The sequence below is a fragment of the Pleurodeles waltl genome, chromosome 7 (assembly GCF_031143425.1).
Source record: "Pleurodeles waltl isolate 20211129_DDA chromosome 7, aPleWal1.hap1.20221129, whole genome shotgun sequence".
NCBI lineage: Eukaryota > Metazoa > Chordata > Amphibia > Caudata > Salamandridae > Pleurodeles > Pleurodeles waltl.
Genome location: NC_090446.1, coordinates 1,374,947,276 through 1,375,091,454, shown reverse-complemented (window position 1 = coordinate 1,375,091,454; position 144,179 = coordinate 1,374,947,276). Strand labels below are relative to the sequence as shown.

The 144,179-nt window shown below is 46.8% G+C and overlaps 2 protein-coding genes across 2 annotated transcripts in view; both read left to right on the top strand.

The window, feature by feature from the left end:
* Window positions 1–35,636: 35,636 nt before the first annotated feature.
* Window positions 35,637–109,513, top strand: SAXO3 (stabilizer of axonemal microtubules 3). The gene is made up of 5 exons (XM_069200859.1): window positions 35,637–36,585; window positions 55,755–55,955; window positions 65,680–65,841; window positions 99,446–99,573; window positions 108,957–109,513. The coding sequence occupies exons 1-5, from the start codon at window positions 36,484–36,486 to the stop codon at window positions 109,363–109,365; spliced, it is 1,002 nt and encodes a 333-aa protein (XP_069056960.1). The 5' UTR covers window positions 35,637–36,483; the 3' UTR covers window positions 109,366–109,513.
* A 33,601-nt stretch (window positions 109,514–143,114) lies between these two features.
* The window catches only part of LOC138247412 (lutropin subunit beta-like), a 20,699-nt gene continuing 19,634 nt past the window's right edge, over window positions 143,115–144,179 (top strand). Inside the window, exon 1 of the mRNA XM_069202049.1 lies at window positions 143,115–143,279. Coding sequence (XP_069058150.1) covers window positions 143,115–143,279 — 165 coding nt within the window. The remainder of the gene's footprint in view (window positions 143,280–144,179) is intronic.

The following is a 144,179-nucleotide window of genomic DNA, read 5'->3' as shown; positions in this document are numbered from 1 at the left end:
CCTGAAGCCATGCAACCAAAAGGTGACGAATCCTGCAGGACCAGTGACCTCTTAAAAGCCTCAAGAGGACTGCCTGCACCCCAGAGGACCAAGAACTCCCGTGGACAGTGGCCCTGTCCAGAAAGAAAGAAACTCTAACAAAGGACTCCAGAACAGTCCCAGATCCGCGAGTCCTGCCCACTCCCCACCTGATACCCACGGCCCGTATCCAGGTGACCCAACTGACTAGAGGTGGTCCCCAGGTGATTGTGAACTTGTGTCCATCCTGGGTTGACCTCTCCGGTCCAACACAACAATGTTTGCAACCTGACCGTGACAGAACCGGATGAAGATTCCCGACGCCAAAAGGTACCCCTGCACCCGCAACCCCCTTGCCTTGGGGAATCCGACCTTTGGTGCGGTAACGCCCAGCAGGTGGCCCTCCTCCTTGTCCAGCCTTTGGTTTCCCAGAGCCGAACCCCTGGACTCCACCTGCTGCATCTTTGTGACCCCCAGGGCCCCTCTATAGGAAAGCATTGGGGGGGGGGGCGATGCTGTGTTTGCACCCTGCACCCGGCCACCCCTGTGCTGCTGAGGGTCTGTGTTTGGTGCTGACCTGTGGCTCCCCCGGTGCTCCTCTAAACCCCCCAGGACTGCCCTCTGAAGACTTAGGTACCTACCTGCAAGCAGGCCTTATTCTGAGTGTCCCCAGTCTATGTAGGAGCCCATGTTAAATCAATCTCAAATTTGGCCTCTGCACCCGGCCGACCCTGTGTTGCTGGTGTTTGGTGTTTAGGGTTAACTTGAACCCCAACCTGTGGACATCCTAACCCCCGGAGACTGGAACTGTAAGTCTTGTACTTACCTCAAAACTATGCTAACATTTCTTCCGCTCTAGAACTGTCTTTGAAAATTGCAGCAGTGACTTTTGAAACAGATTATTGCTATTTATTTGCAAACCGTATAACTTGCCAATTTGAAACAAAGTGGTATTGATACATATGTTGGATACTTACTTGCAAATGTACTTACCTGCAACTTGAATCTTGTGGTTCTAGAAGTAAAGTAACAAAATATATTTTTGCTATGTAAAAAACCGTTGGCCTGGATTTAGTCATTGTGTGTGTTCTTCATTTATTGCCTGTGTGTGTACAACAAATGCTTTGCACTACCCTCTGATAAGCCTAACTACTCAACGACAGTACCACAAAAGAGAGCATTAACATTATATAGTTTAGCCTCTGGTAAGCCTCTGGGGAACCCCTGGACTCTGTGCACACTATGGGGGTCATTACAACATTGGTGGTATAAGGCGCTTACCGCCGTGCAGAAGACCGCCAATACACTGCCGCGGACGCGGTAGACCGCCACAGCTATTATGACACACATCACGGAATCCGCCGAAATTCAGACACCCACACAACTCCGCCACACCAAAGGTCAGCGATAAACATGTGGAAACAAATCCTCCACCTCCACGCCAACAGAAACACGCCCATGCTATTACGACCCACGAATCCACGCGGCGGTCATTCAACCGCGGTATTCCATTGGCGGTACACACCGCCGCGTTCAAAATACACACACATCTACAAAACACCGCCACATTTGACAATTCCAAATACACACACCTGATACACATACACACACCACTCCCACACACCCAATACAATATAAAATACACACCCACATCACCCACAAACCCCTACAACCAGAAATTCTGAGAGAAGGCGAGAGAGAGAGCACAGCTATTGACAACCCCATCACACAGAGGCACACAACACCATCACCCACACAACATCCACGCACAAAACACCACATACCACTACACTCACCACACTCATCACCACATACACCACCTCACACACACCACCCCATGTCACGCCAAAGACACCCCCCGCTTCTCCGAGGAGGAGCTCAGGGTCTTGGTGGAGGAAATCATCCGGGTAGAGCCACAGCTATTTGGCTCACAGGTACAGCACACATCAATAGCCAGGAAGATGGAGCTATGGCGCAGAATAGTGGACAGGGTCAACGCCGTGGGACAGCACCCAAGAAATAGGGAGGACATCAGGAAGAGGTGGAACGACCTACGGGGGAAGGTGCGTTCCACGGTCTCCAGGCACAACATCGCGGTACAGCGGACTGGCGGCGGACCCCCACCTCCTCCATCACAACTAACAACATGGGAGGAGCAGGTCTTGACCATCTTGCATCCTGAGGGCCTCGGAGGAGTCGGTGGAAGATGGGACACTGGTAAGTCAATTCTTAACTATCATATCCCCCACCCTACCTGCATGCTATCACACACCCCCACCCTCACCCCCTCCCCTATCACTCCAGATACTCACTAATCTACCCATAACACAAACCACCCATTCCAACACCAAGCCCTGCATGACACAACTAAGCATGCTCACCCCTCACTAAAGCATGCTCAATGCACATACCCAGAACACCCCCCCAACCATCATCACACAAGCCCCCACACAAGAATGCCTGCACTGGGGTTCACGCACACCCACCCATTGCACACCATGAAACACACACATGCAATAATCATGTTCTTATACCCCTGCAGGAACCCGAAGGAACGTCACCACATCAGAGGGTCCAGACAACACCACTCCACCCCCAGAAGAGGCCCACAGTGATGACAGCAGCTCTGTCCCACTGGATCTTGATGACCAGCCCGGACCATCGTGGGCCTCAGGACAGTCGGTTCCCCTTGCCCAGCCACAGCCCAACACCGAGCTTCCACCCTCTGGTAACACCAGCACAGTACCCACCCAGCGGGCCCAAACCTCCCTACCCAGGACAGGTCAATCAGCGGTGTGTCCACCACTACAGGGCACCCAGGGTAACCCACCACCCCAACAACAACAGGGACCTGGGGGCAGTGGTAGTGGGCACACGGTCCAGGGGACGGAGGCACCGGAACACCCGGGAACTGGGAGGGCTGCTGTGCGACAGAGGGAGGACAGGCCAAGGGAACCCACTCTCCACGAGGCCCTCTCCTCCATCATGGGAGCATACCACCACTCCCAGGAGACGATGGCGACGGTCCTGGACAAGTTGAAGGAGACCCTGCGTCTGCAGGAGGAGCAGTATTTGGGGTTCAGGGAGGAGCTCAGGACCATCGGCTCCGCCCTGGGCACCATCGTAGGGGTGCTGACGGACATTCAAAAGACCTTGAGGGACACCGTGGCACTCCAAGGGGCCCCTGACACTAGCCAGGACGATGAACTGCCCACCACCTCCGCCAGCGCTAGTGGACAGGACGCCCGCCACAGGACCACCACACCAGCACCCCACCCCCTGCAGACGGACAAACACCACGCAAGCGTACCCTGAGATCCAGAAACAGGACAGAGCAAGATGGCAAGACCCCCGCCAGGAAATAAGACCACCCTGATTGTCCCCCCACTGTCCCACTTTGTTACCCTGTCCAGATTGGAACTGCCCCAGCTCCACTTCCAATGCCCAGATGGGCAGTGCACCTGTGAGACTAATAGACTGGACTCTGCCATGGACATTCCTCCACCATCACCCATCACCATTTTACAACCCCCCTTCATTTTTTGAGCACTTAAATAAACACCCGTGAAACACCAAAAAATCTGGAGTCAGTCTATGATTTGGTACTTTGTATTATCAATCACAGTGTCATAATGGGTTACCCATTATAAAGCTAACATACCTATGTCACACATCACAAGCCCTTCAAGGATGCAAGCAGTTGACACATAGGTTACCACACTTGTGAAACTGAAATGGAAGGGTACAACTCAATTAATAAATAGTCAGTGAAATGGAGGTACAGGATAGAGGTAGACGTGTGAAAGTTAATGTAATGTTAAACCAGAAAATGTTCTCACCTGTGTGTCACTGGAAATATTGCTGTATGACTGACTCCCTGTTGTCGTTTTCTTCTTCCTCAGCTTCATCCTCATCACTGTCCACAGGCTCCACAGGCTCCACAGCTGATACAACACAGTCATCTGGATCATCCTCCTGCAGAAAAGGCACCTGGCGTCGCAATGCCAAATTATGGAGCATGGAGCAGGCGACGATGATGTCGCACACCTTCTTCGGTGAGTAGAATAGGGATCCACCAGTCATATGGAGGCACCTGAACCTGGCCTTCAGGAGGCCGAAGGTCCGCTCGATCACCCTCCTAGTTCGCCCATGGGCATCATTGTACCATTCCTCTGCCCTGGTCCTGGGATTCCTCACTGGGGTCAATAGCCAGGAAAGGTTGGGGTAACCAGAGTCCCCCAGTAGCCATACACGGTGCCTCTGGAGTTCACCCATCACATCAGGGATGCTGCTATTGCGCAGGATGTACGCGTCATGCACAGAGCCAGGGAACATAGCATTTACCTGCGAGATGTACTGGTCTGCCAAACAGACCATCTGGACATTCATGGAATGATAACTCTTCCTGTTCCTGTACACCTGTTCACTCCTGCGGGGGGGGCCAGAGCTACATGGGTCCCATCAATGGCACCTATGACGTTGGGGATATGTCCAAGGGCATAGAAGTCACCTTTAACTGTAGGCAAATCCTCCACCTGAGGAAATATGATGTATCTCCTTACGTGTTTCAGCAGGGCAGACAACACTCTGGACAACACGTTGGAAAACATAGGCTGGGACATCCCTGATGCCATGGCCACTGTTGTCTGAAATGACCCACTTGCAAGGAAATGGAGCACTGACAGCACCTGCACGTCAGGGGGGATTCAAGTCGGATGGCGGATCGGTGAAATCAGGTCTGGCTCCAACTGGGTACATAGTTCCTGGATAGTGGCACGGTCAAACCTGTAGGTGATGATGACATGTCTTTCTTCCATTGTCAACAGGTCCACCAGCGGTCGGTACACCGGCGGAATCCGCCATCTTCTCACATGTCCCATCTGACGGTGTCTACGAAGGACAACAGCGAAGAACCAGTCACTATTCCTCCAGGTATGTACCCACAGTTACACACAAGACTACACCAGACACAAAACCCTTCCTGTATGTGTGTTGAGTGTAGGCCTAGCTATGTGTGACGCAGTAGAAAATGAAGCCATGTGGGCCCCTGAAATGGCGGCTGCCTGACCTCTAAACTGGGACAATGGGATTGTTGGGTAACAGCGCTGGCGTTGCACACTGTCGCGGTAGGCGGTCGTAGACCGCGGCGCAATGCTGCATTGGTTAACATTGGACCCTATGGGTCCCAGGAGCCAATGAACAGGTGCGCTGGCGGTGATGATGTGCACCGCCGCGGATGTCACCGCCGCGGACTTCACCGCCATTTTCTATCTCTTCAATCACTAGATACCTGACCTTCGACAGGAGAGGACCTACACTGCTAGTGCTGCTGTGACCTCGGTCTGCAAGCGACGATGGCGGCTGCGTCTGGGGAAAGGGCCCCTGCCTTCACTGCACAGGAGTTGGAGAAACTTGTGGATGGGGTCTTCCCCCAGTACACGCAACTCTACGGTCCTCCAGACCAACAGGTTAGTACACAGGGAGCACGTTGTATGGGCTAGGCCTGGGTGGAGAGGGCTGGTTGGAAGAGGGAAGAGGGCAGAGTTCTAAGAACAGTAATGCATGGGAATGAATGGGCCACATGGCCAGAGTAGGGAGGGGGCCACTCACAACGATGGTGCAGTTGGTAATGACTGTACCTCTTCCCTTGTGCATGTCATGTAGGTCAGCGCCCACCAGAAGAGGGACATTTGGCGTGCCATCGCCAAGGAGGTCCGGACCCTGGGGGCCCCCAGAGACGGGCATCCACTGCCGGAAGAGATGGGAGGACATTTGCCGCTGCAGCAAGAAGACGGCGGAGGCTCAGCTGGGGATGGCCTCCCAATGTGGGAGGGGTGCCCGTCGCACCATCACCCCCCTGATGTTCCGGATCCTGGCGGTGGCCTACCCGGAGTTGGATGGGCGCTTGAGGACATCACAGCAGACACAAGGGGATGAGTACAACCTCATTCTGCGGACTTTGCGTGCAGTGGAGGGGTCTGGGTGGGGGAGGTAGGCTGTGGGTGTCCCTAGGCCAGGGCGAATTCGGTAGGCAAGGCCCCTCCGTAATGTAGGCCATGTGGCACTGAACCCCACCACAGCAGAGTGCCAAGCTGAGGTATAGTTGCCCCTGTGGGATTCATGTGCGCAGATGTCCACCATTGCCATGTAGGCCATATCCCAGAAATTGCATGTGCAGAGGTCAGGAGCACGGCGTAATGCAGGGGGCTGCTGCGTCTGTCTTGTCCGCCAACGGTAGCGGTATGCCATGCACTAAAACTCTCTTTCTTCTGTCAACCCCCCCTTTTTCTGCTCTCCCTGTCCTTTTGTACATCAGCATCATCAGGCGGAGGTACAGTGGCACCGGAGCACGCGGGAGCTGCATACCACATGGCCATGGAGGGCCACACCACAGACTCTGAATGCACCGGTGGGACGGAGGGCGAGGGGAGCTTCACGTCAGCCACCGGATCATCAACCAGCGACACGGATTCGTCCACCGATGGGAGCTCCCCTGTGGTGGCGGCACCATCTGTGCGCCCCACTTCTACAGGTACAGCCGCCACCTCCCCTACCAGCACCGCCCTCCCAGCAGCCCCTCAGCGTTCGCCCCGTGCCCGCTCACCCAGGAGGGTGGGCATCACCTTCGCCCCAGGCACCTCAGGCCCTGCCCCAGTCACCCCAGCTGCCCTCAGTGAGGAGGCCATTGACCTCCTCAGGTGACTCACTGTTGGGCAGTCTACCATTGTGAATGCCATCCAGGGTGTAGAACGAGAGTTGCAACATGGTAATGCATTCCTGGAGGGCATTCATTCTGGTCAGGCTGTCCTTCAGCGAACCCTGCAATCTCTGGCCTCAGCACAGATGGCAGCCATTGTCCCTGTGTCTAGCCTCCCCCTCCAACGTCCTCCACCCAGACCCAATCTCCTGTACCCTAGCTCATCCCAAGCACACCTACAGACCAGCATGCACACAAGTCAACACACACAAGTAGCTCAAGCAAACATAGGCACCACACACACCACAGACACTCACGCAAGCCACACCCACATACAGACACCGCAACATCCACTGTCTCCACTGTGTCCCCCTCCTCCTCTTCTCCCTCCTCCCTCCCAGTCTCGTCTACACACACACCTGCATGCACCACATCTACAGGCACTAGGACTCGCACCAGGACGCCCAGCACCCCAAGCCGCTCACCTACACTCACCACCTCCACTGCCATTTACACGTCCCCTGCGTCCTCTCCCAGTGTGTCTGTGACGCCCCCTCCCAAAGTACACAAACGCCGGCAATCACTCACCCAACATCCATCCAACTCACGACAGCCTCTAGTACCTGCACCTGCACCCAAAACAGCTAAAGTGACACCTCCTACAACCACCTCCTCTTCCTCCACTCCCAGACCCCCTCCAGCTACCCATCCCAGTGTCCGTCAGAAACAGTCCCTCTGTAAAATTTACCTTTTTGCCCCCTCCACCAATTCATCAGTCCCGTTGTAGCGCCTCAGCCAAAAAGCCTCCAGTACCAGTGGTGCGTGTTGAAGGTTTATGGAGTGCACCGGCCACCAGGGCAGGCAGTAGGACCCGGAGCCAAGGCACTGGCAGCCCACCCCCTGTAAAGGCTCTAAAATTGGAGAGTGGACGACGGGACCGTGTTAAGACTCCTGGTGGGACAACAAGTGACATGGGTTCCAAGGCGATTGGTGAGTCAGCTGTAACTCCAACAAAGGTGGGGAAGGTCCAGAGGAAGTCTGCCCAGCCTGTTGTGAGTGTCACGGCGGAGAAGTGCGCCATCATTTCCAGCGGTCCAGACACAACCGCCTGCATCGTCATCACTGGTCCAGAGACCACCGCCAGAGTCACAGCCCAGGAGGGCCCAAGTATCGTCACTGGTCAGGAGACCACCGCCACCGCCGGAGTCACAGTCCAGGAGGGCCCAAGTATCGTCACTGGTCCAGAGACCACCGCCGGAGTCACAGCCCAGGAGGGCCCAAGTATCGTCACTGGTCAGGAGACCACCACCGGATTCACAGCCCAGGAGGGCCCAAGTATCGTCACTGGTCAGGAGACCACCGCCGCAGTCACAGCCCAGGAGGGCCCAAGTATCGTCACTGGTCCGGAGACCACCGCCGGAGTCACAGCCCAGGAGGGCCCAAGTATCGTCACTGGTCCGGAGACCACCGCCGGAGTCACAGCCCAGGAGGGCCCAAGTATCGTCACTGGTCCAGAGACCACCGCCGGAGTCACAGCCCAGGAGGGCCCAAGTATCGTCACTGGTCCAGAGACCACCGCCGGAGTCACAGCCCAGGAGGGCCCAAGTATCGTCACTGGTCCAGAGACCACCGCCGGAGTCACAGCCCAGGAGGGGCCCGGATGCCACAGCCCCGCTGGGCAATGATGGAACGTCATGCCACCTACCAATGCCCATTGTAGAGAACGTCATGCCACACACCAATGCCCAGTGTAGAGATCATCATGCCACACACCAATGCCCAGTGTAGAGATCGTCATGCCACACACCAATGCCCAGTGTAGAGATCGTCATGCCACACACCAATGCCCAGTGTAGAGATCGTCATGCCACACACCAATGTCCGTATCAGAACCGCCATGTCAAAGCACCGCTGAACAGGGCAAAGACCGCCATGGCAAAGCACCGCTGAACAGTCCATAGACCGGCATGTCAAAGCACCGCTGAACAGTCCATAGACCGCCATGTCAAAGCACCGCTGAACAATCCATAGACCGGCATGGCAAAGCACCGCTGAACAGTCCATAGACCGGCATGGCAAAGCACCGCTGAACAGTCCATAGACCGGCATGGCAAAGCACCGCTGAACAGGGCAAAGACCGCCATGGCAAAGCACCGCTGAACGGTCCATAGACCGGCATGGCAAAGCACCACTGAACAGTCCATAGACCGGCATGGCAAAGCACCGCTGAACAGTCCATAGACCTGCATGGCAAAGCACCGCTGAACTGGGCAAAGACCGCCATGGCAAAGCACCGCTGAACAGTCCATAGACCGCCATGTCAAAGCACCGCTGAACAGTCCATAGACCGGCATGGCAAAGCACCGCTGAACAGGGCAAAGACCGCCATGGCAAAGCACCGCTGAACAGTCCATAGACCGGCATGGCAAAGCACCGCTGAACAGGGCAAAGACCGCCATGGCAAAGCACCGCTGAACAGGGCATGCACTGTGTAGGAATGAAGAGGCCGCCACATTAGGCATCCTTATCCCATGTGCAGCTGGGACAGTGACAGGACATGAACTTTCACGGGGAGACTCATCCAGTCTGGGCACCAGTAGAGAACTGCATCTACTTGAGAGACTGTGGCTTTGCACTCCCCAGGATGGCACAGTGGGCAAACTACCCAGTGTAGAGACTTGAGAGACTGTGGCTTTGCACTCCCCAGGATGGCACAGTGGGGAAACCACCCACTGTAGAGACTTGAGAGACTGTGGCTTTGCAGTCCCCAGGATGGCACAGTGGGGAAACCACCCACTGTAGAGACTTGAGAGACTGTGGCTTTGCACTCCCCAGGATGGTACAGTGGGCAACCCACACACTGTAGAGACTTGAGAGACTGTGGCTTTGCACTCCCCAGGATACATCAATGGACATGGAGCCCCGTTGTGGATCTGGCTTCGCATTCATCTGGCTGAGGTGCCCCCCCTTCCTTTCCCCCTGAGGTGCCTGTAGTGTTTCTATCTGATGCCCCGGCAGTGTTCTCTCCGATTTTGGTCAGGTATCTATTGTGGGCCTCGCCCATGCATTTTTGGACTGTTGGTGCACGGACATTTTTGTGTACATATCTGCACTACTTCTCGGATTGTATGTGTAAATAAGAGTGATTTTGAGATATATATATGTATATTTTTGTATGACATGTATATTGGCACATTACAATGTTTGCCCGAATTTCGCTTTGTCTTTGCATTCTTCCAGGGGGATTGTGGGTTGTTACTGTGATTTTTGTGACTGCATTGGTGTGTATGTTGTAATATGCGAGGGTGGGGGTGTTTGATGGGTGTCCCCCTAACTTTTGCCTCCCCCCTCCCCCGTGTCGTAGGTGCAGTACTCACCGATATCTTCTGCGCCTACGTAGCTGTTGGTCGTAGAGGAGCAGAAAGACAAGGGCAGGTAGGATTTGTAATTTGGGGTCCATGGTGTCCTCGTTCCTCGTGGGATGTGTTGAGGTGAGCGTTTTCCCATAGCAAAAGCTGTTTCCACCGTGTTTTTATCCACGGTGAATCTGCCCCGGAAAAGGTGGCGGATTGGCGGGTTGTGATAGTGTGGGCGGTACATTGTCTCCCGCCTGTCTGTTGGCGGTAACCGCCGCGCTGCTTGTCTGTACCGCCCTGGCGGGCGGTGTGTTAAAGTGGCTGTCTTAGTTGGCGGTTACCGCCAGGGTCATAATTCCCTTTTTTTTGTCCGCCGGCCTGTTTGCGGTATTACCGCAGTTTTAACACCGTCCGCCAGGGTTGTAATGACCACCTATATCTCATATTAATATAGTATATACAGAGCTCTACCTTGGACAGCAAACTCAGAACACAAACACAGCTAGGTCCCATGGCCATCACAAAGTATTCCACCCATTGTGAAGCCAGAGGCCACGTTCCAATCATCACACATGGGCCACAAACATCACCAGACACATAATACATAATTTTACATCCCCCCAACTCCACTGATAATAGGAAAGGATTAAGCACTTCCAACCCCACCTGTATGAAGAATGTACTAACGAGGTGCCATCTCACTGAAACTAAATCCATATAACCAGGTATCTGCTAGGTACACCTCTTATGTTTGACACCAATTGGCATTGGCTACTGACAATGAATACCTCAAGCATAGGTTGCAGAGCCAAACAGGAAATAGCAAATTCAGTGAGAGGAAGGAAAAGAGGATATGAGATGGCAGGAAACATACCTCGATTCTGAGAAGTCCATAACAGAAGTGTATGTAGGTTTCTGAATAACAATACATGAAATAGCAAAAGATACTGTATTGTACACAATACAACCTATCAGTCTGCAAACACAACTGAAACATAGACATTGCAGCTCATGACTCCCCCGCTGATGAAGCAAGTAAGGAGGTTCAATGGCAGCCATCTACTTGTGCACATTCATCACATCAAAAGGTCCCCTTCACATACCTGTATGTCCGTTGAAGTACTGATTGATGAGATCTGCCCTAGAGTCACCTGCTCCTTCATCCTCTGGCTCTTCATCACTTGGCATTTCAGCATTTCCAGCCACTGGTTCAGCTGCCTCCCCCTTATCTGCTATCAATGGTAGCTGACGTCTCAGGGCTAGATTGTGGAGCATGCAGCAGACAACGATTATTTGGCATACCTTGTGGGGTGAGTAGAGGAGGGCTCCATCAGATAGGTTCAGGCACCTGAATCTTTCCTTCAGGAGCCTAAATGTTCGCTCTGTTACATGCCTTGTCCTCCCGTGGGCCTCATTCTAACGGAGTTCCCCTGCCGTGGCTTGGTACCTTACTGGTGTCAACAGCCAAAGACGATTAGGATAGCCTGAGTCACCTGTGAACACAATGGTTGAACATCACAAATTTTGTATCTGGGACTGGCTAGATTGTGATGACAGGAGACATAGCACACAAGCACACACTACAATGGAAACTTACCAACCAGCCAGGCCCGCTCCCTGTGTAGCCATTCCATTAGATGTGGGACATTGCTGTTCCGCATGATGTAGGAATCATGCACAAAACCTGGCGGACACACCACCTGTACGTTGATTGAGTGGTAGTTCTTCCTGTTCCTATACACCTGTTTGTTGGCACTGGGAGGAACCAGGGCTACATGGGTGCCATCAATGGCTCCTACGCATGAGGAATGTGTCCCCTCTCATAAAAGTCTGCCTTAACATAGGCCAAATCCGCACGTTGGGGAAACCTGATGTAGCTGTCCAGGTGTTTCAACAATGCACACAGTACATCCTTCAAAACCAGACTGAACATGGGCTGAGACATCCCTGCAGTTAAGGCGACTGTATTCTGAAAGGAGCCTCTGGCCAGGACGTGTAGCACTGACAAGACTTGAATGATGGGAGGTATACCATAGAGGTTGCAAATTGCAGGCATCAGATCTGGCTCCAACTGAGTACAAAGATCCATGATGTTCTGACGATTCAGACAATACGTCTGGATGACATGCCTTTCCTCCATGGTGTCCAGGTCTACTAGTGGATGATACACTGGTGGTTGCCTCACTCTCCTCATGGCAGGATAACCATGTTGAGAGAAGTGAAAAACCAATGAGGTTTGCAGTATGCACACATCATGAACACTTCGTATATTACCTCACACCTAACATCTGTAAAGGATGCCTAGCACTTCACACATATACATTACAGCCCATAGATATGCTCTGATTTCACCCTCATTGCTGCACATTGGCAACCATGTAAATGGGAATGTACACATCAAACTAATGTTAGTGTATATGTGTGTAAGACTTAGCTGCCCTGCATCATTCACACATATGTTTTGGAATCAAACAATATCTACCCATGGGCTACGAACCTCTGAGTAGCATTACATAGTTCTCACCATATATACGCCCTCATGCCACTTTGTAATGTTTTGGACAACATGTTGCACAAACATGATGGCACGACATATGGATGTACAGCATTTTGGGAGAGTAAGTGAATGACACAGATTAATAAACACATCTATTGATGAAATGTGCCCAAAATGGCAGGTGCCTGACCTACTGTAGTGGACAGTTGGAAGTGACCTAAGTCCTCTGGCGGAAGTCGTCATGGCGATAGGCAGTCGCAACCACCATGCTACTTGCCATTGGTTAAAACTGCTGCCTTTGGCGGACTTGGGCAGCTGTATGTGGCGGCCGTGTCTGCCTTTTCCAGCAGTGTTGCTCACTTGACTCCTGACACTGTTGCCAGCAAGACCTCCACGACGTCAGCTGCTGTGTACTGCCTATGGGAGCTATCATGCCACATCCTGCAGGTGATAGGGCCCCTGCCTTCATCCCAGAAGAACTTGAAAGGCTGGTGGAGAAGGTCCTACCCGTGTATGAACAGCTATATGGGGCACAAGAGGAGCAGGTGAGTCCAGTGGCCTAGCCATTTGTGATAGGTGTTGTGTGTGACATTGCCTCGAGCATGTGAGCTTGTGAGGGTGTAGATGCATGCAGACAGCTTATTGTGAAGGCGTGTGTGCGGAGAGAATGGACATGTATGCCTACGTGCTGTGACTGATGTGCACTGCATATGTACATGACTTTCTCCTTTTGTCTGTGTCATCCATGCAGGTCAACGCCCATCAAGAGAAAGGGATTTGTTGTGCCATCGCCAATCAAGTGCGGACTCGGGGTCCACAGCCGGTGGAGCACCCCTTGCAGAAAGCATGGGAGGACCTGAGATGCTGGGCCTGGAAGACCACGGAGGCTTAGCTGGGGATGTCCTCCCAACGAGGGAGTGGTGCCCTTTAGACCCTGATCTCCCCCTAATGGCCAACATTTTGGTGGTGGCCTACCCTGAGGTGGATGGGTGTTTGAGGGTAGCACAGCAGACACAAGGGGGTAAGTACTGACTGTATCCTTATACTTAGCTCTGGTAGTTTGGTGTTTGCTGTCATACTTTAGCAGCTGTGACAATGTAGTAGATGCTACATGTATGTTGACTATTGAAAAATACATAGTACTCATTTTGCGTGACTAGGAGTTGGAGATCTGGCCTTAGGCCTGCGCATGTATAGGTTTAGATCACCTGTGTCAAGGTACATCTATGACTGCATGTGGAGATTCACAATTGACACATGTGGACTCCACCAAGCCATGTAAATGTATGTAAGCTGCTGTTGCATCGCACCTATCTAGTATTTCCAGTTCAATAATTCAGATTATGTTGATATGTAGCTCTAAGGTGTCAGCCCACTCCCATATGTGTAGATAAGCTGTATTTGCTACTGAGTGCCTGACATATTTGGCACAGGGCCTAGATAGCTTTTGTCCTGGTACAGATATTGAATTCATGTGAGTATGGCATATCAATCATTCAACATATATGGGAAGTATTGGACTGTACCTATGGGTCTAAGGAGGTGTCCCCATTGTCCCTTCATATGCATTCAATGGAAATGTGAAGGTTGTAACGGAAGGACCTCCAACTATTGGTGTCTGACATTGTGTATTTGGCTGAATCATGCATTTCCATGCTGTTGAAATGTAGACAAATCACTGTTATCCCAATGCCTTTGTTGTAGAGTAGGTAAGTGATTAGGCTGTCCTACCCTTTGACAAAGTGCAATGTCCATGCAATATGTGCCAATCGCCCAGCAATGCTAGTGCAACATATGTTATTAGCCGCCTACATCATGTCACAATGGTTACTTGGGGGAAGATCTTGTTGAGTGGGACAATCATTGCTTCCCTTAGCCTAGCTGATGTGGACGGGTTGGACAGCCGTTGGTTTTGGGTCACCTCATACTTCGAGCTGTCATGGTTTGGCTGTACTACTATTTGTCATACAGTTGTTGTTGTTGTTGTAGGATATGTTGTAAGTGCAATGGGAGTCGTATAGGTCAATGTGTACATCATGTGCACATGTATTTTCAGTGGGATATGTGTGTTGTCTGGAATTAGGTACAGGTAAATACATGTCAGGATTGGTGTGAGTGATGTGGGTTTACTCCTGTTGTTATGTCCTGGCTCTGTATCTGCATGTCATGTGGAATGTCATGTACCCTATTAGGAATTAGTTGGTTGTCCTTTGTTTAGTTGTTGTTACCCTGCTCTCTGTGATTGTCAGTGGATGTCTCATGTGTGCTAGGAAGGCCACTGTTGCTGTACATGCATGTGTAGTGTGATGTTAAGTATCTGCGTTTTGTGACTGCAGCTGTTCCTCTAGCATTTGGTACATGTAGTGACATAGCTGTTCTCCAGACATGGATTCTAAGAATCAGATGGCACCAGTATGGGACTGCCACATGTTGTGTCTTCATCAGGAATTGTGCCAATTGCGTAACATATGTACAGAGGGTTAAGCTAGGCATGTGAATGAAATGGCAGGTTCTGTGTCGTTTGTGAATAGAGTTGTCTTTACTTGCATGAAGCATTACTTATGGACATGGTCTATTCAGGTGCTGAATCGGAACATGCATTATATGGTGTTATCAGTCAACTGCTGTTCCTAAAGCTAAGAGGAGGATGGAGATATATGACGAGGATTAGGATGGAATATCAGCTTTAGCCAGGGCATGAAGAGCATACTGACATAGGCTTACAGGTGAATTGATGAAAAGCTCCAGTAGTGCTACCTTACATGGATTATGATGTCAGTGACATGATGTAGGATATGTGGTATTATATATGGGATTCCCTAGCCAGGAGATGTATACCTGCAGTTGTGCATGTTGTAATGTGTGCATGTGAAGAATATGATGACCCTCTCTCTCTCCCCGTCTCTCTGTTTGTGTGCATCAGCATGTGCAGGCAAAGGAGACGGAGCACAGGCGAGTAGAAATGCTGCCGACCACGGAACCCAGAGTGCTGAGACCACCGACAGCGAGGGACCTAGTGGCCCGGAGGGCGAGGGGAGTGCCATGAGAGAGACCGGATCTTTCGTTTCATCATCTTCGGAATCCTCCTCCAGTGGACACTCCCTGGCAGTGACGGATTCTTCTGGGACCAACACCATCTTTGTTCGCTACCGCCCTTACTACCACCACCCTCCCTGTAGCTCCCAACCCAGTTGTCTGTGCCCGCTTACCCAAGAGGGTGGGCGTCTCCTTCGCCGGAGGCACCTCTGCCCCTTCCCCAGTCAGTGAGGAGGCTATTGACCTCCTGAGGTCCATCTCTGTGGGTCAGTCGACCATCATAAATGCCATACAGGGACTGGTAACTCAAGTCCATCAGAGTAATGCGTTCCTGGATGGCATTCACAGTGCTCTGGCTGGCCTACAGAGATCCTTTCAGGCTCTGGCCTTCACACTGACAGCAGCCAGTCACCCTTTGTCTTCCATCCCCCCTCCACCTTCCTCTTCCTAATCCCAAACCCCTCTGCCTGACCCAGACAAAGCAGACAAACAGACAAGCATGCATCCTCCTCAAGATCGAAGGGTAGCGCTAACAAACACAGGCACCACAGGACACACCACCATCATGCGCACAAACAACACCCACCTGGCAGTCAGGAGTCAGGTTGGGGCACTTACATGTGCCATATGTGCATGTTGCACATATCTGTTTGGACTGGCCTATGGCCTTTAATTTTGTACAAATTTATGTATGTATTTATATTTAATAATTTTTCTGAGCCAACCAGTTGTTGGTTACGAAGGTTACATTTGTCCTGCCTTTATTTTCTTAGGGCTGTTTTGGTCTTGGCTGCTTTTGTTTGTATGTGTGTAAATTTTGTGTGAGTGGCGGTTGTGCTACCAGTTGTGTCTGGGCAGCATCTATGGTTGTGTGCTTTGCTTTTGTCCCACAGTGATGGGTGTGTATTGTGTGATGGGCATGTGTATGTTAGAAACGTGTGGTGTTGACATGTGTTATTTGCAGTGTTGTGTGCCTTTGTGTGGTTGTACTGTGGGCATGAGTGTGTGGGGGGATTGGTATGTCAGATCCGTTGTGATGTGTGTTTGTATGGCATGAGGTATGCCTTGTTGTTAGGATGTGTGATTGTGTGTGTTCGTCTTCTGGTGTTGTTTTGTATGTATGATTTGGCAAGTGGAGGTCTGTATTGTGGGTGCTTAACTGAGCTTTTGTGGTATTGCAGTTGTGGTGTAGTAGTTTTGTTTGGTGGTGTTGTGTGTTTCTGTGCCAGTGCTGTGTATCTGGGAGTTGGTGTGTGTTCCAGCAGTGTGTGTGTGTGATGGCCGTAGTGTGTTTACTATGTTTGTGTGTGTGGGTAAGTGGCTGTGTGTGTGTTTGTGTGTGTGTGTGTGCGCGTGTCCATGTGTGATTATGTGTGTTTTTTGCCCTCGCCACCAGTTCCAAATGTGTATGTTGTGTGTGTGTAGGTCCTTTGGCTTTTTGCAACAGTGACAGTTAAGTGTGCGTACTCACGGTTGTTGTTGTCGTCGCTGGTTCCAGAGTCGTTGGGCAAGCAGGAGCAGCGGAAAGACATGTAGTTCTGGTTCCATGGTGGCTCCAGACAAGTATGGCTTCCGGAAGGTGAGTGTCTCCTTTTATACTGTTAGTTTACGCCAGGGTTTCCATGGGTGATGCGTGGCAGGAACCTTGGCAGTGTGCAGCCTCGTAATATGTCAGAGGAAACATGGTCTCCGCCAGCCTGCAGGTGGCAACCATTTGATCGCGTTGGCCTGACAGCACTGGCGGTGCCGGCGGTGGTTTGGCTGTATTCTGTTGGGAATACTACCATGGTCATAATCTGGTGGCCTTCTCTGCCAGACTGTTGGTGGTGCAAACACCACCACCAACATGGTGGTACTGAGACCGCCAAACTCGTAATGAGCCCCTTAGTGTGCTTATAGTGTCTTTAGCTTGACTAGGATTTAAAATTGTGCTCGGACTGCCAGACCATGGCGTCGAAAGCTTTGAGGGAGCTGTCCCTAAAGCTGCTTTCGGCCCGGAAGCCGATGCAGTTAGCGCGACTTCTAGGAGGTCGTGGGACTGCTCCAGGAGCCCCAAGTCTTCTTCCTTGCACTCAAGGTCCTCAGGACACTCAAGGAAGAAGCAGAAGAGGAAGAAGAAGTCTAAACGGACTTCGACTTCAGCTCGTCCGTCGCCCTATGTGACGAATGAGGAACATCTGTGTTCCAAGCACAGTTCTGCAGAGCCGTTGCCAGGTCCGACTCTGCGGCCGCCCTGTTTCCGGGAGCTGGAGCGGCCCCCGCTCAACTAAAGGATTTTTACGAGGTCATGCGCCACATATGAGAGTGGGCCGACCTCTCTGGAGCGTCTTCGGGCCCCGGGTGGTCATAGGAGGCCCCATCAGGTTCTGCGCTGACAGCTCCAGCCTCGGCTCCGATGGGGTCTCATGGATCTGATCTCAGAGCCGGATTGTCACCATTCGTGCCAATGAAACCTTCTCTGGCACCGATCCCGACGCCAATGCTCCCAGCACCACCAGCGCCCACTACTGGCGCAAGCCCTATTCTCATGCCCGACAACTCGAAGTCGGAATGATATTGATCAACGTTGATTACGGTGCTGGCAGGACTCATTGGTCCTAAGTTGTTGCCTGAGCATTTCCGTCAGCAGCCATGCATGGCGGAAGGGTGAGTGGGGTCAATGGACCCTTTAGAATACCAGTTAGAGCTCCCATCTGCATTGGACTGGTAAGAGGAGCTAGGGGATGCCAATGAACTGGACATCTCTCCAGATACTGGCTTGCTCTCTCCACCCACAGTGGCTATGAAGGAGAGAGCATCTTATGCAATGGTGGTGAAGAGGGCAGAAGACGTCCTTGACCTTGAACTTCCCTCTGTGGCGGTCAAGACTAACCTCTTGATGGAGGTACTTCAGCCTGGGGCTTCTTCATCCGAACCCCTATTGCCCTTAAATGAAGCACTAACTGATGTTCTGCTGTGATCTTGGTCCAAGCCCATCACAGGGGTTTCTGTGAACAGGACAATTGCTCGCCGCCATCACCCTGCCCCAGGTGATCCTAGTTTCTGCACCCAACACCCCACCCCTGAGAGCTTGGTAGTCTAAGCCTCAATTTCCCAAGGCGCATTCCCTACCGCTCTCCCGGACAAGGGATCCAAGAGGCTGGATAGCTTAGGGAAGAAAATGTTTTCTTCCACCAGCCTAGCATTGTGATTGGTGAACACTGCATGCCTGTTGGGGCATTATTCCTATAACTTGTGGAATATGGATCCTGAAGTGCCTCCATAAGTCCCAGGGAAGGCCTGGGACATCCTCTCCCAAGCAGTGAAAGATGGGAGAGATGCAGGGAAGTTCACAATTTGGTGTGGTTCGGACACAACTGACTTGCTGGGCAGAGCGGTTTCCTGGACAGTGGCCTTGAGGTACAATTGCCTAGCTGAGAACATCTGGCTTTTTGGGTGATGTCCAGGCCAACCTCATGGACATGCCCTTTGACAAGACTCATCTTTTCAGAAAGAAGGCAAAGAAGGCAGACTCAGCACTGGCACACTTCAAGGACTCGCAGGCTACGGACTCCACATCAACTTGCTGGAAGCTCTGTGCGATCCGACTAGCATTGAAAGCATTTCTTCCCTCTGTCAAGGGGAAGTTAGGGCAGGAGTTCACGGACAACACCACTGCCATGTGGTACTGCATCAAGCAGGGCCGAGTGGGGTCATGGACACTTTGTCAAGAGGCCCTGCATCTCTGGACATGGCTGGAACAGCAGGGCATAAACCGGGTGGTTCAACACCTGGCAGGTTGCTGATTACGAGTGGTGTCTCCATTCGGAGGTGGCACAAGGACTCTTTCAACTCAGCGGTGGGGAGAGCCTTGGTTAGATATGTTCGCCTCCAAAGAGAACGTGCAATATCAGCAGTTTTGGGCATTGGAGTCTCCAAAATGTCTATCGCTCGGAGATGCTTTCATCTCAAGTGGAGTTCAGGCCTCCTGTACCCCTTTCCGCCCATACCACTTCTGCCCAGAGTTCTAAAGAAGAACAGGAACAATCAGGCCAAAATTATCATTGTGGCTCCTGACTGGGCACGGAGTGTCTGGTGTCCCGAGCTTTTGACAATGAGCATTGAATCTCCAATCAGGCTTTCCCTTCAAGAGGATCTTCTGTCGCAGCAGCAGGGGAGGTTCTCCACCCAAACCTGTCAACTCCCCACCTCCTTGCCTGGAGGTTGAGCGGCGACAGTTGATAGCTTTTGACCTTCCTCCCGAAGTCTGTAATGGTATCTTGGCAGCCAGGTGTTCCTCTGATGGCAAAACCTCAATTGTAAAATATTGTACAGAAAAAAGTATATTGACCCTCTTTCTGACTCTCTTCTGCTCTGGGTACTCTTAAGGGTTACTTTTCTTTTTGCTTGCCTTCCTGGGGATGCCTGACCTATCCTCTTTACTTAAGTCCCCTAATGTAAATAGGTTTCTCAACGACTTGTACATATGTTTCCCCCTTCACCCTTTATCAGTCCTCATTGATATCTTAATTTAGTTATCACATACCTAATGTGTGCTCCCTTTGAGCTGCTGCGCAGTTATCCCCTCCAACTGCTTACCATCAAGACAGCCTTTCTAGTGGCAATGACATCTGCCCAGAGGGTGAGTGAGCGGCATGCTTTATCACCCAAACCTCCCTATCTTACTGTGTTCCGAGACAAAGGCCTCTTTCCTCCTGAAAGTGGTGACCCTATTTCATTTGGGACAATCTGTCACCCTGCTCCACCACATTCCTCTAAAGATGAGGAGCCACTCCACCATCTGGACCCATAACGACTGGTGTTGTTCTACCTTTACCACACAAAAGAGTTCCAGGTGGACAACCAACTCTTCGTGGGCTAGGTAGAAGCTAAAAAAGGTTGGGCAGTAAAGAAACAAACCGCTTTGCACTGGGTCATTCTCTGTTTCAAGATCTGCTATGCCCTGGCTAAAAAGCAGCCTCCTGAGAAGTAGAAATCTCTATCAGTTACTTACCTTTGGTAACAAATTAGCTTGTAGAGCTAGCTGCAGATTCCTACCAGACCCGCCCGTGCCTCCCTGCTCTGCGGACATATTTCTAGGGTTAGGAATGCTTCCTTTCAGGGCCGTAGTTTGGACACACATTTGTCAGTTCACTTCAAGGCTCTGTGCTTCTGGCGTGGAAAGCTGTGAAAAATAAGTGATGTCCACATGCCTGGGTGGTGTCTATATAGGTGAGCGCGGCTTCACTTCCAGCATCAATGACGCTGCTGATGCTGCGTGGAACCATACAAAGCCACCCAATGGTGCACAGGGGTATTGCTCACGTGAAATTTTCCGTGTTCAGACTAAGGCCTGGAAATTCAAAGGTAAAGAATATGCAGCTAGATATTGTCTCTACCAGATAATGTGTTGCCAAAGGTAAGTAACTTCTTCGATTCATACAAATATTATACTTTAAGTCTATAGGTTATTGTTTTTATGAAATGTATATTGTTAGTAAAGGTGTTGTAGAGGTTTAGGCCCGAATTTAAGAAAAGTGGGGCGCATTAGGATCAATAGCGTCATAATAGCATCATAATTTCTGACCCTATTGTGATACATAGCAGGATTAGTGCCAAAAATGTTGGCGCCAATCATTCAAAGTACATAGAGGCCCATTATAAACAATGGCGTGCCTCAATTTAATGCCTGCTCTCCACAGGCGTTAAAAATGACGCAACAACTGGCTCAGTGGAATCTCATAGATGGATATGCTGCATGCGGGGTGTCGGTGGTCGTGGTGAGTGTGCATGTAGTGAATGGGGTGGATGTATGGGGGTCTGCTATTGTGATGACAGTGGGCATGATGGGACTTGTGGATGGATCTGGGAGTGTTGATGGGGTGAAAGCTGGTGTGAGTGGAGTAGTGTCTGTGAAGGAGGCGGTGGAGGAGTCTGTGTAGGGAGTGGATGTGGTTGTGTCTGCATGTGTCTGTTTGCTGCGTGCATGGCGCTGGTGGGACTTGTGGTGCCTATTTGTCTATGTGAACCATGTCTGTTGAGGTGGATGAATGCTGGTCTGACTGTGTGCTCTGGATGGGTGTGGGAGAGGGATGTGGAATTGGGCACAGGTAGCTGGATTCTGCAAAAGGCAGTTTCTGGACTAAGACTGTGTGGTGGAAACAGTAATGCACGGATTCTGGCATCAGGCGGGCCCTAGTGTGCGCGTGCAGCCATGGTTTTGACAGTATTCCCCCCCCTCCCTAGCGCACTCTGGCCTGGTTTATGAGGATGGAGGCGGTGAAAGCACCGCACGAGTCGTGGGGCATGCACTTCATGTGCTGGAACCCAGGAGTCATTTTCTGTCCGTAGCCTTTCCATGCTATCAGATACCATAAGGTGCGGCCTCTGAATTTTGAATCTAAAATCTGTCGCACTTCATATTCCCATTCTCCTTGCACTAGAACTGGAGAAGGACGAGAACAGGATTTTTTATGTGCTTTTTTCAGAAGGGAAGTATGAAAAATGGGGTGAATATGTAATGGTGTGGGTAAAAGTAGTTTGTATGTCACTGGATTTTTCTGCTGAAGTACTGTGTAAGGACCACTGTAGTTAGGATGGAACATATGTTTTTTCTTAAAGGTGATGTGACGAGTTGAGAGCCACACTTTATCTACTGGCTTGTATTGTGGACCTTCACAATGTTTTTTATCATAATCTCTTTTATATTTTAGTTTCGCTTTTTTCAGGTGTTGTTGAATTTGCTTTTGCACCTGATGAAGTTGTTGTATAGTATCTGAGAATGTGGGAGTAAGAGAGGTCTCTTGGGGTATTGTGATAGGTAATGTAACAGGGTGATACCCAAACATCCCATAAAAAGGTGTTGATCCTGTGGATGTATGGTAAGAGTCATTATAGGCTAATTCAGCTAGCCAAATCATTGATACCCCGGAAGTTACCGCCTTTTCTGCATGAGCTCGTAAATATTGCTTTAATGATTGATTTAATCTTTCGGTTTGTCCATCTGTTTGTGGATGATGACTGGTGGACAGAGTGGATGTGACTTGCAATGTTTTACACCATGTTTGCCAGAAAAGTGAGGTAAGTTCCGATCCTCGGTCAGAGAGTGTCACTTTAGGCAGTCCATGAAAGCGAACCACTTGATTTAGAAGTATAATTGCCAAATCACTGGAAGTAGGTAATTTTTTGCAAGCAATGAAGTGTGCATATTTAGTGAGACTGTCTACATCTACGAGAATTACTGAATGATGTTGTACTGACGGTAATCCTGTAATAAAATCTGCAGATATATATTCCCATGGCTTATTTGGAGTTGGGAGAGGTTGTAGAAGTCCTTTGGGCTTTGAATGACTTGTTTTTGTTCAGGCACAGGTTTCGCGGTCTGTTATCATTTGTTTAATATCTTTTACTAGGGTAGGCCACCAAAAGTATCTTTGAATTAATTCAAGTGTCTTTGGGATGCCTGGATGTCCTGCTATGGGGATGGTGTATAGCCAGTGTAAAGAAATGGCTCCCTGTTGCAGTTACCCCCCACTTTTTGCCTGATACTGATGCTGACTTGACTGAGAAGAGTGCTGGGACCCTGCTAACCAGGCCCCAGCACCAGTGTTCCTTCACCTAAAATGTACCATTGTATCCACAATTGGCACACCCTGGCATTCAGATAAGTCCCTTGTAACTGGTACTTCTAGTACCAAGGGCCCTGATGCCAAGGAAGGTCTCTAAGGGCTGCAGCATGTCTTATGCCACCCTAGAGACCCCTCACTCAGCACAGACACACTGCTTACAAGCCTGTGTGTGCTAGTGAGAACAAAATGAGTAAGTCGACATGGCACTCCCCTCAGGGTGCCATGCCAGCCTCTCACTGCCTATGCAGTATAGGTAAGACACCCCTCTAGCAGGCCTTACAGCCCTAAGGCAGGGTGCACTATACCATAGGTGAGGGTACCAGTGCATGAGCACTGTGCCCCTACAGTGTCTAAACAAAACCTTAGACATTGTAAGTGCAGGGTAGCCATAAGAGTATATGGTCTGGGAGTTTGTCAAACACGAACTCCACAGCACCATAATGGCTACACTGAAAACTGGGAAGTTTGGTATCAAACTTCTCAGCACAATAAATGCACACTGATGCCAGTGTACATTTTATTGTAAAATACACCCCAGAGGGCACCTTAGAGGTGCCCCCTGAAACTTAACCGACTATCTGTGTAGGCTGACTAGTTTTAGCAGCCTGCCACAAACCGAGACATGTTGCTGGCCCCATGGGGAGAGTGCCTTTGTCACTCTGAGGCCAGTAACAAAGCCTGCACTGGGTGGAGATGCTAACACCTCCCCCAGGCAGGAATTGTCACACCTGGCGGTGAGCCTCAAAGGCTCACCTCCTTTGTGCCAACCCAGCAGGACACTCCAGCTAGTGGAGTTGCCCACCCCCTCCGGCCAGGCCCCACTTTTGGCGGCAAGGCCGGAGAAAATAATGAGAAAAACAAGGAGGAGTCACTGGCCAGTCAGGACAGCCCCTAAGGTGTCCTGAGCTGAAGTGACTCTAACTTCTAGAAATCCTCCATCTTGCAGATGGAGGATTCCCCCAATAGGGTTAGGATTGTGTCCCCCTCCCCTTGGGAGGAGGCACAAAGAGGGTGTACCCACCCTCAGGGCTAGTAGCCATTGGCTACTAACCCCCCAGACCTAAACACGCCCTTAAATTTAGTATTTAAGGGCTACCCTGAACCCTAGAAAATTAGATTCCTGCAACTACAAGAAGAAGGACTGCCTAGCTGAAAACCCCTGCAGAGGAAGACCAGAAGACGACAACTGCCTTGGCTCCAGAAACTCACCGGCCTGTCTCCTGCCTTCCAAAGATCCTGCTCCAGCGACGCCTTCCAAAGGGACCAGCGACCTCGACATCCTCTGAGGACTGCCCCTGCTTCGAAAAGACAAGAAACTCCCGAGGACAGCGGACCTGCTCCAAGAAAAGCTGCAACTTTGTTTCCAGCAGCTTTAAAGAACCCTGCAAGCTCCCCGCAAGAAGCGTGAGACTTGCAACACTGCACCCGGCGACCCCGACTCGGCTGGTGGCGATCCAACACCTCAGGAGGGACCCCAGGACTACTCTAAGACTGTGAGTACAAAAACCTGTCCCCCCTGAGCCCCCACAGCGCCGCCTGCAGAGGGAATCCCGAGGCTTCCCCTGACCGCGACTCTTTGAACCTAAAGTCCCGACGCCCGGGAGAGACCCTGCACCCGCAGCCCCCAGGACCTGAAGGACCGGACTTTCACTGGAGAAGTGACCCCCAGGAGTCCCTCTCCCTTGCCCAAGTGGAGGTTTCCCCGAGGAACCCCCCCTTGCCTGCCTGCAGCGCTGAAGAGATCCCTAGATCTCCCATTGACTTCCATTACAAACCCGACGCTTGTTTCTACACTGCACCCGGCCGCCCCCGCGCCGCTGAGGGTGGAATTTCTGTGTGGACTTGTGTCCCCCCCGGTGCCCTACAAAACCCCCCTGGTCTGACCTCCGAAGACGCGGGTACTTACCTGCAAGCAGACCGGAACCGGGGCACCCCCTTCTCTCCATTCTAGCCTATGCGTTTTGGGCACCACTTTGAACTCTGCACCTGACCGGCCCTGAGCTGCTGGTGTGGTGACTTTGGGGTTGCTCTGAACCCCCAACGGTGGGCTACCTTGGACCAAGAACTAAGCCCTGTAAGTGTCTTACTTACCTGGTTAACCTAACAAATACTTACCTCCCCTAGGAACTGTGAAAATTGCACTGTGTCCACTTTTAAAACAGCTATTTGTGAATAACTTGAAAAGTATACATGCAATTTTGATGATTTGAAGTTCCTAAAGTACTTACCTGCAATACCGTTCGACTGAGATATTATATGCAGAATTTGAACCTGTGGTTCTTAAAATAAACTAAGAAAAGATATTTTTCTATATAAAAACCTATTGGCTGGATTTGTCTCTGAGTGTGTGTACCTCATTTATTGTCTATGTGTATGTACAACAAATGCTTAACACTACTCCTTGGATAAGCCTATTGCTCGACCACACTACCACAAAATAGAGCATTAGTATTATCTCTTTTTACCACTATTTTACCTCTAAGGGGAACCCTTGGACTCTGTGCATGCTATTCCTTACTTTGAAATAGCACATACAGAGCCAACTTCCTACAGCCAGTGAAAAACTAACTTACGTAGGCTAGTTTTCGGGACAAACAAATGAGATTTGTGGAAGGGTAGGCCTTTTTTGATAGTTCTATCACGATTTGCTTGAATCCATTTCTGCCATTTCTCAATGGTAAAATAGTTATGGATGTTTTTTAAAAAGTCTTCAGTTTTTATAATACACAGAACCTTTTCTGAGGCTATTATGGCTTGTGGTGGTTGCGTTATGGGTAATATTGTAGAATCCTGTCTGGATAAAACATCAGCTTTACGATTGTCTTTACCAGGGCGAAAGGTTACCACAAAGTCAAATTCTGCAAAAAATAACATCCTTCGTAATTGACTGGGTGTTAAGAGGCGTGCTGAGCTCATGAATTGTAGATTACGATGGTCTGTGTAGACTGTGATGATATATTTTGCACCTAATGTCTCCATTCCTTAAAGGTGTCACGAATTGCTAGGAGCTCTTTTTCTGCTATTACATAATTTTGCTCTGCCTCATTCAACTTTCGCGACATACAAGCCACCAGATGAAGTTGACCAGTTTCTTTATTGCGTTGAGAGAGTACTGCACCTATTGCTATATCAGAAGCATCTGCTTCTACAACAAGTGGGCGTTCGGTACCTGAATGAGCTAAGATAGGCGCGGTAGAAAAAGCTTTCTTTAGGTCGAAAAGGCCTCATCAGCTTCTGGGGACTACAAGAAGGGTTCTTTTTTCCTCAGCAACTTGGTAATGGGTGATACTGTTTGAGAAAAATGATCAATAAATCTGCGATAAAAGTTAGCAAAACCAAGAAAACATGGTACATCTCACACAGTTTTAGGGATTGGCCAATTGTTGACAGCTTGAACTTTTCTTTCGCCCATGGTCATTCCTTGTGGGGTAAGTATAACACCCAAGAATTCAACGGTAGTGACATGAAACTCACATTTGCTCAGTTTGCAATATAAATGATGTTTTCTGAGTGTTAGAAGAATCTTTTTAACATGTTGCTCATGTTCATTTTCATTATCAGAATAAATGAGAATGTCGTCTATATAGACTATTGCAAAAAGATCCAAATATTCTCGCAGGACATCATTCAGAAAGAACTGAAAGGTTGCTGGGGCATTACAAAGTCCAAATGGCATGACAATGTATTCGAATAACCCATACCGAGTTTTAAAGGCAGTTTTCCACTCGTCACCAGTTCTCATTCTGACTAATTGATATGCTCCTCTTAAATATAGCTTTGTATAGATTGTCGCCTTTTTTACTTGGTCCAGAAGGATGGGAGTAACGGATACTTATTCTTTATCGTAGTCTTGTTAAGCGCCCTATAATCTATGCAAGGTCTAAGATCTCCATTTGCTCTGGGGACAAAGAAAAGAGGAGAGGCTGCTGGAGATTTAGAAGGGCAAATGAATCCGTTAGCTAGAAATTGGTCTAAGTACTTTCTGAGATATTGATTTTCCTGTTCCGATAAGGCATATATACGACAACTAGGAAGTATGGCTCCAGCCATGAGATCGATATGACAGTCATATGGTCTGTGCGGGGGTAAAATTTCTGCTTCCTTTTCATCAAATACATCAGTAAATGATGAATATTGCAAGGATAATACTATATCCTTCTCAGCGGCTACGTAGGATTCAATGGGAGTTTTAATGTTCATTGTCTTAAGACACTTCACTTTACAGAAAGGAGATGAAAACGCTATCTTTCTTTCTTTCCAGTCTACTTGGGGATTATGATACCTCAACTATGGCATTCCAAGAATCATCCAATACTGAGGAGCATGAATCACATCAAACGTTATCAAATCAACATGTTTAATCTTTTGCGTCTGTCCATCACAAGTTACTGATAATGGAAGAGTTTGTAGAACCACTGGTCCTCCAGATAGTAGTTTGCCATCTACTGCTTGCACCACCTCTGGTGTTTTCTTTTTCTCTCACAGGATATTCCATGATTGAACTATCAGGGCATCTATGAAATTGCCAGAAGCACCAGAGTCCACTAAAGCCTTGCCTAGATGAACTTAATCTTGTACCTGTATCTCCAGATCGATTCTTAAATGTTGTGACCTTGTTAATTGTTGATTTTGATTTATGTCTTGGGAAGGGTTAATGACTACACCCAAGAGTAACCCTTCTTTACACCTTGGGTGTTCTAGTTTTCCTTTTTGGTATCTACACTTGCTATAGCTCTTTTTGTTACAGGTATCTTGCTCTTTGGTTTTTCTGGGCACTCTTTCACAAAATGACCCTTATGGCCACAATACAAGTGTTGTCCATTTTTTCTGCGCTGTTCTTTTTCCTCTTTAGTTAAAGGTTGCCTGACTGCTCCTATCTCCATTGGTTCTGGGCTAACTTCATTATTTGGTTGTGGACCTTTACTCCTGTCTGCACGCCAAGTTCTTCTCTTAGGTTTTCTCCGTTCTCCTTTCCTTTCAGCAAGGCGATGATCCAATCTTCAAGGTTGATTAACTCTGAACAGCCAGTTGGTTGAGGATCAATTTGTGCAAGAACATCTTTCAACTCGTCTTTGAGACCTTGATAGAAAAGAGCGGCTCCTTTCTCCTCTGGCCAAACTGTTTCCGCCACTAACCGATTGAAATTAGCCAAATATGAAACTAAATTCCTATTTCCTTGGCATAACTCTAGCAACTCTCGATCTGCTGACAAGGTAATTGCTCTTTGGTCAAAGACATTTTCGAACTCTTGCACAAACCTTCTCCAATTATAGAGTAATGGGCTATCTTGGTGAACTAAGGGAACTACCCATGTGGCAGCATCTCCAGGTAAATAATAAATTAGAAATGCTACTCGGGATTGTGGATCTGGAAAGGTATTTGGTCTACAAGTGAAATGGAGTTCCACTTGTGTAAGAAAAGTCTGAACCTTATTGGGATCACCAGAAAACCGCTCGGATGCAGCTAAAGGAATTGGTGTGGGAACAGTGAGTGAAATGTTAGTTGGGGGATTCACTCCTGATGTTTGTGGTGGAACAGTATGCCAACCCATTCCCAAAGGACTTTGTTCCTTCTTTCCCACTTTGGGCCAGAAGCAGGAAAAACTTTGCGAGTCGCAAACAGCAAAATCTGCCGTTTGCGACTCGCAAATGCGTGTTTCCAATGCAGAAATGCATTCTGCGAGTCGGGACCGACTCGCAAAATGCATTTCAGAATCGCAAATAGGAAGGGGTGTTCCCTTCCCATTTGCGATTCCTAGTGGTATGCAATACCATTTGCGACCGCATAACCTTCAAGTGGATGGTAACCCACTCGCAAATTGGAAGGGGTCCCCATGGGACCCCTTCCTCTTTGTGAATGGACCCCAAATTATTTTTTCAGGGCAGGTAGTGGTCCAAGGGACCACTACCTGCCCTGAAAAAATACAGAAACTAAAGGTTTCGGATTTTTTTTTAAGTGCAGCTCGTTTTCCTTTAAGGAAAACGGGCTACACTTAAAAAATAAAAAAACTGCTTTATTTAAAAGCAGTCACGAACATGGAGGTCTGCTGACTACAGCAGGCCTCCATGTTTGCGAGTGCCTATAGTCGGTATGGGGCCGCAATTTGCGACCCACCTCATTAATATTAATGAGGTGGGTCTCTGCGACCCCATACCGACTCGCAGACGGTGTCTGAGACACCGTTCTGCATTGCACATTGCGACTTGCAATTTGCGAGTCGGAAGGACTCACAAATTGCAAGTCGCAATTTGCAATTTTCCTACATCTGGCCCTTTATCTTGTAGTTGAGCAACCTTTTCAGCTAAGGCGGCAATGGTGTTTCTCGACTCAACCAAATCATGTTGTATTTGCGTAACTACTTTAAACAAATCGTCCAAGGTGGCCATATTGACAACTCAAGCGTAAACCAGGAGGATTTAAATTTGTGGCTCACTATTCTGTCAGCGAGACCAAATCCTCAGGGTACACACGTTGTTGCCAATAGGCCCACCTCCAAATCTACAAGCTTTAACAGTGCAGAGTCTTAGAGTGGCCAAGTGGGGGGTAGGGAGTTAAGGAATGGTACAGCGGGGAAGGAGACCTGCGGAAGCAAGAATCACAGATACTACAGAGAAATACCAATCACAGAGCTCTTTGGAATCTGTCAACTATAAATCCAGCAGTCGCTTGGAACAATAGTAAATCATAGCACCTTTCATAAGTTTCAAGAAATGAAAGGTTAACACGGTATTCACTCAAAGAAATGTCATTTCACATTTCCAAAACTTTCCAAGATACGCGATTTCAGTTTGTGTCCATACTTTGCATTAACCATAATCAAATATTTCCTTGAGTTCAAATCATTGCCTTAGCATTTATTCATAACCATTTAAACCTCTTCTGGGCAACCGTGCTTATACAATGTATCTCTGTTGCAACCGAGCAACTCCACAAGTAAGCAGCTAATGCTGAAAAGTGACTGCGAGAAAGCGGTAATGCTGTAAGAGGAAATCATTTGCTTAGTTTGTTATCAGTCTAAATATTTACAACTGACTGCCAAGGATTACTACTTTCTTCAAAAAAAGAATATCAACCTTTAAACAGTTTCATCAATAAGAAAACGGACAATGGAAGCTAGAAACCACCATCCGTCTTATCTCCCTGAGTGTCTGCTACTCGCTGATTCAGGTGCCTCAACACAGGGAAATCCCAGGTGACCTGCAGGAACATGGAAACACCCGACTTCAAACAGAAAGCTCCGGTCCTCACAAGATCCTCAGAATAGTGAGCAGTGAGAACTGGGCGGGATCACTTAAATAGACTTGAGCCCCGCCCCATGTGCCACGCCCAAAGTTCCCCACCCAAGATGGCTGTTATAAAGATACTTGGGACCAATTCCATGAAAAAAAGATAATGCACGTATAACGCGCTGCAGCAGCTACTGGATTCTGGACAAAGACTGTGTGGTGGAAACAGTAATGCACGGATTCTGGCATCAGGCAGAGCACGCGCGCAGCCGTGGTGTTGACACCTAGTTCTCACCCCATTCATCAGCATGTGCTGCCCGTAGGGGGAAGGTTGTTACATTTTCTCCAGGAGCGAGGGTTAATAACATCAGACTCCTGGGTGTTGAGCGTAATGAGAAAAAGTTATTCCCTTACCTTTTGGCAATCCCCTTCTCCCCCCCATCATTCCTTTTGCTCAGAAGAGCATCTCCTGTTGCTTCAACAGGAGGTGCAGAGTCTCCTGTTAAAGGACGCAGTGGAGTTGGTTCTGGAGCAGGAAAGGGGTCAGGGATGTTAACCAAGGTATTTCCTGATTCCCAAGAAGGATGGACGTTTGAGGCCTATGCTAGACCTGAGGATTTTGAACTGGTTCCTCAAACAAGAACAGTTCAAAATTGTGACCCTAGCACAGGTGCTTCTTGCATTGGACAAGGAAGACTGGATAGTGTCTATTGACTTGCAGGATGCTTATTTTCACATCCCTATTCTGAGGTCGCACAGGAAGTATCTTCGGTTCCTTCACCTACATGCCTGGAGATTGAAAAGGGCAATCTGAGTTCTTTTTCTCTCCTTCCAGAAGTGGTGGATGTTATTTTTATTGGCCAGGCGACACTCCACCAAGACTGTCTATGCCAGCAGATGGGCAAAATGTGTTAATTGGTGTGGAGAGAGAGAAATTGATCCTTTAAAGGCCCATTTGTCTAATGTTTTGCCATTTGTACTTTCCTTAGCACGAAAAGGTTGTGCAGTTGCAAAAGTGAAAGGGTATTTATCTGCACTGTCTGCTTTTATTTGTTTACCTAATCAGCCTTTTTTATTTAGGTCCCCTATAGCTATTAGGTTCCTTACGAATTTAACAAATAAATTTCCTCCCACTCTGTTCGTAATGCCTCAGTGGGATTTGAATTTAGTTTGAACTTTTTTGATAGGTTCGTCGTTTGAACCAATCCATAGTTGCCCGTTGAGGCTCCTAACTTTTAAGACAGTTTTTCTAATAGCCATCACGTCGGCTAGGAATGTTAGTGAGTTTCAGACTCAGTGTAAAACCTCCTTATACTACCTTCCATGCCAAAAAGGTGGCTTTGAGAACCAGGGTGGCTTTCCTACTTAAGATAGTCACTCCCTTCCATCTATGACAATGTAGAACCCTTCCATCCTTTTACCCTCCTCCCCATCCATCAAAGGAGGAGGAAAGGCTGTATCTCCTGGATCCGAAAAGGGCCCTGAGCTTCTACATAGAAAGGACAAAGGACTTTAGAACTGATAATAAGCTCTTCATTGGCTATGTGGAAGGGCAAAGCCGTCCACAAGAGGACCCTTTCAAGGTGGGTCATTCTTTGCATAAAGATATGTTATTCGGTAGCAAAGAAGGTTCCTCATGAGGGCATTAGGGCTCATTCCACCAGGGCTTTAGCTAGAGGTGTGCCTTTTGCTGACATTTGTAAGGCAGTAACTTGGAGTTCCGTCCACACTTTCACAAAGCATTATTGTTTAGACTCAGAAGTGAGGAGGGATGGCCATTTTGCCCATTCTGTTTAGCAGGACTTCTTGGTTAGACCAGTCGGGCACCCACCTCTGAGTGCGGGACTGCTTTGGGATTCTATTCATAAGGTGAGGTAGTTGTATCCATCAGAAGAACAAGTTACTTACCTTTGGTAACGCTTTTTCTGGTGGATACAATAGCTACCTGTGGATTCCTTGCAGTTCCACCCGCCTCCCCGCTGCCTGTCTGGTCATACCAAGAGTACTATTGATGTTTATTAAATGATGTTATAGTTTATGTTATACATGTTATAGTTATAGATTTTTAGGTGTATATGATTTGTATATATATATATATATATATATATATATATATATATATATATATATATAAAAGATTTTTGTCATGTATATATTGAGTTGGTACATACTGTGCTTGTGATGTTGGTATTAACCTGTTCGCTTTGAAGGCACAGTAAAAAGTATTGAAACTGACGTCAGCACACCGGCGAGGACTTCTTATGGCTCTCATGATGTCAGAAAGAGTCGCGTGCGGAGCTCTGCTATTATGACGTCCTCGTCAACGTGGAGAGCTAGGTAAAAAATTCAGTTGAATGCTGGAGCATTGGGCGAATTCATAATGTGTGGAATCCGCAGGTAGCTACTGTATCTACCAGAAAAGCGTTACCTTAGGTAAGTAACTTGTTCTTTCTGTCAGAGGGCCCAGTTGAAGAAGAGCCTTCCTGCCGGCCAGGCCTGCGGACCCCTGGGAATGTGTCACGGACCCCAGGTTGGGAACCACTGATCTACGCTACCTTAGATAGGTCAAAACTGTCACTAGACAAAACTTCCATCTCTCTTCAGCAGGTACATTAATCACTAGAGTTATCTTGACGTTTTTATTTTTGTCGGAAAACTTATAAGATACTTTGCAGTGTTTTAAAGCTGCTGCACAAATTAACTAACAAATATAAAAACATTCACATGTTTCTATGGAGGCCCCAGCTGGAGAAGTACCTTCCTGCCTGGGAATGTGTCACGGAAGGGGTCCGAGGACCACAGGTAGGGAACCGCTGCCCTAGGCTATTGGTGTTCTTTTTGGTTCTATATATAGAAGATGCAAATAATATTGTTAAAGAATCCATGTTATCTCTTCTGAGCCTTCCCTTCTGTTTCGCAGGAACATAATAACATGTATATAGTCCTTGTATGTTTTAACTTTATAAATTCAGAAAGGCAAGTTCCAGAATACACACCAACCCAGCCTGAATGTGACATAGGACAGCTTGTGATCTTTGTAACCTCTTGCTTGAGCTCGTCAGCACTTTCTGGAAAATATATTAACCTAACTCTATAGCGCATATTGTTATTGTGTTGTGCCTTTCTTATATTTGGTCTGTCTTTTAGTTCCTCGTAATATGCCAGTGTAGTCTTTCTTCTGTGTTGCTTGCTCCAGTCATTGTAATCTTTCTGCGTTCATGTTGGGTAGAGTCGTACCTTTATATCTACGGTCTCTCCAAGTTTTTTTTTCGTTTTTTTTAAGGGTTGAGCCTGCGAGTGCCTGCGCTAGCGCATGCGTCTCGCCTGAAAGACTTCGTAATTCGTCAAGGCACGCCTAACATTACTTCCATTTCTCTGTTTGGAGCAGGGATCAAGCACTAATTGATACAACTTAATTAGTGCCAGTTCGCTGCTCCCGACGTGATCAATCAATCAATCAATCAAAAAATTTATAGAGCGCGCTACTCACCCGTAAGCAGTGCTTTAAATGGGCCGGTACTCACTGGTACTGAGTACCGGCACTTTTTTTTTTCCTCCCAAGAGTACCGGAACTTCTCCGTTACAAAGGAGAGTACCGGTATTCACTGTAACAGGCCCGCATTTAAAGGGACAAATAGTCATCATGTGAGAATGCACCACATTTCTACAATGCGGCGCATGCTCTCATGATGGCCATTTCACACTGTCACGGCAGAGCAGCGTGTGACGTCACCCGCCAGGTAGCTGTGTGGCGGGAAGAAAAGAAAGCCCTTTAAAAAGCGCAATTTGCGCTGGCTTTCACTTTCTTCTTTGCCAGCACAAGCACAGCAGACGGAAAAAGCCATCATCAGACAAGGGGCAGAGGAGAGCAGCTGCAAGCAGGTTTGCTGCCAGATTGAGGACCCAACCAGGAGTCATCAAGCAGGACAGGACTCTGTGCGATTATCGAGCGACATCGAGTTTCAGCAACTGGACCCTCGTGCCATCCAGAAACAGATTGCTGCAATGAAAATTCTTGAGGTCTTTTAATGTTTGTCAGTAGCCCGCCCCAAGCCCCGCCTCTAGTCCCACCTCCTTGCCACGCCCACAACCAAAGCTCAATATGATGAGTACCTGTACTTTTTTTTTTCCATTTAAAGCACTGCCCGTAAGGGTCTCAAGGTGCTGGGGGGAGAAAAAGGAAGTGGGGGGGGCTGCCGATTGCTGTTCAAAAAGCCATATTTTGAGGTGTTTTCTGAAAGACAGGAGGTCCTGAGTCTTGCGGAGGTTGGTGGGGAGGGAGTTCCAGGTTTTAGGGGCGAGGTAGGAGAAGGATCTGCCTCCGGTGGTGGTGCGTTGGATGTGGGGGATTGTGGCGAGTGCAAGGTCGGTGGAGCGGAAGTGGTGAGTGGGAGTGTGGAAGTTCACTCTTTCGTTGAGGTAGGCTTGTCCAGTGTTGTGGAGGGATTTGTGTGCGTGGATGAAAACTTAGAAGATGATCCTTTTGTCGATAGGAAGCCAGTGAAGGGATCTGAGGTGGGAGGAGATGTGTTCATGGCATGGGAGGTCCAGGATGAGGCGGGCGGCTGCATTCTGGATCCTCTGGAGTTTTCGCTTAAGCTTGATTGTGGTGCCAGCGTAGAGGACATTTCCGTAGTCTAGTCTGCTGCTGATGAGTGCACGGGTGACGTCTTTCTGGTCTCTATGGGTATCCATTTGAGGTACTATTTGTTGTTTTTAACTTCCACTGCCCAGCAAACAGAAGGCTTGTGACTGGCAAAAACTTGCCCAGCAGGTGCAAAATTGCAAAGTTTTATTTTTAAAGCTAACTTTATTTTATTTCGCCAAGTCGAATTTTCTCAGCTTCTTCTCATGTTTTATTTTGTTTTAGCTCGTGGACGCCGTTGTCAAAAGATGACAAATAACTTCTTCGAAATATGCGAGACCTATTGCATTGCAAATGCTTGTTATAATAGAGTCACCCTACCGACAGATTTTATAAAAACCACATTAAACAGTTTTGAAATTGTAGCCTGCAGTGCTAATGTGGGTCCTGAATTCCTCCTGACATTAACCCGTTTATTTGGGTCCTCCTGCAGGTGCAGGAAACTGCTTTCGTTCCTCCTGACTGTAAGGGACAAGCTAGGCCTGCCTGCGAGGACATTCGCACGCCTCCCTGGGCAGAGCTCCGCTGCCATGGCAACATGTAAACAAACAAACATTCCAGAGCCTGTGCGCTGCGAGGGCCCTGCAGTGACACGAGGAACTGTACCAGGTCATACAGGCAGGAGCCCAGCAATCTCCTCCGAGGAGAGACGCGACCGGCGCCGGCTCCTGCAGGAACCGAGACTGTACCGACCCCTGCATGGAAAGCTGGAGACTGTAGCGACCCTGCAGGGACGGCTAGAGACAACACCGACCCCCGCAGGGACTGCTAGAGGCAGTGCCAACCCCTGCAGGGACTACTAGAGACTGCACTAGTCCATGAGAGGACAGGTACAGACTGTACCGACCTTTGAATGGACAGCCAGAGACTGTACTAATCTGTCCAGGTCCAACAGTAACACCCGGCGCCCTTAATCCCCCGCATGGACACAGAGGACACTGCCACACCGCCAGCGTCTGCGGGGGCATACGGGGTTCTATCAGCCCACTCGGGGCGAACTCCTGCAGGCTCCCCTTCCAGTTACTGCAGGGACCCCGCCAGCCCCGCCGGCAGGTGCACGCACATCTAACGGCGCATCATCTCCTGGGGTAATCACCGAGGGACCCCAGTTCCAGCTGGGACAGACAGGGCCTCCACCGGCTCCCGTTCGTTCAACACGACGTGTGCAAGGAAATTCAGGGGTCAAGAAAGCTTTGCAGTGACAGTTTGGGCATTCAGAAACTACTTCAGTGATATCAAGCTCCTGTGAACTCTCAGGACCCGGTGTTAACGCATCCAGGATATCCAAGTCCTTCAGCGGCTCTGCAGGCCACTCAGCGCCTCTACCAGCTGCCGCCGGACTACAGGAGTTATTTCCCTCGGTTTTCCTGTTTTACTCCCATCTCTTCTCGCTCTGCCAGGATGACGATGGCCGTACAGAGGAGGCAGGACTGGCACCTGACCAGTACCGGGGTTGGACTGGACTACAGTAAGCATCAGGCGTTTCCTCCACCACAGATCAGGGTAAGTGGGCAGTGTGGGACACTGGTCAGCAGAGGACTGGAGTGGGTGGGGCAAAGGACGCGTTGACGCCAAAGGTCATACAATGCACCTTCCTTTGCAGTCAGGAGGCATAACTAACCAGATCACGTAGGAGACTTCCGTTATCAGTTATTCATATCTGCGCTCCTCGACAGAGAAGCATGTATGCTGAAAGTAGAACCAGGGCCAAGTACTCGTCTGCACCGTGTCTAGACCCTCATTCTCCGCACATCCAACACTCGAGCATTCTGTTCCTCAAACATCTGTACAGCATCCTGAACACTTATTCCCCAACAGGAGCACTGATTCTCAAAACATTTGCTTAAATACTAGTTCTCACTTCGGTCTAACATTCACACAAGAAGTGAATTGTATTGAATTTGCATCTATTTAGCACTTACCCGTATTTATACTTTTTTAGCGCCGCATTCACGTCGTTTTTTGACGCAAAATCGGTGCAAAAGTACAACATACAATTGTACTTTGTAAGTTTGCGCTGCTTTTGCTTCAAAAAATGACGCAAGTGCGGCGCTAAAAAAGTATAAATATGGGCCTTAGTGCCCTAGACGAGGCGTAGAGGCGCGTGCCATATGATCGCAAGTACTCCCATTCATTCACATTTGCAAAAAACACAAGTACTTTCGTTCCCCTAACATTTTCATCAAACTATGGGTACCTTTATTTATTCTCAAGACACGTACACAGCTCTGTGAACACTGTTAACTGTTAAATACAGAAAAAATGGTGTACTGCCATTCCCCTCACATTTGTAAAATACGAGTACTTTCATTCCCCAACACTGGGAAATATGAATACTCGAATTCCCAAACATTTCAGAACTCATGAATACTGTCACTTCCCAATAATCTCAAAAGTAGGTCCTGTCTCCCCCAAACATTTCACTATTATCATCTGTACTCTCGTTCTCTACGCGTGTGTAACACAAGTAGAATACACACCATGTAACGAGGTATTGTTATTCCACTAACATCTGCACGACAGTAACTGTGTGTACACCATAACAAATACACGAAACTAAAAAGTACTCTGCTTCCCTGGGAAACGCATTCCTAGGAACAATAGAACCACATAACAGGCCATGATCAACATGCCACCATAGCTCAGTCCAACAAACACAGACCTACGTTTGTGCACACAAATCTCACATTCACCCCCACAAGATGGCGGATCAAGGAGCCATAAAGTAACATTAAAAAAAATCTGCACTGGCGCACAACATGATGCCGAACCTTCTGTTTCTGATGTCACACTCATTCGGTAGCGCCTTGTAACGTCATTACACATATTAAGGCTATCCTGCCACATAAAGTGCACATGGGGGCGTTGCTAAACCTCAAACATATATGAGGCGATGTGTCCCTAGTTAGCACTCGAACACACTTTCAATAAAAAGCATTTCAAGGAAATACATTTTCAGGAGCAAAGTTAAATCATGAAGGTTTATTAAAATAATTTGGGTGTAATTACTCGTCAGAAGTAAAAATAACATTTTCTAGGTGTAATACAGAAGGCAAAAATATAAATTAATTTAATTATATAGTAAATCAATATAGGGAATTAGAATGAGGCTCAATCAAATGGAGGTGAAATGGTATGAAGTCAAGGTAAACATTTTCTAAGTCTAAATCATCAGGTTTATGCCTGTAAAGTCAGGGAGTCTAAAGACAGGCTCACCTCCAGAAATACAATATTTTACAGACTATGCGACAGTGGAAGTCGAAGGAAATCCTACAGTCAGCATAGGGTGACAAATATAGCAATGAATGGACACATTACAGTTCAGGATTATACAGCATCACATGATGCCACCATTCCAACCCCTAACTGGATATTTATGCGCCCTATTCTGGCCTCATGTCATCCGATGGGGCTGTACAAACATTAAACAGTTGAAGTCGCACAAGTGAATAGATACTGGCAGGGAAAGCCTTGAATGCTGCAAACGTTTCCGCTGTGATTCTTCGACTACCTTATGTCAATATAAAGCATTACAAATTCACATTTTGGTTATGTGTGGTGAACAGAATAAGACATTGGCTATAATGCAAGACGAGACAGGGTTCTCCAGATTTTAAAGGAGAAATGTTTGCGGTATTTGTAGAGCGCAAACCTAGTCAAAAGGCAGCAGAGAGCAGTATAGGGTCAAAGGCTAAAATACAGCCTTCAGTGATTGGAGCAGAACCTTCGTTTGGAGAACTGGAGGGCGACTGCTATTTTTTTGTAATATAATATTCTTTAAAGAGATATGTCTTCAGCTGTTCCATAAATTAGAGAAGGGTTGGGACCGTCCTAATGCATACAGTGATGTACTGGCAGATCCTGGGTGCATACATAGAGATTACCTAGGGTCCTGTTGTTTAATTTCCCCACTTCTTCTTGTAGTTTCTGATAGTGTCCTGGCTGCGGCTTTGTAGAGAGCAACAGCAAGCAGTGTGCTTGTCAGCTAGATACACAGCAGTGAAGTCATGATGGTTTTGTAGATAAAGGAGCTGCTTTTGAAGATGGTGCCACTTGGCAAAGAGAGACACTGGAGTTCCATCAAATGGGGGTAATGTGGTCATATTTCCTCAGGCCCCTTATGAGATGTGCTGTGACATGGAGAATGTCTTTAGGGTAGCTGCAAGTAAATGCCTCTTTTTAGGTCAAGCGCACAATCGCTTTCCGACCTGTTGCTATTTATCTGTGGGCTTTTAACCACGCCCATCTCGCGCCCATCACTTTCACTCGTTCGTGGGCATGCCTTTCAAAAATCCTGTGATGTCATTGATAAATGCTTTACGTTTGTCCCGCCTTGGGGCGGTTTTGTTACTGCTTTGCAGACTGACCCTGTTACATGGATAATTGCATGATTGCCTATATACTTCAGTGTGGGCAAACTATTTTTTTCTTTTGTCTCTCCCTTTCATGCTCCATGGCAGCCATGGCCTATCAGCGGTATTGGAATGCTTGTCACATTGTTCACACTGTTACCTAATCAGAGTCATTTCTTTTGGCTCTCCCCTTCAAGCTCCATAGCTTTCCCAAAAACAATAGTAATTGATAAATGCTTTACTAAAAAACACAGAAATCCAGAGGCTCTCTGGGCACAGTGGGAGAGTCAATACTACAATATTCCCCGCACTTGTGAAAACTTGACCCATAATGCTTTGCAAGCATTATTTTTCCCAACATTTTTGTCCATAACTGCATCTGTGGTGGTCCTAGGACAAATAGGACCACCACCAAAACGTTCAGCATGACACACTCTTTCTGTCCATGTTTGGGTCCACGAACTAGGTTAGTGGGGACCCCAAAATAATAACCCCTCCAACCATTCAGTGTCTTTTTAAGCTCTCTTGCAGTTGAAGCTTTTGTTTTACAGCTGGGAGTAGTTTGTGTTTTAAGGGCCTTAATATTGCAGTAAGCTTGTTAGGCCTGACTTGTGAAAGGCATTATGCTCTTTAGGGGCTACATATATGATTACCCTGCATTACATTCTGCCATTCTGTTTACATGTTGGTCTACCTTCTAGGGGCCAACTATATAATTACATGACCATGTTTCTTACAGATGCTATTTTTATTGTGGTGTTCTCTAAGGGCTGTTCTGAGCATTACATTCAACATACTAGAATAATTGCTACACTTGGTCATCCCATAATGCTTTGCAGGACATTCTTTTACAAAACATTTGAGCTCATAACTCAGCCTGTGGTGGTTCTAGGACAATGGGACCACCTTTGTTCACCACAACATGCTCTTTCTGTCTAGATCATCTCTGGGTCCCCACACTAGGTTAGTGGGGACCCCAAAATATTAACCCTTCCCACCATCCAGTCCCTTTTCAATCTCTTTCTTATGGCTGAAACATTTGTTTTATGGCTGAGAGGAGCTTGTGTTTTAACCTCTTAGCTGCTGGGCCTTTCCTCCCCCCACAGTGCTGAGCCATTTTTTGGCTATTTGGGGTGGTTTGCGCTTAGGCCTTCATAACTTTTTGTCCACATAAGCTATCCACGCCAAATTTGCGTCCTTTTTTTCCAACATCCTAGGGATTCTAATGGTACCCAGAGTTTGTGGTTTCCCCTGGAGGAGACCAAGATATTAGCCAAAATACAGTGAAAATTTCGTTTTTTTAAAACAAAAATGGGAAAAAAGGGCTGCCGAAGGGTGCTTTCAGCCTCCTTCCAGTTAGTGACAGGAATGGGTGTGAAACAAATGCTGGATCCCGGAAAGCTAAACATTTCTGAAAAGTAGACAAAATTCTGAATTCAGCAAGGGGTCATTTGTGTAGATCCTACAAGGTTTTCCTGCAGAAAATAACAGCTGAAATAAAAAAAATATTGAAATTGAGCTGAAAACAACAGCCATTTTTCTTTATGTAACTGTAACTTTTTCCTGCGATGTCAGATTTTTGAAAGCAATATACCGTTATGTCTGCTGGACTCTTCTGGTTGCGGGGATATATAGGGCTTGTAGGTTCATCAAGAACCCTAGGTACCCAGAGCCAATAAATGAGCTGCACCCTGCAGTTGGTTTTCATTCTATACTGGGTATACAGCAATTCATTTGCGTTTCCAAAATGGGCTCAAGATAAGGTTTGGAGGAGCAGTGGTTATTTGCAAATCTCTGAATTCCGGGGTGACCATACTAGCATGTGAATTGCAGGGCATTTCTCAAATAGACGTCTTTTTTACACACTCTCTTATATTTGGAAGGAAAAAATGTAGAGAAAGATAAGGGGCAATAACACTTGTTTTGCTATTCTATGTTCCCCCAAGTCTCCCGATAAAAATTATACCTCACTTGTGTGGGTAGGCCTAGCGCCCGCGACAGGAAATGCCCCAAAACACAACGTGGACACATCCAATTTTTTGACAGAAAACAGAGCTGTTTTTTGCAAAGTGCCTACCTGTAGATTTTGGCCTCTAGCTCAGCCGGCACCTAGGGAAGCCTACCAAACCTGTGCATTTCTGAAAACTAGAGACCTAGGGCAATCCAAGATGGGGTGACTTGTGGGGCTCTGACCAGGTTCTGTTACCCAGAATCCTTTGCAAACCTCAAAATTTGGCTAAAAAAACACGTTTTCCTCACATTTCGGTGACAGAAAGTTCTGGAATCTGAGAGGAGCCACAAATTTCCTTCCACCCAGCGTTTCCCCAAGTCTCCCGATAAAAATGGTACCTCACTTGTGTGGGTAGGCCTAGCGCCCGCGACAGGAAATGCCCCAAAACACAACGTGGACACATCCCATTTTTGACAGAAAACAGAGCTGTTTTTTGCAAAGAGCCTACCTGTAGTTTTTGGCCTCTAGCTCAGCCGGCACCTAGGGAAACCTACCAAACTTGTGCATTTTTGAAAACTACAGACCTTGGGGAATCCAAGATGGGGTGACTTGTGGGGCTCTGACCAGGTTCTGTTACCCAGAATCCTTTGCAAACCTCAAAATGTGGCTAAAAAAACACGTTTTCCTCACATTTCAGTGACAGAAAGTTCTGGAATCTGAGAGGAGCCCCAAATTTCCTTCCACCCAGCGTTCCCCCAAGTCTCCTGATAAAAATGGTACCTCACTTGTGTGGGTAGGCCTAGTGCTCGCGACAGGAAATGCCCCAAAACACAACGTGGACACATCCCATTTTTTTACAGAAAACAGAGCTGTTTTTTGCAAAGTGCCTACCTGTAGATTTTGGCCTCTAGCTCAGCCGGCACCTGGGGAGACCTACCAAACCTGTGCATTTTTGAAAACTAGAGACATAGGGGAATCCAAGATGGGGTGACTTGTGGGGCTCTGACCAGGTTCTGTTACCCAGAATCCTTTGCAAACCTCAAAATGTGGCTAAAAAAACACGTTTTCCTCACATTTCGGTGACAGAAAGTTCTGGAATCTGAGAGGAGCCCCAAATTTCCTTCCACCCAGCGTTCCCCCAAGTCTCCCGATATAAATGGTACCTCACTTGTGTGGGTAGGCCTAGCGCCCGCGACAGGAAATGCCCCAAAACACAACGTGGACACATCCCATTTTTTGACAGAAAACAGAGCTGTTTTTTGCAAAGTGCCTACCTGTAGATTTTGGCCTCTAGCTCAGCCGGCACCTAGGGAAACCGACCAAACCTGTGCATTTATGAAAACTAGAGACCTTGGGGAATCCAGGATGGGGTGACTTGTGGGGCTCTGACCAGGTTCTGTTACCCAGAATCCTTTGCAAACCTCAAAATGTGGCTAAAAAAACACGTTTTCCTCACATTTCGGTGACAGAAAGTTCTGGAATCTGAGAGGAGCCACAAATTTCCTTCCACCCAGCGGTCCCCCAAGTCTCCTGATAAAAATTATACCTCACTTGTGTGGGTAGGCCTGGTGCCCGCGACAGGAATAGATCACAACGGTCAATGTTGGTCCTTACATGAGGCAGCTGTTGACCCTGGGGTGATCCATTCCTGACGCAGGCACTAGGTGTAGGCACTCAAGTGGGGTAGTGTTTTTATCAGGACCGGTAGGAATTTTGTGGATCCCAGCATATTCCTGTAGTTTGTGTGACAGAAATGTGAGAAAAATAGAGTTTTTATTCAACATTTCAGCTTTGCAGGGTATTCTGGGTAAGAAAACTTTGGGGAATCCACACAAGTCACACCTCTGTGGACTCCCCCGAATGTCTAGTTTCCAGAAATGTTTGGGTTTAATGTGTTTCTCTATATAGCTGCCGAAACCAGGACCAAAAACACAGGTGCCTGCCTTACAAACCAGTTTGTTTTGCGATAGATAATTTTGATGTCTCCACAGTACGATTTGGGCGGTGGAATTTGGGGCTGAACTAAATTGGGGAGCTCCCAAGAGAGCACTCTCTCTCTCTGTATGCCGCCGCATTCACCTGCTCTCTGGGTTGAGCTAACCCACTATTACCCAGTTGCACAGACTGCTTGCGAAGGGACAGCAAGACTGTCCTCATCACCCCCCTCATAATTTACTGGAAGAGGAGTTATCGAATGGGACTCCTCCGACTGAAAAATCACTCCCAGAGTCTGTGCCATTGTCCTATCCCTAAGATGCTGTCTCAGTATCTGATGTCTCAGTCTCTGATCCTATGTCAGAGCTGTCCTCTATAACTCGACTGACGGCAGCAGTCATCCATCAAGATGCTATCTCTGCTATTGGCTAAACTGTTGCTCTAAAACACTAGCCTACGTAGACAGTCACAAAATCGATGGTGTGTGTGAGATACGTGCAACAGTAGATGCCACCTTACCTGCGCTTCTTCCCTCAATCAGCACATTCTTTCAAGACACTCAAAAAACACCTTGTCACATACCATTCGTCACAGTCTTTAGCCCCTCCTGCGCCCAGTCCAACAATCATTATTGGTGGTCCCACTCCCTCCTCCTCGGGTTCCCTCATTACCACCCAGCAAAAGTGCCCTTCATCTCTCCATAGCCGCCCTCCACCCCGCACATACATTTCATTTGTATTATAGCGCAGGTAATGGCTGACTTTACTAATGTACTCAGCTATTTACATAAAATACCGATTTGCTCTTTGCAGTAGGCATATACACCTTGTGAGCTTCTTTATGGCACTAAAACTGCCACTAAACAAGTCTGACCCTTTTGTAGCAGAAACATAATCACAATACTTACTTGACTTTTTTATTGCCTCCTAAAAGCTACAGTTGAAAAGCGTCAGTTGAAGTATGTGCATTGCTTTGAAGACGCAAGCTGCAACTGCAAGACAATTGGTGGCAAAAAAAAAAAATATATATATATATATCACCTTTATATGTGGGTCTGGTTTTCCTGGGGGCCGATTGCAGCCCCCAGGGAAACCACACACGTATTGACAAAAGTGATATATATATATATATATATATATATATATAGATCTATCTCTATATATATATCTATCTACTATCTACATAGATATATCTATAGTTAGATCTATATATATACAGTATATATATATATATACATATATCTATAGATATATCTATATCTATATCTATATCTATATCTATATATATATATATATATATATATATATATATATTTTAGTTGTTGTATGGTTTCCTTGGGGGCCAAAATGGCCCCCAGGGAAACCCTACAAAAACCAAAAAAAATATTGCCCCCACAGGGGGTCGCCCTGCCCTCGGGTACCCCCTGTCCATTTATTTTTATTTTTGTTTAAAAAAAAAAAAAATTGCCCCCGGTGGGGGGGGGGGGGGGGGGGTTCCGGCCCGTTTTCCAAGGGGGCCGACCCCCCCCAAGTGAAATCCCTGGTGTCTAGTGGTGTTTCCTGGCCCCCGATCGCAGCACAGCCGCGATCGAGGGCCAGGAAACACTTTCAGAAGGCCTCGTAAGAAATGGGAGACTCTCCCCTTTCTTACGAGGCCTTCCCGAACGTGGGGAAGGCCGTTTGTGGCCATTGCGGCCGCTACCTGCTCCGATGGGGAAATCCACATAGTTACATCAGCGCGCCTCGTGGCGCGCTGACGTCACAAAGGGGCGGGTGCGGGGCGGGGGGAGACACGGAAGAGCTTCCGTGTCTCCCAGGGAACAAAATTAAAAAAAAAAATCCTCGGGTGCAATGCACCCGAGGATTTATTAACCCCCTCCCTGGTGTCGGCCACTGGTCGTGACCCGCACCAGGGAGGTAGTGCGGGCGTCGGCCAGTGGCCGACGCCCGCATTGAAAGGGTTAAGGGTCTTGTTTGTAATGTCATTGCAGTAGACCTTCTAGCCCTGAAAATGTATTACACTAAGATAAATCTCTTGTTACACTACATTTCTTTTGGTTATTTTCTTTTTATGTGTTTATGCCTTCTAGAGGCTAACTATATAGTTACATGACCATGTATCTTGCAAATGTTATTTTCATTGTGTTGTTCTCTAGGGGTTGTTGTAAGCATTATATTATAATGCCAAAAGTTAATTTCTGATAAATGTTTTCATTGGGTCTACATATTATAATAGTATATGTTTTATTAATCTCTCCGTTTTGCAGTTATGACCATGAGTCAAACCAACTTTACATCCTTATTACACTATGACTGATGGAACACTCTTGATATGTTTGGGTGACCCTTCTAGTTTATTTTTCTCGTTACTCCTCTGTGGCTGTCTTGTGTCTGTTTTTGGGAATTGTATTAGCCAGCCAGCAACTCTGATAGTGGGGTGGTGAAAGCGGTATTCTATTGGAATTAGAATGGCAGATTTAAATTAGGATGCTAAATGCCTGCATTTTCATTTTGGGCTACAGATAGAGGAGAAAGGTAAATGGAAGTGTTTTAGTTATATGCAGGGCCACTAGAATTATGAGGCAGGAAAAGACCGAATTATGAGGCAGGGTTGACCAATGTATGTGGCAAGAAAAATCCAGTTATGAATTTACAATGCCAATAACTCTAAATCAAGCAAATTCGAGACCCAATGCATTGAAAATGCTTGTTTGTATGGTCACCCTCAAGTTTTTTGGCTGATGCTGCTGTTTTTTTGACTCTGAGAGTGCACTGAGGCCTGCTAACCAGACCTCAGTGGCAGTGCCCTGACTCTAAAGTGTATGTAAAATTGGCTGTACCCAAATGGAAAAGGCTAACCTACCTGTAAGACCATAGTAAATGGTACCCTGGTACCCTGGGCATGTACGTTAGAGAGGTAAATCAGGACTTGCAGCACTGTTTGTGTCCCCTTGAGGTCCCCCAAATAAAAAAAGAGTCTCCCAGTCCGCCACTGCAGGCTGATAGAGGAGTCCCACACTGCTAGCCCAACTTTGACATTGAAAGCAATGGCAAAGCCACTGCTTCCCCTGTAGAGGTAAGTCAACTCTCTGGAAGGTCTACCAAGTCCTAAACACAGGGTACACCATATGACACAGGCAAGGCATGTACTGTACATGTCCTGACAGTAAAACCAGCAAAACTGCTATATTTACTATGGAAAAACAAAGTGGCCATTGGTGAGTACCAGGTGACACCCTGACCCCTCAGCTGTGCTAACTCGTGAATGGTGCAACCAAAGTGAGCACTCCAAGATATCAAACAACTCATTACATTAAGCTTGACTTGCATCACAGGTGAAAATGGAAGAAACTTGTTGCAGTGTGCAGCTTTAGCAAAGCTTCCAGTTTGTTTAACACTCCTGTGCCTTTCCGGGCACACATGGAGCCTGCGCCACAAAACAGCTTCCTGGCTTCCTGGAGAGACATGGTAACGACTCTCAGCAAGGAAAACAATGAGGGATGGCAGGCCGGGGAGGTGTCACCTCCCTCCTGCAGGAATCCACTTGGGTGTTAGCCCCAAAAGGCTGGCTTCTAAGATGAAGCCACCTTTGAAGGGCAGATGTGTTGCACTAGTGGGAAGGGCAGAATGGTGTATTCTGGCTAGCCAGATGCCACACTCCACAGGAAGTAGCCACCAGGTGGGAGGGAACCTGGCAGTCAATTGGCTACCAACCGCATCCTGCCCTGAGGGCAATTTCCAACCATAAAAAGGGCACCCCTGGCACCCAGACCTCAGATCTCGACTGACTCAGAAGAAGGACTGAAGAAGGATTGCCCTGCTGCATCGAGTGGCCAGCAAAAAGAGGCTGCGCCAAGAGTACTGTACCTTCTGCACCTGGTGGCTAGCAAAGAGAGGGAGTGTGCCCGCTGTGTCATGCTCCACGAGAAGCTGTCTCCAGAGCCCAGTCAAGCCAAGAGAATGCCAAGGGCAAGCTGACTGGTCTCCTGTTAGCAGCACAGGGACAAAACAGTTAAAGAAGCCTAATGGGGCAAGTTGGTAGCCCAAAGTTTTAAAGCCGCTACCAGCACCACCATGCAGCACTGAGGACCAAGACCTGATGCAGAGTTGCACCTGAGTTCGCTGAGCCCAGGAGTGCTGTCAGAGAGTTGCTGGGACCCTCAGAAGGAAAGTTATCGACCTAGGAAGGATTGACCTGTGACCCCGACAATGGGCAACTGGTGGTCCAGTGACGACTGAACTTCGGCCAGACCATGGAGGACTTTATGGGATGGCAACCCTACAACCAGAACCCCCTCATCATCTTCATGGATCAAAGAATCCCTTCTGGAAGACCCCATCGACCGTGTCAAAAACAAAGCATCCTTAGAGCATCTTCAGCATCCTTCATCCCTTTCATCAGGAGCACTCCATATAAATCCATTGCAATGTGGATAAAGTGGCTGGAACTGTTGATGGACTTTGTCAACTATGAAGGTAACTGTTCTTGTCGGACTTGCTGGTCCCCCAGTCTACCTCCCTGCCGGAGATGGTCGCCCCAAGGACTTGTAACCGACCACATTGACACTTACCTAAGATTCCTTGAAAAACTTTGTAAGTGTCCAAATCGTTGACTTTGCCAAAGCTTGTTCGCAGTTGAATAAAATTGCTTTGATGTATTATTGCTTGTAAAAGCTATATCTCTGGAACCCTCCGGTGGATCTTTTAAATACAGCCGATTTTTATAAAATTGATGTTGGATTTCTTGAGTGTCGTGTCAATTTCTTATTCATTTGTTTTGGTGCTGTTTAAATACATAACACTTGTTCGTCTATCTAAGCCTTGTTGCTCTGTGCCACGGCTACTCAGTATAGAGTGAAGGGTTTTACAGATGAAACCTACTGGACCTAAAAGGGTTGGTAAGCGTATTACACAGTGAGGTCGCACAACTGCACCATATAATACACCCATATCCTCACAGTGGCCAATGAGGAGCCTATGGATTAAGGCATTGACACCATCCAGATGTGAGAGTTTGGGGGCTTAAACTGCAGTTCTGAACTTGCTTTCTGGGAGGAATAGTTTCACTTTCTCCAACAGATATACTTGGCACCAGGTTGTCTTTGTTTTCTTGGCTATGTGTTCCTGAAAGTTAAGATCAGTGTTCAGCGTTAATCTGAGTAATTTGTCTTTGGGTGAAAGTTGGATATAAAATCCATCAATGTTCATGTTGTTGAGTCAAGTTTGGACTAGTTTTTGCTTGATGTTCTTGGCAAATTGTAGAAATTCTGTGTCAGTGGGTTTGAGTTTCAGATGATGTGCTGGAAATCCAGGCTGGAGGTAAAGGCATTGTCTGAGGTGTTGATATATGGAGCGGAGGAGACTTTCAATCCGAGTTGTGTGTAATCAGCATATCAGTGAACTGTGATGTTGTCATCAATTAATTTTGCCCTTTTAGGGTCCATGAAGACGATTAAGGTGTTGGGAGACATGATAGAACGATGGGGGACTCTGTAGGTGGTGGGGATTTTCAGGTACCTGGATGTGCCCATTCAAATGAAGTGGTGTTGGTTGGATAGGTAGGAGGAAAAACAGTAAAGAACATTACCAGTGAATGCCATTGTGACTTCAAGATGTTGATGAGAGTGGGGCGATCCTTGCCATAGAAGGCTCCTATGAGGTGCAGCAAAGTCAGATGCCGGAGTAATTTTGTTTGTGATCAGGAGGACATTGTCTATAATTTGTAATGTAGCTTTCTCCAGGGGAAAGTGCAGCTCCGGTAGTTGGCAAGGATGTGTGGAGTTCCTCCAGAATCGGAAGGATTTGCCTCATCTTAAGAGCTTCTGGGAAGATACTGCGAATGACTGGGATACTTATTAAGGTGTGTAGGGATGAGAGAGCTTCTCAGGAGAAAGCTTTGATGGGAGATGAGGATAAGACATAATCTCTATGGGAGGTGAATTTGAGGCTGTTGAGGATGTTGACATGATCTGCATGAGATAGGGGTTTGAACGATTACCTTTGAGGGATACAATGTGGAGGTATGTATGTATGGATACAGTATTGGCATAGAGTAAACCTAGCCAAAAGGCAGCTGACCTCTGTAGAGGATCAAAGGCTAAGACACAGGGCTCTATTCACAAAATGAACATTTATACGTTTAGATTTATTCGTACGTAAATTTACTATTGCATTTATTTAAGTATAAATGTACCATTTTGTGCTATTCACTATTTGCATGTATACAGCTCCTGAAATCAGTGGTGTGTCTCTCAGTAATTTGTAAGCTTAAAGTGCTTTTCAGAAAACCTTAACTATCAGTCACACTGAAGTTTTGGGTTTTTCACAAGCACTAGTTTAACCTTAGCTCAACTAATCTCTAGAGGAATGCAAGCATTTTTTCTGCCCTTGGGTTTTCATTATTACTCTGCAGAGAGGAAGCTCTCTTTGCATTTAGTCTTGGCTACACTAGCTAGGAAGAAACTCTGTCCTTGAGAAATCACAACTGAATAACTAATTCAAATGTGGTGAAAACTGATGTACATTGCGTAAAAATAAGGTTTTTCAACAAACCGACAATTGTGAGATTCTGGCCAAATCCCTTTGCTACATCACCTTGCCTGTCAAAATTGTGAGCACTAAAGTTAGGATAAACACAAAATAAGACTCAAATCAAGCTAAGCACAAACTGGTAGACAGACTAGGCAAATTATGAAAAATCATTCTCAACAAGCCCTCTCATTTGACTTCTGATGTGGCTTAGGCATGATCCCTTACTAATCAACACACTAGGGCAACCCAATAAATCCCCAAGAGACTGCGTATAAATATAAACACACAAAAGAATCCCCCAAAGGAGAAAATGTATATGCAATTGCTGCTTATGGAATAGCAGTAAAGAATCTGTCTTCTAACCTTATGCTATAAATAGCGTGGTCAATATTTAAAAGTCCAAAATGGTGATCCAAATTACCACGGGGATCACACAGTGGTTAGTTGAAATAAATAATAAATGAAAGGAAAATGCTATTTACAACGATCTGTTTAGGAATTTTTCAAGTCAGGGGGTGGAGTGGCTGCCGCCTGAGGAAAATGGCCACCCAATCAGAGGGACAAAAATGGCCCGCTCTGCTGATACACCACTTCCACAGATACTTTAAAAGGTGCCCAGCATATAGGTGTGGCGCTTTTCCCTCTGGGGAGGGTTCCTGTACCACAAAGTTAACATAGTTTACCATAACTGTGAGGATTAGGTATGATTTCATTTTTTTGAGGTACTGAAGAATTGCACCAAGATCTGTATAGACTTTGTTTAGCGAGAAACATGTTGACCTTCTATAATTAAGGCAGTGTAGGGATGTCCAACTCTGCCACCCACATCCTTGATTCCTAGACTACAGGGTTCCCCGACATTATACATTACACTCTGATCAGGGCAAGACAGACATTATTCTCACTTCCCCCGACCCAATCTATGTTTAATCTTGACAGAGGCCCACATCTTTAATAAAATACTTTACCATAGGGTCCTACTAGACAATTTTAACAGTTCTTCTCACCAATCCCACACCTTTGTTTTCACTTATGGCAACATTCTTCAAAAGATCTCTGGTAAAGAGCCCCCACGAGGGGCCTGTCAAATATTGCAGCGCCGGTCTGACGAGGAGCAAAGCCCGATGATGAAGCATGTCACCAATTGGTGAGTGAAGGCTCTTGTTCCTGACATAGGTTACCTACAGGGACTATTCTCAATCTCTCCTACATTAGGGAAAGATCTAGATTGACACATCTCTTTTGGAACTGTGCATCCTTTGTTCTATGACTAAAATGAATAAACTCCTTTGGGTTCAGGAATCTGTCAATGTATCTTTATGTACTGGTATAATCATAGCAGCTGTCAGTACACTGGTTGGAGCCAGGCGCACTGAATTTCATATGAGCTCTTGATGAAAGAAGCAAGAGGATGCTGGAGACTACTTTTGTGTCTATGCCATCAAGATAATATACCAAAGGGAAAAATTAAACATCTGCAAAATGCCATGGGCTGATGAAAAATGTGAAGGGCAAGGTACACAACAGATGTCTACTTATTGCTTGATAGATGTTGCAAGTTGTTGTGTGGACATGAGCTCAGCAAGACAGTAAACTGTCAACCCAGATTTAAAAAGAGAGAAGATGCTTTTGTGTCCGGCAAAAGGAGCGACCTCCTCAAGCCAAGAAGGTTGAGTGGGTGAAGGCAGCACCAGTGCAGTAGTTCTATCTATTGCACATAGACCAAATACTTCTGGATCACCATTGCCACCCTCTCAACTTTACCTGCTTGCTGTCCACTCCATGCTTCTTAAACTCCTTCAAGACAGGGTCATCTTAAAGATTTTATTGGACCTGGCCCCAAATGTATTTTGGAGCCCCTGTTCGGAACAGCTTTGAATTTATGATCCAGTTTCAGCTCTGTTATGCCCTCTTTGGCCAGATCACAGAAACTGCACAGGCACACAGGTTCAAATTCTAAATGTGTTTACATCTAATATTCAATCATAGTGATGTGTGTTTTCAATATTCAAACACAGCAGCAGCTCACTAATAATACTGCAAATAATTTATGTGACACCCTCCCATTTCTCATATAAGAGGTCCTGTTTTGGTTTAAAAGAATCATTTGTTATTACTGTTGGATAAACCCAACATTTGTCTGCAAAATGCCTGTAATAGACTCACACATCACCCATTTAAAAAATAAATGAAAGGAAAATGCTATTTTCAACAATCTGTTTAGGAATTCTTCAAGTCGGGGTGTGGCTACCGCCTGAGGAAAATGGCCACCTATTTGGAGGGACAAAAATGGCCTGCTCTGCTGATACACCGCCTCCCCGGATACTTTAAAAGGTGCCCAGCATATAGGGAGGTGTGGTGCTTTCAGCGACTAATTTTTGGTGCAAACACCTTGAGAGAAACACCTCCTATAACCAAGTGCTCCAGAAGCTGGCTCACAATGCCTGACCCGAAAATGGCCGACACCAGGACTCCATATGGATGAATCTCTACTTGACTACCCCAGAGCCACTACGTACATCCTATCCCTAGAGGTGAGCACTTCTCTGCAACGTTCTATAAGGGTGGGAACCTATAATATAGAAAATTAACCTACCGACCAGAGCAAATATGGCATGGGCCCTCCCATCCTATGCCTGACGCTAAGATGGCCGCCTCCATTTAACACAGCTCTCTCTAAAGCATGCTCCAGAACGTTCTTACTTCTAAAGTACACCGAGTGGGATCCTGAATTTCCCCACCTCAGCAACAACCCAAATTACAGACAGGAGGGGGCTGCGAATAATCCCTTACACTCCACAGTGCTGTACCTTGCTATTCAACAATCTGCATTGTGGCACCATATAAAATTATTTAAGTGTTACTAACCCAGGAAGAATACTGACTTCTGCACCTCACCCTACCTCCCAACATTCGGTGCCTCTGTCAAACATCTCAAGGTCTACTGAAATCCCACTAGGCGCACCCAAGGCAAAGTATACAGTAAGGTCTGCTCTCAAAATGCCAGACTCCAAACTGTATGACCCCAAAGAAGCGAGGGGAGGTCTGAAAGACACCACTCTAGACCTAAATATACAGAAACTCAACATGCTAGGGTGCTTGCCCAATGTATAAATCCACCACAGAAACTGTACAAGGCACCCTTGCATCTTTGAAACAAGAAATGATACAACTGGGTGGCAGAGTCTCTGATACAGAATCATGGATAAACCTCCTGGAAGACCACAAACACAACTCTTCTAAAACTTTATCAATCACCACCCCAAGACTGGCTCAACTGGAAAGGAACATTACTGAACTCGAAGATAGAAATAGAAGGGGCAACATGCGCATTTTTTGACTTCCTAAAGGTAGAGAAAACCAAGCTCCTTCCTGTGCAGCTTGCACTGAAAAATGGATCCCCCAAGTACTCAATATAAACTTAAACAAGGACTTTGAAATAACCAGAGCGCACATAGTGCCCTCACATAAGCCTGAAAACAGCGAAGGTCCATGAGCCCTCATTTTCAGACCCCTCTCTTACTCACATACTGAAGCCAGCCTCACACAAATGAAGAAAATACAGAGAATTAAGTGGCAAGGCACTCTCTCAAGATTACTCCAAAGACACTGTCAAGAAACTAAAGGAGTTCCATTCCCAAAGGAAAACTCTGAAAGATCTGACATTACAATTTTCATTTATTGATCCTGCACAAATAAAAAAAAACTTACAATCACAAAATCATCATTTTTGAAGACCCTAACGAACTGGACTCCTACGTTGCAGAAATCCAGGACCTGAAAATGACTTCTTAAAAACTCTGAAGGAATGGTTAACACTTAAGAACAAATGCTTCCTACTAACTTTCATTACTTTTCTACTTAGTAACATACAATAATCAAGGCTGCCCACAAACAGCCTAAACAAAACCCAATTCACGTTCTTCCCATAATGCTGCAGAACTCTGATTGACGCATGGGATCGACACTCGGGCGTTTAAGCTCATTCTTCCATAATAACTATAACAGGCCGAAATATTTGTTTGAGTTGCTTCCACTTCTTCAAACTGAGACAGAATAAATAACGTGGTCAGTAACCTACAAAACCTTAATTGTACTAACTAACTAACCAACCAACCGCTCATCACCATGGCTCGCTTTTGAAATTGCCCTCGCTAAACCCTTATCCCTGACTTCATTTCTAACTGTCAAAAAATTAAAGCACACACTCTATACACATGCTATCCAGCACAGCACAGGCACTCCGAAAAATTTACAACAAACTACTCAACAAAATTAAACACTCATGTCTAGCCTTGCTATGGCACAATGAAAACTTAAAACTAGAAAGGAGAACAGTGTATATAGAGAAATAGGCAGGAAAGGACATTCTCCTGGTGAGAGAGATCGGCACCCCTTCAGAACGCATACTGTTCTCTCAAATTAAAGACTAGTTTGACCTAAATTACCTAGACTTTTACCATTTCCTTAAAATAGAATCACATATAGCCAAACACAAACCTCCAACCCCCCCGACCTACACAACACATTAGAAAAATATACCAAAGGCAGTCACCTAGCTTCCAAACTGTACTCTCTCCTATCCCCCACAAAAACCTCAAGACACGAGAAAAGTGGGAAACTCTACTGTCAGACTCCAACAACACTCCAAAGATCTCACTGGACTGGGCATCTACCTGGAGTAACCTCACTTCCAACATAGTAATTCTTTCATTAGCACAAAGCAGATACCGGATCGCCAATATGGCCCATTGGACTTCAGACAAACTTTATAAAGTAGGCCTCCAATCCTCCAACACTGGCTGGAGATGTGAGAAGGAAGCAGGAGACTTAAAACATGTGCTAATGGAGTGCACCTCCACCAAAAATTTCTGGCAGGACATCAGTAATGCAATATCTCAAATACTTCATACAAAATGGACCCCTACTTTAGCCTCTATTACACTGGGCATCCTCCCCACTAACATTAAACAGGCATTACACAGAGAGGACCGTCTCTTATGGGACATTTTAGTCACAACTGGCCTTAAAGTTATCCTCAATGAATGGAAAGACTCATCCAAACTATCCTCCCACATATGGTGAGAATGGGTCCAAATCACCAGAACTGCCTGTAACTCACTAAATGTATACTTGAAGACAACACCAATGAAGAATGGCAAACTCTGGTGCAAACTAGGCAACTTTATGTCTCACTTGTCTATATAATCAGGATCATCTGATCACTCCATCATTCATGCATTCACTCACTCATTCTTCCACCCTTTCCCTCCTCTCCCCACTCTCCTACGCCCCCCCTGTCCTTACCCACTCCGCTTCCCCATTTACTTCCTACTTTTCACCCCATCACCTTCTTCTTCTCTTCTGTCGTCTCCGCTCTTTTACTCTGTCTCATTTATTTACAACTGAGGTACCTTAACTATTCGACACAACATCAAAACCGCTCGGCCACAATACATACACTGATTAACCTCACCTCACCATAGCAAATACAATTATCTCTCCCCTCTACTTTTATAAATGTGGACCGACTCCTCCTGCTATATCCTAAACTACGGTTCCCACTTGATTGGATGGTACCATACACTATATTATTTTTTCATTTACGCTATTTAATTTTCCTATTGTATAAAATCCCAATAAAATGCCCTTGAAGCCAAAAATGATGATTCAAGGTCATCAGGGCAAGACTCTCAGCAGAACAGAGCTGGCTCTATCAAGGGCACCTGACAGACCGGGGCACTGGGCCAGAGCCCACTTTGCCCATGCCTTAAAACTTCTCTGCTGCCAGAGAAGGCACACGACTGGCATGGGATGAGTACAGGGTTGCATCACACTGAGAGGTGATAGTGGCATAGCTTGGCATCTAACACATCCTTGTTGCTTCCTCCTCTCCATCCACAGTCAACCCTTTCGGATCCACTGCCCAGCTGTCTCCAGGGACGAGAGCAAGTGTCTGCGTACGACGAGCTGGTCAACGCCTACGAGACCACCACAGGCTTCACTCACAACCGGAAGTACTCCGGAGGAGTCCTGGCCCAGCCCAGCCACCCAATCGCCCCACCGCACTGGAAGGTGCACTACAACAAGGATTTGTGGGAGAAGGTAAGATGTCAGATAGTGGGAGGGCCAGGGAGGTGAAAGAAGCAGGCAGCAAAGGGCGGGGCGTCGCACAAGAGGGGAGCAAGGCACACCAGAGAGCCCAGGATGGAGCCCACAACCCTGAGCCCTGCAGCTTTAAGAGAGCCAGTAATGTAGGGGCTGAGAGCGGACTCTCTACAATGTGGGAGAGCCAGTAATGTAAAATGTGAGAGAGCAATGGGTTTACAATGTGAGAGAGAGGGCACGACATAAGAAAGCCATGTATGCACAATGTGAGAGGACAATAGGTGCACAATGTGTGTGAGAGAGAGACCTCTGTGTGTACAAGGTGAGAGAGCTGGAGGTGCCCGCATTGAGGGCCAGGTGTGCAGGTTATGAGCGAAAGAGACATCGGCCCGGAGCTCAATGTGAGAGAGAGATATGGGTCCACAATGGGAGAGAGCCTTGTATGCACAACTTGAGAGAGCCGTGAGTGAACAATATGACAGTCAAGAGTGCACATTGTGACAGAAAAAGACCCATGGGTGGATAATGTGAGTGAAAGAAAGGTAATTGTGCTCAGAGTGAGAGAGCCCTAGGTGCACATTGTGAGAGATCAGAGGAAGCACAGTGTGAGAGAGAGAGACATTGGTGCACCGTGTAAGAGAGATATGGCTGCACGATGTGAGACAGAGGGAGAGAGCCCTGGAAGTACAATGGGTGTGACCAATGGATGCATATTGTGAGAGAGCAGAGGAAGCACAGTGTGAGAGAGGCATTGGTGCACTATGTGAGAGAGCTATGGGTGCACAATGGGAGACAGGGAGAGAGAGTCCTGGGAGGGCAATGTGAGAGAGCCATGGGTGCACAATGTGCGAGATCTATGAGTCCCCCATGTGAGAGAGCCATTGGTGCACAATGTGAGAGAGCTGAGGGTGAAGAATGTGAGTCATCTATTAGTGCAGAATGTGAGAGTGCTACGGCTGCACAATGTGAGAGATCGATGAGTCCCCAGTGTGAGAGAGACATCGGTGCACAGTGTGAGAGAGCTATGGGTGCCGAATGTGAGAGAGCCATGTGTGCATAATGTGAGAGAGCTATGGGTGCAGAATGTGAGAGAGCTATGGGTGCAGAATGTGAGAGAGCCATTGGTGCACAATGTGAGAGAGCTATGGGTGCAGAATGTGAGAGAGCCATCGGTGCACAATGTGAGAGAGCTATGAGTGCATAATGCGAGAGAGCTATGGGTACAGAACGTGAGAGAGCCATGGATGCATAATGCAAGAGATCTATGAGTGCAGAATGTGAGAGAGACATGGGTGCATAATGTGAGAGAGCCATGGATGCATAATGCAAGAGATCTATGAGTGCAGAATGTGAGAGAGACATGGGTGCATAATGTGAGAGAGCTATGGGTGCACAATGGGAGACAGGGAGAGAGAGTCCTGGGAGGGCAATGTGTGAGAGCCATGAGTGCATATTGTGAAAGAGCATTGGGTGAATAAAGTGAGAGAGCCAAGAGTATGAACTGTGTGTGTGATTGGTGCATAGTTTGAAAAAGAACACCAAAGAACAGTTTGATAGAGCTAGGGGTGCACAATGGGAGAGCACCATACGATGCGACATCCACAGGTGCACAATGTGTGAACTCCATGATGTACAACCTGAGAGAACCATGGGCGCACTGTGTAAAAGCGCTATGGACGCACAGTGTGAGAGAGTGCTGCTTGTACGATGTGAGAGAGCCAGGGTGCACAGTGTGGGAAAGACATGGGTATATAATATGAGAGCCATGGATGCACAATCTGAGAGAACCATGACTGTACAAAGAGAGGCAGTCATTGGCGGTGAGTGGCCAATCTGAGAGAGCCAAGGGTGCACAGTGTAGCAGTGAGGGATCCATGTGTGCACAATGTGAGGGAGGCAAGGGTGCATCCTGTAAGACAGTCTTCGGTGCACAGTGTGTGAGAGGATAAAGGGTGTGAATGAGCAATGGGTGCATAAAGTGAGAGGCATAGGTGCATTTTGTGAGGGAGCCATGGGTGCCTAGTGAGACCGCCATTGGTGCACAAAGAGAGAGAGTCCAGAGTGCACATTTTGAGAGAGAGAGAGAGAGAGAGAGAGCCACGGGTCCGGTGCACAGTTTGAGAGAGCTATGGGTGTATAATGTAAAAGAAAGAGAGAGCGTGTGTGAGAGGTGCGTAAATGCACACTGTAAAAGAGCCAAGAGTGCACATTGTGAGAGACAGCCAGTAAGCCATGGATGAACAATGAAATGGAGCACTCTCTGAGCGAGAGCAAACGCTAGACAATGTGAAAGAGCCATGGCTGCACAAAGCCATTGATATACAATTTGGGAGAGCCATGGGTGCACCAGGTAAGAGACCTATGGGTGCAGAATGTGAGAGAGCTATGGGTGCACAAGGTGAGAGACCTAGGGGTGCAGAATGTGAGAGAGCCATGGGTGCACAATCTGCGAGATCTATGAGTCCCCAATGTGAGAGAGCCATTGGTGCACAATGTGAGAGAGCTGAGGGTGCACAATGTGAGCGATCTATGGGTGCAGAATGTGAGAGATCTATGAGACCCCAGTGTGAGAGAGCTATGGGTGCCGAATGTGAGAGAGCCATGTGTGCATAATGCGAGAGAGCTATGGATGCAGAATGTGAGAGAGCAATCGGTGCACAATGTGAGAGAGCTATGGGAGCATAATGTGAGAGAGCAATGTGTGCATAATGTGAGAGAGCTGTGGGTGCAGAATATGAGAGAGCCATCGGTGCACGATGTGAGAGAGTTATGGGTGCACGATGTGAGTGAGTTATGGGTGCACAATATGAGAGAGCCGTGGGTGCATAATATGAGAGATCTATGGATCCCCAAAGCGAGAGTCACAGATGCACAATGTGAGAGAGCTCTGGGTGCCCAGTGCGAGAGCCATGGATGCAGAATGTCAGAGAACTAAGGATAGCAATATGACTGCCAATGCTGCAGTATGTGAGAGAGCTAAGCATGCACAATGTGAGAGAGTCAACGGTACACAAGGTAAGGGAGTCAAAAGCCCGCATTTTGTGAGAGTGAAAGTACCATGCGTGCACAATGTGAGAGAGCCGTTGGTGCACACTGCGAGAGAGCCATAGTTATACAACGTGAGCGAGCCATGGGTGCACAATACGAGAGCGTTATGGGTGCAGAATGTGAGAAAGCCGGGGCGGGGGGCAATGTGAGACAGCCAGGACTGCACAATGTGAGAGCAATGGCTGCATAATGTGAGAGCTATCGATGCACAATGTAAAAGAAACATGGGTAAACATTGTGAGATTCATGGACCCACAATGCGAGAGAGCCAAGGGTGCACAATATGAGAGACTCGAGGGTGCACCCCGCGAATTCCCAGGGCTGTTCTAGGCTCGTGCAAGCTATTGGTAAACGTATGTGTAGTGTGAGGACAGCGGTGTTACAAAGTTGCCACTGGTACTTAGGCAAGAAAAGAAACAGCCTCTCAGTTCTTGTTTAGTAGAAAAATAGGACAGTCGGAGCTGGGGTGCAGTGGCCACTCACACCCGTAGGCCCCGGTGCCACTGCACCTACTGCACTATTTATAGCTGAGGTTTGTGTGAGAATGTTGGGCCATACTGGAGAAGAGTCCCAGAGCAACACAGTATGAAATTCAATGGACATGCACAGTGTGAAATCCAATGGTCGTGCACAGTGAAATTTAATGGTCGTGCACAGTGTGAAAGCATAAGAGCAGTGCAGGGTGCGATTTCTAGGGATGTCGAAGGTGCAAGTCTCCGGGCTGTGCGGCGTGCAGCGTCAGATCAGAAGCACAACAGTGAGATTCTCGCGCTAAACCATGCTTGTCACTGGCTGTGCAGTGTACGAGAAAAAATACAGACGGAGATTCAGAGTGATGCACAGTGTTAGGTCCAGGAGTGTTTAGTGACAGCGTCTGAAGGCGGACAGAGCGTGACACACCGGGGCCTGGGCAGTATGTGTACCCCTGAGCAGTCTCGTCTCATGATACCGGGCTCTCTGAGGGCCCGGGCCGTACATTAAGAGAGTGTGGTGAAAGCACAGTGCAGGGGCGTAGCTTCCACTGGTGCAACAGGTGCAGAGGCTCCGAGGCCCAGAGGCCTCCACAGTGTGTGTGCAATAGGATGTAGAGTGTGAGACCCGGCACTCCACCGTGTGAGAGTGCGATGGGATGTAGAGTGTGAGACACGGTACACCTCACTGTGAGAGTGCGATGGGATGTACAGTTTGAGATCTGGTACTCCACAGTGTGACTGTGCGATGGGATGTACAGTGTGAGACCCGGTACTCCACAGTGTGAAAGTGCGATGGGATGTAGAGTGTGAGACCCGGTACTCCACTGTGTGAGAGTACGATGGGATGTGCAGTGTGAGACCCGGTACTCCACCGTGTGAGCGTGCAATGGGATGTACAGTGTGAGACCCGGTACTCCACCGTGTGAGAGTGCGATAGGATGTAGAGTGTGAGACCCGGTACTCCACCGTGTGAGAGTACGATGGGATGTACAGTGTGAGACCCAGTACTCCACAGTGTGAGAGTACGATGGGATGTACAGTGTGAGACCCGGTACTCCACCGTGTGAGAGTGCGATAGGATGTAGAGTGTGAGACCCATTACTCCACCGTGTGAGAGTGCAATGGGATGAACAGTGTGAGACCCGGTACTCCACCGTGTGAGAGTGCGATTGGATGTAGAGTGTGAGACCCATTACTCCACCGTGTGAGAGTGCAATGGGATGAACAGTGTGAGACCCGGTACTCCTTTATTGTGACTGTGCGATGGGATGTACAGTGTGAGACCCGGTACTCCACAGTGTGAGAGTACGATGGGATGTACAGTGTGAGGCCCGGTATTCCACTGTGTGAGAGTACGAGGGGATGTACAGTGAGAGACCCGGTACTCCTCAGTGTGAGAGTACGATGGGATGTACAGTGTGAGAGCCGGTACTCCACAGTGTGAGAGTACAATGGGATGTACAGTGTGAGAGCCGGTACTCCACAGTGTGAGACCCGGTACTCCACAGTGTGAGAGTACGATGGGATGTACAGTGTGAGACATGGTACTCCTCAGTGTGAGAGTACGATGGGATGAACAGTGTGAGACCCGGTACTCCACAGTGTGAGTGTACGATGGGATGTACAGATTGAGACCTGGTACGCCACAGTGTGAGTGTGCAATGGGATGTACAGTGTGAGACCCGGTACACCTCAGTGTGAGAGTGCGATGGGAGGAACAGTGTGAGACCCAGAACTCCAAAGTGTGAGTGTGCGATGAAATGTAGAGGGTGAGACCCGGTACTCCTCAGTGTGAGAGTGCGATGGGATGTAGTGTGAGACCCGGTACTCCACAGTGTGAGAGTACGATGGGATGTACAGTGTGAGACCCCGTACTCCACTGTGTGAAAGTACGATGGGATGTACAGTGTGAGACCCCGTACTCCACAGTGTGAGAGAACGATGGGATGTACAGTGTGAGACACGGTACTCCACAGTGTGAGAGTACGATGGGATGAACAGTGTGAGACCCGGTACTCCACAGTGTGAGAGTACGATGGACGGTACAGTGTGAGACCCAGCACCCCACAGTGTGAGTGTGCAATGGGATGTACAGTGTGAGACCCGGAACTCCACAGTGTGAGTGTGCAATGGGATGTACAGTGTGAGACCCGGTACTCCTCAGTGTGAGAGTACGATGGGATGAACAGTGTGAGACCCTGTACTCCACAGTGTGAGAGTACGATGGGATGTACAGTGTGAGACCCGGTACGCCACAGTGTGAGTGTGCAATGGGATGTACAGTGTGAGACCCGGTACACCTCAGTGTGAGAGTGCGATGGGAGGAACAGTGTGAGACCCAGAACTCCAAAGTGTGAGTGTGCGATGGAATGTAGAGTGTGAGACCCGGTACTCCACTGTGTGAGAGTACGATGGGATGTGCAGTGTGAGACCCGGTACTCCACCGTGGGAGCGTGCGATGGGATGTACAGTGTGAGACCCGGTACTCCACCGTGTGAGAGTGCGATAGGATGTAGAGTGTGAGACCCGGTACTCCACCGTGTGAGAGTACGATGGGATGTACAGTGTGAGACCCAGTACTCCACAGTGTGAGAGTACGATGGGATGTACAGTGTGAGACCCGGTACTCCACCGTGTGAGAGTGCGATTGGATGTAGAGTGTGAGACCCATTACTCCACCGTGTGAGAGTGCAATGGGATGAACAGTGTGAGACCCGGTACTCCTTTATTGTGACTGTGCGATGGGATGTACAGTGTGAGACCCGGTACTCCACAGTGTGAGAGTACGATGGGATGTACAGTGTGAGGCCCGGTATTCCACTGTGTGAGAGTACGAGGGGATGTACAGTGAGAGACCCGGTACTCCTCAGTGTGAGAGTACGATGGGATGTACAGTGTGAGAGCCGGTACTCCACAGTGTGAGAGTACAATGGGATGTACAGTGTGAGAGCCGGTACTCCACAGTGTGAGACCCGGTACTCCACAGTGTGAGAGTACGATGGGATGTACAGTGTGAGACATGGTACTCCTCAGTGTGAGAGTACGATGGGATGAACAGTGTGAGACCCGGTACTCCACAGTGTGAGTGTACGATGGGATGTACAGATTGAGACCTGGTACGCCACAGTGTGAGTGTGCAATGGGATGTACAGTGTGAGACCCGGTACACCTCAGTGTGAGAGTGCGATGGGAGGAACAGTGTGAGACCCAGAACTCCAAAGTGTGAGTGTGCGATGGAATGTAGAGGGTGAGACCCGGTACTCCTCAGTGTGAGAGTGCGATGGGATGTAGTGTGAGACCCGGTACTCCACAGTGTGAGAGTACGATGGGATGTACAGTGTGAGACCCCGTACTCCACTGTGTGAAAGTACGATGGGATGTACAGTGTGAGACCCCGTACTCCACAGTGTGAGAGAACGATGGGATGTACAGTGTGAGACACGGTACTCCACAGTGTGAGAGTACGATGGGATGAACAGTGTGAGACCCGGTACTCCACAGTGTGAGAGTACGATGGACGGTACAGTGTGAGACCCAGCACCCCACAGTGTGAGTGTGCAATGGGATGTACAGTGTGAGACCCGGAACTCCACAGTGTGAGTGTGCAATGGGATGTACAGTGTGAGACCCGGTACTCCTCAGTGTGAGAGTACGATGGGATGAACAGTGTGAGACCCTGTACTCCACAGTGTGAGAGTACGATGGGATGTACAGTGTGAGACCCGGTACGCCACAGTGTGAGTGTGCAATGGGATGTACAGTGTGAGACCCGGTACACCTCAGTGTGAGAGTGCGATGGGAGGAACAGTGTGAGACCCAGAACTCCAAAGTGTGAGTGTGCGATGGAATGTAGAGGGTGAGACCCGGTACTCCTCAGTGTGAGAGTGCGATGGGATGTAGTGTGAGACCCGGTACTCCACAGTGTGAGAGTACGATGGGATGTACAGTGTGAGACCCCGTACTCCACTGTGTGAAAGTACGATGGGATGTACAGTGTGAGACCCCGTACTCCACAGTGTGAGAGAACGATGGGATGTACAGTGTGAGACACGGTACTCCACAGTGTGAGAGTACGATGGGATGAACAGTGTGAGACCCGGTACTCCACAGTGTGAGAGTACGATGGACGGTACAGTGTGAGACCCAGCACCCCACAGTGTGAGTGTGCAATGGGATGTACAGTGTGAGACCCGGAACTCCACAGTGTGAGTGTGCAATGGGATGTACAGTGTGAGACCCGGTACTCCTCAGTGTGAGAGTACGATGGGATGAACAGTGTGAGACCCTGTACTCCACAGTGTGAGAGTACGATGGGATGTACAGTGTGAGACCCGGTACTCCACTGTGTGAGTGTGCAATGGGGTGTACAGTGTGAGACCCGTTACTCCATCGTGTGAGAGTACGATGGGATGTACAGTGTGAGACCCGGTACTCCACAGTGTGAGAGTAAGATGGGATGAACAGTGTGAGACCCGGTACTCCACAGTGTGACAGTACGATGGGATGTACAGTGTGAGACCCGGTACTCCACAGTGTAAGTGTTCAATGGGATGTACATTGTGAGACCCGGTACTCCACAGTGTGAGAGTATGATGGGATGTACAGTGTGAGACCCGGAACTCCACAGTGTGAGTGTGCAATGGGATGTACAGTGTGAGACCTGGTACTCCACCGTGTGAGCGTGCGATGGGATGTACAGTGTGAGACTCAGTCATCCACAGTGTGAGTGTGAGATGGGATGTATAGTGTGAGACCCGGTACTCCACGGTGTGAGTGTGCATGGGATTTAGAGTGTGAGACCCGGTACTCCACAGTGTTAGTGTGCAATGGGAGAGTGCGATGGGATGTAGAGTGTGAGACCCGGTACTCCACAGTGTGAGAGTACGATGGGATGTACAGTGTGAGACCCGGTACTCCACAGTGTGAGAGTGCGATGGGATGTAGAGTGTGAGAGACTGCACTCCACAGTGTGAAAGTGCGATGGGATGTAGAGTGTGAGACCCGGTACTCCACGGTGTGGGAGTGCATGGGATGTACAGTGTGAGACCCTGTACTCCACAGTGTGAGAGTGCGATGGGATGTACAGTGTGAGACCCAGTACTCCACAGTGTGAGAGTGCATGGGATGTACAGTGTGAGACCCGGTATGCCACAGTGTGAGAGTGCGATGGGATGTACAGTGTGAGACCCGGTACTCCACAGTGTGAGTGAGCGATGGGATGTACATTGTGAGACGTAGTACTCCACAGTGTGCACGTGTGATGGGATGTACAGTTTGAGACCTGGCACTTAAAGGGATGAGCGTGTGATGGCATGTACAGTGTGAGACGCAGTTCTCCACAGTGTGAGCATGTGATGGGATGTACAGTGTGAGACCCAGTACTCCACAGTGTGAGCGTGCGATGGTATGTAGAGTGTGAGACACAGTACTCAACAGTGTGAACGTGCAATGGGATGTACAGTGTAAGAGTCAGTACTCCACAGTGTGAGCATGTGTTAGAATGTACAGTGTGAGACCAGGTACTCCACAGTGTGAGAGTGCGATGGGATGTACAGTGTGAGAGACTGTACTCCACAGTGTGAGAGTGCAATGGGATGTACAGTGTGAGACCTGGTACTACACGGTGTGAGAGTGCATGGGATGTACAGTGTGAGAGACTGTACTACACAGTGTGAGAGTGCGATCGGATGTAGATGTCAGACCCAGTACTCCAGTGTGAGAGTGCGATGGGATGTAGAGTGTGAGACCCGGTACTCCACTGTGTGGGAGTGCATGGGATGTACAGTGTGAGACCTGGTACACTACAGCGTGAGAGTGCGATGAGATGTACAGTGTGAGACCCGGTACTCCATACTGTGAGAGTGCGATGGGATGTACAGTGTGAGACCCGGTACTCCACGGTGCATGCGTGTGATGGGATGTACAGAGTGAGAGACTCAGTACCCCAGAGTGTGAGAGTGTGATAGGATGTACAGTTTGAGAGCCGGTACTCCACAGTGTGAGCGTATCATGGGATGTAGATCATGACAAAAAGGCACTGCGCAGTGTATGCGTGTGATAGGATGTACAGTGTGAGATCCGGGACCCCACGGTGTGAGCTTGCGTTGCGTGTGAGAGAGTCAGTACTCCACAGCGTGGCATCATATCCAGCCCTGACATGGAAGCAGTGGTCACCTGCACTGACCTCTTTTTCTCTCCAGCTCAAGCTCCGCGCCTGGAGGACCCCGCTGCACACAGGACACCAAGACAGTGAGATGAAAGCCCAGTTCACCGGGAAAACATGCCTACCCACTTACACCAACTTCCACGCCGGACCCCAGCCCTTTACTCTGGAAGGACACCATGCCAAAGGACCCTCACAGGTACTGTATAGGGAGCAGAAGAGATAACACCCATGGGTGCAGCAGAAACCATGACCCTTATTTAGAGTTGGGTACTAGCACACAATCTGCTTTTATCTCAAGGAATAATTTGTTCTAGGAGGTTCCAATAATGATTATCTTCCAGTCCTCTAGAAACCAGAGGAATTCCCATTACACCCAACTATACGTCAGGACCTAGGGTCTGAGAGGCACAGCTCTTAGAGGGTGCCAAACATGAAAATAGGCCTCCTGTGCAGGGGTGTCCGGATGTGCCCAACCTTGAAGAGTCACCTCAACTTCTCCTTCTCTGTTTCCAGAATGTGTGCAAGAGCATGGAATGCAAAACAGTTAAAAACACTCGGGAAAGCTCCCGAGATTTCCAGAGCAGAAACAAACTTGCAACTTTCCAGCGGCGGCTCCTCCGCTAATATGGAGGAGCGTCGCCCCACAACTTTATGCAGTGAAGGAAAGGGAAAAATAAAATGATAATTACACAACGTTATTATCATTTTATTTTTCCTCGGGAGCTGGGTTAGAGCTCAGCTGCGTTAAACATTCCCTGTCTGAGCGCCAAAGCAGGCCGCTCAGCCCAATCACGACGCTGCTGCCATGCTGATGACAGCAGCGTCATGATTGGAGGGGAGTCTGGAAGCCTGTGTACTTCCGGGGGTAGGCGAAGAGAATCATCTCTCCCAACATAAAAGGTAACTTAAAAAAAAATTTAAAATGATACGCTCCGCCCTGCCACCCCCATTGACAAGTATGAAGTCCGATTGGGAGCACACTGCCTAACATTCCAGTCGAGTTCGCCCCTTGCATCCTGGTACATGCAGTTTGAACAATAAACAATTGCTTGAAAAAATCTGTCGTATTTCACTAAAGTTAGTGCAGACAGTACTGTTCATCTCTAGACATGTGTTTCTGGGTTAGTGCCCTTCATCAGTAGAGACCAAAGAACAACAAAAATATCTGGGGTTGCTGGAAATGCCGCCAATATCGTCTGAGGTTTAGTACTACTCCCCGGCTCACAGGTGCGTCTCCAGAGCTTGTCACCTCAATGGCTCGAGGGAGCCAGTGTGCTCCCAACCCCCCTTCCCATTGACAAGCAGACGCCACTGAGTTAAACCACAATAAACTAAGGGTTTTCATCAATCCTACAGCAGTACAAAGTGGCACATACTATTTACTGTCTGGTGCAAAACCTTTTGAGCTAGAAAGATTAACTTTTCACAGCGCATAAAACATTTTTCAGTGCTTTGCATCAAGGGGGAATTATTTGGGCAGATGAGCACAAACACCTGTAGGTTTTAACACAAAGCCCAATCTAATCACACAGATGCACAGGGTTTTGCACCAAAAGCTAAGGCTTACTTGAAGCAGACACAAAGAACATTTCACCAAAAACCAGCACTTGGTATATGTGCTGCAGAGTGCAGCGCACAACAGATATAAAATGTGAGGAAACTGTTAGAAATGAGGTCTCTGGTTGGCAGTGGCTTGCACCCTGCTCAAGTAGGGACTATCACTCTAGCCAGAGTAAGGGAGTCACACAGCTAAGATAACTCCTGCTCACCCCCTTGGTAGCTTGGGACAAACAGTGAGGCTTATCTCAGAGGCAATGCTAAAAGTATTGTATACACACACACAGGAACACAGTGAAAACACCACAAAAGTACTCCAGTTTAGAAAAATAGCCGATATTTATCTGAGTAGAACAAGACCAAAACAACAAAAATCCAACATACACAAGCAAAGATACACATTTTCAAAGATTAAATCTTAGAAACACAGTAGTTCCAACGGGGGCTATCACGACATCTTGACGGAGTCGTACCCAACAGTCCAAAGCCACTCGCAAGGGAGTGTGGGCCGGTCACGGAGTTGCACGGACCCCAGGTACAGTACCTTGGAAAACGAGGAAACAAAAACTTTGCACAGAGTCTGAGAGGTGATGCGTCACTGGAGCAGGTGTGGATTTGGTTCCTTACTGCTACTGGGGAATTGAGGAATCAGTTTCTTACTGATAGGCAGGGGAGGTGAGGCGTCAGTTCCTTAAGATTGCAGGGGAGGTGATGCAGCGTTGGTGGTGAGGTGTCTGTTCCTTACGACCAAGAAGGGTTGATGAGTCTAGCAGGTCAAGATGCGAGGTGTCGACTTCTCGGTGTCACGATCACACCGCAGGGCCTCAGGTACTGTGCAGAGTCGGGAGCTGGGTGCCATTGACGTCTGTGACACACACTCTGGTGGAACTTCAGAGGCGCTGCAGCGGCATCATGCCTGCGGCGTTGGTTGTGGTCATTGCACTGAGCCGGCAGCACAGCTCCAGTGCAGGCAGCAGTGCGGAGTTGGACAGTGGCACGGGTTCCGAAGTTGCTCTGGAGTCAATGTACTTGGTTTCTTCTTGGTTGCACCAGAACTCACTCCCACTGGCCCAGGTACTTGAATTAGCACCACTTGGCAAGTCAGGATTCTCAGCAAGAGAGCACAGGTGCTGGCAGATGAAGTCTTCTTAACAGAAGGCAAGCTCAGACCAAGCCCTTGAAGAACTTTTGGAAGCAGGATGAAGAAAGCAAAGTCCAGTCCTTTCACTCCCAGGAGAGAAGCAGTAAGCAGCAGGCCAGCACATCAAAACAACAAACAGAGTGGCAGCCCTTTCCTACAGCATCCACCTCTTCTTCCTGGCAGAATGTCCTCAGTCGAGAAGGATCCCAGCTTTGTGGGGTCAGAGGTCCAGTACTTATGCCCATTTCTGCCTTTGAAGTAGGCAAACTTCAAGTGAAAGTCTTTGCACTGCACAAGACCCTGCCTTTCCTGCCCCAGCACACTCCAGGGGGTTGGAGACTGCTTTGTCTAAGGACAAGCACAGCCCTATTCAGATGCCGGTGTCAGCTCCTTCCGCCACTGTAGCCCCTGAAGACCCATCAGGATATGCAGGGCACACCTAGGCTCCCTTTGTGTGACTGTCTAGAGTAAATTCACAAACAGCCCAACTGTCATCCTAACCTAGATGTGTATTCCACAGCTAGGCAGAGGCACAGAATGGTTAAGCGAGAAAATGCCCACTCTCTAAAAGTGGCATTTTTAAATTTACAGTTTAAAAAACAACTTTACCAAATGATGTATTTTAAAATTGTGAGCTTAGAGACACCAAACTCCAGATCTCCATCTGCTCCCAATGGTAAATTACACTTAAAAGATCTTTCAAGGCAATCCTCATGTTACCCTATGGGAAAGATAGTCCTTATAATAGTGAAAACAAAATGTAGCAGTATTTCACTATGTAACCATGTAAACCACACCAGTACATGTCCTACCTTTTAAATACACTGCACCCTGCCCATGGGGCTGCCTTGGTCCTTCCTAAGGGGTGATGTACATGTAGTAAAAACAAAGGTTTGGGCCTGGCAAGAGGGTGCACTCGCCAGGTCGAAAATGCAGTTTAAAACTTCACACACAGACACTGCAATGGCAGGCCTCAGACATGTTTGCACAGCTACTCAACTGGGTGGCACAACCAGTGCTGCAGGCCCACTAATAGCATTTGATTTACAGGCCCTAGGCACACATGGTGCACTATAGTAGCCAATAAAATATGCAAATCATGGATAAACCAATAACCAATACCATTTAGACAGCGAGAACTTGCATTTTAGCACTGGTCAGCAGTGGAAAAGTGCCCAGAGTCCTAAAGCCAGCAAAAACTAAGGGGCAGATTTAAGAGCCCATAGCGCCTCCTTGCGCCACATTAGCATATTTGTTTTTATGCTAATGTGGCCCAAGGAGGCCAAAATCACTGCGCCAAATTTACAGTGGCAGAATGCATGCATTGCGACACATTGTAACCCTTTGTGCTACATTAAGCCTGTGCCAGGCATAATGTATGCAAAGGGGGTGTTCCCTCATTAGGGGGGACAAAAAATGGTAGAAAGAAATCTAAGAGATTTCTTTGCATCATTTTTTTGGCACTTTTAACGCCTGCTCAAAGCAGGTGTTAAAAGGAGTCAAACCATTGTTTACAAGGGCCTCAATAGGCTTTGCAGGATTAGTGTCCAAATTTTGGACACTAATCCTGCAAAGCTCTGAACTAGTGTAAAAAAATTTACACTAGTCCCCTAACTACCACCATGGTGCGCCGTATCTTAGATATGGTGCACAGATGGTGGCGTTAGGGGGACACTAAGGGGCGCAACAAGAGTGGCGCAGCACTGGGTGCAGCGCCACTTTTCTTAAATCAGGACCTAAATGCAGCACACAGTCAAAAACAGGAGGTCAGAGGCAAAACGCTGGGGATGACCTGAAAAAAGGGCAATTTCCAACAGTAATCATCTGAGTTTGTCTACACATAGTAATTTGTTCTTGAAGGGTATGGTTTCACAACAAAATCCTATGCAAGACAATGGTGCGAGGCTGTGAGTCACGTAGGGCAGCTTTGAATGCTAAAGCAGGGGGATGACACCAGCAGCAGGCCAGTCTTTGTACACATGTTGCTGCATTTTCTCTCCTGCACAATGCAGTACAACAAATATGGGTGCAGCACTGCATTGTGTTAAGTAAATTTAAGCCATAGTATTGATGGCGAAAAGGTATAGAGCAGAGGTGAGACAGGGGAAAAGCGACACTGAAAAGGTAGTGAGACAGGTAGTGGCTGTGAAGCAGTGAGACAGCTGCAAGAGAAAGGACGAGATAGATTTATTGTTAGTGTTAGAGAGAGTGCCAGAGAGAAAGAGAGGGGAGGAAAGAGGGAGAAGAGAGAGAAGGAAAGTAAGGGAAAAACTACCTAGGAAGCAACAGAGTACTTATATTACAAAGGAGGATGTTGAGAGATGATACAAGATTGTGGAGTTTACATATATACCTTTCACACATGTATATGTCATAGGGAGAATAAGCGACTTGCTCATAGTAATACATGGTTGAAGCAAGTGAAGAGGCTATGATGGAAACCTAGATCCCCAGATTCCAAAGTTTGCAAGTCAAACCATTTTCTCACATCTCCTCCCACATCTTCTACTGGTGATGTCATCAGTATGCTATTAGGAATTTTGAATTGAGAAAAATCCTACTTTTGTTCACAGAATGTTGGCAGGGAAATGATGATGCACGTGTGGAAAGTGGTATGAAGGATGTCAGGAGTGGCTGGGGGAACAAAGACCATTCTGGGTGACATATCCTTAATTCTAAAGAGGAAGGACTTCTATTCTTGATAATAATATCCTTAATTCTAAAGAGGAAGAACTTCTATTCTTGATTGTTTATCTGTGCTAAGTAACCATTGCTGATGACTAGACACAACTGGAGCATCTCCTCACATCTAGGTGGTTTCGGTGTTGAAGCAAGAGCAGCTGTTCCATGGTACAGTTGACTGACAATCCACCATGTCCGGCAACAGACTGGTTGGTTTTGCTGATTTTGTGGAATCTAGACAGGAAGAGGCATGGGATTAGCTTAAATGAATCCTCGTGAGGAGGAACAAGGGAGTATGAAGGAATGAAAGAGACCTGAAAACGGTTGAGGGTTCAGTTGGGAAGGATCATGAAGCCTATTGATGAGCAGCGGAGAATGATCCATGTCAGCCATCCGGCACTACAGGCACTCCTTGTTTCCCAACACACTCTCCTCTTTAGGTGGGTGGCTCGGTGAGCAACTTGCTCGCTGCCAGGTAAGCACAGACTAAGTTTTAAAATAGTGGCAGGAAGAACTCGCCCTTCCTGAGGCAGATGAATTGAGGTTGGTTAAGTGAGAGCCATTATATTAGATAATAATAAAATCTAGTGTTTACGCCATTGAGAAACCAGCACTTAGAAATGGAAGATGTGCGATACTAGATAAAATATAAAAAAGAAGAACAGGTCAGTGCTTTATTGTCAACATGCAATTACCATGTTAGGGTATTCCAGCATGGCTGACACATTTGCTACATTGATCTGACTCTACACTTGGCATCTACATTGTTGGCACCCTACATACAAAGGAATCAGGAAGAGTTGGTGATGGAGGAACATGGGCTTTCGCTTCCACCACCTGGATGGAGTGCTTAGTGGCACTTTTGCTGGTGATACTTTGCCTACAGGAGCAGTGGTCTGTTGTAGGCCGACCACGCAAGTACCAATAAAGGTACATACTATTCATCAAACCTGTAGACACCTTTACTTTGTCCCCTGAGAGTACGGACTATGCTAATGCACAATGTATTTAGGGCCCTGTTTCCCATCTATGAAAGCATGGTTGAGAGGTGTGTTGACCTGCCTCTAAGTCATGATAGTAGTTGGAGATGAGGCAAGGAAAACAGCAGAAAGGGAGGATGTTAATTAGGTTCGTGACTAGCTCATGTGTATAGCAATGAGCCCACCTCACTGTCTATTATAGATGGGCAGCTGATCTTGAGGAATCTAGACAGCAAGACTAGTGTGTGCCGAAGATAGATTCCTTTATTCTATGCCATTGTGTGTGAATTCATTACTTACCAGTAATTCTCATAATTCAAAATACCCTGTTTCTCGTACCAATACTTGCTGACATGAGGTGTTTCACCTCTACCCAGGTCCACGTGCCCTAGCCAAAACTAATCAAAAAGTTGCACGCAAAAAACTCTCCCTGCCTTCCACATCTCCAGTCACTGTGTACTAATCTGGTAATAAAAGGGCATGGAGCCCAGAAACCATCCTGTACGTCCCAAGGCTAAAGAAACAAAGGAGTTGGGTTGTAATCCGGAGAGGGCGGGACATAAGTATTGGTACAAGAAACAGGGTATTTGGAGTAATGAGAATTTCCGGTAAGTAATGAATTCATTACCTCCTCAACCTTGTTTCTCGTCCCAATACTTACTGACATGAGGATATACCAAAGCAAACCCAGAACAGCCTCATTCCCATGAAGAAAAAGTCGCAAACCTCTGAGTACTGCAGAAACAAATTTATTGCAAACGAATAGGGCAGCAGACAGGAGACCAAGTTGGTCACTGAGTAACAGCAGCCAACACTCGAGACCCAAAGGCCAAGGAAACGTGCACAATCAACTTGTAATGTGAATCAAAAGAAGAGTGAGTGGCCCAAGTGGCTGCTTAACAAATATCCCGAATGGAAACGCCTTGGCCCAGATTTACGAGAATCTGGCACATGAGTACTGATGCACCAGATTTCTTGCAACCCACCACCGCCACCTAACGAACCCATGGGTGCCCCATATTTACAATATGAAGCACCTTGGCATACATTAGGCCAATAGCATCAAGATTTTTGATGCTATTGTGGCGCTTTGCTGTACTAACATCAAAAATGTGGACACTAGTGCAGCAAAGTGCAAGGACGCCCATTGATTTCAATGGGTGCGTCCTTTTAATGCCTGCTTTGAACAGGCGTTAAAAATGATGCCAAAAATGATGCAATGAAATCTTGTAGATTTCATTGTGCCATTTTTGCGGGCCTCCTAACACCAGAACACCTCCCTTGCATACATCATGCCTGTCGCAGGCATAATGTGGCGCAAGGGGTCGCAAAGTGGTGCAATGCATTGTGCCACTCTGTAAATATGGCGCTGCAATTTTTGTCTCGTTGAACCACATTAGTATTTTAAAAAAATAGCTAATGTGGTGCAAGGAAGTGCTAGGGCCTTGTAAATCTGGCCCTTGAGCATCCACCCATGAAGCCGCCAGGCCTCTTGTGGACTGCCCCTGGAGACACCACCTGGCAGACGGACCTGTTGAGAATCATAAGCCAGCAAAATCAAGAGCAAATCCAACAACTCAAAGTGGGGGTAGTGTAGGAGGCTGGACTGGCTTGTAGTGAGTACCAAGGGGTACTTGCACCTTGCACCAGGCCCAGTTATCCCTTATTAGTGTATAGGGTGTCTAGCAGCTTAGGCTGATAGATAATGGTAGCTTAGCAAAGCAGCTCAGGCTGAACTAGGAGACGTGTGAAGCTACTACAGTACCACTTAGTGTCATATGCACAATATCATAAGAAAACACAATACACAGTTATACTAAAAATAAAGGTACTTTATTTTTATGACAATATGCCAAAGTATCTTAGAGTGTACCCTCAGTGAGAGGATAGGAAATATACACAAGATATATATACACAATAGCAAAAATATGCAGTATAGTCTTAGAAAACAGTGCAAACAATGTATAGTTACAATAGGATGCAATGGGGAAACATAGGGATAGGGGCAACACAAACCATATACTCCAGAAGTGGAATGCGAACCACGAATGGACCCCAAACCTATGTGACCTTGTAGAGGGTCGCTGGGACTATTAGAAAATAGTGAGAGTTAGCAAAATAACCCACCCCAAGACCCTGAAAAGTGAGTGCAAAGTGCACCAAAGTTCCCCTAAGGACAAAAATAGTCGTGTTAGAGGGAGAATGCAAGGAAAACACAAATCAGCAATGCAACAACGATGGATTCCTGTCTGAAGGTACCTGTGGAACAAGGGGACCAAGTCCAAAAGTCACAAGCAGCTCGGAGATGGGCAGATGCCCAAGAAATGCCAGCGGTTGGTGCAAAGAAGCTCTTACTAGGCTGAAGAACTGTGAATACTGCAGGAACGACAAGGGCTAGAGACTTCCCCTTTGGAGGATGGATCCCCCACGCCTTGGAGAGTCGTGCAGAAGTGTTTTCCCGCCGGATGGACGCCAACAAGCCTTGCTACACGCAAATCGTGCGTTTGGCGTTTTTGGACGCTGCTGGGGCCCAGGAGGGACCAGAAGGTCGCAAATTGGACCTGCAGAGAGAGGGGACGTCGAGCAAGACAAAGAGCCCTCACTGAAGCAGGTAGCACCCGGAGAAGTGCCAGAAACAGGCACTACGAGGATGCGTGAAACGGTGCTCGCCGAAGTTGCACAAAGGAGTCCCACGTCGCCGGAGACCAACTTAGAAAGTCGTGCAATGCAGGTTAGAGTGCCGTGGACCCAGGCTTGGCTGTGCACACAGGATTTCCGCCGGAAGTGCACAGGGGCCGGAGAAGCTTGCAAAGTCGCGGTTCCCAGCAATGCAGCCCAGCGAGGTGAGGCAAGGACTTACCTCCACCAAACTTGGGCTGAAGAGTCACTGGACTGTGGGGGTCACTTGGACGGTGTCGCTGGATTCGAGGGACCTCGCTCGTCGTGCTGAGAAGAGACCCAAGGGACCGGAGATGCAGCTTTTTGGTGCCTGCGGTTGCAGGGGGAAGATTCCGTCGACCCACGGGAGATTTCTTCGGAGCTTCTGGTGCAGAGAGGAGGCAGACTACCCCCACAGCATGCACAAGCAGGAAAACAGTCGAGAAGGCGGCAGGATCAGCGTTACAGAGTTGCAGTAGTCGTCTTTGCTACTATGTTGCAGGTTTGCAGGCTTCCAGCGCGGTCAGCGGTCGATTCCTTATCAGAAGGTGAAGAGGGAGATGCAGAGGAACTCGGCTGAGCTCATGCATTCGTTATCTAAAGTTTCCCCAGAGACAGAGACCCTAAATAGCCAGAAAAGAGGGTTTGGCTACCTAGGAGAGAGGAAAGGCTACTAACACCTGAAGGAGCCTATCACAAGGAGTCTCTGACGTCACCTGGTGGCACTGGCCACTCAGAGCAGTCCAGTGTGCCAGCAGCACCTCTGTTTCCAAGATGGCAGAGGTCTGGAGCACACTGGAGGAGCTCTGGACACCTCCCAGGGGAGGTGCAGGTCAGGGGAGTGGTCACTCCCCTTTCCTTTGTCCAGTTTCGCGCCAGAGCAGGGGCTAAGGGGTCCCTGAACCGGTGTAGACTGGCTTATGCAGAATTGGGCACCTCTGTGCCCAACAAAGCATTTCCAGAGGCTGGGGGAGGCTACTCCTCCCCTGCCTTCACACCATTTTCCAAAGGGAGAGGGTGTCACACCCTCTCTCAGAGGAAGTTCTTTGTTCTGCCATCCTGGGCCAGGCCTGGCTGGACCCCAGGAGGGCAGCTGCCTGTCTGAGGGGTTGGCAGCAGCAGCAGCTGCAGAGAAACCCCAGGAAGGGCAGTCTGGCAGTACCAGGGTCTGTGCTACAGACCACTGGGATCATGGAATTGTCCCAACAATGCCAGGATGGCATAGAGGGGGCAATTCCATGATCATAGACATGTTACATGGCCATATTCGGAGTTACCATGGTGAAGCTACATATAGGTAGTGACCTATATGTAGTGCACGCGTGTAATGGTGTCCCCGCACTCACAAAGTTCAGTGAATTGGCTCTGAACAATGTGGGGGCACCTTGGCTAGTGCCAGGGTGCCCTCACACTAAGTAACTTTGCACCTAACCTTTACCAGGTAAAGGTTAGACATATAGGTGACTTATAAGTTACTTAAGTGCAGTGTAAAATGGCTGTGAAATAACGTGGACGTTATTTCACTCAGGCTGCAGTGGCAGGCCTGTGTAAGAATTGTCAGAGCTCCCTATGGGTGGCAAAAGAAATGCTGCAGCCCATAGGGATCTCCTGGAACCCCAATACCCTGGGTACCTCAGTACCATATACTAGGGGATTATAAGGGTGTTCCAGTAAGCCAATGTAAATTGGTAAAAATGGTCACTAGCCTGTCAGTGACAATTTGGAAAGAAATGAGAGAGCATAACCACTGAGGTTCTGATTAGCAGAGCCTCAGTGAGACAGTTAGTCACTACACAGGTAACACATACAGGCACACTTATGAGCACTGGGGCCCTGGGTTACCAGGGTCCCAGTGACACATACAACTAAAACAACATATATACAGTGAAAAATGGGGGTAACATGCCAGGCAAGATGGTACTTTCCTACACAACCCCCCCCCAAACGAAGGACAATAAGACTAGCCATTACCTGATGAGTCTTCATTGTCTAAGTGGAAATATCTGGAGAGTCCATCTGCATTGGAGTGGCTACTCCCAGGTCTATGTTCCACTGTATAGTCCATTCCCTGTAGGGATATGGACCACCTCAACAATTTAGGATTTTCACCTTTCATTTGTTTTAGCCAAAGTAGAGGTTTGTGGTCTGTCTGAACAATGAAGTGAGTGCCAAACAGGTATGGCCTCAACTTCTTCAGAGCCCAGACCACAGCAAAGGCCTCCCTCTCAATGGCAGACCAACGCTTTTCTCTAGGGGTCAACCTTCTACTAATAAAAGCAACAGGTTGATCCTGGCCCTCAGAATTAAGTTGTGATAGGACTGCCCCTACTCCTAATTCAGATGCATCAGTTTGGACATAGAATTTTTTAGAGTAACAAGGGCTTTTCAGGACAGGTGCAGAGCACATGGCCTGCTTCAGCTCCTCAAAAGCTTTCTGACAGTTTGCTGTCCATAATACCTTTTTAGGCATTTTCTTGGATGTGAGGTCATTAAGAGGGGCTGCAATGGAGCCATAGTTCTTAATGAACCTCCTGTAATACCCAGTGAGGCCTAGGAAGGCTCTCACCTGAGTCTGAGTGGTAGGGGGAATCCAATCAATAATAGTTTGGATTTTCCCCTGAAGTGGTGCAATCTGTTCCCCACCAACAAGGTGTCCCAGATAAACCACTTTACCCTGCCCTATCTGGCACTTTGAAGCCTTGATAGTGAGGCCTGCCTTTTGCAGGGCCTCCAAAACTTTCCAAAGGTGGACCAGGTGATCATCCCAGCTGGAGCTAAAGACAGCTATATCATCCAAATATGCTGCACTGAAAGCTTCCAGCCCTTGCAGGACTGTGTTCACCAACCTCTGAAAAGTGGCAGGTGCATTTTTCAAACCAAAAGGCATTACAGTAAACTGGTAATGTCCTCCAATGGTAGAAAATGCAGTCTTAGGTTTAGCATCTTCTGACATTTTGATCTGCCAATACCCTGCAGTCAAATCAAAAGTGCTTAGATACTTGGCAGATGCCAGTGTATCTATTAGCTCATCTGCCCTGGGTATAGGGTGAGCATCTGTTTTGGTTACCAAGTTGAGACCTCTATAGTCTACACAAAACCTCATTTCCTTCTTTCCATCTTTAGAATTGGGTTTTGGTACCAGTACCACAGGAGAAGCCCATGGACTGTCAGAGTGCTCAACCACTCCTAGTTCCAACATCTTCTGAACTTCTTGCTTTATGCAGTCCCTGACATGGTCAGGCTGCCTATAGATCTTACTTTTGACAGGTAAACTGTCTCCAGTATCTATAGTGTGCTCACACCAAGAAGTGGTGCCTGGCACAATGGAGAAGAGTTCTGAAAATTGTCCTAGGAGATTTATGCAATTATCTTTCTGCTCAGCAGTAAGACAATCAGCCAAAACTACCCCTTCCACAAGAGCATCTTGTTCTGTGGAAGAGAAGAGATCAGGTAGAGGATCACTGTCTTCTTCCTGTCCCTCATCTGTTGCCATGAGCAGGGTGAGATCAGCCCTGTCATAGTAGGGTTTCAGGCGGTTGACATGGAGCACCCTAAGGGGACTCCTGGCAGTGCCTAAGTCAACCAAGTAGGTGACTTCACCCTTCTTTTCAACAATTGTGTGTGGACCACTCCATTTATCTTGGAGTGCTCTTGGGGCCACAGGCTCCAAGACCCACACTTTCTGCCCTGGTTGGTACTGAACCAAAACAGCCTTCTGATCATGCCATTGCCTCTGGAGCTCTTGGCTGGCCTGAAGGTTTTTACTGGCCTTTTTCATGTACTCAGCCATCCTTGATCTGAGGCCAAGTACATAGTCCACAATATCCTGCTTAGGAGCTTTTAAAGGTTGTTCCCAACCCTCCTTTACAAGTGTGAGTGGACCCCTAACAGGGTGTCCAAAAAGAAGTTCAAAGGGGCTGAAGCCCACTCCTTTCTGGGGTACCTCCCTGTAGGCAAAAAGGAGGCATGGTAGAAGGATATCCCATCTCCTGCGGAGTTTTTCAGGGAGTCCCATAATCATGCCTTTGAGAGTTTTATTAAATCTCTCCACCAGTCCATTTGTTTGTGGATGATAGGGTGTTGTGAACTTGTAAGTTACACCACACTCCTTCCACATGGCCTTTAAGTATGCAGACATGAAATTGCTTCCTCTGTCTGATACTACTTCCTTTGGGAAGCCCACCCTGGAAAATATTCCCAGGAGGGCCTTTGCCACTGCAGGAGCTGTAGTGGTCCTTAAAGGAATAGCTTCAGGATATCTTGTGGCATGGTCCACTACCACCAAGATAAACCTATTGCCTGAAGCAGTAGGAGGGTCAAGGGGGCCAACTATGTCAACCCCTACCCTTTCAAAGGGAACCCCAACCACAGGCAGTGGGATAAGGGGTGCCTTTGGAGTGCCACCTGTCTTGCCACTGGCTTGACAGGTTTCACAGGACTTACAAAAATCTTTTGTGTCCTCAGACATCCTAGGCCAATGAAACAGTGGTACCAATCTGTCCCAAGTTTTCATTTGACCCAGGTGCCCAGCTAAGGGAATGTCATGTGCCAGTGTTAGGAGGAACTTTCTGTACTCCTGAGGAATCACTAATCTCCTGGCAGCTCCAGGTTTAGGATCCCTTTGCTCAGTGTACAAGAGGTTGTCCTCCCAGTAAACTCTGTGTGAGTCACTGACATCCCCATTAGCCTGTTTGACAGCTTGCTGTCTGAGACCCTCTAATGTGGGACAGGTTTGCTGTGCCACACTCAGCTCCTCTCTGGCAGGCCCCCCTTCACCCAAAAGCTCAGCAGTGTCTGCTTCCAGCTCCTCTGGTGTAGGTTCTGCACAGGGAGGGAATTCTTCTTCCTCAGAAGTAGAATCCACTGTAGAGGGAGGGATAGTAGGAAGTGGTTTGCTTCTACTAGCCCTAGCTTTAGGGAGCACTTGGTCCATTGTTCCAGGATCCAAGCTTCCCTGTCCTTTTTGCTTTTTGGCCTGAGCCCTTGTCAAAGCAAAAATATGCCCTGGGATGCCCAGCATTGCTGCATGGGCCTTCAACTCCACATCTGACCAAGCTGATGTCTCCAAATCGTTCCCTAATAGACAGTCTACAGGTAAATCTGAAGCTACCACAACTTTCTTTGGACCAGATACCCCCCCCCAGTTGAGATTTACAACAGCCATGGGGTGGCTTTGTGTTATGTTGTGAGCATCGGTTACTTGGTACTGGTGTCCAAGTATGTGTTGTTCAGGGTGCACCAGTTTCTCAATCACCATTGTGACACTGGCACCTGTGTCCCTGTAGGCCTGGACCTCAACACCATTTATTAGGGTTAGTTGCTTGTACTTCTCCAAGTTATGGGGGCAAGCAACCAAAGTGGCTAAGTCAATAGCCCCTTCAGAGACTAAAGTAGCCTCTGTGGTCTCCCTAATCAGACCAACCCCAACTAAATTACCAAAAGTGAGCCCAGCTACTCCCTTGGATTGGCTATTAGTAGGTTTGCTCCCACCACCACTGCTATTAGTAGGGACACTAGGTGTAGCAGTAGGGGTTGTAGTGGTAGGAGCTGTGGTGCCTTTCTTTGGACAACTGGGATCTGTTGTCCAATGGCCTTTTATCTTACATAAATAGCACCATGGTTTCCTTTCCTTGTTCTGATTAGAGGAAGGTTTGGGCCCACCACCCCCACCAGAGTGTTTTTGTGGGCCTGATGAAGACTCATTTTTAGATTTGTCCCCACCCTTGTCAGAAGACTTACCATCCTTCTTTTTGTTGCCATCTTTGTCACCCCCTGTATGAACTTTTCTGTTCACTCTTGTTCTGACCCATTTGTCTGCCTTCTTTCCCAATTCTTGGGGAGAGGTCAGATCAGAGTCCACCAAGTACTGGTGCAACAAATCAGACACACAATTATTCAGAATATGCTCTCTCAGGATTAAGTTATACAGGCTGTCATAATCAGTAACTTTACTGCCATGTAACCACCCCTCCAAGGCCTTCACTGCCTGGTCAATGAAATCAACCCAGTCTTGTGAAGACTCCTTTTTGGTATCTCTGAACTTGATCCTGTACTGTTCAGTGGTTAAGCCATAACCATCCAGGAGTGCATTCTTAAGAACTTGGAAATTGTTAGCATCATTTTCTTTTACAGTAAGGAGCCTATCCCTACCTTTTCCAGTAAATGATAGCCATAGGATAGCAGCCCACTGCCTTTGAGGGACATCCTGTACAGCACAGGCCCTCTCAAGTGCAGCAAACCACTTGTTAATGTCATCCCCCTCCTTGTAAGGGGGAACTATCTTATGCAGATTCCTGGAATCATGCTCTTTTGCAGGATGACTATGGGGAATACTGCTGCTGCCACCATGGGTATCTAAACCCATTTTCTGTCTTTCCCTCTCTATTTCTAAAGACTGTCTATCCAAATCCAGCTGTTGCTTCTTGAGCTTCAGTCTGGTTTGCTCCACTCTCAATCTATTGAGCTCCCTTTCCAACAATCTGTCATCAGGGTGGGTGGGAGGGACATTTCTAGATACAGAGGTATGATGGGAATGAACAGAAGGAGACCTGTCCCTTACAGAGGGCACCCTAACAGCTTGGCTACCAGTATAATGTGAGAGCACATCATCAGTATGATGTGATTCAACCTCTGTACCAACTATGCTAGACTGTCTAGTAATGGGCAGGCTGAGAAGTTTCTTTCCTGAACCTTTTCCTGGGGGAGTCCCTGGATCAGATTGAGAACCATTAGCTACTTTTTCTACAGATTGGGCACTTATGGCCTTATCCTGTACTCTAAGCATATTAATTAACAGTTCTAAGGAAGGATTCTTCCCTACACTCAAACCTCTCTCTATGCAGAGACTCCTTGCTCCTTTCCAGCTAAGGTGATCATATGCAAGTTTGGACAGTTCAACTTTTTGGCCTGTGCCAGACATTTTTTAGAGAGAGTAAAAGTGATAGACAAAGAGAAAAAAGTTTTCAGAACTTTTTGCAAAGACAGAAAAAAAAACTTTTTAAACTTTTAAGAACTTTTTGAAAGTTTAGAAGTACTTTTCAGCACTTAGAAAAGAGTGAAAAGAGGAAATGCAAAACTTTTTGGCTATGTGTATATACACTGACCTTGTTTTGTATATTTTTCTCTTATGAAAAGTACAATGACAAGAGTGGTAAGTAGTCTCAAAGCACTTATCCCACCACTGCACAACCAATGTAGGAGGCTGGACTGGCTTGTAGTGAGTACCAAGGGGTACTTGCACCTTGCACCAGGCCCAGTTATCCCTTATTAGTGTATAGGGTGTCTAGCAGCTTAGGCTGATAGATAATGGTAGCTTAGCAAAGCAGCTCAGGCTGAACTAGGAGACGTGTGAAGCTACTACAGTACCACTTAGTGTCATATGCACAATATCATAAGAAAACACAATACACAGTTATACTAAAAATAAAGGTACTTTATTTTTATGACAATATGCCAAAGTATCTTAGAGTGTACCCTCAGTGAGAGGATAGGAAATATACACAAGATATATATACACAATAGCAAAAATATGCAGTATAGTCTTAGAAAACAGTGCAAACAATGTATAGTTACAATAGGATGCAATGGGGAAACATAGGGATAGGGGCAACACAAACCATATACTCCAGAAGTGGAATGCGAACCACGAATGGACCCCAAACCTATGTGACCTTGTAGAGGGTCGCTGGGACTATTAGAAAATAGTGAGAGTTAGCAAAATAACCCACCCCAAGACCCTGAAAAGTGAGTGCAAAGTGCACCAAAGTTCCCCTAAGGACAAAAATAGTCGTGTTAGAGGGAGAATGCAAGGAAAACACAAATCAGCAATGCAACAACGATGGATTCCTGTCTGAAGGTACCTGTGGAACAAGGGGACCAAGTCCAAAAGTCACAAGCAGCTCGGAGATGGGCAGATGCCCAAGAAATGCCAGCGGTTGGTGCAAAGAAGCTCTTACTAGGCTGAAGAACTGTGAATACTGCAGGAACGACAAGGGCTAGAGACTTCCCCTTTGGAGGATGGATCCCCCACGCCTTGGAGAGTCGTGCAGAAGTGTTTTCCCGCCGGATGGACGCCAACAAGCCTTGCTACACGCAAATCGTGCGTTTGGCGTTTTTGGACGCTGCTGGGGCCCAGGAGGGACCAGAAGGTCGCAAATTGGACCTGCAGAGAGAGGGGACGTCGAGCAAGACAAAGAGCCCTCACTGAAGCAGGTAGCACCCGGAGAAGTGCCAGAAACAGGCACTACGAGGATGCGTGAAACGGTGCTCGCCGAAGTTGCACAAAGGAGTCCCACGTCGCCGGAGACCAACTTAGAAAGTCGTGCAATGCAGGTTAGAGTGCCGTGGACCCAGGCTTGGCTGTGCACACAGGATTTCCGCCGGAAGTGCACAGGGGCCGGAGAAGCTTGCAAAGTCGCGGTTCCCAGCAATGCAGCCCAGCGAGGTGAGGCAAGGACTTACCTCCACCAAACTTGGGCTGAAGAGTCACTGGACTGTGGGGGTCACTTGGACGGTGTCGCTGGATTCGAGGGACCTCGCTCGTCGTGCTGAGAAGAGACCCAAGGGACCGGAGATGCAGCTTTTTGGTGCCTGCGGTTGCAGGGGGAAGATTCCGTCGACCCACGGGAGATTTCTTCGGAGCTTCTGGTGCAGAGAGGAGGCAGACTACCCCCACAGCATGCACAAGCAGGAAAACAGTCGAGAAGGCGGCAGGATCAGCGTTACAGAGTTGCAGTAGTCGTCTTTGCTACTATGTTGCAGGTTTGCAGGCTTCCAGCGCGGTCAGCGGTCGATTCCTTATCAGAAGGTGAAGAGGGAGATGCAGAGGAACTCGGCTGAGCTCATGCATTCGTTATCTAAAGTTTCCCCAGAGACAGAGACCCTAAATAGCCAGAAAAGAGGGTTTGGCTACCTAGGAGAGAGGAAAGGCTACTAACACCTGAAGGAGCCTATCACAAGGAGTCTCTGACGTCACCTGGTGGCACTGGCCACTCAGAGCAGTCCAGTGTGCCAGCAGCACCTCTGTTTCCAAGATGGCAGAGGTCTGGAGCACACTGGAGGAGCTCTGGACACCTCCCAGGGGAGGTGCAGGTCAGGGGAGTGGTCACTCCCCTTTCCTTTGTCCAGTTTCGCGCCAGAGCAGGGGCTAAGGGGTCCCTGAACCGGTGTAGACTGGCTTATGCAGAATTGGGCACCTCTGTGCCCAACAAAGCATTTCCAGAGGCTGGGGGAGGCTACTCCTCCCCTGCCTTCACACCATTTTCCAAAGGGAGAGGGTGTCACACCCTCTCTCAGAGGAAGTTCTTTGTTCTGCCATCCTGGGCCAGGCCTGGCTGGACCCCAGGAGGGCAGCTGCCTGTCTGAGGGGTTGGCAGCAGCAGCAGCTGCAGAGAAACCCCAGGAAGGGCAGTCTGGCAGTACCAGGGTCTGTGCTACAGACCACTGGGATCATGGAATTGTCCCAACAATGCCAGGATGGCATAGAGGGGGCAATTCCATGATCATAGACATGTTACATGGCCATATTCGGAGTTACCATGGTGAAGCTACATATAGGTAGTGACCTATATGTAGTGCACGCGTGTAATGGTGTCCCCGCACTCACAAAGTTCAGTGAATTGGCTCTGAACAATGTGGGGGCACCTTGGCTAGTGCCAGGGTGCCCTCACACTAAGTAACTTTGCACCTAACCTTTACCAGGTAAAGGTTAGACATATAGGTGACTTATAAGTTACTTAAGTGCAGTGTAAAATGGCTGTGAAATAACGTGGACGTTATTTCACTCAGGCTGCAGTGGCAGGCCTGTGTAAGAATTGTCAGAGCTCCCTATGGGTGGCAAAAGAAATGCTGCAGCCCATAGGGATCTCCTGGAACCCCAATACCCTGGGTACCTCAGTACCATATACTAGGGGATTATAAGGGTGTTCCAGTAAGCCAATGTAAATTGGTAAAAATGGTCACTAGCCTGTCAGTGACAATTTGGAAAGAAATGAGAGAGCATAACCACTGAGGTTCTGATTAGCAGAGCCTCAGTGAGACAGTTAGTCACTACACAGGTAACACATACAGGCACACTTATGAGCACTGGGGCCCTGGGTTACCAGGGTCCCAGTGACACATACAACTAAAACAACATATATACAGTGAAAAATGGGGGTAACATGCCAGGCAAGATGGTACTTTCCTACAGGTAGAAGCTTTCAAGCCATGATGAAAGACACCAAGGTTCACAAAAAGGCTTTCACACTGACGAAAATCCCTCGTGCAATATAGACAGCCCTCAACATATCCAAAGTATGCAAGGCTTCCTCCTCAGGAGTAGCAGGCTCTCTGGAAAAAAAGAGGGCAAAGTTATCTCCTGGTTTCAGTGAAAGGAAGAAACAACCTTGGGGATGAAGCCAGGACCCAAGTGCAGAACAAGTCTGTCAGACAAAAATCTGCAAATATGGAGGTCTGGTTGACAAAGAGCCCAGTTCACCCAACCTCTGTGCAGAAGTGATGGCCACCAAGAAGACCACCTTCAAGGAAAGATATTTCAAACACACACCATCTAGGGGCACAAAAGGAAGAGACTGAAGGGCCTGAAGGACCAAAGGCAAACCCTAGGCAGAACCTACTGAACCTGAGGTTTCAGCAAAGAAAAACCCTTAAGAAGATGGGAATCCCAAAGCAAACAATTTAGGTATACTAAAAGGAGAACAAATCGCCCTTGTAGCTGCCTATTGGACCCTCAAAGTACAAACTGCCAGACTCTACTGAAAACCCTCCTGCAGAAACTGAAAGATTCCGGAGGCAGGACAAGAAGCAGGATCTAAAAATCTACCCAAGCACCACTGAACAAATGAACACCAATGATGAGTATAGTCCTTCCTAATGAACCCCTTCTGAGATTGCTGAATGGAGGCTGCCACCGGAGAGGAAATACCCTGCAACATCAAACTCCTCCTCAGAGCTAAACCATCAGACGCATCCATCAACAAGTGCCTAGGGGAAGAAAGGGCATTCGAAGGGGACATGGATGGAATGGAAAGATCAATTCTGGTGCTGTCACCATCAGCCGCAACAGAGAAAACCAACCCATCTGAGGCTAGAAGGGGGCGGCCAGAATTAGACATGCCACCTCCCTCCGAAGTCTGGCCAAGAGCTTAGGAATAAAAAGGAACGGAGGGAAGGCATACAGAAGCACCGGTGGCCAGGGAAGGGACAGAGCATCTAAGGCAAAGAGGTTCACCTGGGGAGTGCCAAACTGGTGACACAGTTGGGCAAAAATACAAGGAGCCAGAGAAAAGTCGAAGGAAGACGGAAAAACCCTGCTGAGTCTGTCTGCCTTAACATTGTCTTTCCTACAAATGTATGTTGCTGAAAGAGACAGGAGGTGGGATACGGCCCAGCTTCCCATCTGAAATGCAAGAGAGGCCAGAGACAGAGACCCTGTGCCTGACTGTCTGTTGACGTATGACTTGGCGACGGTATTGCCCGTCCTCATGAGTACTACCTGATTAATGATCAAGGGGAAAAATGCAACAGGACTTGAGAAATGGCTTTCAGCTCTCTCCAATTTGAAGAGAGCTTGCTCTCCCGAGAAGACCACTGCCCCTGAATGGACAGGCCGTTCAAGGTGCCCCCCCATCCCAGACTCCTGGCATTGGTAGTAATAACCTTGGGAAGGGGGATGGGAAGAGGAAAGCCCCTGGCCAAATCGGTGGAATCGAGCCACCACTGGAGCCATGTGGCAGATGCAGGGAGACACAGGTACCAGAGAGTCCAGGGACTGAAGATGTGGTGTCCAATGAGAGCAGATGCCAGACCAGAGAACCCAGGTGCCGACAAGCCCAAGGATTGACAAAGATGCAGGATGCCCGAAATAAAAAGGAAACACAATTCAAGTGAACAATCCAGAAATCTGCAAGAGTCAAATCTAAGCAGTATCAAAGACTACATACCATGTGACCTTTTGAAGTTGCGGCCATTCTCAAGCTGTTGCAACATCCTTTTTGTCCAAAGTCCAAAGAAGATCGCGCAACCCCTGTGCCCAGTCCAGAGAAAGACTGACCAAGCCCAAAACCATCTGGAAACAAGCCCGATGAACTGCAGATCCTGCAAAGGAGGCAGATGCAACTTCTCCCAATTCATCAGCAGGCCAAAGTCCTCTAGAGTCCTGCACACCAGCACAATCTGAGATTGGAGAACGGACAGGAGAGATGATGCAGGAGCCAATTGTCTAGATAGAAATGAGTCATCACACCTACACCATGAAGATAAGCCATCAGGGGTGCTATCACTTTAGTGAACACCCTGGGGGAGGTGGCAAAGCCAAAGGGAAGGACCCTAAACTGCCAATGGATGCCGTTCACACAAAAGTGGAGAAATCTCTGATGGGAACTAGCAATGGGAATGTGGAGATATGCATCCCTTAAGTTCAAGAAGGTGAGCCATTCACCTGGCCAATTAAGAAGGATAATGCATTGCAAAGTGTCAATTTTGAACCAAGGCTTCTTCAGAACCCTGTTCAGCTGCTTAAGAGTGAAAATGAGCCAGACTTTCCCCGCAGACTTCGGGACCACAAAGACTGGAGAGTAAAAAACCTTTCCCCTGCTACCCCACTGGAACAGGAACCACTGCAAGTTTGCTGACGAGGTCTGCAATCTCCTGGGAAAGAGCCCGGAGGTCAAAGGTGCTTGAGAGGGACTCCACTGGGCCAGTATACGGAGTAAGGCATTCGAAGTCGAGGGAGTACCCTTCCGAGATGCTCTGCAACACCCAAGCGTCTGAGACATGTTCCCACCAAGTTGGAAGAAAAGAAGCCAGATGAACTCCCATATGTGTAAAAAAAACTTAAGGGGGCTCCCCTGAAAAGTCCCTGGAGGGGGCCCCTTTCCCGTTTGACCCAGTCAGGGGTCTGCTGACATGCACAGTGTACTGTGCTGAGGGGGCCCCCCTCCACCGCGGATGGTGTGGGGGCCTTTGTTACACTGCTGCAACCTCCCACGGGGATGGCGGAATAGTCAGGAGCGCTTCCCAGTCTTGGGCGCTAGAGGAGGCTAAGGTTTGGAGAAAGGGCGAGCAGGAAAGGAAGAAGACTGCTTAGACTTGAACTGGAATTGCCTTGAAAAACTCTGTGAGCAATGTTTAGGGGGAAATTTCAAAGAAGAGTAAGCCCAGTGATGAGAGTAAAACAGCTGGACATGTTTTTTGATTCTTGAAGGCTTTGTGAAGCATTGGTTCCAAATTATCATCAAAAAGACGGCTGCCAGTGAAGAGCAAATGCAATAACCCTGACTTCTGAGGCAAGTCCACTTTCCAATCTCAAAGATGCACATCGCGGTGAGAAAATACAGAAGAAGCCATGGCAGAGGCTGAAGCCTTTAACACATCACATGAAACATCCGCCAAAATCTTAGCCTAAGTCTCCATATTAGAAAATCAAGATGAACATTTAATAGTTTATTTTGGCTAGGCACATGGGCCTCGGTAGAGGTGAAACATCTCATGTCAGTAGGTATTGGGACGAGAAATAGGGTTGAGGAGGTAATAGGACATTTTCTCATGGATAGAGGCTTCCTCAGTCTGTGTATAATAGGTGTTCCCTCAGTGGGCACCAGGATAAATGAGAGGAGGTACATAGGTTTATTCCAGTTTCAGAGGCTCCCTTGAAGTTCGGGCACAATTGGATCCCTCATTTTGTGCCAGCCTATGAAAGGGGTTTGTTCAGCCTATGCCAGCTTGTGATAAATTCCTTCAATCTGTGATAGTGTATGTGAGAGAGGAATACGTTCAGCTTGCGTGTGTGCTTGATGCCAACTAGGAAAAATGTGATAGTAAATCTATGTGGTTTACTTATTGAATCACAAACAGCCTACAAAGTTTAAAATTTTGATTCAAACATGCACAGTTAATTAAAACCATCACATGTTTAAAAAAGTCGAATAAAAACGGGTATTACCAATTGTTTTAACTACAACATTTTCCTTTTAAAAATTGAAATTTCATCCACTATAAAAACTTTTAAACGTTCCATTTTGTGCAAATTTCAAGTGTTCATTGTACAGGGTTCTGTGCTGCGTTGTGCTAATGGAAGAAGGTCTTTATGTGTGATTTTGTGCTACATTACCAGCAGCAAAGCGTTGGTTTTCTTTGCTAATTCAACTGCTGGGTTACATTGGTTTCATGAGTGGTTAATGAAGAGTGCTCCAAGCCTTTTTTCAAACAATCCTATAAATTTGGCAAATCGAGGGCCTCATTTTGAAGCTTTTGGCATAGGGCATTGCCTAAGCCTTGCTGCACTGCCCTCCGTCAAAAGAAAAGGGCAGGATTGTTCCGTATCTACAAGATGCAGCCCATTTCTGTCCTTTTCCCCTGCACTGGTGCATAAATTGCTGTCATGTGCCAATGCATGCACTCTTGCACCATGGCGCAAGGATACCTGCGTTGCAGGGATGATTGTTTTTGTGCAGAAAGGGACACTTTCCTGCACAAAAACAATCAGGAGAGGCGTTTTCCTCTTTCCACTTGTGCTGCAGAATGCAGCACACAGAGAAAGAGGAAAAACAGGGAGAAACAATGTTATTTCTCCCAGTTGCATCACCCTTGCTCCACCCCTGAGTTGGGGTACGAATCTGACGAATTCTCAGACTTGTAAATCTGGGAATGCATCAGATTCTGTCAGATACTATGGCGGTCATTCTGACCGCGGCGGGCGGCGGTCGCCGCCCGCCATGCGGTCACCGCCGAATGACCGCACCGCGGTCAAAAGACCGCGGCGGCCATTCTGGCTTTCCCGCTGGGCCGGCGGGTGACTGCCAGAAGGCCGCCCGCCGGCCCAGCGGGAAACCCCCCTCAACAATGAAGCCGGCTCCGAATGGAGCCGGCGGAGTTGTAGGGGTGCGACGGGTGCAGTGGCACCCGTCGCGATTTTCAGTGTCTGCAAAGCAGACACTGAAAATCATTATGGGGCCCTGTTAGGGGGCCCCTGCACTGCCCATGCCAGTGCCATGGGCAGTGCAGGGGCCCCCAGGGGCCCCACGACACCCGTTCCCGCCAACCTGGATGGCGGGAAGGGGGTCGGAATCCCCATGGCGGCGCTGCAAGCATCGCCGCCATGGAGGATTCCCTGGGCGAGGGGTAAACCGGCGGGAAACCGCCGGTTGCCCTTTTCTGACCGCAGCTTTACCGCCGCGGTCAGAATGGCCCAGGAAGCACCGCCAGCCTGTTGGCGGTGCTTCCGCGGTCCCCGGCCCTGGTGGTCATGGACCGCCAGGGTCGGAATGACCCCCTATGTATGCTGCTGTGATTACACCCACAGCAGCACCCACGGAATGCCCCTTTCACACAGTGTTATGCGTGAAAGAGGTCTATAGTTACAAGGCAATGAAAAGCCACACAAGGTGGTTTTGCGTGACCTTGTAAATATGGGCCGGCACACTGCGCCGCCAGAGCGTTAAAAAAATGATGTTCAGGTGGCCGTAACAGTCTGTGCAGCTTAAACCGGTGGCAGATCTTCAGGAAGGAATGATGCTCTTTGAAACTTTGCTTAATAAAGCTGAACCCTAGGCGCACCTGGGCCTGTGATGAATATTTGGTTCTATGTGTTGACACAGTTAGCACTTTCAGGAGTTTGGCCTGCTTGCCCTACACTTCCACAGAGTATAGTAGGGAGTAGTTTTGCACGCATGACTTTAGTTGTGAGCCTAGCGTAGGACCTCACAGCGTTTTTGACAGTGTGGATAAAAGAAGTTATCAATGTGCTGGATTTAAATATTATTAGCTGCTTGTGTGGGATAAAAGATCCAAAATGACTCCTAAGTACTTGTATGCATTTTCGATGGAAATACTATAACCATTTATGCTCCAGGAACAAGTTTTTTTTATCTTCTATCCTATTTTGAGCATGAAAACTTTATTTAGATTTAGGGCCAGTTTATTAACTTATGTAAAGTCATGTAGCTTATTAATGAGTCTTTGAAGACCAACTCTAGTTTGGCTGAGCTGCAGAAGGTAGTTTGCATAAAGTAAAATTGAGACTATCTGCTTCTACAGTTTCAGCGGATGAACGTGGACCTTATCCAGATCTTGTGATAGTCAGAGGTGTACAAGTTAAAAAGCAGGGGTGCAAGAACACATCCTTGTTTTAAGCCCAGCGTCATGTACACTTTGTGTGACAGCCTTCTACCATCTCCCAATTTTACAAGACGTCAGGTGGTAGGTACAGTAATTGTATTGCTCCGAGTAATCAAGGAGCCCTCATGTTAATATAACCCTGTTTGCTTTTAGTAGGCCGATGAAGGCAGCGGGTTCTCTAAAGTGGCTGTGTTCAAAAAGAGTACCTCAGAATCTTTTATGAGCGGTATGGGCTGCATAATAGGGCCTGCCCTTAGACATGTGGCCTAGAGTCACATTAGTCTCTTTTACCTACTGGTTCTTTACCTCTTCCCTCCTCACTACTATCCTCCTCATCATCCTCCTCCAGGTCCTCTGACCCTCCTTTTTTGTCTCCTCTTCCTCAACATAATCATCCTCCTGGTCCTGCCCTGAATGTTTTTCCTCCTCCTCTGATTTTGTTTCCTGGCAGCCCTCCTAGTCCTGCCCTTCTTCTAGGTCCTAGAGATATTCAGTACCTCCCTGTCCCGGTCCTCCCAGAGACCCTCCTACACATGATTCTCATCTGGGCTCTGGCCCTGTTTGATCAGGTCGTGATTGGCTGGCAGTAGTTATTTAATGAGCAATAAATGCCACATTGTTTCTTGGTGCTAGAGAGCATACAATCCTTTTCCCCTGGCCATGTTTCTTTAGGTTCTGGTCCTGAGTCCTGGCCATCCTCATTTTCCTGATCGTCCTTCTACTGGTCCTCAACCTCCTTCTCTCTGTTCCCCTATACATCTTTCTATTCTTGCTTCTGTTTCTCCTCCCGGCCATCCTACTCTGTCTTCATCCTACTCATCTGCCTCCAGATCCTCCTTTTCCTGGTACTGAACTGGTCTTTCATCTCATGATCATGTAACCCAGAATTACCAGATTCCCACACAGCACAGAGCAGCCAAAAAATTGGTGCCTCGCTGTGTGAGAAGAGAGCAGGAGAGCATCATATTTACAGAAATATGGCTCTCCTCCCCTGTCCCTAGCGCCAGCACTGTTTATAGCTGCTGAGCACCACACACAGACCTTAGCGCCGTAGTGCTAGGGTGTATGCGTGAGTCTAGCACAGGTTTTGTACTAGAAGGATACCCTTCCAGTACAAAATACTGTGCATAGACACACTTTGAAGTGTTTCCTCCGTTGTATGTGTGCTGCACAGTGCAGCACATATTAAAGTCAGAAAAGAAAGAGAAATGGAAATATTTCTTCTTTTAATGTCTGCTTTTCAGTGGTGTTATATTTTGGTGCTAAACCCTGTGTACTAATGTTAGTAGATAGGGTTTAGCATCAAAAAGCAAGTGTGGTTGCATAAGAACCCCCATGTACCACCCATGTACGCCCCCTGGGCGCTAAGCAACACAAAGCAGTTGTACTTTTCAGTGCAAAACAAGTTCTGCGCTGGAAAGTAAATAGGTAAAAAAAATTGCATTGATTTGCATCACTTCGGTGATGCAATCACATCGTAAAATCTTAGAAAATATTCCCCTATGTGCCTTAGTCCTCCTGGTAGTCTTGGTCTCGTCCTTCCTGTCATGGCCCTCTTTCAAGTCTGGCCTTGTTTTTTTATCTTACTCCTAATCATCCTGGCTCTGCCGCCCGCGAGATCAGGCCACTGTAATCCCTATAGGCCTGGTTTCCTGCTTGTTCTTGTCCTATTTTTCATGAATCTCCTACTCCTGGTTCTCCTAGCCCTCTTGGTCCTTGTTCATGCCGCTCTTCTATTTACCCAATCCTATTCCTCCTGGTCATGTGTTCCTCCAGATCCTGGATTAAGATTGGATTCTGGTAACCCTTCGTCTATTTATGGCCTTTGTAGCTCCCATCTTGAACCTGCTTCTGTTTAGTCTCAGTTTGCTCAGACCTAAACCTCCTGATGCTGGCCGTACTGCTGCTAGCCACTGAGCTCCCAGGCCGACTGGCACTAGTCCATCTGGTCTTCCTTTTCCTGGTTCACCTGATCTTCTTTATCATGTGCCACATGCCTTTGCTCTTCTAGCCTTAGAACGTTTAGTTCTGGTACCCTGCTCCTGGTCCTATTGGTCCTAGTCATTTTGGCCTTTCTGGTCTTGACCTTCCTGGCCTTTGTCCAACTCACACTACTGATTCTGTTCTAGCTAGTTCTTGTGGTCCTGATTCCCTTGGTCCTGGGTTTATTGGTCCTGGTCCTCCTGGTATAAGTCCTCCTGTATGTATTTCTCCTCAAAGTCTTGGTCCAATTCCTGGTCCTACTATGCCTGGTTTCTTCCAGTTCTTTTGGATCGCAGTGGTCCTCTTCTTTCTACCACTCTGAATGCTGTTCCCCCAGATACTGGTCACCCTGGTCCTGTTACTCATAGAACGGCACCACCCGTCCCTGTCCAGGTCCTTGACCTGGTCTTCCTCAACACCTGTTTTTAGGTCTCAGCTAGTCAGCTGCTGTCTCTTTGAGACATGTATATACTTTTTGGGCTTACAGCCCATCCATTGCTTTTCGTTTGCTGGTTCCATTGTCGCTCTCCTATTCTTTCACCACACTTGTTGATTGCACGCCTTTGTCATGCCTCTTCCTGCATTTATCCCTCCCTGACAGCGGGGACCAAGTACTATATCAATACACTGGTTAGCATTTTAGCGTCTGATTTAGGAACTACTTTTTCCTTTGTTGAAAAGCAATTCACACAATCGGTCCTGTTTCCACTCTCTTCGGGCTCCGCTCCATTTCTGTAAACAGGCCTGAAAATCTTATTTTTAGCTCATCACATATTCTGTGCATTCAAAGACTGAGATCAAATGTCAGGCGCTGTTTTCAAAGGGCGTCTGTTCCTTCAAAGCCCTCCCACTTCGACGCCTGTTTGTAAAAAGGATATGTAATATGATGGCTTCGCCTCTCTGAGCTAGTGCTTGCCTAGGTGTCTCCTCCTCCTCTTGTCCATGCTCGACCAATCGCCTCTCGAATTGGCATACAGTGGCTGAATGGGCGCGAGCCGGCTTCAGAACACTGAGAGTGCACTCCTAACCTGTCAGAGAGAAAAGTGAACTCTTCCTGCCGTCGGCTGCTCTTGTGGTGCGTGACCTTGAGTTCAAAAACTCAGACAGAGCCAGCAGTGGTTTTTGCCTACACCATTTTTGATGCGGGGAGAATGGGACTTACAACTGAATGGAGGCAAGAAAGTGGCAGTCCGTTGTGGAGAATCAGCAACATCTGCTATGTTTGTTCCTTTTGCCGGCCTTGAGCTAGGAGCAACAAAGCAGCCAATTATGTTATGTTATTTTGAATGCTATATGGCACACCTGTGAGGTTCTTCACGTCACAGTGAGTGCTGGGAATACCTGCCGCCCTATTAATCACGACACATTTCATTTGATCAGTGATGCAGTGCATTTGGGGAAATACGTAGAGATCCTTCCTCTCACTTATGGACATCAGGTGAATCCATCCTGTCACCAAGTCATGGAGGCCATAGAGGCCAAAGAGGATGCACGGTATTAGGTTATGCCTTCTGGCAGTGTTGTACGTGTTTTTCTCTGATTAACCCAAACTTTGAATGGGAATGTCTAAATTCAATTCTTCAGCTTGCAGGGTCTGCCTAAACAAGGCACTTTTGATGAGTTAAGGTTAGGTGGTGCTTGGGGTGGGACATAAAACTGCACAGAGGAGCCAGCAAAATGCATCAATGTACTCTTACGGACAAAAAATGTGTCCAGTGGTTACACAAAGGAGGTACGGTGCATCAGCTGCGGGTGCTTGGGTGCTGCATCTGCCTGGGGAACACTTACCAATCTGTTTTTTCTTTGCCAGAGCCGAGTACTGGCAGGACCTGCACCTAGTATTGTGGTTAAGGCACCTTCTGCAATGATCTATGTGTAAACAGCAGATTTCAGGGTATAATATTGGTAAGTTAGCTCACTTGATGCTGAGGTACGCATGCCATTTCTCATATTTGTGTTTTATGGAAGATAGTTCAGTGAGTATAGGATCTTGTTGTACAGAGCCCTGTATTACCTTCAGGCTACAAGTTACAATCCTGGTAAAACCGATGCATGAGTAAAGTGCCTGTAAAGAGCTCCATGTAAATTGCAAGGCATAAGTTGAAACCTTGCAGCATTTAACTTAATGTTCTGTTATTTAAAGTTTGATAAATTTGTATCGTTGGGTGGTACTAAACACTCATTATAACGCATTTTGTATGCAACTTAAATTGTTTTATGGGTGCACTTTACACATACTGACAAATACATCTGTCATTCTCAGAGTGTATACACAGAACTTCATATCGCGCAAACATATTCAGCTTCAGAAAGTTCAAACACATTTTAGATCTCAGTTTATCTCTTGGGAACTAATGAGGTGACATCTTGAGTGTATCTTACTTCCAGCTGATGTGCAAGGCCTTAGACTCCAACTGTGCTCGGTGGGAGCTCCATTTCCTTCAAGTTAGGACCCAACTCAAACAAAAGGTTAAGGAAGCATTTCCATTACCTCTTTAGGGTGCTGCTTCAAGCAGCTAAGCGAACAGTGATGTGTATTCAGGTCTATCTCAAGAGTACAGCCAAGATCCATCAGTATCCCACTCTATTCCAGCATGGTCCCAGGATGTAAGTTCCTCAGTTTGTGGCCGTGTTCGAGAAAGATTCCCTCACTCATAGTCAGTGCAACAGTGAGAAGGGTATCCTTAGTGGGTGACAATAAAAAGATGTCCATCAGTCTGTATCAGTGTCAAATCATGATAGGGGTCTAGTACAATATGTAGCACCAATAGTGCTTTGACCTGAACTTGGGAGGGAATGACTGAATAAGGGAATGAGAGGCCCTTTTTATAGGGATTATGGTGGCCTGAATTCACTAATGGAAAGTCATGAAATGACATATTCAAAGTCCACATAACCCAGTTACGTAGTGAAGAATAAGCATATAAATCCAATCACTGGTAAATAACCTTCTGCAGCTGAGAGGTGGCTCTTAGAGAAGAAATGCAGTTAGGCAGACCTCTCATCCACCTTCTGCCTCAGAAGAGCTCACTTAGAGCTTAATGGGCCGACTGCCAATGGGTTGTGGTGGCAGAGACAATGCCATTGGGGCTGTTTGAATTCCCTTACTTCTAAATTTTGTTTGGTATAGGTCAGGAAAGGGCAAAGGAAGTCACCAATTTTTGGCAAATGGCATATTTCTGCCCACTCTAAATGATTCTTTAGGTTCGAATGCCTGTGTACCACCCATGGAATGCCCTCTGGATGCAGAGTTGGACATGCCACTTTTTTGCATTACTTTTTAGGTCAAAATAAGAATTGTGCTAGAAAGTAATTTTGTGCAAAGTGCTAGTAAACCAAGGCCTTAATTTCTTCTTGGTTTCTTTGTACCACACGGACACATTGCCCTCTCAGCACCCAAGAATCTGGCTGTACTTAGTACTTGAACTGCCTTGGGATGTTGACTTCTCAGCACTGATGTACAAAATACTCACACTACCTCAGCTTCAGTGCCAGGGACTCTAATGCAATCAAGGAAAGTGCCTCCAACCCCCAATTTCCTGGTTGTGTAGTAAAAAACAGCTATAATTGGTGTGCAGTGGGCCTCTCTAATCCCTCAGCTGGGATGCCACTGCACCTGATGCACCATAGATAGCTTTGCCCCTATTCAGGTTAGTGCAGGAGAGCCAAAGACGTCTTATTGTTGAGTGCTGGCACCTATTTTTCTGCACCAGGCAATTACTGCGAGCAAAAGACACATATGGGAAAGAGGGAAGAAGAGAAAGACGTAAAATTGTCACAAAGGGAGAAAGCAGAAAGCTGCAAGAGTGACCTGAAGGGCAGGGAGTGGCTGTAAATGGATTAAAGAGGTCCAAGATGGTTTCAGGATTGCGCAGCCTCGGTATTCCATGCTCGCACATTTAAATGCAGCAGCCGCGTGTTTCAGACAAGAGCTTTGGGCACCAGCACGTTCTTATTTACATATTAACCACTGCATATACCTAAAACCAACCTGTACTGTTGGCCTTGTCAATGACTGTCTTTGTGCGCTCTCCAGAGAGTGCAAGGATAGGAAGGCCATATATTCGGAACTCCTTTTTGACCCACTGACGGGAACTGCAAGAAACTTGCACTGCCTTGAGCCGGAACCAGGGCGCTCAATCATGGCGGTTCAAAGTATGCACTGTACAAGAGTAAGAACAACAACAAAACAAAAAAAACACAACATCGTGGAATAACTAACACTCTAAAGGAGTGCAAGATTGAGTAAAACCTAAATTTAAAGGGTAACTAAATCCCTGACGGAACACCTGCATTTATATTACATTAATTGTTCAGAAATCGTCAGTGTTTTCCCAGTAAAATTAAGGATGTGAATATAGGCCCGAGAGGGACCCGTTTCAATGTCCTTTCTAATATACTAACGGGTCTGAAACCGGGATAGATGCGGCCCACTTAAAGCCCTGGCACTGTGCATCACCACATCGCTGAGACACCAGGCTTGTGCATTAGCGGAACTACATTCACCTGCAAGGAATGACCTCTACCTGACATTCCTCCCTCGCCCCCATAGAGAGACAACAGGGGCTCTGCTGAGAAAGGTCTTGTTCAGGGTCTCGCCCTGAGGCGGCCCCGCACACTTGATATCAGAATTAAAATAAATGTCACGCCCCGAAAATATCCCGAGTCGGAAAAGAAAAGCTTCGCTAGAAAAATAAGAGATTATTATACAAAGGCCTTGATCAAAAAACGGATGCCCGTGCCCTTGAGCAGGCTTCTGTTACCTGCTGCCGCCGACAAGCAGGTGCCCGGGAGGACGGTGCAAGGTAAGCTGTGCCGCCCACTGGCTCCCATCCGGCCCTCAAGGACCGAAGGCGCCAAGAGTGGGTGTGATGAGCCATACTTTCCACAGCTGGCAACCCGGGGGGCAGAGGCGCAGCACCTCCATCACCACTGACGTAACAAGGTTGCTATGGGCCCCCTCCCTCCCCTCCAGGTGACAGCTGACTAGTACAAGCATTTACAATGTAATGGGTCTCGCATTTGCTCGAGTTAGATCTATTAGGTTAGTAAACTCCTAACTGGACTATTCATGCCACATAAACTGAAAATGAAAAGTAAAACAGTTTCACATAAGCGAGCCAATTCAAAGTACCACAGCCACCATGAGGATCAGCGTGAAGAGACAGATAAAAGGAAAAAGAAGTTCGCTTGCAGTCAAACTTATCAGCAAAAGTGCAATTAGCCATGTAACAGGGGCGATGGCCAAGGCGGTAACACAACATCCCCTAGGAGGGACAAATGTAAACCATTTACCAATGTCATCAAAGGATTTTTTAAAGACAAGCCCACCAACGAGTGAAAGTGATGGGCGTGAAGTGGGGGTGGTTAAAAGCCCAGATACATACCAACACGTCTGAAAAGCAGCGCTTGCACTCTGCTATGCTCAACCTAAAAACTGCCATAACTGGTGTGCAGTGAACTGCTCATGCTTTATTATTGATGGTTATGCCCCTTCTTACGCCTGCTGAAGTGCATGCTGGGAACATGGACCTTCTCATGGCCTTCTGTAAAGATGACAATGGTCTTTGACTGGGCCACCTTGCTACACCCCCCTAAAAGACAGTTTTGTCCACTTTATTGAGATAGAAAATGAAGCCTTCTCTAGATCCCTCCCCTTCCTGTCACAGTTATGTTTCGATTGCTGTTTCTCTTACTTCACCTTTCTGCTAAAGGTACCGTTCTTGTTTGTCAGAGTTACTCCCTTCCTGCCAGTTTCAGTTTTTAGTGGTCACAGGTGGCCCCCCGTGCTGCTTCGCAGAGGCCCTACCCCTTTCGGCTCTAGCATTATGCATATATGTTAACAGCGGATGCAGGCGGGAGGCTCCCGATTTACAAAGCCTAAAATTGCTATGTTCTTGCAGTCTCCTTTCTGAAATTGCCTCTGTGTCAATATTAGTCAATGGGTAAATAAATTCACCCGATTTTCTTTTATCCTTATCCCTCTCTATCCTGTGTCGAAATGTTGACATGTATGGTTATATTTCTTGTGGTAGGTGACCCACACTCTTGGTGCATATTGTGATTTCTGCATACATGCCAACATTTGAGAGTGCCCGAGAAACTGATTGGAGACAGAGATAGGGAGAATTCTATTTTTCCATTGACCTCCAGTGAAGTGAGGTTTGTTACAAAAGGTAAATCAGAATTTTAGTTGTCCTCCTAAATAAGAAGAGTTGCTACTTTTGGTTTAAGTTTCTATGGGGGTTATTCTAACTTTGGAGGAGTGTTAATCCGTCCAAAAAGTGACGGTAAAGTGACGGATATACCACCAGCCGTATTACGAGTTCCATAGGATATAATGGACTCGTAATACGGCTGGTGGTAAATCCGTCACTTTTCCGTCACTTTTGGGACGGATTAACACCTCCTCCAAAGTTAGAATAACCCCCTATGTCTGGGGAAGTGAATTTCATGTTTGTGGTATCCCCACTTACATGGATGCACTATTCGTGGTACTTCCATTTCACGTTGACTTAATTAACTTATTGCAGGTGCAACCTCCAGTAATGTAACTTATGGTTTATAATGTCATGTCTCATTCTTGCTGCATTCATGCAATTTGTGTTTTTGTTAAAGTCGTTTGCTCCTGACGTACCGTCTCATACCTCTCGCTCTCCATTTATCTTGCATCTTACATGCAGGCCCTGGTTGCCACCACTGAGAACAAAGCTGTGGCTGGAATACCGTACTACATCAGAGACCAGGGGGTCCTCAACCAGACAGACATCTACGCCACGACTACAAAGCGAGACTTTCGTACTTACACAAAGTGAGCAGTGCATAGGAGGTTGAGCAGGGAATCTTTGTGTGTGTTTGTAGCTCCACCCTTTTAATGCTCTGTTCTTTTGTCTCTTATGTACACATTTTTCTCTTTCTATGTTATGTATTTCTTGCTACTTGAAGGTTTAATTTATTTTGTTTGCCGCTTTTTGATCTCTTTTCTTGTCTCCCTGGAGCTCTGTCCCTCACACCATCTTATTTCCTCTGAGTATTCCTTTATACTCTCTACTTGTTCTCTCTGGTTAGCTGTAGGCTCTTACATTTTTTTAGTGAATTGACTACCAAGTTTTTTGAATATTTAAAAATATCAGTGGTACATTAGGAAGTTCTGATTTTTCCATTGTTGGGTGTATAGAAGGAAAAGACCTGTTGCCTTTTCTCCTTTTAAACGTTCCTTATTCTGCTGTCTGATGGTGGGCCAGGAACCACCAGAGATGTTGAACTTGTCTGCAAGATTAGGAAGGGTCTTGGTCGTGATGACTTTGTAAATTATGCAGCTGGTTTTTGAAGATGGTGCAAGATGGAAAGGGGAGCCAATGGGTTTCATCTACATCAGGATTGGGTGATGTGGTCTTATTTGTTTAGGATGAGATGTGCTGTAGTAGAGTAGGATGCCCTTAAGTGGGGGCGGGGGCAGTGTCTAGTTTGCGAGGCCAAGGAGTAAGGTGTTAGCACCATCCAGTTCCAAGAGTACAAAGGCTTGAACAGCAGCTCTGTAGTTTCCTTTTCTGGAACAAAAAGTTTTTGAAAGTGCCCAGTGGTGTCTGATTGTGACCAGTGCTTTTTATGTATACCAATGGGACTCTTGGAGTCTGGATGTCAACAACTGATCCTACAACCTTCTAATAGCATCCTAGTCTCTTGATGCCTAATAATGAAAGAACCTGCCCAATACTACAAAGGGAGGTATACAGATGTATTTAGCAGTACAACAATCTTAAAAACAAAGAGCTTACCACTGCTGAGACTATCACTGGTCCCCTGGCTTCAAAGACAGTGACACATACTCAACAGACAAAAACTGTGAAGGAAACAAACTTAGATTAACATCGGCACACCTGACAAAGTTAGTTCTGTTGAACTAACCCAGGCCCCTCAGGATACAACTTTGCTATCTATGGTCAGATTATGTTATCTTGCTACAACATTGCTTCAAAGTGGCAACATTTCTGTAAACTCAGTTACCCCTAATCATACTTGTGGCCCTTTTACTTTTTACGCCCTAGAAGCCCAGGTCACTTGTAGATCTCTCGGACTTTCATTTTTATTTGCTACCATTAACGCCCCCCAGAGTTCTATCTCCTCGCAGTCAACTCTGAGCCGGCTGAATCTTAGTTCTTCAATCCGCTCCTCACTTACTTACCCCTCAGTGGCGTGGGCAAGGCCCGTGATAACTACAGCCCATCGCCAGCTCCGTGGCATCTACTGTAACATTAGGCCGCTAAAGAAGCATGCAGTTGAAGTCTGGGATCTTTTAACATCACTGTCCCCAGACTTCTGTTTTCTCATGGAAACCTGGCTATAAACCACTGCTCTCCCTTGCATCTCTTTGGCCCTGCCCGATAATTACCAACTAGTCAGACTGGATAGATAATCCAGACCTGGCAGAGGTTGCGATTGCTTTTCAAAACTCCATTAAGGCCCTAATTTTTTTATCTTTTTATCACAGACTGGGTGGAATTATGTACATTTAAACTAGAGTTGGCAACAGGTCCTCATTGAAAGGGAGCATTAATTTACCTCTCCCCAGGACCTAAGAAAGATTTCAATCATCTTTTGAATGAACATGTGGCTCCTTACGTACTCTCCTCTAATAATCTTCTTTTGTTGGGATATTTCAACTTTCATGGGGAGGACGTTTCTAGGTCAGAGGTGGCCTCACTTTTTGAAGATTTAGAAACACTGAGGGTCTCATTGCAATTTTGGCAGATGGTTTAAGCCGTCCGCCTAAACTCCAACAGGAAGGTTGCTGCCAATGTGGCTACTTCCCGGGTGTGCCCATTATGAGTTTCCCGCTAGGTCGGCGGACAGAAACCAGAGTTTCCGCCTGCTGGCCTAGCAGGAATCAGCCTATAGATTGTCCCCGGCTCATAATCGAGCCAGCAGCAATGCTGTAGAGCGCAGGGTGAATTAGCACCCTCGCAATGTTCAGTGTCTGCAAAGCCGACAGTGAACATTGTGAGGGTGCTGGCCAAGAGGGGGGCCCAGTACAGGGCCCCCCCGGGATACCCTGCACCAGTTCTACGCCAGCCTGAATTCGGTGGCAGGGAACAAAGTTGTAATCCCCAGGGCAGCACTGCCCTGGCGGATTAGGACCACCACGACCGCCAGACTGCTGGGACAACTAATCTTGGCAGTGCTGGCAAAGTGGTGTCCAAAGACTTTGACATCACTGATGCCTTAAATAATTATCATTGTGCCCTAAGTATGGCATTTTACAAATTGGCCCCCTTAAAAACCTCCAAGCAGACCTCTTTCAGGCCTCAGGCCCCATGGTTCTCCAATGAACTAAGCTTACTGAAAGATGGGTACATAAAATTGGAAAGACCCTGGCATTGCCCAAAAATGTTAAGTGACAAAGCAGCCTTAAAATCTGCCTTATCTGAATATCATGCCCTCATCCGGAAGATTAGGAGGAATTTTATTTGTAGCCAAATTGCAAGTACGGGCACCTCCTTTAAGAAACACTTTAAAGTGCTTAATGACTTTGTCCATCCCCATGCTTGTGTCTCAGATATCCCTGCTTCCCAGAACATTTGTGACTCTCTTGCTGACTTCTTTGAAGCCAAAATTGACACTATTTATAAGGCATTTACTTTCAGTCATGTGGAGAGCAATTCCCTTGTAATGTAATTGCTTTGCAACAACTCTTTTCTGCTCTGGGACAGGTTCTAACCCCTTACTTTAGATTCTATTCTTGCACTCCTGTCCAAAGCTAAATCTGGCTCTCCTGCCAATGTCTGTCCTCTGAGGACATTGACTACTTTGTCAGTAGTCTAAGCACCAGCTAGTTTACCTTTATTCAATCTCTCCCTTGAGTCTGCTGAATTACCATCTGTAGGAAAATGGCTCCTCGTTGCAGTTACCCCCCACTTTTTGCCCGATATTGATGCCGACTTGACTAAGAAGTGTGCTGGGACCCTGCTAACCAGGCCCCAGCACCAGTGTTCTTTCACTTAAAAATTTACCATTGTTTCCACAATTGGCACACCCCTGGCACACAGATAAGTCCCTTGTAAGAGGTACCAGTGGTACCACGGCCTTTTGACCAGGGAAGGTCCCTAAGGGCTGCAGCATGTGTTGTGCCACCCTAAGGGACCCCTCACCTAACACATGCACACTGCCATTGCAGATTGTGTGTGTTGGTGGGGAGAAAAAGGCAAAGTCGACATGGCATCCCGCTCAGGATGCCATGGACACAAAATACTGCCTGTGGCATAGGTAAGTCACCCCTCCAGCAGGCCTTAAAGCCCTAAGGCAGGGTGTACTATACCACAGGTGAGGGCATAGCTGCATGAGCAATATGCCCCTACAGTGTCTAAGTCTATTCTTAGACATTGTAAGTACAGTGTGGCCATATTAAGGATATGGTCTGGGAGTTTGTCAAAACGAACTCCACAGTTCCATAATGGCTACACTGAACATTGGGAAGTTTGGTATCAAACATCTCAGAATAATAAACCCACACTGATGCCAGTGTTGGATTTATTAAAAAATGCACATAGAGGGCATCTTAGGGATGCCCCCTGTATTTTTACCCAATCCTTCAATACAGGACTGACTGGTCTGTGCCAGTCTGCCACCGAGACGAGTTTCTGACCCCCTGGGGTGAGAGCCGTTGTGCTCTCTGGGGCTAGAAACAAAGCCTGCACTGGGTAGAGGTGCTTTACACCTCCCCCTGCTGGAACTGTAACACCTAGCAGTGAGCCTCAAAGGCGCAGGCTTTGTGTTGCAATGTCCCAGGGCACTCCAGTTAGTGGAGATGCCTGCCCCCTTCAGACACAGCCTGCACTTTTGGTGGCAAGTTCGGAGAAGATAATGAGAAAACCAAGGAGGAGTCACCCTCCAGCTAGGACAGCCCGTAAGGTGTCCTGAGCTGAGGTGACCCCTGCCTTAGGAAATCCTCCATCTCGTTTTGGAGGATTCCCCCCAATAGGATTAGGGATGTGCCCCCCTCCCCACAGGGAGGAGGCACAAAGACGGTGTAGCCACCCTCAAGGACAGTAGCCATTGGCTACTGCCCCCCAGACCTAAACACACCCCTAAATTGATTATTTAGGGGCAACCCTGAACCCAGGAAATCAGATTCCTGCAACCTACAACAAGAAGAAGGACTGCTGACCTGAAAGCCCCGCAGAGACGACGGAGATGACAACTGACTTGGCCCCAGTCCTACCGGCCTGTCTCCAGACTCAAAGAACCTGCACAGCGGCGCATCCAGTGGGACCAGCGACCTCTAAGGACTCAGATGACTGCTCTGCACCTAAAGGACCAAGAACCTCCTGAGAACAGCGGCTCTGTTTAAGAAACATCAACAAGAAACCAACTTTAAAGAGACTCCAACTTACCGCCAGAAGCGTGAGTCTTCACACTCTGCACCCGAAGCCCCCGGCTCGAGTTTGGAGAAATCAACACTGCAGAGAGGACTCCAAGGTGACTCCAACGACATGGACACCCTGAATCGACCTCCCTGCACCCCCACAGCAACACCTGCAAAGAGGGTCCAGAGGCTCCCCCTGACCGCGACTGCGTGGTAACAAAGGAACCCGAAACCTGGACCAAGTACTGCACTCGCAGCCCCCAGGACCGAGAGGAACCACCTACCAGTGCAGCAGATATCAGCAGACGGCCCTCATCCTAGCCCAGTCGGTGGCTGGCCCGAGAAGCCCCCCTGTGCCCTGCCTGCATCGCCAGAGTGACCCCCGGGGCCCTCCATTGTTTTCTGCAGCAAACCTGACACCTACTTTGCACACTGCACCCGGCCGCCCCTGTGCCGCTGAGGGTGATTTTTGTGTGCTTGTGTGTGTCCCCCCTCCCCCAGTGCTCTACAACCCCCCTCTGGTCTTCTTCCCGAGGGCGCAGGTACTTACCTGCTAGCAGACTGGAACCGGAGCACCCCTGTTCTCCGTAGGTGCCTATGTGTTTTGGGCCCTCTTTTGACCTCTGCACCTGACCGGCCCTGTGTTGCTTGTGCTGTGGCTTTGGGGTTGCCTTGAACCCCCAACAGTGGGCTGCCTATGCTCATGAGAGTGACTGTGTAAGTGCTTTACTTACCTGAGAAAATAACAATTACTTACCTCCCCCAGAAACTGTTGATTTTTGGAGTGTCCACTTAATAGCTTATTGCCATTTTAATCGAAACTGTGTGTACTGCTGTTTTAAATCAACGTTCTAGGTGAAGTGCCTGTGTGAAGTACCTTGCAATTTATGCACTTACCTAAAATTTGAATCTTGTGGTTCTGAAATAAATTAAGAAAATATATTTTTCTATATAAAAACCTATTAGCGTGGAGTTAAGTCTTTGAGTGTGTGTTCTCATTTATTGCCTGTGTGTGTACAACACATGCTTAACACTACCCTCTGATAAGCTTACTGCTCGAACACACTACCACAAAATAGAGCATTAGTATTATCTAATTTTGACACTATCAACCTCTAAGGGGAACCCTTGGACTCTGTGCACACTGTCTCTCACTTTGAGATAGTATATACAGAGCCAACTTCCTACACCAACTGTTTGAAAGACAGCTCTGGTCTCCCCCATTCTTAAAAAACCTAATCTGGATCCCAGTAATCTTACTAACTATTGTCCTGTATCCCTTCTCCTTTTGTTAGTGAACATGCTCGAAAGCCATGTGAATAAATTACTCATTACATTTTTGGAGCATATGTCATTTTGTGTCCATCTCAATCTGGATTTAGAGCAGCCCAAAGCACAGAGACGGCACTGTTTTCAGTCACTGATTCCATCCGCCGCTTGCTGGATACTGGCACCCCTGCCATGCTTGTGTTGCTGGATCTTTCGGCAGCATTTAACACCATTTCTCATGCAATACTGATTAGCAGATTGCATGACATCGGTGACAGTGGTACTGTACTTCAGCGGCTGGCTGATATCTTAAAAGGTCGGACTCAAATTAATATCCTGCATCCTTTTAAATCTCGCCAGGTTTGGATTACTAAAGGAGTTCCGCTGGGCTCAGTGTTACGCCAGACACTGTTTAATATCTTTGTCACTCCTTTGGCCCAGATTGTTAAAAGATTTGGCTTTGAAGTAATTTATTATGCTCATAATACTCAGCTGATTATTACTTTAGGACAGGACACTGACGGTGCTGTTTTCAAGATTGCATGAGGAGTTTTGCAGCCTGGATGTCCAAGAACTGTCTTCAGCTGAATAGCGAGAAGACAGAGCTTTTGTTGTTTGGCAAAGCCCAACTGCTGTGGTATCCTGACTGGTGACCATCTGAACTGGGGTCTGCCCGTTGCTCTAGTCCATTAAAAAATCCAGGTTTTAAGATTGACTGCGACCTGTTGATGAAAAACCACATAGCCGCCTTAAGAGGGACATGTTTCACCACCAGGCGGCTCCTGAGGAAAGTCTTTCCCTGGCTTCCTTCCTCGGCTAGGAAAATATTGGTTCAGGCCCTGATAATCAGCCGCCTAGACTATAGTAATGCTCTGCTCTTGGCAGCAATTGACACTCCTTTAATCAAATTACAGGTGATGGAAAATAGGGCTGCTTGGCAATTATTCAATCTTCCTGCAGACTCTACTTCTAACCCCATTCTTTGATCTCTCCACTGGATTCCAGTCAGGAAGCACATTGTTTCTTGACCACAAAGTTTTGTGGAGCAAATCCACTCTATAACTCAAAGACAAATTACGCTATTATTGTCCCTCTCACACTTTAAAATCTAGCAATAAGGCACTGCTGTCCATTCCATGAATCCTTAAGGATATGGGGGCATAGCGCTCTCCTATACTGCCCCGATGGCATGGAATCGGCTTCCAGGCCTTCTTCGCTGTTGCTCAGACTTTGCCCAGTTCAAACAACTGTTAAAAACCTGGCTTTTTAAAATTTTAATGCGATTCATGTGGAGGTCGGGCACCGAGATACAACTTTGGGTGCGATTCTCTGCACTTTATTTAATAGAAAGAGAAATAGTAATTACAGTGATTGTTAGCAGCAGTGCTGGTTTCTATTACAAGCAACCTCGAGGCTGTAGCCCATGAGCAATCACCATGACTCACCCAACAGTCAACTGGTGATTTTCAAGGCAACCACAGGCTGCCAGACATTTTAACCTGGTGGCAGGTATATCATACTCAGGGTTTTGTGGTCTCTGAGAATCAGACAGGACCTTCTCTCTGCGTATACTTTGTACAGCTCACTCACCGTTTTCTTCTTTTTTTCCTTCATTTCTCATCTTCTTGCTATTTATGTGTGTCATCTTTATTTGGACTAAGTTTCCATGTTATATTATCTCTTTCTCCTCCCTTACATTACTCATTCTCTGACACTCATTTCTTCTCCTATCTTTTTCTTCCCTTTCTCAATCCTTTCTCTATCTATCTATCAATCCCTTTGTCAATCCATCCATCAGACAGTCTGTGTCTCTATCAGCCTTAATCATTATTTCTTTGTTTTCTTCGCTTTTATGCATTCCTGATCATCTTCTTCTTTTATTCCTCTCTCACCCTCTTCTCTTTCTCAGTCTTCCTTTACCTCTACTTAATCAATTTAATTACATTTGCCTTGGCTTGTTCTCCCACTTTTGCCATCTCTTTTGCTTTATCTCCTCACTACTCTTTTCCCTCACTTTGTCTCTCTTGTTTTGTCAGTATTCCTGATACATGTTTTAGATTGTTCTAGAATCGCAGAGTTCAGTTGTTTAGACCTCTTGGCACCAAGGACTCAGACAATGTGTCAACCCAAGACAGGAAACCAACTGGACGGCAAACACCCCTTAACCCACTGAGCAATATTTGGGTGAGATGTGCTTCTGGTAATGATCAGTCCCATAGGATGAATCCCATAAGACAATGAATAGTTAGTGGAACCCCAAAACCTCTTTCATTAATGCATAACGCACATAAGAACACTAGAAAATGTGAAATATATCTAAAGATTTATTTTAAAATCAAAATCCTATAGGAATTGTAACCACAATAATCATAAAAAAATGACAGCAACAATGTTTACCACAAGGGTAAATAAAAGGAAGAACTCCACCACTATTGCAGTTATATGTAGGATGCAATTCTATGTCCATTCTGCTATTTCTACGCTCTAAGCTAATTTGAAGCACATCAGAAAATGAAAACCGATTTGAAGTGTCAGAGCTGGTTCACACCCGCATACCTGTTTGAACAATAGGGCTTATTTTTAATATAATATTAAGGTCTGCAATTCTTGTCAAGTGAGGCCAGCTGCACAGATGAGTTCAGCACGAGAGGGGTTAATTGTCCCCTTTGCCAGTAGCTTTCAATTACAACCCATGATATGATGCTGCACGGCCTGTCCCATTGTCCCCTGATTTGAATATCCCTTCTGGTTAGTGTTTGTGTTCAGCTTTTATAACACTATTTCACTGTTGTAATTATCAGCCTTCTAGAAACTCTTTAGAAATCAACATCAAGGAATGTAAACCAGAACGGTCAGCACTTAGATTAAATAAAACAATTATTTTTAAACAATACTATGTCACATTGCCAAACATAATGGTATAAACTAAATGTGCATTCTATTAACCACACTTATTCAATCTTGATTGAACCAAGAATAGGAATACTCAGGAGAGAAAACACATTACAATCATGTCATTCATTCTTACATCCCTTGTCTGTCCATCACCATTTCTCTGCCTACTTCGGCTGCATTTCTATTGCTCTTTCTACCAATTTTAGTTATAGCCCTCTATCTCTTGCACTCATCATGTGTTTCTTTGCTTTCTTCACACCCTCTTTTGTTTTCATATGCTCTCTTCTCCTTTTCTCTTTTGCTTTGTCCTTTCTTCCCCACACGGCCTACTTTTAATGCCAAGACGTGTTTTCATTCTGTCTTATATTCTCTGCTTAGCCCTGTCATTTTACTCTTTCTCTTTTACTCTCATTCTACAGATGTTGCCACAACTCTCTGTGGCACTCCCTTTTTTGCCTTAACACTGTCACTTCCTCTTTGCCTCTTCTGTTTTTCTCCTGTTCTTCCTGTCCTTTACTCTCCATCTTTTACTCTTCTCCTATGTTATTTTCTATTTACTTCCTTGCCTCTGCTGCTTCCTGTCACCTTCTTTTTACCACACGTTCTCTCTCTAGCTCGCTCTTTCATTCTCTGCTTGTTAATGTGTTTTTTGTTCTTTCTTCCTGCAGGAAGGAGCTTGAAGGCTATCCCAAGAAAGACATCCTTACATATTGGGAGAGCGAAGATTACCCTAAGGCCTGGGGTCATGGCCTCAAGGAGAACCCACTGTCCAAAGAATCCAACCCAGCCCTCAGACGTCCCGGCCCCATGCGTGACACAATCCAGTTTCCCATTGCCACAAAGCTGCCACGGATTCCACCACGGGCTGCACATGTACCACACCGCGGCCTGTGCACCTTGGCCCAGGAGACCTATCAGCCACCTCTGGATGTGAAGCAGACCCAGGACCGCTCCTGCTCTCTGGAAACACCCTGGAGCCTGCCACATGAGGGCCCATTGCCCGCCATCATGGCTGTCCCGAAAATGTATGAAACAGAGTACGAGACCTACGGGAGCGAACAGCCCATCACCATTTGATGATGATGGAGTCCTAAATTGAGATATCGCTGAACAAAAGAGATGCCACACAGCACCTAAGAAGGAAGGCGTGGTGTTATGCTGAGCACGGCTTTATGTGTTGTGTTATCATATATATAAAAAAATAATAAAGTTAAATATGAAGAGACTTACTGAGTACAGATTTCCTGTGACTGCGTAGGGTGTGAGGTCTGCGAGTAATGTACACCAACGTCAACTCAAAATCATATCGTTTTTCTGGGTAGAAGCTGAAGGTGCACAACAGAAGTGAAGATTGATTTGAAAAATGCGTTCTCTTCTCTCCTCTTCTAAGCCTCTGGGTTAAAGCATTCAAATAATGAATGGGTGGATGTGGAACAGGGCCAGGGATTGAGCTTATGTGGGAATTGTTATGTAAGAGAGTGTAGGTTGTCCGAGGCCCCTGTTTTACAAAGAACCTGGAGAAGAATGGTACAAAAAACAAATCTTCTTAAGAAGTTAGATTGATGAGCTACCGCAACCACAGCTAGTTGGTCTCAAGTCATAGGCCAAGCACCAGTTACAGAAGTATTTACTTAAGTTGTACTCTTGATCAATTTCACAACTCATTGCCGGAGCTCATAAAAAACTGTAGTAAACTGCAAAATGTTCTTTTGTGATGGAAGGAAAGCACCTGTCACTTATCACTCAAAACACTACACATCAGCTTGCTTTTTATACACCACTTGATCCACAACCACAGTCAAACACCAAAGACCAACATTGAGTGGCCCACATTGTTTTTCAAATTACTAAGCACATGATTTAGGGTTTGGCAGATGGGTTACTCCTCCACAAATGTGGAGTTTGCTGGTGCATTACAACATCATGCAGTCATCATGTGATCCTGGTTATCACTCTGACATTAGTTTTTTCACAAATGTTGCGCAAATTAGAATTTACCTTTAAAAACAGAAGACAAGAAGCATATGGCAAAAGAGGAAATGGTTTCTTTAATTAAACATTACGGCTAGGAGAGCAGTTACAGAACCAGGGTCTGAGGACTGTCTCTCATTGTACATTGGATTGAAGTAAGTTTTATAAGTTTCTCTGTGTGCAATAAAATGTTAAAAATGCGAACAGTCATAGATATAATTCCAGATAGGGAATGAAGGTCGGCCTGGACCTGGCGTGGACCAAAGTGGACCAACAAGTACATGTCCAGATTTCCGTTCTGAGGGACACATTGTCACTGCAGGTGCTGTGTCCTGATTGGCTAAGTGTACCTAACTACTTGTGGCATCTAACTTTATGGTGTTTTGGGAATGCACACATCCCTCTGGCCATGTGTGCTTTATTGGGGCCAATCTCTAGGCTGCCGGCTAAGTGTTACCCCACATGTGACCTGTTAGTCACTAACCTTTAGGCATGGCATTTTGGTGAAATTACATCCATGGGAAAGCAATGAGCAGCGAGGGTAAGGTGTGGGGTGGGAGTGAGAGAGGTACCGCAGGATTCAGCTTTATTGGAGGGCAGATTTTCTGTTCCACTGTGCTGCTAGACAGGTAGGATAGGGGCTGGGTTGTGCTGCTGCCTGCAGCCCCTGCTCCTGGAGCTGTGAAGACTTCCACCACTCGTAATGAGAGCCAAGATGGCTGTCATACCGGCAGGAGCTGTACTTAGACAATCGAACCTGAGGGGGGGGACCTACTCACTCATTGGATGATGTCAATAAACTATTTGAAAATAAACCCTACAAAAAATGGCATCCACCCATTGTTTCTTTTTTTGATTAAGGGCTTAGGATTCTGATGGTCCACACCATGGTTCAATCTAGACTGGACAACAGAAATGTTGTCTTTTTATCAGCTCCAAATAAGCTAATTACTTGCCTAAAACGTATACAGAACAGTGCTGCACGCCTCATAAACAGCACTACGAAGTGGGATTCTATCACCCCCATTTTGAGAAAACTTCAATAGTTTCCTATCCACATTAGAAACATTTTCAAGGCTAGGACTATTATACACAAAGAAGTATTCCTCAATGCACATAATTTTATGGTTGCAAATTTTACGTGGTATACATATACCAGATCTCTCTATGCAGAACTCAAATTTCTTTTGTCTATACCCAAATGACGTTCTACTACTTATGGAGATGGATCTTTGCCCACGGCTGCCACCTAAGTGTTGAACTTTCTTCTGGTAAATCTCCATAGCAAACTCTCAAAATATATCTGTTCAAACTAGAACCACTCTAATCGTTCTGCCTTTACCAGTAAATAACCACTTACATGAATCAAGGAGCCAAAAGTTACAAAAAACCTTCTAAAAAATGTTCCACAGACCTACCTTGAAAACAGACTATCTTAGATTTAAAAAAGGTATCAGGACCTTTTTCTCCTCAGGGTATGACTAGATCAGCTGTCCAGTGACTGGCTCTTGTGATTCCAGACCCTGACATATCATATTATATATGTGCTTGGGAACCACATTTGTTCGTAAATGGCTCTGAGCAGCTATGTAGCTCATTTGAGACTCTCCCAGCACCGCCCAAAGGCTGAAAATGTTTCCTCATTTGGCACACTTTCTTGCTGTGAGTATCACCAAGACTGTTCACCATCCCTATAATTTTAGAGAGATGATGCTACTTACCAACAACCCCACACTCAAAATGTTTCCAGTTCTACTGCATGAACCTCGACTTGAGGCGGAGACCAGTGCTATGGACTCAGAGTGAGTGAATCCAGTCAGACAAGACAGCCACAAAATGAGAGCCCATCCTCTGCCAGGATACCCAATGCCAGGCCAGTCCGAACCAAACCCCTGTTGAGTGTAGTAATTTTTCCAGGTGCATCAAGGGATTTCTTGGGAATCCTATACTTTGGGCATAGAAACCTTCTAGGCAAGATATGACTAGAGCTTCATAAGACATGTCAAGACTTTAAGCAGGTGTTTCAGTTTTCTTAGTTTCAGAAAATAAAATCTCTTTAATGTTGCCATTGCTTGGATGTAGCAACAAGGTGGAATACAGGCGACTTAGCCAAGGTGACCGTTTTAAGAGTCATCTCACCATCCTGTATAGATTCACTCAGTGCTGTATCATTTGATTTCTAGAGTTTTGAGCGACAAATTATGGAATTACATTTCAGATGTCTTTATTACATCTATTTTAGTATACTATCCATGCATGATCTAAAGTGCTAATAGACTTGGTCAGTCATTCTTTAGATATACCTGCTTTTCATCCACATAAAGATTCAATGATACCTCATTATCAGTGAGCAAGTCTCCAGGGGTTCTACATAGAGACTGAACAGGGTGGGGAGCAAATGGAGCTCTACGGGATGCCATTGGACATATCGAGTGAGTCTGATACATACTTCCCAAACATACTAGTGTTGTGCAATTAGTAAGGTACGGTTTAAACCTTTTTGGAACTTTGTCATCTATGCCTATTCTGGTGTTGAAGTTGTTTAGAAGTATGTCTCAATCAATTGTGTCAAAGGTTGCAGTTAAATAAGGAGCCATGAATACACTATAAAATAGGACTTCATTGATCACCAGTGGTGAGTGAGGAGGTCCTTGTTGCATATGTGGTTTTAGTTTTAAAAGTCAGGCAATTTGTAATGTCCATAGCAAAACTGGAAGACCAGTGATAGGAAATAGTTGTCAGTGTGGATGAGATACACATTCTACTTCTATGGTTTGACTTGGCCACCTTTAGACCATAGGATATGGAATGGGCCAGCAGTGTATATTGATAGCTTTGTATTGGAGACTACAGAGCTAGTTTCCGCTTCAGAGATGGGATTGGACTTAGTTCATGGGTTTATCTTTTTCGATGTTGTGATATGTAAGGGTTCTGGGGGGAGGGCAGAAGTGTTAAGTTAATCTCTAATCGTGTTTAAAATAAGTATGTGGAGGCAAAAATGTTACATCTTGTAGCACTGAAACCAGGAGCGGGATTCTGGGTGCAAGATTGCTACTGTAATGATTTATTATCTTATAACGTGTTGTAAACTGCTTTTAACTAAATTTATTAAGAAGTTCAAAAATAAATGTTTTAAGAAAGGATGATGTTTTTGAAAGTTTTCCTTTTGATTTTTCAGGATTTTAGGAGAAGGAGGGTAGTGATTTTTCCACTTTTCTCACCTTGCCTAAGGTTGTGTCATTCCTAATGCTGTGTCAATCCTATGAAACAGATTACTGGATCTTTTCTATTACGTATTCCAAGAAAGTAACAAGGGGGATTGAATTGAAAATAAGCACTTAATCAGAAACCATAGATATGTAGGATAATGTCACAAGAAAGTCAAACTTCATCTGCTTTAAAGGGAGGATACCCAATTCTAGATTGGATCCTAGTCCATGGAGAAGTTTAAAGTGATGAACTTATCTATTGGGGAAGTGAACAGGAATTTTACATCTTGTGTACAACAAGAAATGGTGTGTTAAGAACACATAGGAGTAGATAAGAAATTGGATCGAAAATGACGAACAAGAAAAAGTCAAAATGCTGTTGAATATGTTAAACCAAGAGAGGTCCAAAAAAGTTTGTAATGCTGTAAGGGTCAATCATAGAACTGCATGGTAGAATTTCAATTGGGTGATGAAATCAGTCTCTCTGGACAAGACAAATTGCACATATAACACATCCCTTTGACCAATGATATCACAAGAAGTGACATCTTATGATCTGACACTGAATCCTCCAAGGAAGTGATGTCACATGACCTTAATCCCAATGATATCACAAGAACTGCTACTGCTGAAGTTAATAGACTCAGAAGTGCATAATTGTATAATAACACAAATTACTAACATAGAAAAATGTCCATTTTAAAAGCCACCTACACTTTAAATGGGATACTGACCAGACAGGAACATTACACATTTCTATTTTTTATTGCATGGAAAATTATGCATTCGTTGGAAGAGGAAAATATAATACCACTTAAATACAAAATAGCTCTGGGAAACCAAATTATTACACTTAAAACTCATGATTTAATAGTTTTCTTGATATGCACATAAAATGTGTTTAAAATAATTACACAAAGACACACAATTTTTTTTTTACAAATACTATTCGGTTTGGCTACCTCTATTTCTATTTTGTAGACCAATGTGAACAACATTATTGACATAAAGTTTTCCTTAGCATTTTATTGCATGTTGGTTAACATGATTCACTACACCACACAGGTGAAGATCGTATTGCAAAGTATTATGTTCGTTTTCATCACAAGAGTAAAAATCTGCAACATCTTGTTTTAAAACGCATATTTTTGTGTTCATTTTTTAAAACATTATTCAGCAGAGTATACATTTCGCTGCTGTATACTTATTTGTTTTAAGTTGAATGTCTCAGGAAGAAACTTGTGATTGCGGAAGTTGGCTCTGTGATTACAGCCAGAATCGGAGATCCCAGACCCTGGTACTCTTGTACTAAAGTCTCGTTATGAGGGGTTTTGTGCAGTAGTACCACTCATTCCACACACCTGAGCTGCTTCGTGCGTCAAAGGAGACATTAAAAATAGTCATGGTGGTAGAATGGGCTCCTCTTTTTATCCTTCTTGTCCTCTACTGCATAGTCTTTGAAGTACACAATGTACTGAAAGACACAGAGGTCACCGGCCACTGCCACTAGTAATATGAGTCAAAAATACTTAGGGGCATATTTACAAAGAACTGGTGGCGCTGCACCGTCGCTAAATTAGCTGCCTAGCGCCAACCCAGCCACCTTTGCGCCATGGTGCAATGATGGCTGCGTTGCGGGGAAGATTGTTACTGTGCAGAAAGGGACACCTTCCTGCACAAAAACAATCTTCAATTGCGATTTGCTTTTTCTATGTGTGTTGCAAAATGCAGCACCCATAGAAAGAGCAAAAAACGAGGAGAAATGAAAGCACTTCTCCTCATTGTGCAATGCTAATGCCACCCCTAGATTTTGGTGTTGCCACAGATTTCTTGTAAATCTGGGGCAGCATCAAAATGCAATGGGTGTTGCTGTGGAACGCCCACAGCAACACCCATTGCACGCTCCTTCCATGCAAAGTGCTGCGTGTGAAAAGGCGTATTTACAAGGTGGCGTTAAGCCACAAAAAGTGGCTTAATGCCGCCTAGTAAATACAGCGAAAGTGCATAACACCACTGGTGCGTCACAAAAAGTGATGCTCCGGTGGCGCTAGAGGCTTTTAAATATTCCCCTTAATTCCATTTTGCATTATGTGATAATTCCTAGGCCTCACTCAGCGTGCACACCAAATTTCACACAAGCCCCTCAAAGCATAAATTCACATATCCAATAGTGACCTCCTAAATTCCCCTAAAACCCAAGTTACCCACATTGTCCTATACCAAGCAAACACCTGTGATGGTTCAAATATAAAATAGGAAAAATATATATATGGCATATATGACATTTAAAACGTTCAGACTACAACCAGTGGATCAGCGGCGGCACAGAGCTCAAGTCACGCATCAAGGAAAGTGAAAAAACAAAAAAAGATAATTAAAACTTTTCAATGGCTGCCTAATACTGAAAATTGAGAAGTTGGCGGGTAGACACAGTGGGCCATATTTATGACCCAGTTTGCATCGTGTTTCCACCACGCAATGTGGTACATGTGTGGCGCAAACCTTAAGTGAGATTTATGAAGCCTTGCAAGGCCCTGAGTGGCTTCATAAATCTTGAGTAATGCCACGCAGAACAAATCGCTGTGCTGCATTACTCTGCACCAGGGAGGCATTCCAAGGGTGTTGCGTGGGCGAGCCCACACAGCATTCATGAATTTCGAAGCATTCCCAGATTTACCAGAAGTAGCAGACATAGGAATGCTCCAAAAACACACCTCCCCAGGTAACGCATAAGAAGGAGAAATATCTTTATTTTCCCTTGTTTTTCCTCTTTGCATGTGTGCAATACAGCACTCCTAGAAAAAGGAAAAAAAACTCTCATTATTGTTTATGTGTAAGAAGGTGCTCCTTCCTGCACAAAAACAATCCTGCAATAGCGCTAGGCATCCATAAGGGCGGCAGCACAGGGGGAAAGGACAGAAATGTGCTGTGTTGCCTTAAATACAGCACATTCTTGCCCTTTTCCTGTGATGCAGCGCAGTGCAGGAAGGGGATTTGCTGCGCTGCACCACAATTTCTTAAATATGTCCCTGTCACTTTCCTTGCACACTCCTTTTTTTGTGAGAGGAGGAGCCAACTGGTATTTCTTGACAATGTTTCGGCACTAATAGCATTACTTTAGTGGCGTCATCATCAGGACAAAATGGTAAAAACAATAGCAATCCTGTAAAGACAATTTAGGAAAACATCGGAACTCAAAGAGGGACGTGGTATAAGTAATAATATGTTGAGGGCGCTTATGTATATATTGCTTGGGAGCTCAAAACTGGGTTACCAGGGTGAGCTGATAGGCCAGTGGATCAGGTGCTTACGTATGGACTCAATCAAGAAGACTCATATGTGATTAGTCCATGAGAACACGGCCTAAAATGAAATGTAATGCTGTATATGTAATCTAGATTACTTAAACAAATCCTGTGTGAAGGGGTGAAACTGTAGTTGACTAAAGGGAGCTTACAGATATGCAGTGCCGGATTAATCCCTATGGAGGCCCCTAGGCAGTGGAAAATTTGGGGCACCCCCCCGCAAATACTTTTTTAACTTTACCAACCAACACTTTTAATAAACCAATTTTATTACACAAAACTAAACATTACACGTATGTAGTTTGCACTGATTTTTTTTACAAACTGACAGCTGACAGAAGATAAGCTTTCAAGAGACAAAGGGCCAGATTTAAAAGAAAATGACGGTGCGTGTCGCTGCACCACATTTGGAAGCGTCGCGCACCGTCATTTTCAAAATGCAGGGATGCGCCGTATTTAGTAGAATACGACGCACCCGTGTTTCCCCCTGCGCCAGTGGTTAATATGCTGCCATGCGCCAACGCAGCAACCCTTGCACCATAGTGCAAAGATGGCTGCGTTTTGGGGGAGATTATTTTTGTGCAAGAAGGAACAACTTCCTGCACAAAAACAATCTTAAATGGTGATTTGCTCTTTCTATGTGTGCTGCAGAATGTAGCACACAAAGAAAGACCAAAAGACGAGGAGAAATTAAAGCATTTCTCGTTGCGCTATGCTAACGCCACCGCTGGGGTGGCGTTAGATTTTGGTGCTGCCTCAGGTTTATGAAAACTCGTAAATCTGGGGCAGCATCAAAATGCAATGGGTGTTGCTGTGGCACGCCCACAGCAACACCCATTGCACGCCCTCACGAAAAGTGACACTCCAGTGGTGCTAGGGGCTCACAAATAAGCCCCAAACTGTTATGTGAATCTGATGTCTATGGTTTATGTACTATAAGTTATTAATGGGTACATTACATTAATACAGTATTTTCTCTATAGAGTCTTTAATGTAAAGTTTTCCTTTATTTGAATTGATTCATTTTTTTCTACCTTTAGGAAACAATTTAGGAAAACTTGATTGTAATTTTCTTTCAAGATCAAATCAATAGTATTATGATCTGTTGTCGCGGGGCCCCTAAAAGGAGTGGAGCCTGTAGGCCGGTGCCTACTTTGCCTATTTGGTAATCTGGCACTTATGATGTGAGCTCAGATTTGGGTCACACAGCTCAGAAACAATTGCCGCAAGACTTCCTCAAACTATTATCCTCAATACACTGTTTGTAGCACCTTCTTCAGATTGAACCTCTTAAATGTCATATATGGGATATATGTTTTTGTCTTCTCAGTGTATACATAAATCATCACAGGTGACTGTTTGGTACATGCTTTAGACCGATTACCTCTAGTCGGGATACAGGTTTTCTCTATTTAAAGGGTATTTTCACTACCATCGTTACTTGTATTGCCTACATTGTTCCCAGGTTCTCGGGGATCCAGGGGTGTCCCTGATTGTTTAATATACATATTTACACATTGTAGTTCCTATAAAGTCATGTATAGTGCAAATGACGAGCTTATCGAAAAAAAGGACAGCAGGCTTTGCAGGCGTCTGATCTTCAGAATACCAAGGCCCTCTGAATGAGTCAGTCTTTTTTTAAGTGCAGAGTTCTGAATGAGTTTGTGTAGAGAGCTCCAAGTAAATCTTTCTGTGAATACATCTTAGTTCTCACACCCAATTTACTGGGACTGGGCATTAAATAGTAAGTGTGCCTGCGCTCAGAGTGAACCAGTATGATCATAAATAGAGCTCTAAGTGACTGTGTGCTGTTTACAAAGCCTGGATGGACTTTGGGCATTAGGAGATACCACAAAGAAGCAGATCTTCAAGAGACTCTGCAGCAGGTAGTAGGGACAGAGCTCCAAGTCCTGCAGGGGGTAATAAGAACATATCTTTACTACCTGCAGCAGGTAATAAGAAAAGAGTTTTAAGTCCTACATCAGGTAATAAGAACGCATCTTTAAAATATGCAGCAGGTAATAGGAACAGATCTTTAAAACATGCAGCAGCTAATAAGAAAAGAGCTCCAAGTCCTGCACCAAGTAATAAGAACAGAACTCCAAGTCCTACAGTAGGTAGTGAGAAAAGAGATCCAAGTCCTGCAGCAGGTAATAAGAACAGATCCTCAAAACGTACAGCAGGTAATAAGACAAGAACTTTAAGTCCTGCACCAAGTAATAAGAACAGAACTCTAAGTCCTGCAGCAAGTAGTAAGGAAAGAGCTCTAAGTCCTGCAACAGGTAATAAGAAAAGATCTTTAAGTCCTGCAGATGGCAATAGGAAAAGAGCTAAGCCCTTCACTCAGTAATAGGAAAAGAGCTCTAAACCCTGCAGCAGGTAATAAGAACAAAACTTTAAGTCCTGCAGCAGGTAGTACGAAAAGAGCTCTAAATCTTGCAGCAGGTAGTAAGAACAGATCTTTAAGACCTGCAAGCTCTAAGCCCTGTTTCACAGACCCTGGCGAGCCATAAATAGGAGGCTCAGGAAGAAGAGCAACATTATATCCCTGGCGAGAAAAGTAGGGTGAGGCTCCACGCACATGTGAAAGTCCAGTAGGGGCGACAGTGACTGCAATGTGCCCCTGCAGGGGAGCAGATATGAGTACGTAAGGTCTACATATTTCCAGGGAGTTACTTTATCTCCAGCTAGAGAGTGAGAAGCTTTTAGGGGGCTGTCCATAGGGCAACACTGCAGGGCATTGACTATCCTAAGACCAGCATGAGTAGATGGGAACAGAGATGTTCCCTCCTTCAAGAGAGTCTAAAGAGAAATGGATCCCTTCGAAGGCTGGGCTGAACTCTCAGGGACTCAAGGAGTTGGACGGTCAGGCAGTAGAAGAGGTCTAAAACACCATCAGGCAGATTCCTTAGGGTCATCAGTGTCAGAGTCCTTCATCAAGAGGAGCAGAAGATAGAGACTAATCACTGGATCCTGCACCTCCTGGTTTGTGTGTGATCGCTAAGTGGGTGACATCCTGCAGGTCACCACTGTTGGGGCTACAAGCTCAGGTTGGCATGGGATCATGGGGTAGGTTTGTACACAACATTGGCAAAAACCCATGCAGGACATGTCATGTTTTCCAGAAAGGAAAACTAGGCAATGCACAGATTTAGGCAGTTCTTTGGGGCTCTAGAGGAACTGACCTCTCACCTTCGTTCATGTTCTTGTTTCTGCTTTACGTTTTATTGTGCTCCCACCTTAGGGTAGGAATAGGATGTATCTGGGTCATGGATCACCAGGAATGGAAGTCATGCCTGTACTTTTCGTAATAAGCGAAGTCAGTGTGTTACCTCACTTTTCTGGATGTGAACCACAATTGTTTGTAGGCGAGCTTTGGAGCATTTATGTGCTTTCACTGTTGGAGAGAGTGTTGGAAGGTGGGTCATTAGTTGTGTGGCCTGCACAAGTAATGGGTCCGCACTCACCCACCACTGGGAACCAAACACCCCATTGTAGCGCTTGACCCTCATAGGGTAGCGTTGCAGAGCAGTCCAAGGCTTACTCAAGGGAGGTGGTGTGGGCTAGTAACCCCCATTCATGAGCACACAATAATGACACTCAATAATGATTGTCCAATCTGTGCTCTTTCTTTTGATAAAGTAAATTTATTACACACACACTACTCAATACTATGCAACAATTTACAAATATACACACATTGATGGCATTTCTTTTGTAAGACATTGTGCAATCATTATTTTCTCCCTCGAGGGGAAATATAATCCAACAACCCACATGACAAAACATTGACTTGTATCCCAATGCAATATTTGACAGTAGGTTGGAGAGAGAGCACGTAAATCTTGCAATAAAGTACATCTACTTTGATCAGTGGAGGTTGTCAGTCTCTTACTCAAATAGCATAAACCAGAACATGTAGAGGCATGTTGGAATGATTTGGCTGTTAGGAATACTGTTAGATTACTGTTAGATTGCTCTCAGGTTACTCTTGATAACATTCTGTAACACCACCCTGCACCCCTAGACAGTGCTTTGTTATAGGACCCTTCATAAGCCATACTACGGGTCTCCCTACTGAACCCACACCTTCCAGATTACCGTTAGCATAACCTGCTAGTGTTTTCAATAAGGCTGTAAAACTCCTTGCCATTCCAGCCTTTGGCCCCTAGAGGGCATAGTTCCACAAGCAAAGAGCAACAGTTCTATCCAGCTTGTGCTCCACAGTACTTTGTAATTCTTGGGGGAATTATACTTCCTTTGTCCCATCCAACCTGTGGGGAGGCTACGCTGCTTCGGGAGCTCCCCCTGTCCATGGGCACATTGTTGGTGGTGGTCCCATCCTCCTGCAGCCACTCCAGCTGACGAGAGGCAAAAACAAATCAATTAGGAGCCATGCAAGGCATTGTCGGGCCGGGTGCATGTTGAATGAGCTGCTCCCCCGTGGCGAGAGGGAGAGCCGCGCTACTGCCGAAGTCAAGTTGCCATCCTGGGGGTGCCCAGTCCCACCCGGACACCCCCACACTAGGTATGGCTTCCTTTACTGGAGAGCAGCACAGGAAGCCCGCCCCTCAGCTGATCCCGCCGGCTCCCCACACAGCAATCACCTCCAGGTGCTGCTGTGGGAGCCAGGCCTTCATTTGGTGTCTGCCTGCTTCTGTAGGCAGACGTGTGCTGTGGTTGTGGCCGGTTGGCCACCTGGGGAGTGCAGCAGCACTCCCACCCTCCTTTCCTGCATCACTGGGCCCCCAGGATGGGGTCTGGGGCCCCTCCTAAGCTTCAAGGGGAGCGTGACGATGCTCCCCGACTTCCACCCCTTCACGGGGCCGCGGGTTGGGGACTGGGGCCCCTTTGGGCAGCTTCACAGGGGCGCAATGGTGCCACCGACTTCGTCTTTTGTGTGTGGCCCTGGGATGGGGTCTGGGGCCCCATTGGGTATTTTCACGGTGAGTACGACAGCGCTCCCCGGCTTTGTCCACAGCCGCCGGCCCCTCCCTCAGCCAGCGGCCATCTTCGCAAGGGACACGACGGCATCCCCCGGCTTCTCTTCTTGGCAGGGCCCTGGGATGGGGTCTGGAGCCCCTCTTACATTTTCATGGGGAGCGCGACGGCACTCCCTAACTTAGCCTTCTCTGTGGGGCCCTGGGATGAGGTCCGGGGCCCCTTCCAGCACCTTCACAAGTAGGCGCGACAGCGTCCCCTGGCTTTACTTCGCTCAGTGGCCCTCCACATATTTGTGGGGAGCGTGACGGCGCTCCCCGAGCTTGCTTCTCTTTTTTGTTGGCCCTGGGATGGGGCCCGGGGTCCCTCTGCTAGGCTTCCCGGTTGGTGCAACGGTGCCCCTGGCTTTACTTCTTTTTGGGGGCAGCCCCTAGGCCCTGGCCCACCATGGGGGCATCGACCAGAGCAGTTCACTGTTCGCTCGATTAAAAGGTCAAAGGGCACAGACTTTGTCCTAGTGATATCTTGGGCCCCCATGAGCTGGTTTTGATGATTTTGGTGTTGTTTTTCTCCTGGTGGCGAGCCCTTGCCACCATGAGCACTTTCGTTAGGCCTCCTGGCCTAGGAGGTTCCCGAACTGTAGGGAACCAGTCTCACTTTCCTCTGGGTGCCTTCCTTTTCTGCAGGGCTATGCGCTCTCCTCTCCAGAGGTGACACATCACTTCCTTGCCCCAGTCCCCTGCTTCCTGCACAGTCTTCTTAGATAGCTCAAAATGGCGTCGTCCAGGAGCTAGTGCCACATGTGCTTTGAAACTCTCATCCCCTCCTCCCTGACATTCCTTCCAGGGCCTCTCCACCCATTTCCTGGCATGGGATGACAGTTGGCTGATTGATGCAAGGCCCTGCTCGGGCAGCTGGACAGGACAGTAATTGTCTCTAATCCTGAGCTGAGTCAGAGAAAGATGGCAATCCTGGATGACCCATAAGTTGTGCAACTATGTCTTTGTAACCTACTGCATTATTCTTTTCATACAGGTTAGAGTGTACATTGGTGTGAATCTGGTCACTGTGGACCTGAGTTGTGCCCTAGGCCAACCTTTCCCATTGACATTTAATGGAGTGCCCCACAGTGATAAGACAGTAAGCACACTGACATTGACATTTAATATAGTGTCCCTACAGTGAAAAGACACTAAGTACACTGACTATCCCCCACATGTGTACACCCATCTCATGAGGCCTACTCCAGGTCACCACCCACTCTGCAGAATTCCTTCTGCATCAGGATACCTAAAGCGCAGTTCTTGGGATGCGCACACCAGGAATCCTAACCACGCAGCCCTCAGACATGTGCACCCGTGATCACGTCTAATCAGCCTGGGCCCCCTACTCTTGCTGTGCAACTGTAGCATTTCCTTAGCACTGCAGCACCGGCAGTAAACATGTGTAGTCCATTTGTAAATGAGTCTCTAACTATGAGGAGCCCTCACAGTAAAAGGTCAAATACCAGGTGATCAAAAAGCAAAAAATCAGGGCAGACCAGATAGTCAAAACTGTCCTCTAACAAAGAGTGTTTGTTTATCTGGCTTTCTTGAGAGCTCTGGCGCAGTACATATGCCATTTTCCTTCTGAGCTGTTGTAACAGGGGATGTGCTAATAAAACCTTGACAGTACTGCACTCAGGGTGGCGTGTATGAGTTGCATCAAAGTAAGACTTCCAAATGGGTTTTCTGGATACTGAAAACAAGGCGGAAGTACTATATATATTTACATGCAATATCATCTGGCATAAATATTGCACCTTTAATGCCATTTGCAAAAATACCTGTCCCACTGAGTGTAGATTTTTTTATTCTTAACTCCAACGGAGAACAATTTTTGTAGACGATGTCTAAGACATGATATTTATGTCAGGCAATGTTCTGACAATGACATTCTGATACAACACCAATTTATTCCATGGTCGTTTGTGGTATCCTGTTTTCTGTTCGCACCTGGTGTGGAATGATGTGAGCCATGTGGAAAATGTAATGTCATTAGTGTGAGTATTCTATCCTGGTCAGTTGGAGTTTCTATCAACAGCTGGGGGCTGAGCTTGGAACATTATAGCTCCTGGTGTGCTTCCCTTACCTGCATGCTTCCTTGGTCTTCTTATACACGTGCAACTTCAAAATGCAACATTGTCCCAAATCGTTTTCACAAATCTGAACACAAACTTTGGCCTCACAACAGGGATAATTGTACTTGAAAAACCTACATGAGATAAGATTCCAGTGTACGGCTGAGTCCCCACGGGGGCAGGATGGCTGCCTCAATGTACCTTTTGAAATGGTCCATCAGAACTAGAATGTAATTGTTGCCTGTGGCTGTTGAAGTGTCCAGAGACCAAGTACTACAGTCCCCAACCGCTCAAATGAAACTGTCACCATTGACAATGGTACTTCGCTTTCCCTACTGACTAGTCACTCACCAAACAAGTGAGGTAGGTTTCACAAAAATACTCAGGACAGGCTCTAGAAAGGGATTCAATTGTATCCAAGTTTTCTAGGCCTCACTATACCTTTCTATAGGTATGTGATGGGCCAACTAAACTTGACGTTTCTGCGGAACTGGGAGACAATCAACTTCCAGCTAGCACCAAGCCCGGGATCTGAGGGCTCACAATCCATCTTTACAGGTAACCTGAATTTCCCAGCTGGTGTATCTTTTGACTGTTTCACTGAAACACTTTAATCTACCATAGTCTATCCAGAATGGGACAGTGTCCTTGGGTTTGGCAACATGTAACCGTCCCGTGGCCTCTCTCTTGGCTTTCGCTATCCCAAAGCTCATTTATGTCTTGCAGGCCTCCTGCATTTGTATTGGTATTTAATTTTATAAAGCGCACTATGTCCATGGGCATCAAAGCACTACCACCGGAAAAGAAGTCTGCTGAGAGAAGCCATAGCACTCAAATTACTGAAAGGAGAAAAGCCATGTTTTGAGTTGCTTGAAGAAAGTCATATAGGAGTTTGAGCTTTCTTTGTGGATGGGCAGCGTGTTCCACAATTTAGCCACTGCTACAGAGAAGGAACAACCTCCCTATCTGGCTTTCTAGAATCTCGGAATGTTCACCTTCGTAAGAGAGAAGATCTAAGCTGCCTCTCAGGGGAATACCAGAGGAATGCTGTACTCAGGGGTAATGGCCCCTGAAGGTGCAGGGCCACACAGACCATACAGAGCGCTTTAAAATTCACCTGCCCTACTAACTGACAGCCAGTGCAGAGAACGCAAGGCTTCCCTGACTAAAAGGTGTTTGGGTACATCCAATACCAGGTGGGCTGCCGTATTTCGAATATCCTGTGTTTTTTTTTAAGAGATGACTTATTGAGTATAATGCCTTGCAATAGTCAAGTCGTGATGTGACTAACGCAATAACTATTGCTACTCTTGAGGTAAACTGGAAAAAAATGGGAACATTTTTTCTGAATTTTAATGATAAAAAATAAGAACTCTCGGTCCTATTGACCTGAGGGTCAAGGGTAAGGGTATTAGCAAAAATGACCCCCAAGGTTTTTTGCAGCAATAACTTGTGTAGCTAAAGAACCGCACGTCTTTGACCACCATAATTCTGACCACACCTGATGTTGTGTCCCAAAGACCAAGATCTATGTCTTTTGGGCATTTCATTTCAGATAGTTCTCCTCCATCCAGATGTTGATATCCGTCAAACAGAGTTTAAATTTCTCTGCAACTGACACCAAGTTGTTAGATATTGAAATGATGATCTGGGTGTCGTCTGCATAAGACAGCACCAAAAAGCCAAATGACTGCACCAGTTTTGCCAGGGGGCAACATAAAGATTAAACAGAGTGAGGCCGAGGGATGACCCCTGCGGCACCCCACAAGGGAGCCGAAAGGTTCCATCTTGATTTCTCTGCAGCTGACAGTTTGGGTCCTATTTGTCAGAAAGGAACCCAGAAGTTCCAAAGCAGTATCCCTCAACCCTGCTTGGCGCAGTCTTTGCATCAAGCAGGGTGGGGATATCATGTTGAATGCCGCTGATAGATCCAACATGACCAGGATGGCCACACCGCCTTGATCCACCTGGCAACAAATGGTATCTACCATGGAGACCACTTTAAAGAGTTAGTTGGGGGTGTTGCGGGCAGATCTTATTTTGTTAACATAATAAGAAGATCTTGCAGCCACAATGCCTCCACCTCTGTTGTTGCCTTTGACATTTCTGTCTGAGGTCTTTAAGTTCATCTCAGTAGCAGGGTGTGAAAGCTTTAGTTAAGGTACCAGTCTTTTTTTTAATAGGGGAAACTTGTTCAACAGAGGGCGATACCCATACATTAAAATCACCCGCCATAAATTCCTGTGAACAGTTATTTTTCACCAATGTTTCACTGAGTGCTAGTTCCATATCTTTGGAGGAGATTTTCCTCCAACTTCTATAACATACGGGCTTGCACTGCAACTTTTAAATTTCCTTTTGCAGTAGGATTCTAAAAGATACCGCTGGATGGTCCATCTAGCTTTGCAGGATAGCTTTTCCCATCTCAATACCGAACGACTGGCAAAATTCTATCCAGCATATGGTCTGCTGTGTTGGTAGGAGAGTTTACCAATTGGGAATTTTCAGTCGTACAAAAGTAATAGAGTCATTACACCCCTTATCTTCCAAATGAAAGTTAAAACTTCCCAATATAGTAAATTTGGATGTGAAATGTATGGTTCTAGGGCTTGATACCAGGCCTCAATAAACTGAGTTCGAGAGCCGAGGAGCGGTAAACAAGGAGCCTAGAGAGAGAAAGTTTATTGTTAACTTTGAGTCTATACTGCGTCACCGCACACGTTTTCTGAGGGCCCACAGTAATAGGCTCTAACATGCACATAATCGAGTCTCTTGAGATGATAGCAAATCCCCTGCCTCTGCGAGAGGATCGATCAAGTCTAGCAATAGTATACCCAGGGTAGGGGGTTGTAGTGTTGGATTGTGAACATTATTATTAAAATTGTGCCACTAATATATAATGTGAAATAACATGTATAAAAAGGCCTAACTGAAATCAAGTATAAGTAAATAAGAATGTGTAGCTGATATGGTGGACACCATAAACAACACATAATAATATGAAATAATAATGTCTAATGAAAATGTACTGCGCTTGATAATAATTAAATGTACTGAAAAATGAATATTAATGTGTACTAAAAGGGTTAATAGTTTAAATATAATGAAATGTTTTATTCTTCATGTTTTAGCATTCGTTTAAAAGGCCTCATGTTTTAGTAATTTTCCAGAGGCAATGTTTTAAAAGTGTTAACTCTGCAAAATAATGTTTCTAAAACCATCCTGTGTGACTTGCACTCTATGGAAAAGTTATGTTCTTTGCTTGATACTGTTGTCCTTCCTGAGATGAGATAATAACGTACAAACTAAACAATGCTGTGTTTTTCATATAACATTTAATTTCTGTTCAAGTGTCATTTTTGGCAGGAAGCACATTTTATGTTTCCACATAGTTTTAAATGTAATTAATCATGGAAGCTAATGTCCGGAGAGGAGAGAGGAAAGACAGCGTTAATCCAATCCTTGATGAAGAAAACGTGAAGAGATACATCTGATGCGCAGACGAAGATCATTGCAAACTAAACCACCTCATAGTCTGTCCAACAGAGGCTTAGTTAGTAATGTTTGGGACTTTACTGTAGCAATGTTTTAGGTGATGTAAGTTAGTTGCTCATTTTCTGAGCTTTGTGTTAGTTATGTTCCAGTTTTAATTCTGAGCTAGATGTATTTCTGTATTTTGCCTTTGATTTCAACTCAACAGTTCAGTTATATTAGGACCAACTTTCTGAACTGTTTCCCTTCATGTCCTGATGCTGTCTCCTTAAGACCTGATGTTCCTGCTGTTGATGAAGTGTCTGCTGCTTGCTGAACAATTTAGGAGAGGTATAACCAATGTGCATTTGTCTTTCTTGCAGGCTTTTTCTACCTTAGATAATCCAACCGCTTATTTTGGTTAACGCCTTAGTTAGATGTTTTCCAAATTAATTTTTGTCTTATTTTTCCTTTTGCATGAAGCTCACACATGCTTTTCGAATTAGAGTGTTGGTTAGGGACTCCTGACCTAAATCTAATTATGAATGTATAATAGTTGATTGTGATCTCATTCAGTTGCCCAATTAAATGTATGCCATTTCTATTGTCCACTTAATTCTATTGTTGCTCAGTATTATTATTTTGGAATATCTTACACTTAAAGCTTTAATGAGTTTGAGATTTTTCAGGCGTTTTGGACATTCTGCAATGTTTTTGTATTTCTATCATTTGGTCTTGCGCATGACTTATGTGATCTTCGCATTGTTAATCTAAAGAGCAATAAATGTTTAAACTTTACTAAACTGGTGTAGTGATTCATGGCCACATAGGTCATGGTGTGTTCAAATTATTGGCTCTTATTGATTATGTTGATTTTTTTATGTTATATTTGGTATCTGTTAGTTTCACAGTGTTTATTTGGATGATTTCACACTCCTGTCTGACTCAAAAGGTACAAGTTGACCTCTGAGGGTAATAGATGTTTAACCCTATACGTGTCACCTTATCATAACAATGTAAAAGCAAATAAGGTCTGACACGCCCACAGTTTCTGCCACTAAATCAGATGAATCAGGTCCCGAGTCCTCTGCCCAGGTTTCAGTAATACACAAACAATCTATGTCCTGGGTTTGGAACAACTCACATATTTCTATACTATATTTGGCCATGGACCGTGCATTGATCAGAGCACATAAGAGCTCCTTTTGGGCAGGCACGGCCCCCACCTCACATCGTTCCTTACAGCTACGAGTAGGCGTTCTATGGTCTAGAGTAAGCAAGAGGTCCCACTTGGAGTGAGGAGAACTGATCATGGATGAATTTACTGGATTGATAATATCTCAGGCCTCCCTCCCATCTTTGGGGCACCAGTTTAATAAATCAGCCCCAGAATATTGAATAGGTTTATTCATACGAGCAGCGTTCCTGGCCCCTGGTGTTGTCCAGGCGCAGACAGGCACAAACAGGCTTGCTTTTGGTGCACCGTCAGCACGCCAGTGGTACTCCCCCTCTGCACACCCGCTGCCCGCGTTTTATGTGCAATTGGCCACACAGAATCAGCGCTAGACCAATGACCAACTCCTCCCTCTGGCACAAACAAAATGGCTGTCAGGAGAGGAGAATGATACCACTGCCTCCAGCAAGAAGGGATAACACCTGGCTGCCTGAACAGAGGAAGAAATGTGCAACTACAACAAAAGTTTATTTAAGAATAGCAGCACCTAGATTTTTACTTAAAACCAGCCCCCCACCCAAACAGAAGTAAAATCATCCCTGCGTCCCAATTCAATTAAAATTTTTTATTTAAAATCACCCCTCAGTCACAGTTTTGAATTGAAAGAAGGCCCTATAAATGTAGACCACCAATTATGGTTAAAGGCAATTGAAAAATGAGCGCTGTTCTACTTTCAGCAGGAGCTTCTTACTGAGGCTCCTGACTTTTGGCTTCTTACCAATGGTCCCACTCCAGCACCTGGACCCCTGCACAAGGGCCATTCTTTCTGCAACAGGAGTGAGCAGTTCTGACGGATGCACTACTGAAAGTACTGAGCAGTCCTTGAGTTTTGGGTTTATCCCTCTTTCTGTGGCTGGGTTGCTGGGCAGGTGGTCTGTGATTGAGTCACAATCATCCTCTCAGGCAGGGGTCTTCTAACTGGGGGGTGGGACCCCCAGGGGGGCCTCAGGTGATCCCAGAGGGGGGCCAGGTTCTGGCCAAAAGAAGCAATATGCAGATAACAGTGCTTTGTTTTAAAGAGGAATACATTTATTCCATTTTTAAAAAGGTAACATAGCTTAACTGCAATGTTTAAATAAGTCTAGACATATTTAAACAATGCCAACGTATTAGAATAATTGTGAAAAATTCTGAGGGGGGGCAGATGATTATTTTTTTTCCACTGGGGAGGGGGGGCCAATAAAAAATTTGAAAACCACTGTTCTAAGGGCTTGTTTTGGACATCCTTGTTTCTACGGAACCTCAATAGTGTTCCCCTTGAGCTTCTATCCCAGCTTTGCACATTCTCAAGGATGTCTGGTCATGCTGCTGGAGGCTTTTCAACAGATATTTGGTCAACCCTGGACTCTTCCCCTTATGAGCTACCTAGTCCACTATCCACTACTATATGGGGCATATTTAAGGGCCCCTTGTGTCGCCTAAGCATCATTTTTATGATGCTAAGATGGTGCTAAGGTGGCCTTTTCCCCGCACCACATGCATTGCACCACCTTGTAACCCCTTGAGCCACATTATGCCTGCGCCAGACATAATGTATGCAAGAGGGGAATCCAGAGCTAGAATGCCTGCAAAAATGGTGCAGCAGAATTCAACAGATTTCACTGCACCATTTCTGGTGTCATTTTAATGCCTGCTTAGAGCAGGTGTTAAAATGACGCACCCTTCGAAACCCAAGGGCCTCCTTGCAGTTTGCTACACTTGCATTAAAATTCTTGACACTAGAGTAGCAAAGCACCACAGTAGCGTAAACAATGTTGACGCTATTGTGCTAACGACTACCATGGTGTGGCATATTATAAATACGGTGCAATCATGGGGTCGGTAGGTGGGTGCAGAAAAAGTGGCGCATCCCCCCTGGTGCGCCACTTTTTCTTAAATATTGGCCTCTGTGCAATAGTGACTGTGAGGTACTATTTCTGGCTCTGCCCTGCAGTTTTTGTTTAACGAGAATAGCCAAGTAGAGAACCTCAGCCACTGAGGAAGTAAGTAATGTGGGTATACATGCCCCCACAGGTGCAGTAACCCTGCCATACAGATATAGAGATAGTCCCGCTTGTGATGGGCTATTTCTTATTTCTTGAGGTTACTGGCTGTTCAGTAAAACTGTGGCAGCAGACACCTAGAGGCACACTGTATGGCTGTGTTCCATGGGGTTCAGTGTACTGTAGGTTACAGTGGAAGGTGGAACAAGCATAGACACAGAGGCCTCCCCTCCCTTCAGCTTCCGACCCCCCTCCCAGAGGTGCTGGAGATGAAGGGTAGGTCTGAGGCCAGCAGCCGGGCATGGTGGCCTCGGAGGGGATTTTGTCTAAGCCGGCACAGGATCCAGGACGCTTCCTTGCCTTGGCTCGTGTTGCAATTTCCGGAGAGGGATGGGAGTGGGAAGTATAAAACGGGTACAGGCTCCAGCAGGGTTCCCAGAGTTCTTCCACTACAGGGGTCTCTCTGCACCACAACGTTCGACACTCCTGTCTGCGAGGTGAGTCACATGCTATGTGGAAAGAGTGATTGATTCATGCACGCGCCTGTATTCATGTTTTTAGGAAAGACCTTTCAATGGAAGATGGGGCCAGCCGCCAGTATGAAGGAGAATTGGGGAATTTCTAACAGCCCTGTGCTTCTGAGGGGTCAAAAGAGCTGGGGCGGAGTAAATTACATCAAGCGAGCATCCAGGCAGCCTTGCAGCACTGCATGCTTCCCTGTCATACAGAAGGGGCTGGGCGTGAGAAATGTACCATGGGCAGCAGTGCACCGCTCCCTCACACATGCAGAAGAGTCACACCATGGGCAGCAGTGCAGCTCTCCCTCACGCATGCAGAAGAGACACACCATGGGCAGCTGGGCACACCATGGGCAGCAGTGCAGCTCTCCCTCACACATGCAGAAGAGGCACACCATGGGCAGCAGTGCAGCTCTCCCTCACACATGCAGAAGAGGCACACCATGGGCAGCAGTGCAGCTCTCCCTCACACATGCAGAAGAAGCGAGCCATGGGCAGCAGTGCAGCTCTCCCTCACACATGCAGAAGAGACACACCATGGGCAGCTGGGCACACCATGGGCAGCAGTGCAGCTCTCCCTCACACATGCAGAAGAGGCACACCATGGGCAGCAGTGCAGCTCTCCCTCACACATGCAGAAGAAGCGAGCCATGGGCAGCAGTGCAGCTCTCCCTCACACATGCAGAAGAAGCACACCATGGGCAGCAGTGCAGCTTTCCCTCACACATGCGGCAGCAGTGCAGCTTTCCCTCACACACGCAGAAGAGGCACACCATGGGCAGCTGAGCACACCATGGGAAGCAGTGCAGCTCTCCCTCACACATGAAGAAGAGGCACACCATGGGCAGAAGTGCAGCTTTTCCTCACACATGCAGAAGAGGCACACCATGGGCAGCTGGGCACACCATGGGCAGCAGTGCAGCTCTCCCTCACACATGCAGAAGAGGCACACCATGGACAGCTGAGCACACCATGGGCAGCAGTGCAGCTCTCCCTCACACATGCAGAAGAGGCACACCATGGGAAGCAGTGCAGCTCTCCCTCACACATGCAGAAGAGGCACACCATGGGCAGCTGGGCACACCATGGGCAGTAGTGCAGCTCTCCCTCACACATGCAGAAGAGGCACACCATGGGCAGCAGTGCAGCTTTCCCTCACACATGCGGCAGCAGTGCAGCTTTCCCTCACACACGCAGAAGAGGCACACCATGGGCAGCTGGGCACACCATGGGAAGCAGTGCAGCTCTCCCTCACACATGCAGAAGAGGCACGCCATGGGCAGCAGTGCAGCTCCCCCTCTTACATGCAGAAGAGGCACTCCATGGGCAGCTGGGCACACCATGGGCAGCAGTGCAGCTCTCCCTCACACATGCAGAAGAGGCACGACATGGGAAGCAGTGCAGCTCCCCCTCACACATGCAGAAGAGGCACACCATGGGCAGCAGTGCAGCTCTCCCTCACACATGCAGAAGAAGCAAGCCATGGGAAGCAGTGCAGCTCTCCCTCACACATGAAGAAGAGGCACACCATGGGCAGCAGTGCAGCTTTTCCTCACACATGCAGAAGAGGCACACCATGGGCAGATGGACACACCATGGGCAGCAGTGCAGCTCTCCCTCACACATGCAGAAGAGGCACACCATGGGAAGCAGTGCAGCTCTCCCTCACACATGAAGAAGAGGCACACCATGGGCAGCAGTGCAGCTTTTCCTCACACATGCAGAAGAGGCACACCATGGGCAGCAGTGCAGCTTTCCCTCACACATGCAGAAGAGGCACACCATGGGCAGCTGGGCACACCATGGGAAGCAGTGCAGCTCTCCCTCACACATGCAGAAGAGGCACGCCATGGGCAGCAGTGCAGCTCCCCCTCACACATGCAGAAGAGGCACTCCATGGGCAGCTGGGCACACCATGGGCAGCAGTGCAGCTCTCCCTCACACATGCAGAAGAGGCACGACATGGGCAGCAGTGCAGCTCCCCCTCACACATGCAGAAGAGGCACTCCATGGGCAGCTGAGCACACCATGGGCAGCAGTGCAGCTCTCCCTCACACATGCAGAAGAGGCATGCCATGGGCAGCAGTGCAGCTCTCCCTCACACATGCAGATGGGCAGCAGTGCAGCTCTCCCTCACACATGCAGAAGAGGCACACCATGGGCAGCAGTGCAGCTCTCCCTCACACATGCAGAAGAGGCACACCAATGCACAGCAGCAATGCATGGTTTCATGAAAAAACACTAACCAGCAGCACATGCTTCCCTCACATACTCAGTGTTGGCACCACATGGATGGTTGTGATGCAAGCCGAGATTGCACAAAGAACAGATGCAACCAGCACAAGGAACAGCAGTACTAGTGCGCCTCACATGCAGTGCAGATATGGCATGGGCACAAGGGATGGTAAAGATTTGGCAGAAGTGCCTGCTTCTATAGACGCTGGAAGTAGGGCCCGCAAAATAACCATGCTGAAGTTCAGAAGGTGAACAAGCAATAAAGATTCGTTTTTATCTTGTGTTATTTGCTGTGCTTTCAAACATGCAGGTCAATTGTCGGGATCTGTGTTGTGACAAATTGCAGCTTATACTTTTAACATGTAGACTGGTGTTTAATTTACTTTCTCCGTCTATAAATTAAGAGTTTTTTGTAAACAGAACTATCTGACAATTGTGCTGGGGGATAGAGAATAGGAAAGGATAGGCTGCATGATGTCATTTTTAGCACACAACAAAATAATTTAAATATATGTAAATGAACTGAAGTGTGATGGAAACAAATATTTTAATAGGATCAAAACAGGTCATTGTAATTTACTCAACCCTTCCACATAATTTGGCCCTCTCTTGTCACAAAATTCCAGTTGCCCTGGGTATGACACAGGCATAAGGGAAGGTAAAACATTGGCAGACCTGCATGCTGCGCTCACATACACAGAGTGGGTAGCACTGGCAATGCAAGCTTAGCTTGTTGCACAGAGAACAGATGCAGCACATGCACCTGCAGAAGAGGCACACCATCCCTCACACATGCAGAAGAGGCACACCATGGGCAGCAGTGCAGCTCTCCCTCACACGTGCAGAAGAGGCAGACCATCCCTCACACATGCAGAAGAGGCACACCATGGGCAGCAGTGCAGCTCTCCCTCACACGTGCAGAAGAGGCACACCATCCCTCACACATGCAGAAGAGGCACACCATGGGAAGCAGTGCAGCTCTCCCTCACACATGCAGAACAGGCAGACCATCCCTCACACATGCAGAAGAGGCACACCATGGGCAGCAGTGCAGCTCTCCCTCACACATGCAGAACAGGCACACCATCCCTGCACCTGCTCTCATCAATGTATTTTACCTTCCAACGTATTGGCCTGCCATTGCCCTCCTACCACACCTTCTTGTTGCATGAGGGATGCTAATTCTGATTCAGCGCTTGTAATTTTAAGTTTTGTCAGCTCTTCGCTGCTCCCCTTGTTTTTGGATTTATTTTGTTTGTTCACCTTGAAGAGAAGATGGGTGTCAAATGTTCATTATGAAGAACACTACACCCGTTACAGGGTAGAGTTGTGCTAAATCAAAATGTAAATACAAAATGAATAGGAACCAGGTTCCCTTGACATAGAGAAGAGGTACAGCACAGGAAACTTCTGGCACAGACAGACTACATGTACAACTAAGGCTGCAGTGCAAGCTTCTCTCTCATACACACAACGTGTACAGTACAGGCAGTAGCGCAAGCTCCTTTCACATACACAGAACGGGCACACATCGAGCAGCAGTGCACACTTTTATCACACATAAACATAACATGGGTAGACCAAGCTGCTTTGCAAGCTTCTGCAACATGCACAGAACTAGTACAGCTCAGGCAGCAGTGCATATGTCTCTCCCATACATACAACTCATACAGTACTGTAACTACAGGCAGCAGTGCAAGGTCCTCTCACACATACACAGAACATGGCCTAAGTCCATGCTTCTGTCAGACACAGGTGAGGTACCTCACAAGCAGTGGAGCAAGCTTCTCACACACTGATACATGAGTTGTATTACAGGTATCAGTGCAAGCTGCTCTCACAGAGTACCAGTAGTGCCCAGGCATCAGTAAAAGTGTCTCTCCTACACACACGACATGTACAACACAGGCAGTGGAAGCTCCTCTCATACACAGCGCGTAAAGCTCAGGAGCAGTGCAAGCTTCCCTCACACAGAACAGGTACAGCACAGGCATCAGTCAGAGTCCCTCCCATAAACACAACAGGTACAGTACAGGAAGCGGAAGCCCTTATACACAGAATGAGTACAGCTCAGGAGCAGTGCAAGCTTCCCTCACACAGAACAGGTACAGCACAGGCGTCAGTCAGAGTCCCTCCCATAAACACAACAGGTACAGTACAAGCAGCAGTGAAAGTGTCTCTCCTCTCCACCGATGGGGTACAGCTCATAGAGCATGCACAGTACAGGCAGCAGTGAGGGCTCCTCTCACATGCACAGAACGGATACAGCTCCTGCTGCAATGTCATAAGAGCAGCAGGTGCATTACAGGCAGCAGTAGAGTCTTGTGGTAGATATAACACATGGGCCCATGGTCTCTCACAGAACAGGTATAGCATGGGCGGAAGCAGTCCCACTCACCCGGATTCCTGGATTGTTCCTCTGTGCTTGGCTAAGCTCTAATTTAAAGCACCCTAGATTCCCCAACTGCTTGCTGGCCCAACCCTTGGGGCACGGCACCCCAACAGCCTTACTGTCACCCCTATGGATCCTATATGGCCACCCCTAGCCTCCTGTATGGTGCACTTGTGAGCATTCACTCCTCCTTTAAAAATGCTTTCAAGTTCCAGGTTTATCCACTAAAAAACTCACATTTTGCAGCCACTTTGAATCATCTTCTCAGGACTAGTTACCACATATGAATAGCTCGGACCCGAATGCATTTGTAAGACAATTTAGACTTTGCTTGTATTTCTCTGGATAAAATAACGCTCAAATACTTTTAAATGGATCACACCAGAAATACAAAGTGCAAAAAAAAATAAACTCAAGGTTCAACCCCATATGGGGAAGCACTTCGGGCGCGCCAGAGAAAGTATAATGGCAAGGTTAGCTGTGGAGACCTCTCTTTAATGCTAGTTTGTCAACAGAGTCCTCTCCCACCCTCTGTGTCTCTTTGTAAATCTCTGGCAAGTTACTCTTGAAAGACCAAATAAACAAAGGGTGGTTACGCTACCCCTGCCCCCATCAGGAGTTATCGCCATAACTTGCTAGAATGCACCCAAACAACCCCCGATAGTCAGGACTTCTTACCTGCCCACAGGTCTCTGGTCCCAGGAGGATGGAAATCTGGGACAGAATTAGTGTTGGTATCAGAACTCAGTTATCTATTTCCGTCTGTGGCTAGTCTTGTTGTCCAATGGTGTTAGATTTGTCAGCTGTGTTTGACACGAATGACCATTCCAACTTAATCAGACATCTGGCTCAAGCCAGGATTGGGGCGGGGCACTGGAGTAGGCTTGTTCCTTCCGGATCATTGTGTTCAGAGAATTTGCCTTCTTCTTCTTCCATTGCCATTAAGTCCTTGTGTCTTTGGCCTTCACTGGAACTCCTCACTACCTCCAATCCTATTTAACCTCTCCACATACCTGCTGGCATCTCCCATCGAGTCCTCTGGCACCTAATGCTGCTTCCCAGCTGATCACCATCAGTGAATATATTCACTCACCCACCAATCATTTTTAAGAGTTGTTGTCTTTCGCCAATGGCGCCCTAATCTAAAATTTGACAAAGGCAAGAAGTTGGTATTAGGTGTCAGTGACAAACTCTGGAACAGACTCTTTCTGGCAGAACAAGCACACCTGTATCTGTGTCAATGAGGGAGCTACATTAAACTGCACCCAGACTTATCGGCTTAGCAGAAGTGAAACCAGGGGCAAAACAGCTGCTTCTTACATACGCAGGTCTCAATGAAACGCCTTAAATTTATCCCCAAAGGTTCTCACGAGGCAGTACAGTCTGCCATTATCTCGAGAGTTGTTCACTTTATGTGAGTACCACCCAAACATACTGAAGTCTTATGAAAAGAGAACTGAATATAATGCATGTTGTGTTCAGTCTTCAATAACTTTGTTGTACTGGTGTATCATAAAAGTAGATGTAAGGCTGTGTGTGCAGGTCAGCAGACTTTCCATGCAGTAGGTCTTCCTTTCATTATTGACAAAGTGACTCTCTAATTCTTTGTCGAATGTAAACTTTTGGGAACACGCTTCACGCACATACAAGGTAGGTTCAGCTGGCATTACAGCAGTGCTAACTGCTCTGACGTTAACACTTACCTAACCTAATAACACCAGTAAGGCCGCACGCCCACATGCTCGTGGGAGCTTTGCTTCCATGCTCACCTGCGCATGCGCAATACCTGAGCCGCAATACTGGCCGCCCAGAAGCTGTGATAACTAATCTTTTCAAACGCCCATCTTTTACAGCAGGATAGGCTGCGCGCTCAGAGGATCCAGCAGGGGAAGAGGCAGGGGCGGCTCCTCCATTAGGGCGGAGGAACACTGCTCTCCCCCCACCAGCAGCGGCAACTACAAACCTTTGAAAGAAAAGGATAATAAACTTTGTTTATTATCCTTTTCTTTTAAAGGGATGGGGCCACAGGGGTGACGAGCAGGGAGGGGGAGTGCTCAGTACTCCCCCTCAGAGCGCATGTATGTTTGGCCAGCTGTCTCGAGCCGGCCAAACATACATGCGCAGTAGGCTGTCTCCAGCCCGGCAATGGAGAGAGCCTGCACAGGGTCTCAGTCTGCCTATTTTGATGTTTATTCCCCTCCCCTTTCATGCCGCCCCACCTCGCCCCTTCCAAGCCACGCAAGATGCTCCTGGGAAGAGGTCATAACATGGCATATAAAATAATATACCAGTGAATAGGTACATCGTGGGGAGCAGCAATATGAGCTATAGAGATCACAAGTTTAGATGGAACTTATAAGTTCAGCTTCTCTCAAACACCTCATGTCTCAGAGCCAACCTAACAAGTTGCCACGTGGCAATATTGACCTGTACCAGGCTGCATACAAACTTCTGACCAATCAGGACAGCCCTCAGAAGAAGGCATCTATATACAATGGAAGAAGAAACATTTAAGGATCTAAGCAACAGCTGTAAGCTTCTACTTAAACCTAAAGCAGCCAGATGCAACAAAAACTACGGATAGGGCCACTAGAATTATGCGATTGTGCGGCCACAACGATTTTCGCATAGTTATACTTTTGCTGCATTAGCTACATAATCCATCATCAGATTCATAATATGCAGACTTTAATTGAAAAAATATTGTTTCTAGCTCAAACGGTTCAAAAATTACTAAAAGGAAGGCCCTTTGCAAAACTGGTCACCTTTCTGTTGCTTATTGCTATATTTGAAGTTTAATGTGGTACTAATGAGGTGCAGCCAAAGCCTAGACAGTGTTACCAAGTTTAGAAATGACAAAATAATGAAGTAATATTATTACAAAATGTGCTGCATTATGCCGCATAATTTACTCAACCCTGCCGCATAATTTGGCCCTCTCCTGCCACATAATCCCAGTGGCCCTGACTATGGTACTATGCTTTGAGATTCAAGGACTCAAAAAACAATTGGGCCTAGTTATATGGGGTTTGAGAGGGCCCTCCCTCCATTTTGGACACAGGAATTGGCTCTGAGCAATGGCTGGAACACTTCTCCTCTCTATTCTGAGCTTCAAGTACTTCTGAAACAGAAACTGAAAAACCAGCACAAACGAAACATCCCCCAAAGCACAGCCACGCAGTTGGAATTTACTGAAAACGAAGTAATTAAGGCAATTCACAACCAAAAACTCTGCAAAACCCCAGGACTAGACATGTTCCCCTCTGATGTTTTGGATCTAATATTCTACTGTGGGCTCCACTTAGATAAACTGTTTTTAATGCAGAATTGAAACTTGGGAAGGTATCCAGCTGATTGAGGTCAGTTATTATAAACTTCTTTTTTCACAAAAAAAAAGATAAGCTTCATGCTCAGATCCTAAGAATTATCCAACTTGGCTACTCGATGGTGTAGGTAAAATCTATGGGAAACGTATCCTTAGTGATATCCAGCAATGGGTCACGAGTGATCTGATTCTCTTGAACTTCCAAGCGAGCTTCAGAACAGGAGCTGGAACCATAGACCGGGTCATGAGACTTATTATTTTTTTAACCATTTCTTTATTATTTTTTTTAATTCATTACATATCGCGGAGTGTGAGGAAACAATTATGCGTAAACAAGTACAGAAGAATCAAGTCCATCCAGGGTCTTCTTAGGACAGTGGATGATAGTATACTAGACTGAGGCCAAACTAAAGGAAGAACACGTAAAAGAGTAACATTCAAAATAATATAAGGGGTGCTTCTTCTCCTATCACGGTTTTCTGCCGACTCCCCCACCCCATAGGACCTGGGATCTAGCAAGGTCGCAAGACATTCTGTCAGTAGCATCTACTTAAGGAGCAATATACAAAGTACCCAGTAGCATGAGATCGAAGTTACGGACAAAGCCCACCCACCCCCATCCTGTACTAAGGCTTGGCGCAAAAACCTCCCTCATCCCTGACATGTCTCTGTTCAAGAAAAGTCATTGTTGTGAGGAAGGCATCCACACCCTGTATTCCAGAACACCCTTCCAACGTTTTGTGCAAATATATTCTAACAGGGAAAGTGTGTCATCTATCAACCAAATGAGAACATGGTTCTTGTTGGCGGATAAAAGGACTCCAGATACTATCGAACAGACGCATCTTGGATCTTACACATCTGTCTTTCAAGTGTAGCCAGTTTATATAGTTGTCTCAGCCATTTCTGATAAGTTGGCCTTATTGGAGAGTGCCAATGCTGGAGTGTACAGATCTTTGCAACCATGAGAGCTGTTGACATCCACCGTCGCCAATGTGACGTGGTGTCTTTTATGTCCAAGGAGTCATGTAGTACAGCAAGTTTGCTGAGTCTAGGAAGGGGACAGAACTAGTAAGATGCAGTGTGCTCTATATTTCACAGCAATATGGGACCAGTTGCGAACAAGTCCATAATATTTGGCATAGATCACATGCCTTCCCGGCGCACCTCCAGCAAGTATCATTAAATATCAATCCAGCCTTACGTAATTTATTGGGGGCCAGTTCAAGTTGTTGAGGATCTTGAAGTAGGAGTATGTCAGCTGGGCTTCACGCAAGGTGTAGCCATGCTTAGACATAAGTTCTGACCAATCTTCATCTAAATAGGCTTTTGCTAACTGTTCCTGCCAATAGTCTTTAAGCTCCAGCTGCGTAGCTTTAGAGTATAAGTTGTCGATGAGAGTCTGGGATAGAATGTTAAACGGCCCCCCTGGAAGTTCCCTGCTTTTGTATATAGCCCGGATATGGGGATTTTAGGAGGAAAATATTGTCTGTGCCCAACTTGCCCCTCAGACAATGTTGTAAATGCCAATATTTCCAGAGTTGTGAGTGGGGCAATGTAAAGTTGGCTCTAAGTGTCTCAAAGGACTGAAAGGTATTGTCAGTATGGACATCACCAACTGTCTGAATCCTCTTCTCCTCCCATAATGGCCTCCTAACCATTGTGCAGTCTATTTTTAATGCCCCGGTTGGACCATAACGGTGCACTTGCATGAAGGTATCGGTCTAGCCTCAGCATTTTAGATGAGTCCCTCCACATTATCCACATCTATTTAATAATAAGGGAACAGGAGTCTGAAATCAATGCACTGTAGGCCATGAGACTTAAATTCATGTGCATCAGACACACAATGCTGAGGAAATCCAGGTCTTACCTGGCATTTATAGGTTTGAAAATGGCATTTGACTTAGTCAGCAAAAATATTCTATGGTTCACCATGAGAGACCAGGAGACCCCAAATACCCTCCTGCGTGCATTACATCATCTTCAACATGACACCACTGCCAGGGTCAATTGTAGTCCAAAAGGGAAATGCACATAAGACTTCCCAGCGTAACTTGGAGTCCGCCACGGCGGTGTATTACCACCCATGTTATTCAATCTGTAAATAAAGGGGGAACGCAGGTTCCTTTTAGACCTGAGCCTAGATGTCCCAGTGATGGGAGGTGTCAAAGACCCCCCTCCTCCTATTTGCAGGTAACACCGTATCGCTGGCCCAAACCAAGTCAGGTATGCTTCGCTTACGGAATGGCTTTGAATGCTGTTCTGACATCCAAAAATGTGACATCAATGTCAACAGACCAAAATGTATGGCCCTGAACCCGACAACTCCTTTGAAGAGAACATTCCACGTCAGAGCAAAAGCCTTGAAGAGCATTTACACCTTTGATTACCTAGGCAATCGTTTCAACCATAAATTATCACGAGTGAAACAAATTGTGAAGAAGGCAACAGAAATGAGCCAGGACACATGTGCCGTCTTGCGCTGCAAGAAGAATGTTGGCGGTGAGTCAATACAATCCATTCTGCAAGTATACAACATGAAAGCTGTAGCTGCAGGTCTGTATGCAGTAAAATAGTGGAACTATAGAGAAGAACCCAAACTACAAAAAAACGAGGACCATTTCCTGCGCCTAGGCCCAGGCACCCCGATGTAGGCACTAAGACTAGAATTGGGGTAACCAGCATTTAGTCGGCGATTAATTTCAAACCTCTAGTCTTCGAGGCCTGAACATGGACAGATCCTGCGGCACAGATCTACCTAAAAACATTTTTTGATTTCCACAAAAACAAAGACTCGTCATAATTAGAACGGCTGTACCTGATTAAACATACTCTAAAGGACATTGGCCTGATCAAATACTAGAGTACTTCGAGTCTAGTGAGCAAATTAAGCTGCAACAGTAAAAAACTGGTCCCATAAGCCACCTGGTAAAGGGAGACTGATGCTGTCGTACCTGGAAGTCAAATCCTTGAGCCTCTATGAACCTTATCTGGGCCACTCAGTACCAGAGCTAAAGAGAGGTCTCTATGTCAAGCTTGGACTAGGACCTTTACTGGTTCTATCTCATGTAAAACACATGCTCCACCTCTAACGACTTGAGTACTGCTATCGTGAATGAAGTGAGAGGCAAGAACCCATTTTATGCGGACACCCTACGTTTTTGTTGCTACACAAGCAGTTTCTTCTCCCTTATTCCGGAAGCATAATATAAGATTTTGCAGAGAGGCCATGCTCTGGTGCCCAAGAAAGGTCTTAGAAAGCACATTTTTCCAGTTGCATCTTATAATATGTTTGTCTGGAAACTAACATGAGAAAATTCTCCGTTTTTATCATTCTTGAATGATGTTTTTATTGCATAATCAATTAATAAATTGTGTGTCTGTTTTTAAGGGATGATTTGTTTGTGTGTGGCTTATTAGCTGACAGAAGGGAGCAGTGGGCCTCACACCGGCTCCTGTGGCAGCGTCAATAAGTGCTGTGCCCAGGTGTGCTCGGATTCTCACAAGTTATAAGAACAAAGATCCTGACCCACCTTCACCTTACAAGTCAAAAACTCAATGTATTGTACCCAGTGCTTAATTTGTGCTTTTTGTTTCCGGTGCTGAGCACCTGCACTTATTTTTGAGGGTCGGGACTTATTCTTCTGCCTCAAGCATTTGCTGGGAGGAAAAGACACATATGGGAAAGCCGGAGGAAGGGAAAAACGAAAAAGCGTCACAAAGGGAGATAGTAGAAAGCTCTAGAGTGAGCTGAAGGGGCAGGGAGTGGCTTTAAATGGATTGAAGAGGCCCGAGATGGCTTCAGGATTATGCTGCCTCAGTATTCCGTGTACGCACATTTGATTGCAGCAGCCGCATGTCTAAGAGGAGGGCTTTGGGCACCGGCACCTTTTTATTTACAAATTAAGCACTGATTGTACCTTTTTCCAGCAGCTAAATATTGTAGTCACCATTTACATCATTATATGAGACAATCTATACTGTAGGATTTTTAGAACTGTATATGAATGTAAGTTAGCCAATGTTGCATGTGTTAGTATCTCCTTTTGTAGCACCGACATGGCATGCATTTGTAGTGATATCATACCTGACTATACCAAGCCTTTCTATGTACCCACAGAATGCCACCAACGCTGGCAATGATGCTCCTGACTCTGTCCTTGTCTGCTGCACAGGGCAGCGGCCTGTGCCATCTGACCAACGCCACCATCTCGGCCGAGAAGGACGACTGCCCCCTCTGCGTCACCTTTACCACCTCCATCTGCAGCGGCTACTGCCACACCAAGGTAAGGCCCATATATATCCGGCTTTTTATGTACGGGTTTGTGAAGCGCCAACTGGGCGTCGGAGCGCTGTACAAAAGAACAAGGAGGAGGGAGAGAAAAGAATAATGCATCCAAAAAGGGGCCTCAAGCAAAGAACCGGGGTGACGATAGTCCTTAAATATAGCTGATATAGCCCACACTGGCACTTCAAGTAAGGCAGTGCTGTGCGTTCACACAGGAACGTTAAGGTACATTTTAAAAGGCCACTTATACAGAGTAGGACATAAGGAGATTATACGCAAGAGACTGAAATTGTGCGATAGTCCAAGTCCCCAATAAACCAAGCAAGAGTTACAGGCAGTGGTAGGGGCATGGTGGCAGCAGCATTTGGTGGCCAGGTAGGTAAACTCAGGGCTGATGTGTGATGTAGGTGGGGCTTTAACTATGGGAGCCAGGACCTCCACATTATTGGTGGAGCCAAAGTCATATCAATCAATCAATCAATCAATCAAGGATTTCTAAAGTGCAGCAAATCACCCTTCAGGGTCTCAAGGCGCTGAAAAAGCAAGGAGAACACAGTAGCAGGAGCGACGCAGAGGCAAGGAGGAGCTGGGCCTGGGACCTGCTCTAAGGGGTCGCGCTGTGGCCTCCATCAAGTAGGTCCTGGAAGGAGGGGGTGCTGGGAGGCAGTGGACGGGCTAGGAGGGAGGAGGGAAATAACAAGCACCATGCTGGAGCGGCAAGGGAGAAGCATGGAGAAATCAGTGAAAACAAGGGAAAAGCAAGCAGAAGGCACAGAGAAAATGGGGAAAAAGCAAGGAGCAATCAGTGAAAACGAGGAAAAACAATGAGAAGGCACACAGAAAATGAGGAAAAAAGCAAGGAGACAGCAACGAAAACAAAGGAAAAGCCAGGAGAAAG

Bases quoted from the DNA above. Each gene is read 5' to 3' on its own strand.
- SAXO3 (XM_069200859.1), top strand. From the start codon at position 36,484: ATGACGATGGCCGTACAGAGGAGGCAGGACTGGCACCTGACCAGTACC. The intron at 36,586-55,754 runs GTAAGTGGGCAG...CTCCATCCACAG, and splicing joins TTCCTCCACCACAGATCAGG to TCAACCCTTTCGGATCCACT. The intron at 55,956-65,679 runs GTAAGATGTCAG...TTTTCTCTCCAG, and splicing joins ACAAGGATTTGTGGGAGAAG to CTCAAGCTCCGCGCCTGGAG.